Source organism: Mauremys mutica, chromosome 3, assembly GCF_020497125.1.
Source record: "Mauremys mutica isolate MM-2020 ecotype Southern chromosome 3, ASM2049712v1, whole genome shotgun sequence".
Taxonomy (NCBI): domain Eukaryota; kingdom Metazoa; phylum Chordata; order Testudines; family Geoemydidae; genus Mauremys; species Mauremys mutica.
The window spans coordinates 127112554-127249979 of NC_059074.1; the positions used below are offsets into that span (position 1 = coordinate 127112554).

At 42.5% G+C, this 137426-nt stretch overlaps 1 protein-coding gene and 1 long non-coding RNA gene across 3 annotated transcripts; both read right to left on the reverse strand.

Annotated features, from left to right (window-relative positions):
- Positions 1-30631: 30631 nt before the first annotated feature.
- Positions 30632-97546, reverse strand: LOC123367347. 2 transcript variants are annotated; one of them, XR_006578419.1, is made up of 4 exons: positions 97525-97546; positions 95879-95993; positions 33256-33428; positions 30632-31525 (listed from the first exon to the last, which is right to left on the reverse strand). It is a non-coding gene; the product is annotated as an uncharacterized LOC123367347 (long non-coding RNA). The 2 variants fall into 2 exon arrangements; XR_006578420.1 differs by lacking the exons at positions 95879-95993; positions 97525-97546 and adding an exon at positions 37801-37918.
- A 13208-nt stretch (positions 97547-110754) lies between these two features.
- DACT2 (dishevelled binding antagonist of beta catenin 2) lies at positions 110755-127887 on the reverse strand. The gene is made up of 4 exons (XM_045009505.1): positions 127194-127887; positions 121390-121522; positions 118887-119174; positions 110755-113819 (listed from the first exon to the last, which is right to left on the reverse strand). The coding sequence occupies exons 1-4, from the start codon at positions 127425-127427 to the stop codon at positions 112018-112020; spliced, it is 2457 nt and encodes an 818-aa protein (XP_044865440.1). The 5' UTR covers positions 127428-127887; the 3' UTR covers positions 110755-112017.
- Positions 127888-137426: the final 9539 nt, after the last annotated feature.

Sequence of the window (137426 nt, forward strand, 5' to 3'; positions counted from 1 at the left end):
CTGCCTCCTAGCGGAGGACGGCACCCCCCTCACGGATCCGACGGAGATGTGCGGGAGGGCCAGGGCCTTCTACGCGACTCTTTTCTCCTCGGATCCAACCGATCCTAACGCTTGCAAAGTGCTCTGGGACGGACTCCCGACGGTCAGCGCGGGCGACCGGGACCGGCTAGAGCTGCCTCTCACTCTGGCCGAGTTCTCGGAAGCCCTCCGTCGCATGCCCACCAATAAATCTCCGGGCATGGACGGGCTGACCGTGGAGTTCTACCGCGTGTTCTGGGACATCCTCGGCCCAGACCTAGTCACCGTCTGGGCCGAGTCCTTGCGGGGCGGGGTCCTCCCTCTCTCGTGCCGGCGAGCCGTGCTCGCCTTACTGCCGAAGAGGGGGGACCTCCGCGATTTACAGAATTGGCGTCCCATCTCACTCCTCAGCACGGACCACAAAATCGTTGCGAAGGCCATCTCGCTGCGGCTAGGGTCCGTGCTGGCGGATGTGGTCCACCCGGACCAGATCTACACCATCCCGGGGCACACGATCTTTGATAACCTGTATCTGGTCTGGGACCTTCTGGAATTAGGGTGTAGGGATGGTCTGTCGTTTGCCCTCTTGTCCCTGGATCAGGAGAAGGCGTTCTTCAGGGTGGACCACGGGTATCTCCTGGGCACTCTGCAAGCGTTTGGCTTCGGACCCCAGTTTGTGGGTTTTCTCCAGGTGCTGTACGCTTCCGCGGAGTGTCTGGTCAGGCTCAACTGGGCCCTGACTGAGCCGGTCAGCTTCGGGCGAGGAGTGCGGCAGGGGTGTCCCCTCTCGGGTCAGCTGTACGCTCTGGCGATCGAGCCCTTCCTCTGTCTTCTCTGTCGTAGGCTGACGGGGTTGGTGCTCCGGGAGCCGGAGCTGCGGCTGGTCCTGTCGGCGTACGCCGACGATGTGCTCCTCGTGGTCCAGGACCCAGGCGACTTGGCGCGGGTGGAGGCTTGCCAGGCCATTTATTCGGCAGCCTCCTCCACCTGGGTCAACTGGGTCAAGAGCTCTGGCCTGGTGGTCGGGGACGGGTGGCAGGCGAGCTCCCTCTCACCCGCGCTTCAGGCCATCCGGTGGAGCGCGGGTCCGCTGCTCTATCTCGGCGTCTACCTTTCTGCCACGCATCCGTCTCCGCCGGAGAACTGGCATGGTTTAGAGGGCGGGGTGAGGGCGCGGCGCCGGAAATGGACAGGACTACTCCGGTGCCTCTCTCTCCGGGGGAGGGCGCTGGTGCTGAATCAACTAGTCCTGTCCATGCTCTGGTACCGGCTCAACACCCTGGTCCCGGCCCCAGATTTCCTGGCCAACCTCCGGACGGCAGTTCTGGAGTTCTTTTGGCCAGGGACGCACTGGGTCTCTGCAGGGGTCCTCCACCTGCCCCTGGAGGAGGGGGGACAGGGCCTGAAGTGCCTGCGCACTCAGGTCCACGTCTTCCGCCTCCAGGCCCTGCAGAGACTCCTGTATGGTGCTGGTAGTCCGGCATGGAGAGCACTGGCACACGCCTTCCTCCGCCGCTTCCGAGGGCTCCGATATGACCGGCAGCTCTTTTATCTCCATCCGAGAGGTCTTCCGCGAGACCTCTCCGGGCTGCTGGTCTTCTACCAAGACCTCCTCCGGACCTGGAAGCTCTTTTCAGCGACCAGGTCCATGGCGGAGTCCCCCGCGGTGCGCCAGAGGCTGGTCTTGGCAGGAGTCACCAGGGTCGGAGACCTCCTGGACTACGACCGGGGAGACTGGCTGGATCTCCTGACGCTCGCTCAGCGCATGGGGCTCTTCAGCCCTCGTACCCCCCGGCGCGTACTTCAGGAGGTGAAGGCCGCTTTACTGCCCGCTGCTCGGGTTTACCTCGACCGGGTCCTGCGAGAGGGCACGCCCCGCCCACCTTCCACCCCGGGCCCCATGGACCTTTTTATTGGGCCCCTGCCCCGTGGACCCAATCGACCCCCTTGCCCTTTCACGGCGAGCCAGCTGCCCGATCTGCAGCCGGTACTGTTCCAGACCGCGCCAAGAAAACATCTGTACACACTCGTGCTCCACACTCTTCACTACCTCACCCTCGCATCCCGCCCCGATACGAAATGGCGGGACCTCCTGCCACCTCTCGAGGGTGAGGAGCCCCGGTGGGCCAGCTTGTATTCTGCCCTGGTCCCAAGGCCCGCCGGGGATGTCAGTTGGCGGCTTCTTCATGGGGCCGTGAGCACGGGTGTGTACTTGGCGCGGTTTACCCCTGCCCCCAACACCTGCCCCTTTTGCGGCGTGAAGGAGACCCTGGCGCATGTTTATTTAGAGTGCGCCAGGTTGCAGCCCCTGTTCCGGCTCCTCTTGGATCTCCTATTGCGTTTTTGGTTGCACTTTTCCCCTCACCTGTTTATCTATACACTCCCCATCCGTGGCCCCACGAAGTCGCGGGATCTCCTTATCAACCTCCTCTTGGCCCTGGCCAAACTGGCCATCTATAAAACCAGGGAGAGGAGGTTGGCCGACGGGATTTCCTGCGACTGTGGGGCCTATTTCCGCTCCTCCATCCGTTCACGCACCCGGGCAGAGTTCCTCTGGGCGGCGTCCATTGGCTCCCTTGACGCCTTCGAGGAGCAGTGGGCGTTGTCTGGGGTTCTCTGCTCGGTGTCCCCATCAGGTTCCCTTCATTTAGCCCTGTGACCTCACTCTCAATCCTGTTTTTTTTTCATTGGTTGTCCCACGTACTTAGTTGGTATCCCAGACCTGTGGATCCTCCCCTTAGGCTGCGGGGAGGTCCTTTAGCAGTGGGCAGGCTTCGCCCGCCCACTTCCTGGATACTAATAGGACCAGATTCCTGTACCCCACTGGCCTGGGTCTGTCACAATATGGAGACAGGTGTATCTCATAGAACTGGTAGGGACCCCAAAAGGTCATTCAGTCCAGCCCCCTGCCTTTACTAGCAGGGCCAAGTACTGATTTTTACCCCAGATCCTTAAGTGGCCTCATCAAGGATTGAACTCACAGCCCCAGGTTTAGCAGGCCAATGTGCAAACCACTCCCCCATGAGGCTATAGTGAGGGACAGCATGCTGCAGCAGGGGAGGGGGCAGCATGCAATGGCAGCCCCCTCCCCCACAAGCACCCACCACCACAGGGGAGATGAGGGGGCTTCCTGGACCTGAGCAGCTGGGGCTTGGGTGAGTGTTGTGACACCCTTCCTCCCACCCCCGCAGCCACCACTCCTGCCTCACACTGGGCAAGGGGCAGCCCCATCCCTCGTGAGGCTAGGGTGAGGGTAGGGTGACCAGATCACGACACTAAAATATTGGGACACATTGGGGTGCCATCAGCCCCGCCCCCAGTCCACCCCCGCTCCTCCCAGGCTCCACCCCCACTCTCCCCCAGGTCCCGCCCCCTCCCTGCTCGCCCCCCCCACTGAGCCCATCCTCATCCCCCCGGCCCCCTGCTGGCTTGCTGTATCCCTCCTCAGTCTCCCGCCCACCACTCGCCTCTTCACTCCCCCTCCCGCCACTAAACCCTATGGCGCTGACTTACCCTCTGCCAGGTGGGTGCTTGCCCACCCCCCACCTCTTCCTGCCCAAGTATCTGCCCTCCCTCTGCCCCCATTCCACCCCTTTCCCCCAAGTCCCCACCCCTGCCCTGCCTCTTCTCCACCTCCTCCCCTGAGTGTGCCGCGTCCCTGCTCCTCCCCCTCTCTCCTGGAAAGCGCTAAGCACCGCCAAACAGGTGTTAGGTGGCGGGAAGCACTGGGAGCGGGGGAGAAGCGGGGACACGGCGCACTGGGGGGGGAGGGAGAAGAAAGAGGTGGGAGGGGGAGCTTGGCTGCAATTTTTCACCCACAGAGTCAGCGCCTCCCTTCCGCTCACCTCCTTATCTGAATGTCAGGACAAATGGCATTCCAATCATATATTGATCGGGATGCGGGACAAAGGGTTAAATATCAGGACAGTCCTGATTTTATTGAGACATCTGGTCACCCTAGGTGAGGGGCAGCAGGGGAGAAGGCCACATGTGATGTCAGCCCTCCCCAGCACCCACCATAGGGGAGGCAAGGGGGCTTCCTGAACCTGAGAGGGTCCCTAGGAGCATGTGCAGGACAGTGGTGCAGGGTGAGTGTGCTGCCGGGGGGAAAGTAGGGGGCCCCTCCCCTGGAGCTCACTGCTGGCAGCGGGGAGAGGGTTGGGAGGAGTCCTCCTCTCTGGCCCTCTCCCCAGGGCAGCCTGTCTGCACCCCAAGTTCCTCATCCCCAGCCCCGCCCCACCCCACAGGCTGCACCTCCAGCCAGAGCCCTCACCCCCTCCACCCCAACTTTCAGCCCCAGCCCTGAACCCCCTCCTGCACCATGAACCCCTCATCCCCATCCCCACCCCCATCCCTGAGCCCTTGCCTGAGGGAAAAAACACGCAACTTAAATTTGGCAGTCAGTTTGGCATATGATCATGTTTAGCACAATACTTGATTATTTTACACCCTTTAAAGTATATAATTGGTTGTATACAGGTACAATAAAATATAATGTATTGAAGCAGGCAAGTGCCGCTTCTGACTTTCCACTTTTAATTGGCCCTTGTAATCTTGTGGCGCTGGTGTGTTGTAGCTTCATTTTATCCCAGCAACAAATTCTTGATTTGTAGGACCAGTAATAATCAACAATGGATAAATTCTTAATAACGTTAATCAGAGAAAAAGAAGAAAAGGATAATTCATTAAGTGATGGCCTGAGTTCGACACCCAGCTTTTAAACTGAAGTTATACAAAAGAAAGATGTGGCAATCTACAAGATAAGAAAAGGAGTTTTCAGCAATTTTAGCTATCAAGATTTATGTGGTTGGAGTCCAATAGCAAATTAGACAGAGCTTTTTGCTCAGTCTGCAAAAGCTGTTCTGAAAAGAAAATCTTAATATTTTCTATGAAGACAGAACCAACGCTTATTTCGTCCAGATTTCAAGATTGGAGACATGCATTGCGTAGTTTTATATCACATGAAAAAGCCTCCTGTCACAAGGAAGTGGTAATAAAGTATGCTGCTCTGCAATCTCAGGTAAATGTTTCTGCACTAAAGTTGGCCAGTTACATAAAAGAAACACAATCAGCTAGGAATGTAGTGCAGACAATTTTTAACGGTGTTCAGTACCTAGCTCAACAAGGAATAGCATTATGTGGACATAATGAGAGTGATTCAAATTTGATGCAGCTCTTAGTCACACAAAATACAAGTAGCTATCACATGAGGTTAACAACTAAATAATCGAAATGATTGCAATGATGGCTCTAAGACAAATTGTGCAAAAGATAAAGGCTTCAAAGTTTTATGCCATTGTAATGGATGAGACTACTGATTTGTCAAGAAAAGAACAAGTACGTTTTTCTTTAAGGTTCTTTTCTAGTGAAGAATGGGAGATTTATGAAGAGTTTATTGAGTTTTACCAAACTGATGCAATGGATGCTGCTTCTCTTTTCAAAAAATTGTGGAAGAAACACTTCTTAGGTGTGATTTGCCCTCTTCTGATTGCCAGGGGCAGTGTTACGACAGAGCCAGTAATGTATCTGGCAAATTTACTGGGGCCAAACCAGTGTGAAGGATCGAGAACCAAGAACGGAATTTGTGCACTGCGCGGCATATTCCCTTAACCTTGCCATGCAAGATGCCCTGCATAATATTCAAGAATGTTGTGATATATTTTCAATGGTGAAATATCTTATCAATGCCTTCAGGGAGTCACCAATGCATATGGCAACATTCAAAGAGTTTCAGAGTGAAGGGGAGCCTTCTTTATGACCATTGTGCCCAACAAGATGGACACTAAGGATCAGTAGCATTAAATCACTGCTCCACAACTATGAGGACACGATGAACTGCCTAGATGAATTTAGTTACTCTTCTGATGAATTTGGCTCAAAATGTAGTGGATTCTTGAAGCAACTTCAATCTTTCTCAAGATATTTCACACTAATAGTTCTTGTGAAAGCCATGGGTCCTGTAGAAGAAGCTAATGCAAAAATTCAAAGCCCAAACTTGTCATTGGCAAGTGTTATGAAGAAAGTTGGCCTGTTGCAAGAAGTGTTGAGCAGGTTGCGCACTGACTCATCATACAATCATTTCTGGAAAACAACAGTAGAGAGAGCAAGAAATCTTTATTTAGATGATCCTACACTCCTGAGAAACTACAAGCCACCGAGATGGCTCAACCATGGAAGCCTTCTTCACACCTTCAGTGACCCCAAAGAGTATTTTCATCAAATATATGTTGGGATCACTGATGCTTGCAAAGTTGCCATTGAACAGAGGTTTTCAACAGAAAGCAGTAAAATTGGAGAAACATATAACTGATGCAGCAAATGGCTTGAAACGGGAAGCTTTCCATGGTGACATTAACACGGAGAGGCTCTCTCTTCATTTAGAACTGTTGAGTGATATTGGAGATCGAGAAATTGCCAGCTTAATTCAGTGAGTGAAGCAATTTCTGAAAAAAATGAAGGCTTGAGTAACATGTTGTCAGAACTTACAATTCTCTTGAAATTATTCTACACAATTCGAACTACAACCTACACTGCTGAGTGATCATTCAGTTGCCTGTGCAGACTGAAAAATTATTTGCGAACGACAGTGGGCCAAGAACATCTAAATCACTTGGCATTTCTGCACATTCATAAGAACTCTACCTCTGAACTGGACATTGCAAGTCTCCTGGATGACTTCATTTCAAGAACCAAACAATGATGAAAAGTGTTTGCTGCCTCCTGAAGAACATTGCAAAAGAAGGGTCTATATTTGTTTTAATTTTAGAAAGTATTTGCTTTTGAGGGTTATTGATCCAAGAGTGCTTGGTGGTTTCCATATTCAAAAGAGTATTAATAAAGTTGATATTCTTAGTTAAATTTTTTTTTTACAATAGTGATATTGTGCAATATAGGGAAACTGTTAAATGCTTACTGTTTCCAGTCCATCTTTACATTATTAAAAAAAAATATATTAACTTACAAGGTGGGGGAGGTGCGGAACTTAGACCCGTTCTGGGCACTACCAAAAATTATACAAAGCTGCCTGTTAACTGAGTTTCCTTTTAAAGTCTGGTTCTTCTCTTGTTCTGACCTTGTGATAAAAGGAGAGAAAAAAACAACCCACTGTTCGAACATGTACTCCAGCCAATTAAATAATTATCTGGATTAACATGTAACAATCATAAAATCAGCCAACTAAAGCTACTGAGCAGCATGTCTCATCTGTGTGCCGCTCTTTCTTTTAGGTTTCTATTCAACGTAAATCTCAGTAGGAGAGCTGGGATGATGAAATGTTACATGCTTTGAAAGCCCCATGATGAGTAACAGGAGTTGGGCAAAGGGCAGTGGTGGTGGTGGTGGTATGCGTCTTCCAAGCCATTTAATCTCAGATGAAGACCTTGACCAACATATGGTGCCCTCATATAGACTCTGAGGAGATTTTGAGTGGACACATGATGTTTTACAGGTACTGTAAACACATCTTTTGCATCTAGAATTGAACCTAAAAGTATGAAGATATATGGAAAAGACACTATGGTTATTGAAGAGGAGTCCACATCACACAACCTCTACATCTGGTACCCTTTTTGGCAGTCTCTGACTGGAGGCCTATGGTGGAGATTGAGCTATTCACCCCTTAAAGAGTTCTTGCTCCAGAATCAGTAAGAGGAACATTAGCAGGGCAGGGTAGAGAAGCTTATACTGCTACTGCCAGTAACATATATATCCTGTTGGACTGACAGTTCTGGAAACCAACACCCTTCATGAGCACTGAAATTAATTCAGAAAGGAATCATGTCCAGAACATTAGGATGCAACAGTCTCACTCTGAACATCACTTTATTGGTTCAGCAGCTCCAGAAAACATGATGTGCTCATTGCCGGTTGGGGTAGAAATTGAAATAGCCTCATCTAGTTTGGATTTCCTGTTAATCTGGTGACATGACTACAAAGTAGGTATTCACCCATGAAAGCTCATGCTCCAATATGTCTGTTGGTCTATAAGGTGCCACAGGACTCTTTGCTGCTTTTACAGATCCAGACTAACACGGCTACCCCTCTGATACTTGACTGCATATTTATAGAGAAGAGTGAGCTGACCTGGAACCAATGTGCCGTTGGCTTGTGTATTCTGAAGGGTTAATAAATTAGAGTCTTCCACTCAGACAAACTCTTAATATTCATACAAATCATGTAGACAGTGCCATAAACCTATATGGTACTGTACAAAGATCTAGTTAGACATGTCCTTTGCCCTGAAGAAGCTGACAACTGCAGATAGAGACAAACATCTTGCAGCTCTAGACTTAAATGCATCCATTAAAAGTGGAACCTTATGGTTATAAATGGATTAAGGATAAACATGATCAGATTTTGATCAAACACACAGGATCCCAAACCCACTCATATAGTTGCAAAACATTGATGGTACTGATGCAAAACTAGAGGGCCTGAAGATAATTAGGCCCTGATCACTCGCTCTGTTCAATCTGGCCTTAACAGACTGCTTTTAAGATGCTGATACTTGAAAAAGGAAAAAAAGAATGCAGAAGATCACAGGAAAAAACAGTCACTTAACCAAAATTATCAGGATGTTAGAGGACTGATGTATGGCTCAGCGATGGTCAGTTGGTATTTCCACAATACAAGAGCAAGGGTGAAATCTGATGAAATTAAAAGGTGATTCATTTTATCAGTTTTAAATGTCTTTTTTAAAAAGTAAGAACCTATGGAACTCACTGTCACAAAACATTAATCAGGAAAAGACCTTCATGGGAGTCAGCAAAAGGATTAAATCTCAAAAATAGAACTATTTCCAGTTATCGTAGCTATAATCAACATTTATAAGGGGGACCAACCCACCTGGCTCAGGACATGAGTCAAACACTAACTGCTTAGTGTTGTGAAGAAACTCTCCTATTGACATATTAATAAATTATTTTCCATTAGGAGAATCTACTGCTTCAGAAGTAGATAATATTGACCACTGTCAAAGACAAAATATCCTAGTTGATGGATCATTGATCTGATGCAGCGTGGTGGTTCCTGTCCCCAACTTCATGTATATTAGAATCATTATGGGATTTTTAATCTTCTTCTGGGGATAACTGTTGGGAGCAGGATACCAGACTTAGTGGAGTAATGGTCTGACCTGGAATGGCAAATCTGTTTCTATACAATGTGTTGAGTATGTTAAAAATAATCTGCTTTAGTTTACTTTCCCTATTAAAATTTTTGGGCACATCTGCTGAGAGTCAAAGTGTGAGGGGATGAGGGTGAAAATATTCATTGCTCAGTCATTTTTTAAATGAAGAAGGGTTGTTTTTGTTTAAAAGGTTGAAGCAAATTTTGGGATGTGAAAGCATTTTCTGGTAAAGAAAAAAAAAAGTTCACAGCTTCCCCACAGCCACATATTTTCTTATAGAGAAGAAAATGGAATCACTAATGCTCAATAAAACTTTAACCTATAGTGAATCAGCACTTTTCTCCAGATAATACATCTCTCATGGAGATTCAGCTAGTTTGGCATATCTCTAACACAGACAAACTGCCCATAGTCTTTATGCTCAGGTATTTGCATAGTTCCATTTCTTTGAGTTTTTCAGGTTACTCTTCTTTGGAATGTCAATATGAAAGTTAATATTTAACATTGAACTGGAGCAGGAGTTTCTCCTTCTTGCCTACAGAACTGATCTGCATTGCCCTCACTGCAGTTCGACTTTCTCTGTACCCCTTTAGAGCCATTCAGATGATGTTGACTATGTTCGGAGGCCCAAAAGAAAACAACCTGCCACATAAGTGTATTGACTTCAGTGGGAACTGTTGGGTACTCAGCACACTTGAAAAATCAGGCCACTTACTTAGGATGCTATATATGAATTTAGGAGCTTAATTTTAAGTACCCTTAAAAAAAATCTTCCCTGGAATTTCAACATTCCTCAAATATTGCTGTTTTCCTGTGTTGACGTTTTGAGAAAAAACTCCTGTTTACTCCTCCTTCCAGAAATATCAATAAAATAGGAGTGGACTGTGACTGAATCCATCTGACTGTCCAATTTAAAAGTTAGTGAACCCTGTCTCCTGAACTAAGAGATGTATTTAAAATCATAATTCACTATCAAAATCTCATGCAAAGCCTCACAACAGCAAGACAACAAAATCAGTGGAAACAAATCAGCTCCATATTTATTGGTTGGGGGCCGGGTATTCAGCACAGAGTTGTGGGTTTAAGAAATTTCAGTATGAATATTCACTTTTGCAGTGGACACTTACCAAGAGCATGTAAGAACATTAGATCATCCTTCAAAACAGGGAAGGCAGCCAAGTTATTGTTCAGATATTGTGTTCAAGCACTGCATTGCAAAAACATTAATTGGCCTAATTCACCCCTGAAGTAATCCCATTATTTTTTGTTCATATAAATGTTTTCAGAAAGCACATTTTGGATGCTTAAAGGAAATTTGTTTCAGGTAAAAGTACTAGTGTTTATAAAGATTTGGTCATCCAATCAGAGAACAGAAACAAAACCATGTGACTACAGCTTTTTAAAAAACAGGATGTCATTTTAACAAAAAGAATACACAAAACATTGTTTGTTTTTCCCTTTCAATTCAAACGTGGTGGAAAATCTGAAAGAGATTTCTAGATTTCCTCATTTGCAAACAAGTGTAGATGCAAATTAGGTGAACCAACTGCGCCTCTCAAAGTGTGACTCTTGAATGTCCAGTACTCAAAGGAATATGCACAGTGAACTGTCCAAGAGCAATCCACAGGCTGCAATTGGTTCAGACAAAACATTCAAACAATTTCTAATAATGACCAAATTTGTAAAATCAATGAATAAACTGTGAATTACAATCTGTTTGGACATTTCATGAAAAGGAAAAAAGGGCTACATGTATCAAATTGCAAATTGTTTGCACTGTTGTACTTGTCACAAATCCTTTTTTATTATTCCTATTATAGGAGGGAGTAGGAACCCCAGCTATAGTGCTAGGCACTGTACACACAACAAAGAAGTCAGCTGCAACCCCAGCACGTTTAGAAGTCTAGGTTTCAGACAGCTGGATGATAAACACTAATGGGGATGGAAGGAGGAGGATGAGGAAACAAAGATAACAGAGTTTAGCATAAAAGCTGCAGTCACGAAACAGACACGATCAGTAGGGATGTGAGCAATTACATATTAACCTCAGGGAGTTGGGGGCTGCAAGGTCTGAAGCAACAGAAAATGAAAAGAAAAATTTAGTGACCAAAATGACAGAGAAAAGGCTTCTCATTATTTCCCCTGGTTTTCTTTTTATTTGATTTTTGCTGTGTTTCAGTGTGACATGATTCTCTTATCAATAGGACACAATTCATTATTAATATTATTTAATGTTTTCTGGGGTATACTTAAAATTTTGCCCGTTTTTCAGATTCAGTCCTGGTATCCTAGGTAGTCTTCAATCCCCCCGTTCCCTCTCTGAGTTGAAGGGGTGATGGGGTAACAACATTTGAAGTCTCAGCCCAGGGTAACAGAAAGGATTAATCCATCCCTGGGTGGATGGATCTAAATTACTAGAGGTTTTATATCACCAAAGAAGGATGGGTGCTAAACCTGTGTGTCCTGGAAAATGCTTGAAAAACATGGATACCCTCTGAAAGCATTTCAGTGCAAAAAGAATTTGAGAACCTTCTCTTTCCCCCACTCTCAGGTGGTGGAGGGGGGTCTGTATTAGAATCCAAAGGATCTGTCCCATCATAACATTCATTGTAAAAGGCAGCCTTCTGAATAAAGATGACAGGTTCCAAATGAACTCCAAGCCTTTCAACACTGCCCTTTAATTAGGTGAAGTCTCTGTTGAGCAACATATGGCACTTCTTTGCATCTCCCTGTCACCACACCATCACTCTATGGTTGAGTAATGAACCTCTAATCAGCTGGCTGCCTAAGAGAATAGCACCGGAAGGACAAACATAAAAATTGCCTTGGTGATCCAGTAGGGAAGGGCACGTATGTGTGAGTGTCTATGTAGGCGTTCATGAATGGGTGCTGTGAGAATGCCCAAGGCACTCTTTGGGCTTAGTGGAGTGTTGATTATAAAATTCATTGTGTAAGGCCAGAGTATCACGCAAGGCTAGTTACCCAGGGAAAATGTGTGTACATCTGTACACAATTGGGATGGAGAATGCATCTCACCTGACAAAGTCTGTTGTTTCAAAGAGTTTCAATTCACTGCTGATGATACATAACATACTGAAGTGACATTCAAATAATTTACTAGTGATTTCAATACCTTGTCTTCATCTTTTTTTGTCCAACATCGTGTGTGCGTTGGCCAGTAAATGTGGAGAGGGAGCTGAGGAACCAGAAGAGGGTGCTAGGAAACACTGGAGAAGAGCTCAAAGCAGAACAAAGAGGATCAAATGTAAGAGACTCTTGAGTGGGCAGAAGACAATGTGGTAAGAGACATAAAGGGAGTTCACAGAAGAGGCCAGAGAAGATGAAAGACTTAGCTGGAAGGAAGGAGAGCAGACACTGGAGGGAACTCATAGAAGAGGTCACAGAAACACAGCTGGGTGACCTAAGCAATTGTGGGGCATATCACATGAGACCTGGCTAGAGAGAATGAAAGAGGCGGCCTCAGGATGTGAGAGATACTAGGAAAATTCACACAAGGGATCAAAGAGGATAAAAGGTGTGGCCATGGAAGGGCTGAGGGGGAGTGGATTAGAGGTGTTGGGCAGAGCTCACAGAAGTGGTTAGCAAACTCAGAAATGTTAAAGACTGACACACAGCAGGTACCAAATGTTTTTTAAATTATTAGTGGAGGAAAATAGCAATACAATACATAATTTCTCAGTAGCACCTTTCATCCAAAGATCTCAAAGTGCTGTATAAACATTTAGATGTGACGTAGGTAACTATTTGCATTGAGCAAATAATTTGTAGCGAATGATTTTTGATACATTTTGCCTCTCTTTTGTTACAGAATATCTTGGAGCAGTTTTCTGATTTCCTTGAGTAAATTCAATATTTGGTCTTATTCAGTCAGTATCATTTTTATGGGTTGATCATGAATATTGAAAATTCAAATAGCAATGTTGCCAACTCATGATTTTATGGAGAATCTCACAATATTTGGTGCTTTTCTTCAAGCACCAGCTCCTGGAGTCACGCGATTAAATGAAACTCTTAGCTCCCATTTAAAAAAAACCACATTTCTAGGCCTGACGTCTGTGAAGCAAATAGGGTTGCCAGGTGTCCAGTTTTCAGCCAGAATCCCTGGCGGCTCCGGTCAGCACCACTGACTGGGCTGTTAAAAGTCCTGTCAGTGGTGCAGTGGGGCTAAGGCAGGCTCCCTGCCTGCCCTGGCTCGCGCAGCTCCTAGAAGCGGTGACATGTCCCTGTAGCCCCTAGGTGCATGGGTCAAGGATGCTCCGTGTGCTAGCCCCACCCTGAGCTGCAGGGGTGGTGCCTGTGTGTGCGGGCAGTGCACAGAGCTGCCTGGCCGTGCCTCCACCTAGGGGTCGGACATGCCAGCTGCTTCTGGGAGCAGCGTGGAGCCAGGGCAGGCAGGGAGCCTGCCTTAGCCCTGCTGCGCCGCTGACTGGGAGCTGCCTGAAGTAAGTGCTGCCCAGCTGGAGACTGCACCCCAACCCCCTGCCCCAGGTCAAACCCCCTCCCACACCCAAATTCCTTCCCAGAGCCTGCACCCTACACTCCAACCACTGCCCCAGCCCTGAGCCCACACCCACACTCTGAACCCTTCATTTCTGGCCCCACCCCACAGCCCACACCCCCCAGCTGGAGTCCTCACTCCCTCCAGCACCTCAACCCCCTGCCCCACCCCAGTGAAAGTGAGTGAGGGTGGTGGAGAGCAAGCAACAGAGGGACGGGGGCTGGAATGAGTGGGGTGAAGCCTCAGAGAAGGGGCAGGGCAGAGCAGGGGTGTTCGGTTTTGTGCAGTTAGAAAGTTGGCAACCCTAGAAGCAAAGCTTGAAAACATGACCATTAAAGCATTTAAAACTAGAAGTCAAATAGAAGAAACTCCAAATGTATTATTTTAAAAAGCTCATGATTTTAAATCTAACACCATAATGCTGGTTGGCCTGAGTCATGATTTGGCAGTACTGAAGCTGTTGCTTAGTCATGACCGGTCAGTTATGTCACATGGTTTCTGTTCCTTTACTGGATGAGCATGAAAACATTGTGGATGCAGATTTTAAAATCTCCTTATGCACACACGTGTGCATATGACTTTGAACTTTGTGTTCTGTGAACCTCTGTGCCAGTAAAATTTGAGTGCTTGAATATTTGGCAAAAAGAGAACACCAAAAGGTAACACACACAGGTGAGGCAAAGTTCCAGAGTCACATGCACAGGTATTTGCAGAATTCAATTTTAAAATTTGCATACAAAATTATTTGCTCTAAAAGTGCCTGGTCATCCAGTTAGGGAACAAAAGCAATAACCACTTGATTTATCTGACCAATGAAAACTAAGCACCACTGATTGAATTGCAAATATTCATGATCATCTAGATAAGGAAACTGAGGCAGAGAGAGGTTGAGTGTCTCACTGGAGGTTAACAGGAAATCTGTGGTAGAATTCAGATTTCAAAGTACAGAATTTGATTCAAATTTTGTGATTCAGACTCAATCTGTAGTTTCTAAATAAAGCCAGTTATTCAAATGACTATATCTCACCTAATTATATTATATGGTTCTTACTTTAAACTTACATTGAGTACAGCATGGGCATGGTCATATACTCACAATTTGTCTGGATAGTTCATAATTTGTGTATCCAGGCCCTACATAATTCAGTTTGTATCCCCCCACAAATGCATTTTAAGTAGATCCCTATTTATGAGTCAAAACTTGCAGCAGGGATTTATAAAACAAATCATGTCACATTAATTGTTTTTCCCCAGTATCAACAAGGTGGATAAAGAGAATGCAATGTTGACAGTGTTATTTATTTGGATTTAACAAGTTCTCTGACACAGAACAATGTTGATAGAGAGATTGCAGAAATAGTATCTGGATAATAATACTGCACAGTAGATAAAAATTGTTTGCTACATTCACTACATTGTCTACTAAGTTATAGTCAATGGAAACAGCTAAAAATTGACAAGTTTTTAAAGTGCTTACATAGCAATGCTAGAAATCTAAATAATAAGATGAGTGAATTAGAATGAATTGTATTAAATGAGGATATTGATATAACAGGCATCATAGAAACTTGGTGGAAAGAGGATAATCAATGGGACACAGTAATACCAGGGTACAAAATATATCGGAAGGACAGAACAGATCGGGCTGGTGGGGGAGTGGCACTGTATGTGAAAGAAAGCGTAGAATCAAATGAAGTAAAAATCTTAAATGAACCAAACTGTATCATAGAATCTCTATGGATAGTAATTCCATGCTCAAATAATAAGAATATAGCAGTAGGGATATATTACTGACCACCTGACCAGGATAGTGATAGTGACTGTGAAATGCTCAGGGAGATTAGAGAGGCTATTAAAATAAAAAAACTCAATAATAATGGGGGATTTCAATTATTCACATATTGACTGGGTACATATCAATTCAGGAGGGGATGCAGAGATAAAGTTTTTTGACACCTTAAATTACTGCTTCTTGGAGCAGCTAGTCCTGGAATCTAGCAGAGGAGAGGCAATTCTTGATTTAGTCCTCAGTGGAGCACAAGATCTGGTCCAAGAGATGACCATAGCTGGACCACTTGGTAATAGTGACCATAATATAATTAAATTTAACATCCCTGTGGCAGGGAAAACACCACAGCAAACAAACACTGTAGCATTTAATTTTAGAAAGGGGAACTACACAAAAATGTGGCGGTTAGTTAAAGAGAAATTTAAAGGTACAGTGTCAAAAGTAAAATCCCTGCAAGCTGCATGGAAACTTTTTAAAGACACCATAATAGAGGCTCAACTTAAATGTACACCCCACATTAAAAAAAATAGTAAGAGAACCAAAAAAGAGCCACCGTGGCTAAACAACAAAGTAAAAGAAGCAGTGAGAGGCAAAAAGGCATCTCTTAAAAAGTGGAAGTTAAATCCTAGTGAGGAAAATAGAAAGAGCTAAACTCTGGCAAACGAAGTGTAAAAATATAATTAGGAAGGCCAAAAAAGAATCTGAAGAACAGCTAGCCAATGATTCAAAAAGTAATAGCAGAAGCAGGAAGCCTGCTAAACAACCAGTGGGGCCACTGGACGATCGAGGTGCTAAAGGAGCACTCAAGGATAAGGCCGTTGTGGAGAAACTAAATGAATTCTTTGCATCGGTCTTCACGGTTGAGGACGTGAGGGAGATTTCCAAACCTGAGCCATTATTTTTAAGTGACAAATCTGAGGAACTGTCCCAGGTTGAGGAGTCATTAGAGGTGGTTTTGGAACAAAATTGATAAACGAAACAGTAATAAGTCACCAGGACCAGATGGTATTCACCCAAGAGTTCTGAAAGAACTCAAATGTGAAATTGCAGGACTACTTACTGTGGTCTGTAACCTATCATTTAAATCAGCTTCTGTACTAAATGACTGGAGGATAGCTAATGTCATGGCAATTTTTAAAAAGGGCTTCAGAGGTGACCTCGGCAATTACAGGCTGGTAAGCCTAACTTCAGTACCAGGCAAACTGGTTGAAACTATAGTAAAGAACAAAATTGCCAGACACATAGATGAACATAATTTGTTGGGGAATAGTCAGCATGGTTTTTGTAAAGGGAATCATACCTCACCATTCTACTAGAATTCTTTGAGGGAGTCAACAAGTATGTGGACAAGGAGGATCCAGTGGAGATAGTGTATTTAGATTTTCAGAAAGCCTTGACAAGGTAACTCACCAAAGGCTATTAAGAAATATAAGCAGTCCTGGGATAAGAGTGAAGGTCCTCTCATGAATTGGTATCTGGTTAAAAGATAGGAAACAAAAGGGTAGGAATAAATGGTCAGTTTTCAGAATGGAGAGAGGTAAATAGTGATGTCCCCCAGGGGTCTGTATTGGTCCCAGGCCTATTCAACATATTCATAAATGATCTGAAAAAGGGGGTAAACAGTGGGAGGTGGCAAAATTTGCAGATGATACAGAACTACTCAAGATAGTTAAGTCCCAAGCTACTGTAGAGCTACAAAAAGATCTCTCAAAACTGGGTGACTGGGCAACAAAATGGCAGATGAAATTCAGTGTTGATAAATGCAAAGTAATGCACATTGGAAAACATAATCCCAACTATACATATACAATGATGGGGTCTAAATTAGCTCAAGAAAGAGATCTTGGAGTCATCGTGGATAGTTCTCTGAAAACATCCACTCAATCTTGAATAATGCATACAGATGTGGTCGCCCTATCTCAAAAAAGATATATTGGAATTGGAAAAGGTTCGGAAAAGGACAACAAAATTATTAGGGGTATGGAACATCTGCCATACGAGGAGACATTAATAAGACTGGAACTTTTCAGCTTGAAAAAAGACAACTAAGGGGGGGAATATGATAGAGGTCTATAAAATCATGACTGGTGTGGAGAAAGTAAATAAGGAAGTGTTATTTACTCCTTCTCATAACAGAAGAACTAGGGGTCACCAAATGAAATTAATAGGCAGCAGGTTTAAAACAAACAAAAGGAAGTATTTTTTCATACAATACATAGTCAACCTGTGGAACTCCTTGCCAGAGGATGTTGTGAAGGCCAAGACTACAAACAGGGTTCAAAAAAGAACTAGATACATTCATGGAGGAGGATAGGTCCATCAATGGCTACAGCCTGGATGTGCAGGGATGGTATCCCTAGCTTCTATTTACCAGAAGCTGGGAATGGGGGATAGGGGATGGATCACTTGGTGATTGCCTGTTCTGTTCATTTGCTCTGGGGCACCGGGCATTGGACACGGTCGGAAGACAGGATACTGGGCTAGATGGACCTTTGGTCTGACCCACTATGGCTGTTCTTCTGTATTTCATCAGGCTGTTGGTGGAAGGCACTGAGTGTGTACTAGTGATGATAGCTATGGTACTATGTATGTATAGCATTTTCTATAATGAAGATCCTAAAATGCTTTGCAGGCTGATATAAGCTATATAGGAATCACTTTGCCCATGACTGGAATGAAACACAACAACAGGTTTTATATAGCCCACTAACATTTCTCCATAGTGTAACACAAGAAGTGAAGAAATAGCATGTCCAATTGAAACCACAGGGGGATGAAGTAGGTGGAATGCAATTAACCAACTGGAATTTTGCCAGAACCCTGGGGCTAAGAACACTCAGGGTGAGATTCTGGGCTGTGACATAAGAGGCTCCCCACAGAACTAACAGCTCAGGGAGAAGGTGGCTAAGGTGGCTTTAATCCACCTTTGGGTCCTGACAACTTGGGCTCCTGCTTGGGCTGGATAGGATCACTGCATGACTTAGACAGCACGGAGAGCCTGATTAAGATAACACAGCCTACCAATACCTTGGCTGCTCTATAGGCAGCAGTGCTGCTCTGAGCCTCTGCCCTGCCCTGGCACACACCTCCTGGTCCTAGTCCTGCCCCAACACATCCCCTATGCCAGAGCTTGTGACAAGATCCCTAGGAGGCAGCCTTACAGCTGTCTTCCACAGTGCATGAAGAGGCCAAAGCAGGCACAGGAGCTCACCCCTAGTCTTTTACCAAGAGTCACGGGATCCTAAAAGACCACTAATAGAGCACAGGTTTAAATTGCATCAAAAAGTTAACATCTGCAGCAGCACAGTAGCCCACACATCACCATGCTGTGACATTCCTTCCATACAGACCCAGAAGGAAGCATGCCACCTCCTACAGAGTCTGTGACCACCCAACCCTATTTAGTGGGTATCATCTGCCAAGATCACAGGCCAACGTGGAATGGCTGGCGGCTATTACTATATATTAGCATTATAATCATTATAAGAGGTATCAGTTTAGAACTAATGATCTATATTCACACAACAACAACAGAAGTAGAATCTCTTGAGTACTACATGTTCCTCTTGATTTCTCCTCCCTTGGGAGGCAAAATGGGTGCACATACCACCACCAGAAGATGTACCAGGGAGGTGATATGGAGCCTGAAATGTGCAAAGCCAAGAAAACAACATGGAAAGGAACCTGAGAATTAAAAAGCTTGGCAGTAAGGAAAAAAAATCATATTAATGGAGTGGGTTTGTTATCAGGGGCTTACTTCAGTGTAAAGAGAACAGGAGTACTTGTGGAACCTTAGAGACTAAAAAATTTATTTGAGCATAAGCTTTTATGGGCTACAGCCCACTTCATCAGATGCATAGAATGGAACATATAGTAAGAAATATATATACAGAGAACATGAAAAGGTGGAAGTAGCCATACCAACTGTAAGAGGCTAATTAATTAAGATGAGATATTATCAGCAGGAAAAAAAAACCTTTTGTAGTGATACTCAAGATGGCCCATTTTAGACAGTTGACAAGAAGGTGTGAGGATACTTAACATGGGGAAATAGATTCAAAATGTGTAATGACCCAGCCACTCCCAGTCTCTATTCAAACCCAAGGTAATGGTATCTAGTTTGCATATTAATTCAAGCTCAGCAGTTTCTCATTGGAGTCTGTTTTTGAAGCTTTTCTGTTGCAAAATTGCCACCTTTAAGTCTGTTACTGAGTGACCAGAGAGGTTGAAGTGTTCTCCTACTGGTTTTTGAATGTTATGATTCCTGATGTCAGATTTCATGTTCTCTATATGTATATATACTTCTTACTATACGTTCCATTCTATGCATCTGAGGTAGCCCACAAAAGTTTATGTTGAAATAAATTTGTTAGTCTCTAAGATGTCACAAGTACTCCTGTTCTTTTTGCAGATACAGACTAACATGCCTGCTACTCTGAAACCTGTCATTACTTCAGTGTGTGCACAGCTGATCACACAAGGCAGCCAGGTCAATGCAGAATCCTCTGCTAGAGGGTAATCAACGCTCTGTATTCACAGTTCTGGTGCTTATTGTAACAGCTTTGCAGACAGGATTAGAGCTTTTCTTGTGAACTTCACTGGTAGTTAATTCTGTGCTTTGGCCCTGAAAGGGAAGAAAGTTTGCCTTGCAGGTAGGGTGCAGAGAACAGGAAGGGCCTTATTTTAGAATGCAGGCTGTTGTAGGAAATGAGAATTCACCCATCAGATAATTATGGGTTTATATTTTGTTTTGATGGATTCTCTGCTGCTTTTGCACACAAGTTCAGCTTGCACCTCTAAGCGGATATCCACCAAAGTGGGAGAAAAATTGTAAGCTAAGATATAACCACCAGGACTCATTGAGCCTTTTTAAGAAAATGCAATAAACTAAGTCAGAAAGGCTGCTTCTAACATTGATAATGGGTGTATTTATAATACAGCCTATTATGAAATCCATTTTTTTTATGGACTGGCTCCTGGTGACCTCATAATTGATTAAAGCCATAGGGAGTTAGCAAAGGTAAAATTACAGTTTTCCTACTATATACAATATGATGCAATATTATAAATGGGTAGAGCAGAGGTGGGCAAACTACAGCTCACGAGCCAGATCTGGCATGCAAGCTGTTTTAAGCCTGCCCCCAAGCACCCGCTGGGGAGTGGGGTCTGGAGCTTGCCCTGCTCCGGCGCTCCAGCCACAGCACTGGGTCGGGGGGGTGGGAGGTGCATCACGTGGCTTGGCCCTGCTCCGGTTTTCCAGCTGGGGCGCTGGGTTGGGGACCGTAGAGGGGGAGCGCACCATGTGGCTCCCAGAAGCTGTGACATGGCCCTGCTCCGGCTTCTACGTGCCCCAATGTGCCCCTGCGGCGTTCCAATGGGAGCTGCAGGGGTGGTGCCTGCGGATGGGGCAGCGTGCAGAGCTGCCTGGCCGCACTTCCGCGTAGGAGCCAGAGAAGGGACATGCCACTGCTTCCGGGAGATGCTTGAGGTAAGTGCTGCTCGGAGCTTGCACCCCTGAGCTTCTCCCCATGCCCAACCCCCTGCCCCAGCCCTGATCCACCTCCTGCTCTCCAAACCCCTCGATCCCAGCCAGGAGCCCCCTCCTGCACCCGAAACTGCTCATCCTCAGCCCCACCCCAGAGCCTGCACCCACAACCAGAGCCCTCACCCCCTCCTGTACCCCAACCCCAATGTTGTGAGCATTCATGGCCTGCCATACAATTTCTATTCCCCGATGTGGCCCACAAGCCAAAAAGTTTGCCCACCTCTGGGGTAGAGTCTAGCTTTTCCATGATGTTTGTGTCCTCTGATGCAGAAGGACAGTAATGCTAATCCAGAGTTCTAATATATGACTTAAATGTGGTTCCCAATGAACCCAAGATTATAACTCATAAATATGGTGTGCATACTGTGCAAGCAATAACTTGGACACTCCAAACATATGCATCCCTACATACCAGTATAGTTATGCAGAAGATAACTCATTCAACTGTAACCCCTAAATTCAATGGAGGAAAAGAGTTCACAAATGTCCTGAGTTGGTTTTTAAGGGACACACTGTGCTCATAAAAACAAGACCATGGCTGTATCTAAATGCCTGTCATTTCATGTTTTGTTAAAAAAAATAATAAGTCAATGATTTTAACAAGTGCTCATTAATAACATAAATCACTAAAATGTTTCTTGTATGTCACAGTAGTTAATACATATATTAAGCCTATATTTATTACTTCTGTTGTGAATTTTGCCACTGACTTCAACAGAATCTGGGTCAGACCCAGTGCCAGCACTATTCTCACTTTGTACATTTATAGTTAAAAAAAGTATCAACAATAACTTTAAACGTGTTCCTGCTGGAAGTGCCGGAAGGCAGATGGGCTTGTGTCTATGGAAGGAATTCAGGCCCTGATTCAGCAAAGCACTTCAGCACGTGCTTTAAATCCCATTGACTTCGGTGAGATTTGGGCATATGCTTAAGTGTTTTGCTGAACCTGGGGCTACAGTAACCAGTGACTTCATAAAAAAGAGTATATAAATACTTGTATTAAGGCCACAGGCTTATACAGTGCAGCAGTGTAATGTTGGTGCAGCCAGTGTTGGTCCAGTAAAGCTATAGAAGCTCTTAGTAATGTTAGGAGATTTCTTGAGAAGTGTGAAAAAAGTTGCAGCTTTTTCTTATTCTATCCTCTTATAGATGATAGGGTTTGGGTAAGAGAAAACAGCACATTTTTTCATAAATATAAATTAGTTCTCAAGTGCCCTCTGCTTGTGTGGTGCCCAATGAACACACCAACTCCTCACTGTTTACCTTTACCTACAATCTTTGCCCCAGGAAATCAATGCAAAAATAGTCCTGTGAGGTTCACCGAGCCAGCTCACACTGTTCAGGACTGAATTTGGTACACAGAATCACTGACATTTGAGATGGAAAAAATGTTAGGTTATCTAGTCATTTCCTTACCAGCACAAGATCATACCTCACTGTGTGTTTTTGGATGCTTTGTCCAGTCTAGTGTAAAGAATTCAGCAATGAAGATTCTATACTTCCCACAGGAGATTATTCCTCGGTCTAATAGAGTTGGCCATTAAGAATGTTTTAAACAGATGTTGATTCTGTTTTCCTTTGCACAGTTTCATCCCATCTCCCCTACTGGTGCCCCATTATGTTACACTAAACAGTCTCTCAGCAATTTACACACTGAAAATTGGAGTTTTATATCCTCTTTCTCTGTCATTTAGCCATGCTAAAACCTTTAATTCCTTTAATCTCTTTTCCTTCAACGCTTTTAACCATTTTTGTTGCACTTCACTGAATTCCCTCCAGTGCTTTGTCCCTCTATTATCCTCCTTTCTGAACTTCCTCAGTTCCCAGTGCCATCGATATCCATAACTGATTACATCAACTACAGCACAATGTTTGAGCATTACTTAAAGGCGTTTGATATCCTCATTTCATCAAGATGATTTTAACAAAATCAACATCAGGACATTACATATGATTAACTAGAAAGGCCCCCTGTACTGGGCTATCTCAATTATTCCTAGCAGGGACTAATACTTACACAAGTAATAGACACACAGATTCATCATCTCCTTACCCCACCATGCACTTGAGTAATAAAAAGCACATTCTTCATGTACCACACCGGAAAAGTTTGAGCTTACTAGTTGCCTTTCCCTTCCTGCCCTGAGCTGGGCACTAATTGTAACTGGCTTTTCCTTTGAATCAGTGTCAAGAGTCCAATTTCTGACAATGGTTGACAGACATCAGCCTCTATGTTACAGCTGCCACAGAGGGCTAAAATTGGCAACACCTCAATCTTAATCTCAGTTATAGTAACCTCAACCCTCTTGAAGTGCTGTTCTGTGGATCACTGCCTCACTATAGGCTCTGCTACGCTTTGTATATGGGAGCAGCCCCCAAGGTTTACAGACCATTCAGCTTCATTTGTTGAGCAAGCTGCTTTACTTTGTGCTTTCTAATCACATCCATCTGGCTTTAGGACAAAACGTGTCATAATCCGTTCCCCACAACCTGAATTCTCTCAGAGAAAGTTAATTATGTTGCTGAAAAGTCCCCAAAAAGGTTAATTAAAGCTATTTATTTTGGGAGGAATGTAATAGTAATCAATACAAAGGGAAAAAATTACTCACTAAAGTAAGGATGTTTGTGCTTCACAATCAGCTGGATAGTTAGTGAGGATAATATATAACACACAGCACTGAGAGACTAAGGGTTTGTCTACACTTAAAACTCTACAGCTCCAGGGCTGCATCTGTGTCACTGCAGTGCTTCAGGGTAGACACTCACTACAGTGATGGGAAGGGTTCTCCTAGCATTGTAGTAAATCAACTTCCCTCAGAGCTAGTAGCTAGATTAATGGAAGAATTCTTCCATCAACCTAGCACTGTCTACACCGGAGGTTAGGTCAGCATACCTACGTCTCACAGGGCTGTGAAAATCCACACCCCTGAGAGATGTAGTTATGTTGACCTAACCCCCGGTGTAGACAGCACTAGCTTAATGGAAGAATTCTTTCATTGGCCTAGCCACCACTTCTCGGGGAGGTGGATTAACCAGGGCCGGTGCAAGGATGTTTCGTGCCCTAGGCGAAACTTCCACCTTGCACTCCCCCCCGTGCCCCCGCCCTAAGGTGCCCTCCGCCACAGCAGCTCCCCCCCCTCCGCCTTGAGGCACCCCCCCCCCGTGGCAGCTATTCCCCTCTGCCCTGAGGCACCCCCCTTGCAGCAGATCCCTACCCCCCACCCTCTGCCCTGAGGCACTCCTCCCGTCCCAGCTCACCCCTGCTCCGCCACGAGCACGAGCAGCCTGAGCACGCCATGGCTGCTTCACTTCTCCTGCCTCCCAGGCTTGCGGCACCTAAGCTGATTGGCGCCGCAAGCCTGGGAGGCGGGAGAAGTGAAGCAGCCACGGCATGCTCAGGGAGGAGGCGGGGCACTGGTGAGGTGGAGCGGGGAGTTCCCCTGCATGCTGCCCCCACCCCCCTTACTTGGTGCAGGCAGGGCCGGCTCCAGACCCCAGCGCGCCAAGCGCACGCTTGGGGCGGCCTTTTCCCGGGAGGGCGGCAGGCGGCTCCGGTGGACCTTCCGCAGTCATGCCAGCGTGTGGGCCACCGGCGCCGCGGGACCAGCGGACCTCCCGCAGGCATGACTGCAGATGCTCCACCGGAGCCACGGGACCAGCGGACCCTCCGCAGGCACGTCTGCAAGAGGTCCCCTGGAGCCGCGGGACCGGCGACCGGCAGCGCACCCCCTGCAGCATGCCGCCGTGCTTGGGGCGGCCAAATTCCTAGAGCCGCCCCTGGCTGCAGGCGACTCTCCCCACGCTTCCCTGCCCCAGCTCCATCCGCCTAAATGCTGGCGGCGACCGGGGCAGCTGAAGATCCAGCCACCGCAGGCGCTGCTGAAGAAAATGGCGCCCCCCATATCCCAGCACCCTAGGCGACTGCCTAGGTCGCCTAAATGGTTGCACCGGCCCTGGGATTAACAACAGCAAAGGGAAAACCCCACTCATTGATGTAATTAGTGTCTACACTGTAGTGCTACAGTGGCATAGCTTCAGCTGTAGCATTTTAAGTGTAGACATACCCCCTGTGCCTCAGGAGATTAGATACTGGATTATGAGCATCCAGGCTAAACTAGTTATTATGAAAGGGTAAACTAATTATACTCTGGCTTTTCTCTCCACTTTTTAGGTTTTATTTCTTTTTTTCATATACAAAAATGGATTCATTTTGCCAAAATATATAAATAAATAAATAAATCCATCCATCATTGGTAATACACTTGGGCCCCTTTTAGTGAAAACTAGGCCATTTCTGACAGACCACGGGCAAGATTCCAAGCAAAATGGAAGTTCTCAGCACACGTGTCAAAAATCAAAATATATATATTCGGGTTTTTTTCCCATTTTTTTTATATAATAGCCATTTTGTTGAATTGGAAAAGCTAAATTTGAGGGGATATGAAATTGCCAGAAATGAAGTGGCAAATATTCTTGTGTGAAATTCCACAGTGACATTTTCACTAGCTTTGCACAGCTCTGCTTTCACTTCTAAACTGCTAGTTCAAATTCAACTCATATTAGTGCAGTCTGAAAGTCTGAGGTTTCCATCTGATGGTTGTTTGGGCACCTATGTGAAATGATTCATGGTCTCACCTTATTTTCCACACTACAAGTTTCCACATCACAAAACCCCCATTCTTTATTATTATTTAGATTGTGGTAGTGCCTACACTATGGTAGGTATCTTGCAAACACAGAAAAACACAGTCTCAGCCTAGGACAGCTTACAATTTGTCCTGCAATTAGCACTCTTGCAGAGCCCCACTGAATTCAGCTAGGCTTCATATAGGCACAGCAATTTTCCTTAATAGATATAAATTCAGAATCCGGGCCTAGAAAGGCAAAGATAGACAAAAGGTGGGGGAAGGGATGGAAGATATAAGCAAAGGTGATTAGAGCAATTAAAAGCACCCATTTTTTTTAGTTCTATTCATTTTGTGCATGGTCTGGTGGGTGGGTGGGGGAGGGAGGAGTTAATATTACTTTTCTATCACAACTGACCTGCAAAAGCTAGATCATTTCTATGGACAAGGAGCAACAAACAGGTTGCTCTATATCTTATCTTTCTGAAGTGTCCTCACCACCAAATAAGTTGACATCCTTTCAAGTTAGCAATATAGGATTGTAGGTTATGCATAGGCAGAAGATTGGAGAGCCTGTGAGCACGTGTCAGTCTTTAGCTACTAGTAGGAATTAGCCTCTTTGCACCATGGCTCCACATTGTGATGGATGGTTATGTTTGTGCACAGACTAATCACTACTGTTTACCCCTCTGCTGCCTTCTTAGCTGCTTCTATGAAGGTCCTGATCTATCTTTCCAAGTCTCCTGTAAACAACTGCCCCTAGGGTGCAATGGGTCAACAGGTCAACAAAATAGCTGGGAAGATAAAGGGCTTCCTGGGTGTCCAAGATCCCCTGACGTGCAGTAATACAACTACCAGCTGATCAAACAGCCACATCTCACTGAAGGCTAGAAACAGTGGTGGAAGCCGGCAGCTTGTGGCAAGCCTGTTGTCTCAACTTCTGTCGGCCCCTCCCCACCGCCAGGGCTTGAATTACTGGGGCTGGAGAGCTGGGAGGCTCTAAGGAATCATGCTTTTTACTGTTCACTGGACTTTTGGCCTTGCTTTTCACTCCTTTTGTGCTCTGAGTTGAAACCCTTTATAGCTTCTTCTCCCTTTGTTTAGGTGTCAGAGAGACAGACTGAGCAGTCAGAGTGAAATGAAAGGCGAGCAGATCAGCCTGCAGTACCCTCTGCTTTTGCTGGGCATGTGGGATCTCCTCCGAGGAAGCGTTCAGAGAGATTCAGTCAAAATTAGGAAAGCTGCTGGGAGCTATAAGAGACAAAGGAGATGACTTTAGATTAGAGGCCACAGTTCAATGCTATAGAACGTGGCAACTAGGTCACAGGTCAAAAGAGATGCTGTGCATTACCTTATTGGGGATGCCAGCTGGGATTCCCCATTGTGAACAGTTTAGAATGAATGAAAGATTTAGCAGTTAAAGTTTGGAATAACAACGCTTTGCTGTTACGTAGTCAGCTGCCAACCTCCCAATGCTTCACTGACAGTGAGTCTCAACAATTCTGTCAGATAGGCAAATACCTCGCTGTTCAACAGATGGGGAAACTGGGAAATAAGGAGAAGTGAAGGGTATGACTACACTGTAATTAGACACCCACGGCTGACCCGTGCCAGCTGACTCAGGCTCTCAGGGCTCGGGCTAAAGGGCTGTTTAATTGCTGTGTAGCCCAAGCTCTGGGACCATCCCACACCCAGGGTCCTAGAGCCTGGGATCCAGCCCAAGCCCAAGAACCCACACAACAATTAAACAGCCCCATGAGCCCAAGTCAGCCGGCACAGGTCATCCACAGGTTTTTAAACTGCAATGTAGACATACTCTAAGTGACTTGCCTAAAGTCACACAGCCAGTCAGAGCTGGGAACAGAATCCCAAATTCTTGCTCTTGGTCTAACCAACAGACCACTCTGAAAGGAGGAAAATAATTCTTCATGAGTGAGAAAGCAAAGAGTGCCAAATTAAAGCTAAAGGAAGAAATTAGCTCAGATAGTAGGAAAGCCTTTCTGTTTCCAAGGATGATTTGCAAGTGGAGCAATTTCCTTCTTAAGGCAATTATGGCAAAATCTTTAATGGGAAGTAGTTAGCGGAAGTGACTTAAAACAGAGTGGTGTGCCTTAAAAGCTTTTTAACCTAAGATAAATAGATATGGTTACCTCAGTATCTTCAGGATGCCCTTGTATAGCACTTCCCTATATTTACTATAGGAAATACCTTGAATACTACGGTTATCTGACTGCAAATACTTACTTAGTTATCTAAGGTAATTGGAACATTTTAAGGGCCACCAATGTAGTAAATAGTTTACACAGTTTAGGGAAATAATATAGGGTCCTCCCTTCCAGAGGCAGTGGCCTGGACCAGATGCTCTGAGAGATCCAATCCTATAACTTTGAGGCTATTCACTTAAAAAGTGCTGTTTGAAGATTTAGCCAAGTTTTTATTGAGGATTGCACAGAGAAATCCTTGCTATATCCCCCCTTATATACATGTGCTGCTTTGAAAAATTAATGATAGGACTCAACTACTTTTGGAGGAGATACAATTGCAATTAGTTTTGAGAGTTTTCCATTTTAAGAGTCATCACATAGTGTGCCTCCTGAAACTCCCCCACTGACAGAAACATTAGACTTCTGGCAAGAGACCGGAGAATGCAATTGCTGTCATGAATAGAGTTGCAGCTAAGTAAAACTGGGAACTGGAAATACAGCATCCTCAGCAATGAGCTTAAGAATCATATCTGATTTTACTTGCAACTGGCTGTTGTACACATAATTAGACTTTGGATGCAAGTCAATAACACCAGGGGGAGGACAACCAAACAGTGCTTTGACTGCATGCAGCAGAGTTTTGAAAATCTGATAAACTGTTCACTGAATCTCATTCGATGACTAATCAATTGAAAACTAATCACTGAAACAAACTGATAGCAGAATCGTTGACAAATTTAGATTCCACAGTGGCAGGGATCTCCTTGTTCTCATTGTGCTCTAAACTTGGATTGAAAATTCCTCTCTTTTGTTTTCAAACATGTATCAACACAACATGCAGAGTTGTTCCAAGGGATACCAGATTACTTTAAAAAAAATTGTTTTATGTTGATGAATAAATGGCATTCCTATGTGGAGTTTATAATAATTACTGATTTTCATATTTTAAAACAGGTATTCGGATGACTGTGTCCAAATGCCATTGAAAATCAAATGTCTTTTGTGTGCACATTAATTTTTTAAAAATTAATTTATAAAGTATTCTATTTACGATGTACTACAATAAGAGTATATACAGAAACAAATTATTTATTAAAGTACCAGCATTAGTTACATATTTTAGACAAAAGAAGAAAAATCCCTGCCCTGAAGAGTTTACAAATTAATAATAATCATCCTTAGCTTTTATATAGCACTTTTCATCAGTGGATCTCAAAGTGGTTTAGAAAGGAGATCAGTATCATCTCCATTTTACAGCTGGGGAAACTGAGGTACGAAGAAGTGAAGTGGCTTGTTCAGGGCAACAAAGACAAATTAGATAAAGTTGAAACATATCAAAAGGAAGGGGAATGGGTAGTGTTATTTCATATTCACACACACCTTTACAACTTGCTAAGTATGAAATTTGCCTCTCTGTGACAGCTGCTACAGGGCCCATGACCCACTTATGTCCTATTTATCACCTGAGATTTTAGTCATGCACAGGTAGACCAGATCAGGACTTTTCTGTCAGAATGATTTTTCAATGGAAAATGCAGTTTTTGAAAAGTTGAGATTTTCTGTGGAAACAACCTAAATTTAATGAAAAATCATGATTTATCTTCTGCTCTGCAACTAGACCTCCCCAAAGGAAAACGTGCCATGTAACCAATGAAAGGATACCAATTCAGAGTTTTCCTAATGAAGAATGCAGCTGGATGTAAACAATTAGCCACATTTCTATTTAATTTTTTGTCATTAAACTCCTGTAGCAAACCAATGGAACTGAATAGGAATTAAGGGCCTGATACAACAATGGAAAGACTCCTGTTAACTTCAGCAGACTTTGGATCAGGCCCTAAATGCTTCATTTTGATAGATGATCTAATGTTGATGGTCCATATGTGTTCCCATTTATCCCTGGCCAGATCACACCGATGAGATTACTTTTCTACTGGGCTTGATGCAGGAATAAATGCATGAAATTTGATGGGCTGTGATATACAGGAGGTCAGCCTAGATAATCGAATAGTCCCTTCTGGCTTTCAGTTTTATGTACACAATGGAGAAGAGGCATAAACAAAAAAAGAATCTTCTTGGGGGCTAGCCATAATCTTGGTCCTAGAATTTATGGACTGGGTGACCCCTATTCTAGTTGGGCTAGATATGCTACAGAAGGTGATGAAAGGTAAGACAGACCCTAACAACCCACCAGACCTAGGTCAGCATGCTGAGGGATGCAAGGGAAGTAAAGTGTGTGACATATCATCATCCAAACTTTGTTTCAACATATTACTACTACTAATTGACCACACCATTATGACTGGAGTCCATCTTGTTCATTTACCACTCTGCCCATAAAATATCTTCTTAATTCCTTGCACATCTACCCTCAGTTTTAATCCCATGTCGCCACTGTTCTTTCAAATGATAAAACAGTGACCTACTAGTTTTTGCTCTCAGGCCCTGTTTTCAATTTCTGCCATATTAGCTCTGTTGTTGTGATCATTTCTCCAGAAATATACGCAGCAGCAATAATCAATGTCCATACTCCCTTTTACAAATATTGCTCCAGGCAATAGTCAGAAGGGAGATTTCTACACAGGCTCCTGAGGTCATATTCTTGGGCTATGTCTACATTACTCATCTTCTAGTGACACAGCTGTGCTGCTACAGCCATGCTGCTAAAAGATGCGCAGTGTAGCTGCTCTTTGTCGGCAGCAGAGAGCTCTCCCGCTGACAAAAAAAATCCGCCCCAACGAGAGGCAGTAGCTTTGTCGGCGGGAGTGTTCTCTCGCTGACAAAGTGTTGTTCACACCGGCATTTTTCGTCGGTAAAACTTTTGTCATTTGGGGTGTGGTTTTTTTACACTCCCCTTAACACCAAAAGTTTAAAGTGCAGTGTAGATGAAGCCTTAGTCTCTTTAAAATGTAAGACATGAAGAGATTTGTACATAATGAGTTAGCATGTCTTCTGGTGACTACAATAGTCAGATGAAATATGGCTGATTGAAATAATCACCCATACTTGAAACAAATTTGAATGGAACCTTTTTTTTTTAATATTTGAGACAGAGTACGTCTGGAGTGGCTAATTTCCCTTCTCTCCATCCCTTCTATCAATTTCTGACGTGCCTGCACTTTCTGGTTTTGTCTGATACTAGTTGCAGAGGCAGAAAAGTATCTGGGAAGAGGTTATTCTTATCTTATTTCTGATCCACTGAGAACCTGAAAGTAATCGAGTTCTCACGAGAGAGTCTGTAGTTGGGAGATTTAGGGCTTGTTTACACAGTGTGTTAATCCACACTAGAGGGGTGTGAATTCGAATGTGCAGCAGGACATCACACATTAATTGGCCCATGAGGACCATGCTGGTGTGGACTAAAAGTTCCCTAGTGCACTTTAATGTAGTTCTGTTTCAAACAGTACTATGTTAATGCCCACTGGTATTAACATGCCATAACGTTAACACGCTATGAGGCTCAACATAGGCCAGTTAGTGCGCATCATGCTGGTGCGAACTAGAATTTACACCCCACTGGTATGGACTAGACAAACCCTCACAGCCCAACAAGATTTGAATACATTTGGATAAGTTTTCCATACCAAACATCTGCACTTTGTGAGATTCACTGTCACTAGTAATCAGACGTTTTGTGCTTCTCTCTCCCATCCCTCATCAGTTTTCTTCTCTTTTCTCTTGTCTTAGCAGCAGGAAATCTGGAATCAGAGAGCTATAATTACCAAATGGTCAGTTTATGTCACCAGAGGCCTACTAGCTTGTGTGATAGACGGGTTATGTAATTTACATGTCATTTTGAAGCAAGCAGCTGCAGAATGTTTCTGAAACAGGAGACACAGCACTAAAAGTGACACATTGAGGGAGCGATCTTTGAAACCGCGGCTGAATAGAGCAAGATCTAGGAACAGTTGTTTGTCAGAACACACATCAAACTTTTCATCACTCTAGTGAAACACAGAGACAGACACAGACTACTAGTTAGAGCAGAGGGCTGGGTGCCAGGGACTCCTAAATTCTAATCTCGGTTTCGACACTGACTTCTGCTGTAATAAAACATTTAACCTTTACCGGTACAAAGAGATAGGTAGACAACAAAAATGGTTAGCACCATGGAAAGTCTTCCATAATTATGGGGATAATACTTAGCTATTAAACAGAGTTGCTGGGGATGACTACCCATAATGCATTTTTAAGATGAAGAGCACTGTGTAAATGTTAGATATTATCCAGCTTACCTTCCCTTTTGAAAGGATTCTACAGTAGTTGCACAAAATATCGCTGCTTTATGTTAATTGTTAATAAAGCACTACTGCAGGATTTAATACTTCAGTTAAAAAAACAACACAACATTTGTGTGTGGAAGAGTTTGGGCTTTTTAGTTGTATTTAGCATTAGCATTTGGCATAGGCATAGGCATAGTTCTCACAGTTCTATGCTAGAGTTTGATATATCTGGAAAACTGCAGAAGAGAATTGAAGAAATGGTCTGTATATTACTGACTACACTTCTCCTACTTGTTACATAAAGATAAATTAGCAAGGGATTTTAGTAAATGCTCTTTCCCTTTGTCTTGTCACCAAAACAAGATCAATAGGACAAAGTCAAAATTAATAGTAGAAAAACATCAAATTTCTTTTGTGGTCAATATTTACCCAGTGAAACAGAACCATAAAGTAACCCTTAGAAAAAGTTACTGATTTGTGGTTCAGCCATTTGTGACTGTAAAAAGCGACTCCTAAATCTCCATTGAGATCTTTCTGGTGTCTTCCTAACTGCAAGGATGATAATTTACTATTTGTACTGTGGTAGCACGTGCTTGGAGGCCATTGTACTAGGCATTGTACAATAAGAACAAAAAGACCGTCCCTGTCCAAAAGAGCATACCATCTACATTTAGGACAACAGTTAGGTACAACAGGCAGGTTGGAGCACATGAAAACAGTTTCCCAGCCCAACAGAAAAAGTAAACCAAGCAGCAACTTGCATGCCTATATTGGAAAACTGTTTTTCATCATGCCCCCAGATTGACTTGTGATTAACAATTTGTGCTGCAGAATGATACATGTATTGATTTAAGAGATCTTCCAGCTGCAAGTACTTTAAAGGCACAGATTTTTAAAACTGTCTCTCATTACACTGGCTCTGTGCCGCCTAGGGATTTCCCCTGTGCTGGAAGATTTACCAGGTGGTCCAATACATTGGCTTTATGACCTCTGTGTGCCAGAAGAGCAGTACAAAGGGGCCACTACATAATGCAGAATCAGGCCCACTGTCTACATTTTGCTCTAAAAAGTAGTCAGTTTATTCTCAGGATTAGTTGTTGTGAATGAACTGTTACTAATAAAACAACCAGACAGTCAAAATATTATAAAAATAAAGTTATACATGACATACCACTTAATTATTATAATCAATTACTTTAACAAACCTGTCCATTGTGGTCCCACTACTGAGTCAGTCAGAAACAGAGGCCCCATCCATGAAGATATTAGTGGCATTATTCATGTATTGAGGATGAGAACAAGGATTCCATCTGTCACCATCACCTCATTCGTCTGCTGTCTATTACCCTAGGCGGTGGACATGCTGTTAGCATCTAGCCTGGAGGGATATGCATCAACAATATAATATGAATATTCTGCTTGGAAACTATAATATCATGGACATTCAAGTTAAAAACATGTTATATCAGGAATCCAGAAATGGGTGAATCTGAATGATGTTGGCTGGCAACACAATTCCTACAGCATCTCTAGCTGATACTAGATAGGACAGAAAGAGGGAAATTGCATACATAGACAGGAGATGGCCTTAGAAGTCCAAATTTACTGCTTAGTTTCAGTCTGCTGGGATTGGTTCTGGGATTCTTAGAGTAAGGCCAGGAGGGACTAATATGATCATCTACCCAGATCTCCTGCATTAGCCCGGCCATAGTATCTCACCCATGAATTCCTGCAGCAAGCCCATAACTTCTGTTTGAGCTAGAATGTATCTTTTAAATCCAGACTAGATGTCTTTCTAAAAGCCTTTAGGTGATGAAAAATCCATCACAACCCTAGGTAAGCTGTTCCAATTGTTAATTGCTGTCACCGTTAAAAATCTGAACTTTGTCTCTAGTCTGAATTTGTCTAGATTCAGCTTCCAGTCACTGGATTTTGTTATGCCATTGTCTGCTACCATCAGAAAAGTTCTCCCCATATAGGTATTCGTAGACTGTTTTGTGTTTTTCTAAAATATCTAAATTTTACAAGTGAGTCTCTGAGGGACTCTTGTGTTTTTATTTCCATATCTCATGCCAAAGCTAATGACATTAATTGGTGTTCCGAGTATTTCAAAATCAAAGCCACTTTAGCTCTCAACAATAATCTCTGTTTAAATAGCACCTATATGTATACACATCACATAGTTAGATGGTAATTCCCATTTCCTAGTGTCTCAACACCATAAAAAAAAGAAATTCAAAGGAATAACTATTATATTATGCTAAAGTTTAATATAAACTCAGCCAAAGAACTAATTAGTTTCTGTTTTAGCATTATGCCTGTTATTCAGTTATAATCTGCTTCTAAATCTTGAGAATCTTCCTAAAATACAAGAGTGTGATTAAATTGTGTAATAAATATTCTCATTGAACAAAAAAAGGCCACTTCAGTTAATACAGTCGTCAACACCATGAGGTCACCAATCAGACTTCCAACAAATGAGGTTTGTTGTTGTTGTTTTTTTAAAACACACACACACACACACACACACACAACCAATTTACAAACAAATTCTAACCCAATTAGTTTCAGGACACTAGACTCATAAATATATAGCTACTTCTCAAATTCTCCACTAATTAGCAAAATGTTGCTGATTTCAAAAGCTCCATTTGTTTTAATGAAAAAGACCTTCAGTTTATGGTACTATGATGAATTCTTCATTAAAAATCCCAGAGCATTAATAAAATAGCAAAGTCACCTGAGTCTGGACACAGGCTCTGTATGGCATGGCAGTTCTCTTGTAATGCAAGTGACGCTACCCCATTGCTGTAAAGAATGGCACTGAGAGTCATTACAGTCTACAATGCCAAACCGGAATGCACTACGCTTTTGTAAGCTGTATCATAGCTCTGAAATATAGGTGAAATTAATTTAAAAAGTTGGTATTTGGGCTTTGAAGGAAGGATTTAGGCCTTGATTACTAGGTTGTATGCCAGACTGGAATCAATGGAAATACATTGATTTACACTAGCTGAGGATCTGGCCCAACCTATTTTACATTTGTTTGTTTATATTTTCCACTTGCATATATCACATTCTGCAGACACATGGACGCCGTTAAAACTACAATTTTTAAATAGATAAAACTGACAAAAATAATTTTAAAAAAAAAGACCTTCTCCTTAAAAAAAACCAAACCAAACTCCCAAAGACCTTCCCAGCTTCACAGAGACACTTTTCCATCAATCTCTGTCTCCTAGTCAATTCTTCTCTCTTCCCTATTACCTCCTGGAGAAGCCTGAACAAACAGATGTGTCTAACAGCAGCTCCTAAGGGTCACCACATCAAAGCCCCAGTGAGTGTACAAACCGCCATACTGGATCAGACCAGTCGTCTGTTTATTTTGTCTTTGACTGTGAGCAGTAGAAGAATGAAAGTACAATACCCCTCACAAGAGACATCTATGTAACAATAACCTATTCATAGAAGAATCATGGAATCATAGGACTGGAAGGGACCTCGAGAGGTCATCTAGTCCAGTCCCCTGCACTCAAGGCAGGATTAAGTATTATCCAGACCATCCCTGACAGGTGTTTGTCTAACCTGCTCTTAAAAACCTCCAATAACAGAGATTTCACAACCTCCCTAGGCAATTTATTCCAGTGCTTGACTACCCTGACAGTTAGGAAGTTTTTCTTAATGTCCAATCTAAACCTCCCTTGCTGCAGTTTAAGCCCATTGTTTATTGTTCTATCCTCAGAGGTTAAGGAGAACAATTTTTCTCTCTCCTCTAATAAGCTCCCAGCATTTAATGGTTGGTTTATGCCATGAATGAAAGTCTATATTCCTCATACTTTTTATCTTAGCTAGAATAACAGTGAATGTTGTTATCCTTATGAGTGTTTAGTTCTTTTCTGAACCCGTTAAATTTTGCAACTCAGTAATATCTTGTATTGGTGAGTTCCTTAGAATAGTTATGCATTGGGTATTAAAGTATTTGCTTTAATCATTTTTCACTCTGCTGTCTTTCATTTTCAGTGACTGTGCCTTCTCTCTTGTAATATGAAAAAGAGTAGACATGCATGATTTACTTTCTCTCTGTGCCATTCATTGTTTTAATATACCTCTATTGCATGCCCTCATTCCCTAAACTAAGGAATCCTAATCTTGTCAGTCTGTTCATATGCAGGTCTTTCCAGGCCTCCAACAATTTGTTGCCTTGCTCTGATAGTGTGATGAGAAATGAACAAAATATTCAAGATGAGAGCATAGAAACGGATATTATGACAGATAGATAGATATATAAATGGTATTAGAATATTTCCAGTATTATCCCATTTTTTATACCACCAAATATTTTGTTTATTGATTTGATCACAATTGTGGATCGATAACATGCCCCAATTTTATGAGTATTTGAGGGGTTTGTTATGCCTATTCTCCCCCTGCTGTAGGATACCCATGCAGAACCAGACATAATTTAGCCTAATCTGAGATTAAAAATGATACAGTATCTATCAACATAGTATCAATGTACTTAACTAGATTATTTACTCAGACAACTAGGAAGCGGGTCTCAGATCCATGTCACCTCTCAAATGCTGGATTTTGCATGTATTTTTCGGATTTATCTCAACTAGTTAAAAAAAAAAGACCTTAGCCTGAGAGCTCCCTTCCTTATGTTTGCACATCTATGCACCTTCTTCATGAAGCAGTTATTCCTTTGCAAAATGGGCATAATTTACATTTGAGTTCAAGGTCGGTCTTTCTCCAGTAAGAACATGCAACCATTGTCTTCTTCTGTCTAACCTGCTCATGTTGGGTCTAGCCCTGCTCTGATGTTAGGAATGGCATTAGACACAGAAGTCACAATGAGGAAGGCAGAATATTGATGAAGCCAAGTGTTAAATTCAGAGGGCACTTGCAGCTGCTTAAAATGTATGACTTCTTGTTTTTAGAGAGTTTCTGGGTGTCTATGAGAGACCAGGATTTGACCCTAAGTACATGTGTAACTCCCATTAACACTAAAGAAGATCAAACAGAAATCACCTCAGAGGAAATAGCTCCTAAAGAAGAGCCCCAATATTTCTCAAAATCTTGTTAGCAGAAGGCAGATTCTCAATACAATATAACTAAGAATCTATTCTTTGTTAGTTGCTATGGCAGCCAAGCCCCCAGCAGACGCTATGAACAAGTAAGAGTTAAGGGTTGACAATATACTTAAATCCAGGCTTTGAAGATTAAGATTAAGCAGTGACTGCCCTGCAGAGAAAACAAACAGTGGACAGCACCCCTGGAGATACACCACTTCCTCTGACACAGCTTCTGCTGTACTACCAAACAGCTCCTTGGAAACAGACAAACCCTCTGGCCCTCTGGGCTTTGCCATTCAAGTAGCCAGCAGAAGCAAATGCAGATGGCACAATATTTGTCTCAAATCTTTCCAAGTGCATTTTTAGTGCTCTGACACTGATGGCGCATTCACTCTGCATTGGCAAAGGGAGCAAAATTTCTTCCTCTCATTAGTTCCAGGATTTCATATTCAATAGAAGGACCCTTACTTAAAAAAAACAAACAAACACACTACCATATTATCACCCATCTTTGTGCCTTCTTCCCACTGTGCCTAGAACATTCTCCTTGTCATGTACAAAGCCCCTTCATTTTTCTCCTTCAAAAAACCAAACTCGAACAGCAGATCTGAATCCCCATAAACGTTGGGGGGGGGGGGAACTGTGATTGAATCTGGACATCAGGGTTGGACCCACCTCTAGAACATGGATCCAAAATGAAACACTTGATCCAAACCCATTCACATTTTGGGGAACTTGGATAGTGGATGTGAAGGAACTTGGTCTCATTCATCAATTCAGAGCACCTGTATGCTGATTTATGAAACGTACGACAAGAAACACAAGTTAGGACTAGTATAAGCGAGGAAGGATAATCCAATGGTTAGGGAACTAGCCTTGGACTTGGGATACCTAGATTCAAATCCCCTCTCTGACACAGACCTCTTGTGTGATGCTGGGCAACTCATTTGGTCTTTCTGTGCCTTGGTGCTGTAAAATAGGGATAATAGCATTTCCTTACCTCACAAAAGGTGTTGGGAGGATGAGTACTTCAAAAACTGTGAGGTGTTCAGATACTATTGCATTGGGAATAACAGAAGTACCCAAGAGAGACAGAACATGCTTGTTTTTATATACATACTGCATTCTTCCTTCGTTCTTTCCTCTAGGTCTTTGTTTAATTTGACTTTATTTTTAACTGCTTTTTGAGGATTAGATGTGTAGTTGTATTTCCTGATGTCAATATTCTGCTTTGTTCCTCTTTTCTGTGCTACACATTAACATTTTATAAATAAATCAACAATGACACACGTCTACTGAAAAAAAACCAAAACCATGTTGAACCAATAAAACAGGCACTGAGAGAAATACCAGTTTATAATCTTCCTTGAATAATCTCTTTGAGAAAGATAATTCATGAAAGCTATATTTAAATAAAATTAAAATTGAGAGACAAACTGCACAAAGAGGCAGGAAATTCAAAACTTAATACTAACCCTGGCCTCTACCCTTAAGACAGGCTGCTTTGAGAAAAGGCAACCCGGGTGACTTACAGAGTGCCAGCTTTAGTTGTTATTACTATTTATATAATGTTATGTTGAATAAGTTTACATTACAGATCATTGCTATTGTTATAGGAGTACATGCAAGCAAGCACCAGGTTAAGTTCAATAACATCTACCAGCAGAGCCTTGCATAAGTAAAGGTTTTAATTTCCTTTGGAGGATGAGTCTATTGGTTTTCCGTGTTTTCTTAATGCTATCAAGAAATGAAAAGTTCATAACACTCTTAGCACAGCTTTTTTCCAATCACTGATTTGTTCTTTTATATAAGCCAGGGAGACTTAAAACAATTCTAAACTACTTCCCTGAACATTCCCATTCAGTGAAGAGATAGAACCATCGGATTTAAAAATACAGGGCAATGCACCAGGCACAGCCAATCTCAGGAGGTGAATATTTCACTCCAGAGCATAGTGTCAACCTTCCTGACTAGGGTCAACAACTTTTCAAGGTAATGGAGCATTCAGGCTTGAATTATCCTTCTCTTAGCAATAAAGTATCTTTAAAGCACTTAAAGACAGTGGGTAATAGATGTTCCTTCAATAAGCAAAGATTCAATACGGGGATCTGGCAGACAGTCATCACAATGGGTTTGCAAATGAATTTGTTAAAAATTAATCAGTAGGAGAAAATAGAATGTAACTGTGGAATCATGTAAATGATTCCATGTAGAATTGAAAGCAAAACAAGATACAGGCGTATCCATAATCAGTAGAAGTACTTGTGTGTTCAAAGACTAATGTGTGACGGGTTGGACCTCAGAGTTATATTTCATATTTCTAGTTTCAAATACAAGAATGATACATTTATACAAATTGGATGACCATACTCAGTAAATTATAAGCTTTGTAATGATACCTTACAAGAGACCTTTTGCACAAAGCATATTCCAGTTACATTATATTCACACTCTCTACCATATTTTCATAAAATCATATGGAGTGCAACGTCACACAATGCTGTGCACCTTTTTAGAAGTGACCCTTAGGGAAAGCAAATGAACAAAATTAAAACAAAAACATTTCATGTTTGATAGTACACAGTCCAGAAGAATAGCAATTTCCCCCACATAGGACTGAGCTGGATGCTGTTGGGAGTAGTAGTGGGTTACAGAATTGTATGTCTTGTGCAGGTCACTGGATAAAATCTGACCTACTCCAATTGTTACTTTGTCTGATGACTGTTGAGTATATGTGAAATGAGCTGAATTTCAGTCTAGTTCACAGAGAATAAACATGAACATCATATTCAAACATCACTGTTACACAACTGATAGTTTCAGCAGAAAGGTGAAGGCTGATCTACCTGCTCATTTCTGCAACTGGTCCTTTCCAAAACAGGCTTGAGAGACTCTGGAAATTAATTTTTTTCAGTTCTAGCTGTAATTAAGCTTCCTATCCAGTTCCAGAAGAGCAGGGTTTAAAAATTCAACCAGTCTCAGTGAATCTGGGGATAGTGGAATGAAGACAGGTCAAGCAATTATAGTAACTGATAACACGAAGGCCAGGTAAAAAGCTGCAATGCAAGCAAAATGGTTGGATATAGAAGAGGCGAAATTACTTACAGAGCTAAGGAGAGAATGGATCAGGTACAATACCTATGGTCCTGTGTCCTTAATTAGCATATGTATACACTGGATAGCATGCTACCTTACCACTCACATAAAAAGGACATCTCTGTTTTGGAAAGTGTTGAAGGGAGGGTGAAAGAATGGGATAATATTGGAAATATAATGGGAATGATTTGGAAAAATAAAAGGAACATAACAGCTTTGTGATCTTAACATGCTCAGCATTGATAGAGATGACAGAAAGAGAATCTAAAATTTGCATACAAGCACCTGTGTTAGATGAGATCACTACACTATTCTAAAGGTTACATCAGGAGCCATCACAGCAAATCTCTTATGCACGCATGCATAATCCTGGGCAAAAGAGTTCTAGAATAGAGGAGCTGGCTGTGACAGAAAACCACCACCAGGGAAATGGAGGTGAACTTGAATCGGACTGTCAGTTCAGAGACAGATCTCTAGTGAAGGGGAATTGGAGGCCAGTGTGTCCCATACCTTCTGTAGAGCTCTTACTGGGAGAACTCTGGAGAACTCTTGGCATGCGGGTGAACTTTGCTGACTGAGTAATTGCTGGAAGGTGAAGGATAGCGAACACACAATCAAGTATCTTGGGTCCAGTTCTACACAAAGTCAGTGGGAGTACACACGGAGCAAAGACCTAAAATTAAGGGCCTGATCCAAAGTCCATTGATTTCAATAGTCTTTGGATCAGGCCCTTGGTCACACGCTATAGTTATGATTGTATAATGTCCATTATGACTGAATGTGTTTATCTGTTCCTTTGCTTTTTTTTTTTTTGCATTTTGCTATTGTTCTTTCTTTCCCTTATATAAAAACTTACTTTTCATGATTCTAGTGAGTGTTACTTGAAGGCAATGGTATAAGAGGGGCCATCTTTATGACAAACTACATTAAAGAAACAGGCACTGGAGGGAACCAACCCTAAGGAGATAAGATGGGTGTGACAGCCTAAAAGTGTTAGCAAGTGATCAGGTATTTCTGGAAGACATCTCTATCAGTACCTTTGAGGGATGAATAAGGATCTCAATACAAGAAATTATTCAGTATAAAGAGACAACAAAAAGACAAAGGTTGTCACTAAGGAAGAAGGGGTTCAAGTTGAGTATCAAGAAGCATTTTTTGACTACAGGCTGATTAGCATGTGGAGTATTCCAAAATACTACATAAATGCATTAAAGATAAAGGGGTATGAGGGTGGAAAATAGAATATTTCTGCTTCTAACCAGCTGACATTGGTTTGACTAGGAACTGGACATTGGTCATTCAAGAATTCTGGAAGATCTTAGAAAAGAAGTTGCAGAGCTGCTAACAAAAACATGCAATCAACTACTTAACTGGAGGCCTGGCCAGTAGTATATCTTGTACTTATCTTTTTTAAAAGGAGGTAAATTAGTGGGGAAAATAGTTATAAAACATCTAGATGAAACGGAGCTGATTGGCTCAAACTAGCACTATTTCTGTAAAGAAAAATATTGCCTCCAGTTAAGATTCTTTAATGAGTTAACGAATTAGTGAATAAAGGAGAACTAGCAAATGTAATTTATTAGGACTCTTGATAAAGTCCTTCACACAGGCTATTAAGGAAACCAGGCACTCACAAGGTGAGAGATAATGTTCTGTCATGCACTAGAAACTGGTTAAGAAACAGCAAACAAAGACAAAGGGTAAACAGTCAAATCTGGTCATGGAAGGCAGTTAACAGTGAGCTGTTCAAAGCATATTTTCTAGAATCGGTGTTATTTATTTAATATATTTATGAATAACCTGGCAGAGGGGGCAAAGGGACAAAGTTTGCAGATGACACTAAATTATTTCAATTAATGCAGGAGTATGAGAAAATTCAGAGGGCTCTGACAAAGCTAGGCAATTGGGCAACATGATAGCAGATAAAATCCAGTGGAGACAAGTGTAAAGCAACGAACTTTAAAAGGAAGAATTTGATACATGATGGTGGATTCTAAATTAATTGTAATAATTTAGGAATAAAAGTTGCATGTTACTGCAGATAACACAATAAAAACATCTGCTCAGTGCACAGAAAAGCAAAGGAAGTGGTAGTGTATATTAAGAAAAGGATGGAAAATAATATGGTAATATAATGTTGTCGTATAAATCAAGATTACCTACTCACCTTGAATACTGTGTTCAGTTTTGGACAACACACCAGTAAAGATACAGCAATGAAAGAAACGCTCTAGAAAGGGCAACAAAAATGATAAGCATGGAAAGATCTTCATATGAGATGATATTAGAAATATTAAGATTATTTAGCATAGAGAAGAAATGAATAAGAGGGAACATAACAGAAGTATAGAGAATAATGAATGGTAAATTAATGTTAATCAGGTATTTGTATGTACAGTTTCTCGTAGCACAAGAAAAAGGTTAATCCAATAAAGTTAAGATAATACATTCAAAACAGATAAAGAAATAATTTGTACATAATGTATAATTAACTTGTGGAACTCACAACTACAAAATATTATAGAGTTTAGAAAGATTAAAATAAGACTATCTGAATGATAATATTATCCACAGGTACCTTAAAATAATTTTTTAAAAAATCATAATTATATCATCACTCTGGCTTGAGGACATAAGCCAACCTCCAACTACCTGGAATTAGAAAGGATTCTCTCTTATAAGCATTTTTATTGTCTAATTCTCCACTATAAAGTTTTTATACCTTCTTTTGAAAACATCTGGTTATGGCCACAGTCAAAAACAGGATTGTGGACTAGGTAGACAATTGGTATGATCGTTTACAGCAATTCTTTTGTTTCTACATTATAGGTTTCATGGACCTATGGTACTTTCCATCCATAAATGACTATGTTTTTATTTGTAGTATTGTTGTATCTGTGTACCTCGAAAGCTTGTCTCTTCCACTAATAGAAGATGGTCCAATAAAATATATTATCTCATCCCCCATGTCTCTCTTTTTTAACTGTATAGGAAATTCTTGTAAAAAGCACAGCAGTCCAATCTCCAGCTTCTCAGGGGTCAACAAGAAAAGCAGTGCATGACCCTCATTGATGTTAATATCTTTCATTTGGTTAGTTCCCAGGACACCCCTTTGAAAGTATATGGGCAAGTCAAACTAAGAAATGTGACAGAAATATACAAGAGCTCCACAGCGAGTGTAGCACGTGAATGCCAGCCCAGCTATAATTTACCTTCCTGGTAGATGTGGTGTTGGATAGACCATGTTATGCCTAATATATTAACTCTGGTTCTATTGCTCTATTAGCATCAACAAAGCATAACTAAAACAAAAAGAAAATAACTAAAGGAAGGTAATAAAAGTCATTGAAGTGAATAGGCTTTCTGAAGAGAGATGGCAGATGAATACCCTAGCTCAAGAAGATAAAGATGAGACCTTTATGAGAGGAAAAAAGCCCCAAATTAAGTGATTTTCTCAAATTCCCACTGAGAATACAGTGATGGCTTTCTGTGTTTTAAATTGAAGTTCCTAAGCCTTAATTTAATATAATTGTTTAGACTTATGTGGGTGCTAAATGCAAAATAAATAGTGGTCATAGACTAATAAACAATTCTGAGGTTTATAAATTAATATTATATAGCCATATAATTGATTTATTGAATCTAAACCCAGTGGATCAAATTCATATAACTGAGACAATTGATTTACCCCAGGGATACATTTAATCTAATATGTATATAGTAACCTAAAATTAAAGCATCACTCCCCATTTTTGCACACTGTTATAAACCAGTAAAATACTGCCTTTGGAAATATTAAGAGCAACAAAAATCTAGTATCTTTCTAGGTATTCATATGGTACTCATCACACTGAAATTTGAGCACCTAGATTTCTTCATGAATTCATTCCCCCCTTCCATTTCCCAAATACATAGTTAGGAGCCTCTGGCTGAATAGTGCTTCTTACCACAGAAGGACTCAAAGAGGTTGTCATGAAGCCTCAGAGAGTGTGAAAAATCAATTCAGCCCTCACTGTCAATTAAAGTCTACTCTTTCGGCACTGGACCAGCTGGCATTGGCTAGTTATTGCTGTGGTTTCCCCCTAGCTGTCAGAAAATAAGGCCCCCCCTTGAAGCGCAAGGTAGCTTGGACTCAGAGGATCCATACATTGTGCTAATCATAGCATCCTCTGGTAAATTATTAGCTGCCTCAGTGCTTGTTCAAAATGGAAAACACAAGCCAAGCTAACACCCCCAGCTCCACTGACAGAAGCTAGTTCTCTGCCCCAATAGGAAGGTCCCATATTTCAAAAGCTATCGTATCCAACCCTGTTTCCATTGATATCAATGGCAAAACTTCCATTTACTTCAGTGAGTGAAGGATCAATTAATTCTGTAGTTGTAATCCATGAAAAAGTTTACATATGCCCACGAATGGTACTTTATGTACATAATAGGATTGCCTTATCACAAAAAAGAACAGATGGAACGTAATATAGTCACAAGCTTCACATGCATTCTCTCTTACAGTTGTTAACTCCCAATAGGTTGTCTTTCACCTGGCGTGAAGGATATGGTGTTTGCTATGGTCCCAGATACTACAAGAGGAAAGAAAGACACCAGGAATGTGGTTTAACTGTGTTGCAACTTCATTAACATCTCCAAGAACTAAATGGCAATAACTCAGTTCAGTGCAGGCCACCATTTGCAGATGGTCTTCCTGGTAGATGGCTGCTGTCAGCTACCTACCCCTTCATTCCACTGGTCATAGCACCATTGCTGGGACCTCACCACCTTCCCCTCATATGAGAGTTAAGGGACTGGGGAAGAAGACATTGTCTTTTCACTGTACCAGACTTTAGGAGACCAGCCCTGTTCCCCAGATTCTTCAGGAGATGCTTTTTCCTAATCCTCCTCCCATTTATTAGGAACTGGACCCCTACTGAACAATTACCCGCACTGGGCACATGTTGGGTTTTTATAAGATGGATTTTACAATCTAGCCTATCCACTAGGTCAGGGGTCCCCAACGCGGTGCCCGCGGGCGCCCTGGCGCCCACCGGGGCATCTATGTGCTCCCGCATACTGGCTGGCAGACAAGCATCTGCTGAAATGCCGCCTAAAAGCAGCATCATCAAGAGGCGCCACCACCGAAATGCCACCGAAAAGCGGCGTCACAAAGAGGCGTCACTGCCGAAATGCCACTGATTTTCGGCAGGATTTCGGCGGCGACGCCTCTTGACGTTGCCGCTTCTCAGCGGCATTTCGGCGGATGCTTGTCCGCCGGCCACGGTCCTCGATGACTTGTCTTCAGGTGCCTGCCACCCAGAAAAGGTTGGAGACCACTGCACTAGGTCCTTGGGCTACTGAGAGGAAGGCAAAACCGCATATTGCCCAAGCCAAACTGTGACTAGCATAATGCCCACAGAAAGGTTCCCAAAGCCGGTCCTTTTTTAATCTTAAGTGGGGCAGGGGAGAGCTTTTCTTCCCAGCTCAGAATGGCACCCAATGGCAGAAGAAAGGGTTTATAACACCACCACCCCCCATATTGGGTGCGTGGGAGCCAATAAGTTTATGCCACACCCTTCTGTCCAACCAATCAGCCACAGAGCCCCCCTTCTCAAGCTCACAAGGATGCTGAGTGACTACAAGGAGGGGTGGTGATGCAAGCCTTAAAGGGGACAAAGGTTTTCTTTTTCCTGCTGGCCCAGACAACCTCTCCACCTTTGAAGCATTACCCTGTAACTACTTCTTTCTAAGACCGTATGATGCCTTCAGAAAAGCAGAAGACTTGCATCCGAAGAAGTGGGTATTCACCCACGAAAGCTCATGCTGCAAAACGTCTGTTAGTCTATAAGGTGCCACAGGATTCTTTGCTGCTATTACAGAAGCTGTTTTTATTTTAACCTAGATTTTATACAGTGCTTTTCATCTATAGATCCCACTGCCCTTTCTAAAGAAGGTAAGTATCCTTATTCCCATTTTACAGATGGGAAGGCTGAGGCATAGGAGGAAGTGACTTGCCTAAGGTCATATCTCTGAGGCCAATGCCAATATTATCTGCAAATATCATTTATCTTTCCAAACTATACAAAACTACTCAAGACAGTTAAGTCCAAGTCATACTGTGAAGAGCTACAGAAAGATCTCCCAAAACTGGGCAACAAAATGGCAGATGAAATTCGACGTTGATAAATGCAAAGTAATGCACACTGGAGAACATAATCCCAACTATACATATAAAATGATGGGATCCAAAGCTGTTCTTAGCTATTACCACTCAAGAAAGAGATCTTGGAGTCATTGTGGATAGTTCTCTGAAAAACTCAATGTGCAGCAGCAAGCAAAAAAAGCTAACAGAATGCTAGGAACCATTAGGAAAGAGGCAGACAATAAGATAGAAAATATTATTTAAATGTTTTGATCCTTTTGGGCTTATACTTCCTAAGTTTCAGGTTTGAGTCCCAAAGTGAAACTCAGTTGAAACCAATAAATGCTGCCTGTTTTCAGCCATATCAAACTGGATTTTTTTTGGGTTTCAGCTAGAGATAGGCAGCAGTTTTAAAGTTCAGATCAAAATCCAAATTTCTTCAGGTTGTGGTTGCTTGGATTCAGGATTCTGGTTCAGCGCAAGCAGTAAAAATTCAAAATCAGATCTGTATCCAAACTTCTTCAAAATCTGGGAAGGTGCTGAGGAGAAAAGGATTTCAGATCAGATTTGGGTCTACTCAAGTTTCAGAATGAAACCATAAATCATCCCAGATTCATTCAAAGCTTGTGAACTTCAGCAAACATTTTGACCCACTTGGTTTGGGATTTAAGTTTGTAAGGAAATTGGAAATTTTGTGGCTAGAGTTTTCATTGCAGACATTTCACAAAGATCTAACACAGTCATATTTATTTGTTGGGTCAAGGCAGCATTACACTATTTCCTATTTCTTGTCTCAAAGAGAAAGAGAGAAAAACTAAAGCAGTCTCATTATGAAGTGATTAGAATCTTACCGTTCTCACCCAAGTCACTAAAATGACCATTTGGAAAACCAATGGTTTCCAAAGGGATTTAGATTTTGCTTTGTATGAACAGCTCTTTTTTTAAAAAGGCACGTTTAAAAGGCACAGTAACAATGATAATTGTGACGTGATCCATAAACAAAGCAGATACTTCTTTATTCTGAACATGCAGCTGAGTGACTGAGTGACTGAGAAGGTGAGAAGGAAAAGAAAAAGGACTGAGATGAACTACAAGAGTTGGGAGGAGGAAGAATAGTAACAAGAACTTAAAGTTCCATTACTTAAGATTGCTTTTTATCCTTCTTAAATCTAAGGCTTTGGTCATGAAACGTGGGGATTCATGAGACGTGTCTATTTTGCAATGGTTAGGGTGGAGCATATATTATTCCCATTCTCTCTTTGTTATATTTTCCTCCAGGGACCTGGCATAATCATTCCTTTTTATAAGTATGGCTCTGGGGGTGAGGAGATGGTGTGTAAGGAGTGCAGTGGGATGAGAGGAATAAACTGGCTTAGAGAGGCTGTGCCAGAGAGGTCATGTCCCAAGTGGCTGTGTCAAAGGGAAAGAGAACAAGTAAGGTTTTTTTTTCTTTCATCAGCTGCTGTTGTGGTGCTCTCTGGGCTAGCTCAGCAACCACATGCTCCAGTTAGTAATGATAACTACCCTTAGGGAGCTAGGCTAGAATGCACTTTTTAAACACTATTCTAAGAACATGATTTGGACCCTTCCATTTTGACCTGCCAAACCGAGTTAGCTGCCAGCTTAGCTGAAAATAGATTTCTCACAAGTTTAAAGATACATTTTTAAGATTAATCTTACTATGAAAAGGAAAATGTATTTCTTTTAGGGGCCACTGTTAAAGTTTCTTATTCTGCAAAGCCATTTGAAACCAGTGAAAGGTACAGAATACATTCAACATAAAATGGCACTGACTTGCAGATTCCTTGTGTGCTTCAAAATGATTCCCACCCGTTTATACCGATTGGGATGCAAGAGAATCCACCAAACTCTTTTCAGATATTCCTAATGCATCTATCATTATTTTATGAAAGCACCAGGTGTGCTGGGAGCATCTCTCATAATTCAAGATATGTTTCAATTTGATTTTAATGCTGATGATATCTAAAATTCTAGCATCAGATTCTCAGTTGGTGCAAATCAGCAAAATGCTGTAGATTTCAAAGGAGTCACACTGATTTACACTAGCTGAAGATCTAGGGTGAAATCCTAGCCCCATTGGAGACAAGAGGAGTTTTGCTACTGACTTCAGTGGGGCCCTGGCCTCTAGTATCTAAAGTAAACATGGTACTGAATTGATTCAGATACACTTGTCTTTCCCTGAGGATGTTTATTCCCTTGATAATATATTTGCAATACTGAACCTGGAAGGGAAGAAACCTGCTGGGAACCAAAAATCAGAAGGTTTATATTTTATTTTATTTTGACCTAGTTCTGACAATAGAAAAAGGAACAGCTCAACTCAAGTGCAGCCAGAGTCATTCTTCTGAACTAAAGGCATCAGTAATGCTAATCTGTCTCTGCGGCACAATTTTCCCTGGTGTAATCCACTGAATATACTACTGACACTAAGAATCTGACCAAGTGGCTCCTAAAAAACTTGTGGTTAAGTTTCTGTTTACATGAGAGACTATTTTAGGCTAAGACTTTGGAGAGACTTAATCCGAGCCCAGTTGATCGATATGTAATGTCTGCATTATCTTGTTTTCTTTTGGATGGAGAAGGGTTAAAATTCTCCGATCCATCATTGTTCTGCTCCATTTTTCAGTAAATTAACATCTCAAATGACTATTGAGGTCACATGGGTTCAAGACAGAAGCAGCTTTGCCTCTTGAGGACTATCAAACAGCAGGGCAAATAAAGGGTTTCATTTTATGTTTAAAAGCACCTACTAATGGACAATTAGCAAGGGCAATTTTTCTGGGTGCTTTTAAATCAGCAAAAAAAGTAAAGAGTCAAACACTTAGTAAACTCTGCCATACAAGTGCTGAACTTTGGGTTACTGAACTATCCACTGCTTATTATAACATTCCAGATGAACTAATTGAGAGTGATAATTTTTTTTAAAGGAAAGTGCTAATGAATGTTGTAGATTGTGTTTTATTTGAAAACGCAAGAAACATTAGATCAGTTGGACCATTAAAGCATGTACAACTATTTGAAGGGTTCTTAAACTCCACAATATGGACATTTAACACTAAGAATGTGGACATTCCCTCTCCTCTGTATGAGTGTGCAGATGACTTCTCCCATTTCTCTCTATTTCTTCTCTATGGCAAGTACAGCAATTGCAAAGAAGGACATAGAGTACTGGGAAAGCAATATATTTTAGCTGCATTTCAATGCACTGTGGCACCTGGACTAAGGAGAGCCAATACCAGGAACTATCTTCCCCTTCATGGATCATCAGTAAGTGCTCTACTCAGGGGCGGCTCCAGGCACCAGCACGCCAAGCGCGTGCCTGGGGCGGCAAGCCACGGGAGGCGCTCTGCTGGATGCTGTGAGGACGGCAGGCAGATTGCCTTCGGCAGCATGCCTGTGGAGCGTCCGCTGGTTCCACGGCTTCGGCGGGGCCTCCCACAGGCATGCTGCCGAATCCACAGGACCGGGGACCTCCCACAGGCAAGCCGCCGAAGGCAGCCTGCCTGCTGTGCTTGGGGCAGCAAAATACCTAGAGCCGCCCCCAGGGCCAGCTCCAGGGGTTTTGCCGCCCCAAGCAGCGCGCGTGGGCAAAAATAAATAAATAAATAAAAGCCGCGATAGCGATCTACGGCAATTCAGTGGGAGGTCCTTCGCTCCCACCGGGAGTGAGGGACTCTCCGCCAAATTGCCGCCGAATACCTGGACCTGCCGCCCCTCTCCGGAGTGGCCGCCCCAAGCAACTGCTTGATAAGCTGGTGCCTGGAGCCAGCCCTGGCCGCCCCTGGCTCTACTGGACTACCGACAGTTCATTGACCACAGTTTGAAATGCAGTGCTGTTTTCTTTTTATCTGTCTATCTGCTGGAAGGATGCATAATTTTGTTAAAATATAGCAATCATAACGTGGCTCTATGATTCCCACATTTTCCAGTTCTCTTATAGGCTATGTTACTAGAGATGAGTCTCAGCTACAAAGTTATAATCCAGCTTCCCATAGGAACTTTTCCAAAATTTCAGATGTTTAGATGTATTGATTCAATCTAACCTCTTTATAAAACCATCTCCTCCTATGTAGATCTTTGAAAGAAAAAATTCCCACAATGGTCTGGAGCATTTTATCTGAAATCCAAAAAACCTGCAATGTCGCAAGAAATTAATAGTGTAATACAGTTATAGATTGCATGGGTCATATTATCATTACGGAATCTGGTAATTTCCAAACCTACATGTGAATTATTTGGCCATCATTTGAAGGGTATATTTGGTATGAGAGAGAAAAATAGTGGGATAAATAACCAATTTACCAGATGAGAAAATTAAAAACCACTAGTCAGTTTGGGAATCTTTCATTGAAACACACAGTAGAAATAATTGATTTTTAAGAGAGAGAGAGAGAACTATCTTTAAAATGGTCTTAAAATTAATCTAAAAAGAGGGAGACTTCTTCACAATGAGATTGGGCAAATACTTGAAACTATCAACACCTCGGGCCAATGCCCTCACCTCCTCAGCCTACCCCTGGTCAACACTCGTGCCCTGTCCATGCCTCCTTGGCCTCCACTAGCCAACGCCTGTACTGCATCCACGCCTTCTCAGCCACCCCTGGCCAATGTCCTGTACACACTCACGTCTCCTCCGCTGCCTCACTGCTGTCTACTGTTCTGATACAGGCACTATTTTTTCTAGCATAAGTGCACCTAGACTATGACTTGGTGGATGTATTTGCTTGATGACCTTATGGCAGAACACTGCAATGCTTGGACCCCAGAGAAGAGGTGTGGTTGAGTCCCTTGCCAGGATTCTCTGCCCTTGGACTGTGTGTTCTCTCTGTTTCACTAGCAATATTTAACAGTGGGAAATGGACGGCACTTAGAAGTGCTCAGGAAATGGATTTATTTTAGGCTCTGGGAGTTTTTCTGTTATTGCAGTGACTGGGCTGTCTCTTGGGTACGTTATTATCTAGCTCTAGAATTGGGATCAGCACCAGGAGTAAATCTCTTATGTGCTGCTCCGGAAAAACAAAACAGAGTGAAATAAAAACAAACCCCTCTGAGACCCCCACTGGCACATCACTCATGATAAAAAGAGATTTCTGAAATGGAAGTTAATGATTCTATTCTGATCTCACCATGCCAGCTAATTATCTTATGCCTTCGCAGCAAAGTTAGCCATCCAATATCACAAGTCAGTGATAATAGCTGTTAAATAACGTGAATGCTTTTCTCAGGTTGTCAAACAGTGCTTCTCTTCTTTTGAGATACAGTACCCCAGTGATACTAGAAAAAGCAGTAATAGAATTGTCACAACCTGCATTAGATGGAGGCAATTTTCTTCACTAATAAAGCTCATATGATGGGCCAAGTCCTGCTCACCTTCCTCACACAAGTGGTCCCTGTTGTGCCAAGGATCTTAATAAAATGAAATTGTTAATTCTGACTAAAATCTTCTTCATTAACAGCTACAGTAACTCAATGGACTGCACCTTTGCTAGGAAGCTGTACTTTATTGTATAAATAGCGAATGAGCAAGTTTCACTGAAAATGCTGAGACAGAGAGCGCGAGCATGTGTGTCAGTAAATGATCTAAAAAGCTATGGTTTGTACTCAGTATAGAGGAGGGCCATAGCTGCTTGGAAAAAACTTTTTTTTTTTTTTGGCGCACATTAAATGGACCAGAAGATTTCAGCTCCTGGAGTATTTAGAGCCAGATCCAAGGCACAATGAAATTGGGATCAGGCCCTTACTAACCATATCAAAATTGGATCAAACAGAGGGAAGTCATGTATAATTATAAAGCAAGCACTTCTTGCCTTAAAGAAACCTTTCTTCCTTGATACTCAACTGTTCAAAAAGACGAATGTATTTACAAATAAATGAATTTGTACCTTCTGACAAGCAGGAAAGAATAGCAAGTGGCAACTACCAAAAAAATATCAAATTTGGAGCACAGTGCATTAAATCCCGTGGTGAGAAGCTTATAATGGCAATGCCCATCTTGTATCTTATTTCTTGAGAAATAGAAGACTTCTGTTCCCATCAAGACTTCTGTTGTCAGTCCAGAAACTTTCAGAAGGAAAAGAAAAGAAAAGATCACCAAACCATTTTACTGAGTTATTGAAAATTAATCATCATGACTGAGCATATTTCCCAGAGGAAAAGAAACCCTCAATATCTATAACTCACAGAAGACAAGTTAATATATCAATACCCTACATCAAAAAGAGCCATAAAAAGTATAAAAAAAGAAGGAAAGACACATTAAAAGGACGAAATAGCTGCTGACTAGCATGAAGGACATCCCTCACCTACTGATGTTTGAAGCTTAATTAATCAAACCAAATTATCTGTAAAACAATCATTTGAAATCACAAAACTTCCTTATCTGCCTATTTGGTTTTATGGAAGATTTTGTTCTTATCTGATCTATTAAGATGTCTAGGTTTAATTTGAGATTATTGGGCCAAATTTTGATATCCTTACTCCTGCTGACTAGCACTTTACTCCACAAGTAGTTCCATTAAAAAAAAATCACTGGGACACTACTTGTGGAGTAAAGTGCTAGACAGAAGGAGTAAGGGAGTCATATTGTGGCCCCCCTGTCTCTTGTACATTTGTTTAATCCAAAGGCAGGAGAGACAACTCAATACGGTGACTATATTTCCCTATGCTGAATACAGGACACATGGTAAAATTACTCATATTCAAGCGAGTTCAATGGCAATCAATCCAAACTATGCAGTACAAACATTCAAATTAACATCAAGTTGACTGAGCCCCTGCTAAAAAGAAATACTGTGTAGTTGGATTCTTTTTATTTACCTTAGCTTTAAGGTTCACACGGGGAAAAGTGACACACACACCCTCCCGCACACCTCTCTCACACGGGAGTGGGGGACTGTGACTGACCAACTCGCTCCTCCCTGACTAGTGCTCTCTGCCCTCCATGCCTGCCTGGGCCCCTGGGACAGACCTGCCTCTCCTGATACTTGGCACCTTGTCTTCCTGAGGCAACACTTGAGTGGGGGACACACAGGGTCACATACCCCCCCTCCCCAGATTTCTGCCAGGGTTCACACCAGAATGTGGCCAGCAGCAGCCTTTCAGCACTGTGCAGGAATGCATGGGAGCTGAGAGGAGGAGGGGAAGGGGAAGCGATGACCTGGCCCATGTCTTTGCAGAGCTCATCTCTCTGTCCCTTCCTGCCCACACAGTGTTGAAAGGCAGCTAACACCTCCTCCAGGCTGCTGCTGGCCACCAACATAACCCAGCCACTTCCTGTCCTCCCTCCTGCTCCCGCCACAGCGTGGGCAGGAAGGGGTTAAGCCTTAAGGATGCATTGCTCATCAGGGCCCAGGGAACCTGACTGCAGGGGCTTCAGCAAACCCAGCCAGAGAGGAGACTCATCAGTGGAGGATGCCTGAGGCACAGAGCAGCCCCACGCTCCCTGGGGGCAGGACCCAGGGTGTGGGTGCGGGGGGGGGGGGTTGAAGAGGGTGCTAAATCCCTGCCCGGGGGGCTGCTGTGGAGCCTGCAAGGTTGGGGTGCGAATAGTCTGGAAAACACTTCCGCCCCTCACCCCACCCTGCCTTAGCTTAGCAGAGAGGCTACCCTGTGCCAGTGCTGTGCGGGGCTTTGGCACATGCCAGGCTCGGCTCCTCCTGGCCAGCGCCCTGGGCCAGAAGGTCTTGGGCTTTCCTGGGGCACCGGCCCAGCCAGAGGCGGCGAGGGAAGGAGCCCGCCGGCCAGGCTGCTGGGTGAGCTGAGCACTCCGACCAGGGGCTGGTTCTCCACACGGTGCTGAGAACAGGGATATGCCCCACCGGGGGGGCGGGGGAAGAGGGGGAGGATATGGAGGAGCAGCAGGGATGGGGGGGTGAAGGGGCAAAAGCAGAGAGAGGACAGCAAGAGGGGGAGCATGTAAAAGGGGCCGATGTGTGAGCAGCAGAGGTGACACGTAACTGTCAGCTGCCTAGTGCCTGCCCGCACTCACCCGCTATCGCAGCTCGGAAACGGGACAGGGGGCAAGGCCCTGATGGCTGAGAGCCGGCATGCAGCAGGGTCTGCACTGGTAGACCAGCAGGGGGAGTGGCCAGCCCCGTGGGCTGCAGCTTTGCCCCACCACCAGCCTTCCACCCCCACCCCCATCGTCAGCCACTGGACCCTCCCACTCACTGCTGATGGGCAGGTGACTGGCGAGCAGGGATCCAGCCAGCAGCAGCACCCACAAGTATTGTTGGGGGAGGGGAGGTGCAGGGACAGAAAATATGGGACAATTTGCCCGTTTTTAAGAAACAGCTGGAACACCATTAGGAGGGCTTGAATATGGGACTGTCCCTTTAAAAATGGGACATCTGGTCACCCTACAACTTAAACAACTGAAAACCTGTTGTATGGGATTTAAAAAAAAAAAAATCCCCAAGCCCAGTCACTATGTTCCTTAAAATCCATCCAGGCTTATTTGAATATATTTCATGATTTACTCCCTAAAATAAGCCCATTTCATATGTTCAGAAAACAAAATGCAAGGGGGAATCGTTTATTGCTTGCGTTTAATTTTACGTTGCTGTCTCTTGGAAACCTCTAATTAATTTTGATCATCAAGCAGTCATTTCTCAAAACTCAGACAGGCTTTGGTGTAAGTTAAAAAAAATATCTATATATATTCCCCCCCTCCCACTTTAAACCTGAGGCCAGTGAGTCTAATGTAAGTAGGTTCTTGAGACATGCTTTGAACTAATCTTTTGTCTGTGGGCGGGCTATCAGTGGACACTATTCATTATTCCACCTGCTACCATGGTGCTTATTTGCTAGATGATTATTGAACTTTTCTTTTTTTGTGCTTGAGGCCTATTTACATTCACAGTCTGCTGACAAGATGCTAGAAAAGCGCATGCCTGCCCCTTTTCATGGAAAGACATATTGATTTCTAAACAGCTTCTTTGATAGCTGACAGTTTCTGCCCCAGGGCTCGATATATAGTATGTGAAGAATCAACTACTGGCTGGTACAATGGTATTTATTTTTAAATTGTGCTGTACTGAGCGTATCCATGATTCACAGTGATTACAGAATTAAAAATCTCAAGGCTTCTATTATTCTGCAAAATACAAACAGATGATCTATCAACATGGAGACTAGAAATCAAGAACATGATTAAAAAGATGTTTGGAATATGATAAGAAGATTAACAACACGTGTTTGTGAAGTTTCTTTGGGTTGTGGCAGAACCAAAAATAGTTATTTACTTGGATTGCCTAGTCAGGCATATGCCTCTTCAGGGTTTATTACTAGTTACACAACAGTAGCACTTAAAGCCTCCCTGGCCCCAAGATCAGGGCCCCATCATGCTGGGTTCTGAACATACACATAGTAAACACTGCCCAAAATGCTTACAGGATAAATTATAATAATACCTAGCTCTTATATGGCACTTATCAGTAGATCTCATAGTACTTAAAGGAGGCCAATATCATCATTTAACTGGGGGAACTGAGGCACAGAAAGATTAACCTTGACCAAGTAACACAGGAAGTCTACAGTAACAGCAGCCATTAAACTCAAATCATCTGCACCCTAAACCAGAGGCTTAACCACAAAGCCACCATGTTTCTCTACAAAAGGTGTCTCTTTAGCAAACTTACTGCTGGAAGAGGTGCAGGCTTGACATCCACAAGAGTCAAGCCCTGTCTACCTCATAAGTGTAGCACATGCAGTGGCAGAACAAGTTTCCCTCTTACCGATAGATATACCAGAATTCTGACCTGGACAGACCACCTCTGCCAGTGAGTCCACTCTCCATGTCCATACAATTGCCTGGTCTCTGCAGAGACTACCGGCAGTTACGCTGAAAACATTTGCTGTACTGCATGGTTGCGTCTCATTTCTATCTGGACTTTTCAGTTAGCTCCTTTTCCTTTTCACACATCATAGACTGGATACAAAATGTAGATTGTAGGCCTTACATGATGGAATTGGGTGATTTATTTCCTTGCTCTCTCCTTCCTGACTATTTGCATCCCACAAAGCAGAAATAGGATGCTATTGCTTTTGCCCAGTTGGAATAGAGCCATAATTTCAAAGTTGTAGAAAGCTGTCATATCAGTGTTTGTCATATCAGTGTGTTCCGAAGAGTGTGGGAAGCAAAAGTGATACCACACAGCAAATGAGCCCAAGTCATGTGCTATGCACATACTCTCCCCTCCCCTCCCTTTGAGTTCAAGGGGGATGAAGATGCCAAGGCCCTTTATGGGACTCATCAGCTTTAATATCAACTACTTGTAAGAAAAGGAGGGAGGGAGAGTATTTATCATAAGAGTTTTATAATCAGATATAAATGCATCACTTCTAAGCAATGGTAAGTAATATAATCTATCTTGGATATATAGAGAGAATTTACCATGTAGTACCAAGGTACTAATCACAGGAATTTAGATCCACATAAAGTTTCTTCATAGAGACATAATTTCATCATATCCCTCTAATGAGAATTCTGAAAGGATTTTACCTTACTAGATTATTTTTCAAAAAGTGCTATTAATTAGCACTTACATACAGCATTTTTTAACCCATAGATCTTAAAGCTCCTCACAAAGATGAGTAAGTATCATTATCCTCATACAAAGCAAGTACAGTATATCACATGCTGAGAACACTCCATAAAGTGCATTCACATTACACCACTAAACCATCCCAGCATCTCAATGATGCCAGTCTCAGCCTAGGTCTGCACTGACAAGCAGATGTGTTTTTACTGCAGAATAGCTAACACCCACCGTGCACTGCTCCACTGTAAAAATATAGTGGAGACAAGGCACTTGAATTTTACTGCAAGGTCAACCATCGGTGGGGGATTTAGTGTTGACCTTGCCTAGCTACCTGATGGTAAACACTACAAGTGCCTTGTCTCCACTTAGCATTTTACAATGAGATAGCTATCGCATTTGTTATCCTGCTGGAAACCCCCCACCCATTTGTATCAGTGAAAACAACGTTTTGGTGCCCTTTTCATCTCTTTCTCTTGTTGCTGTATTTGTGCATTTTGCCACTCCCTCAGACACGTGATTTGATTTCCCACCCCAGCTCAATAAGCAACCACCAAATTCTACATTTGCAGTTCAAAAAGAAAACAAAAATTATCCTCTCTTCTAGACGTCTCAGTGTAGTTCATCTTCTGTGTGACTATCTCAGGTCCTGATCCTGTAATTAGATGAGCAGATCCTTGAACCCACAAGGAGCTCGCACTAGTGTTAAATTTAAGATCCTCATGGCAGGACTGATTTTGGTTTTGCGCTCAATGAAGTCAATGGGACTACCAGTGGAAAAAGATGCTACTTCTTCTGAGTGAAGGTGACACATTCTGGCCCAGTGTCAATTCTGCAATATATTCTTGTGTTTATGGCAGCAGTTCTGAAACTGGGGTCTATGGACCCCACAGGGTTTTTAGAGACTGCACAGGGATCTGCAAAATGTTACGGAAATGTGAAAAATAATATCGCCACGCATGAGTTTGTTTGTGAACCATCACACCAAGAATAGATAGACTCTGCAGTAAGAAGCAGGCAGACCCATCTCACGGATATCTGTAAGTACTCTTTTTCTTAAACCTTTACTGACAGTACATGTTTATATGAAGTACACATATACTCTTGTCAATCAGTCTCACTTGGGGGTCCATGATTAACATTGCATTTGAAAAGGGGTCGGTCAACTAAAAAAAAAAAATTTGAGAATCTCTGGTCTATGGAAGTAAATGTTTCCTAATTCTGTTGTTACCACAGGAAACAGATTACTACAGCTTTCAAATATAATTGGAAAAAAACCACCACAACCACCTCATAGGGTCACTGTGTCTCCCCCTCCTATTTTTCCTCTGACTTTGACAAGTCTTTCATGAAAAGGATACTAATACCCTAAGAATAAGTCTACACTGCACACTCATTGGCAGCTTTGTTTTTCATATGTGTAGCTACACGCCACAGTGAAAAGCAGGCTGCATCTACACTGTGGTGTGTAGCTACATGTCGTGGCAATGAAAGACTGAAGCGGGGGGGGGGGGGGGACCTTGGGGAAAGGCTCCAGCAGCGGAGAACTCCAGAGCCTTTCCCTGTGGTGGGGAAGGCTCCAGCAGTGAGAGCTGTCGGAAACTTTCTCTGCTCCCACCCCCTGCCAGAGCCTTTCCCCACTGCTGGAGGCTTTCCCTGAAGCGGGGAAAGACTCTGGTGGTGCAAAGGCAGTGGGACACTATATTGCTAAAAGTATCAGTGTAGAAGGGGAAGTCATGGCTTGGGTGTGTAAAGAGCTGTGTAGGGTACATACCCTCAGGTTCAGGAATTTCTTTACTATACTTGCCTAAGCAATGCCTCACAGTCTACACTTTGGCATGCAGCTTAGACATACCTTGAATGGCAGGTTGTGATGGCTGAAGAGTGATGTGGCATCAAGTACCTTTGCTGGACCCCATATGCTGGGAAAACTCCCATTGACTTCAGTGGTACAGAAGCAGGCCTCTATTAACCATATCCCCTCTATGATATTCCTGATCCCCATTGCCTTGAGAAGAAAGCATCCTCAGATGGCTATGTAACCTGGATTCCTACCAAATCATCCATAATGTATTTTTTAATAAAGAGAAACACTTTAAACATATGACTTTCTGAATCTAAAGACAATTTTCATCCATCTTTCCTGCAGCTCCAAGTTCTCAAAACAGTGGCCTAGATTTTGATTAACATGCAGCTCTTGCCTTCATCTTTCCCATCCCCAGCATAGATCCATCTGCAAATTGTTAGTGTCCCCACCTTTGGAGCTCAGAGAAGTACATCTGTTGCCAATAAAGGAGTACAATTCTAGCAAGGGGTGACCTGATCATCTCATAGACTTATCTTTCCAAAGGAAAAAACTGCCCAGGGTTCATCTGCCTGTAGAAAGCATTCTCGTCACTTAAATCAATGGACTTCTATTTAGTGTTCCTGTGGGTTTGGAGACAGTTTAAATCAAATGTCAAGGACTTCTAATTGCTATCAGTAGATCTCCTGGCATCCTTAAATAAGGGCATTATAAACTGAAAGCTTCCGAAGAAAAAGAGAAGTGTTACTTTGATCCTTTTAAGCATTATTTAGAACTCTACCTTTATTTGATTTACTGGGAAGATTAGACAGCATTACTATGGGTGGATTAATATTTCCATGTTGTAATATTTTAGAAAATTTGGAAACAGAACTGCTGGTCTGAATTTGCGCAGAGACCCGGGACAAGAAACATGAAGGCCTGGATTCTGACCTAAAATGTTCCCTCCAATGGGCATATATAATAAATAAAATACAGGATTATAACTACAATTAGGAATTATAAAGCACCTTTTACTGGAAGCTCTTACAGCATTTCTCAACAGTAACGAGCAGAGGTGTGGAAATGCTAAGGAAAAAAAATATTTAGGCCAAATTCTGCTGTCCTTACACAGCGTAGTACCTGGCTCCACAATAAATATAACTGGTTTCAGTGGGATTGATCATGGAGTAAGGCACTGCTTAGTGTGAGGGAGACAGAATCTGGCCCTTATTGAATGTTTGTTTGAAATAAAAACTGAATTTGCTTCCATGGTAGTTGTGCCACCTCTCATTCACATTCTGATTATTATTATTTGTTAACAAGAGTAGTGCTTAGGGACCATGGAAGAACAGAGCACCATTGTATGAGACACTGCAGTAGATAGTTCTTGCCCAGCAAAGAGTATAATCTAAATAATATACATACAAGTGAGATTTTGCTCACATAAAATGCCATGAAGTCCTCTGTGAATACTTCTCATTAGTATGCATGCTACAAGGGTTGCAGATAATCATGTAAATGCATTTGCACTAATATTTATGCTCAAGTGTCTTCCTTTTTTTTATGATAACAGTCACCTAGCGTCAGTAGAAAAAAAATTACCATGTGACTTAGTTGCATTGCATATAGCAAATTATGAATAGCCAGTATAGAAAGCAATAGTCACAGTGAATAGTTTTTGAGGAAACAATCAACTGAAATTTGTGTGTCTAAAATAGTTGTCAAATAATTTTCAATAGCAAATAAATTCATAGATTAAACGAAAATCAGTGGCTGTTTGTAGAGTGTTCGCCAATGGAAAGCAGCTATATCTGTTAAATTGTTGCAAACATTTCATTCAGCTTTAAGAGTGGAATTAAACCTCATAAGAATGTCTATACTGGGTCAGACCAAAGGTCCATCTAGCTCAGTATCCTGTCTTCTGACAGCAGCAAATGTCAGGTGCCCCAGAGGGAATGAACAGAACAGGCAGTCATCTAGTGATCCATCCCAGCTTCTGGCAATAGAGACTAAGGACACCATCCCTGCACATCCTGGCTAATAGCCATTGATGGACCTATCCTCCATGAACTTACCTCCCCAAATCCCTGAGTAGTAAGAAAGTATACTTATCCCTATTTTACACTTGGAGAAACTGAGGAAGAGAAAGAATAAATGATTTTCCCAAGGGGTCAAACAGTAGACCATGCTTCCTTATTATCCTACATCTCCCTTAGCCTTTAGTAAAGATTACTTTGAAATGGAGGGGTACAGTACAAAACCCGTAGAACCACTTCTAATTCAGATTCCTTGAAAGCTTCATCTCCTCTTTGCTTAATTAGATTTGTCACAAGCTGGGCCCTTCTACCTGTATTTAACCACGAATTGCTTACATGCTATGGCCAATAAACTTTATGAGCTAGAATGGTGCCCAAAGGAAATTAATGGGCAATGTATATAACTCACTTAGCACAAAATTATATGTGTACCATGACTATGAACAGGTGTAGACGTGAGGGGGAAAAAACCAACCTTTAAAAACTTGGACTAGAGCAGATGCCATAATGAGTCAACATATACAGACTGTTATAGTCCTGTGATACTTGACACATCAGCGTTTTCCTTAATTTAGAATAGGATATAAACATGGTATCTCAGATAGCTCCCTGTTACAGCTGATTAGTTTGCATATTGGGCTGCTAGTCCTTTCACTTTCTCTTTCCTTCCATCTTTACTACAATACTTGACTGTCAGTCCACAAGGACAAAAGACCCGTTATCAGCGTTCAAGATACATCTGGTCTAAGAAACATGGCCTTAAAAGAAAAGTACTATTGTGCCACCAGCTGTGTTAAATTGCTGCCTCTAGGCTATTGTGGGACAATTCAAACCTGCTTGTAAAACAGATAACAGGAAGGCATGTATGTTGCCAAGGAAACCCTTGAGGGCAAGTTTGTTGTATAAATAATTCCAGTGTGAGTGACAGGAGAAGTGCCTAGTGGCTTCTGCTTTCCTAGAGCAGAAAGGTGGGGAAATAGGAGAAGTGCCTGGCATGCTATAGAAGCCACAAAGATGTTCCACCAGAGGCTAGATCATGAAAACAACCAATAGAGTCCCCCTTCAGCTGGGAGCAACTGGGGAAAAAGCTGGTGGATCCCTCATTCGGAAGAAGGGACAAGAGAAGCTGGTAGGTTCTTCAGCTCCAGGAGAGAGCAGAGAAAAGGGTAATGATAGGCACACATCCACTCTCTGAGAGGAGCTAAAACAGGAGGTAGCCATCAGCTTCCTTCCCTGTGGGGTGGGGTGGGGTGGGGCAGGGTAAGTGGCTGTGGGAGTCCCCCAGTCAGTGCAGTTAGGCAAGAGAAGTAGCAGATACTTTCTGTCTGCAGGGATGTGAATGCCAGGAGATGATAGGCAAGGGATGGACGGTGGAATAAGGAAATGGCAAGAAAGGATACTAAGGCTTCTGAAAGTACATAGAGACACAAAAATAGCATCAATTCATTTTTAATGCTCTCCAAGGCATACTGAAAATTGCTTTTCTGTTAGGGATGGCCTGATGCGACAGAACACATGATGACTTGGCATTTCTTTGGATGGCCTGCATAATTCACACATGGCTTCATCTTTCATTAGTTATGTGATGACACCAACATATGTACTCTCACCTTCTCCCTGCCAGTTGGTTTTGTAGCGGTCATGTGTAGTACTATACTGGCACAATATAGCTCTTAAGTGATGTGGCCTAGTGCATAGAACAATGGACTGGGAATCAGGAGACCTTGGTGCTATTCCTGGCTCTGCCATTGGCCTGCTGTGTAACTTTGGGCAAGTCACTTCACCTCCCTGTGTCTCAGTTCCCCACTCTGTACAATGGGTATAATGATGCTGACCTCCTTAGTAAAAGGCTTTGAGATGGAAAGTGCTAGATAAGAGCTAGAACCCATACATGAATATCAGATCAAAGAATATAAAAAAGTACCCCTTAGCAAACTGATAGGAAACATACCCAAATGAAAGGGCACTGTTACCTTGTGCTCCCCGCCCCCACTTGTTTGTTGTGCCCACCTAGGGCCAGACCACAAAGGCAAATTAGGATAGATCTACACTGCATAGCATCCAGGCACACGCACATGCAAACCTGTCCTTGCCAAGCTTTCCTGCAAGCATGCACTCTGCAGTGGTACACAGACCCCATACCATGTCCACACTGAAGGTGCGTTGACTTGTATCTGATACTTTGGTTTCTGGGGGGTGAATCTCAGGGTTCTTAGCGCCTCGGTAGCTGGGGCTGCTCTAGGGCTTGGTCCATGGTGTGCTGTGGGAGAACTTGCCTGCCCATCCTCTCACCCAGTGTGGAAGTGTTCTCAGCCCACCAACATACCCAGCCAAGGCATTTCTGGCTCTGCATGCTCCTGGCTTTGTCAGTTCCACCCAGAGACAGGACATGTCTCCAGCACTGGGGGAAGAACTTTTCCTGTTCACAGGGTCACTGTTATTGCAGGATACAGACAGAGTGTCTACAAGATGGTGGTAGACATTTCAGTGGTACTGCTGTGTGCTGGGTGACTGGCATATTTCCCCTCTGTTTCTGTGAACTGGGCTTAGCTTTGTTGAAAATCCAGCAGATCATGTGCAATGAAGGATTAAACGCCAAGTGGCTGTATTTGAACCAGGAAGTTGCTTCCGGTGTATTAGGAGGCTTGTGGAAAGTTGGGAAGTGGAAGGGTGGAACACATAGGCCCCAGGAATTGTGGGTTAGCACATTGACTGATTATCTGAACATGAGCCTGACAAACCATGCTTTAGATACATCCTCACTGCAAAGCAGGCAGCTGAGACATGCACTACAGAAGGACATGGGCTTGGACCTATACCCTTGATAAGCCAGCAAGCCCATGTTCTGAGGGCATACATGCATCTGGGGGCATGTGTCTGAGAGCTGCGTGTGGATGGTAGGGGCATTAGATTTAAACATGTCACAGCCCATGTCACCCTTGTTCTGTAGACATACCCTTGGCTCAGTGTTGGAGCACCTCACTCTTGGGGGTATGGCAGGGCACCTAAGTCAGGCACCCAGGCCCTAGATACAATTCATGGGACAAGAGAGGTGCCTAAGAATGGAATCCACAACAATCAGCAGCACACTGAGTGGGGGACACATTTAAGAACCCAATAGGATATGCTGAGAAGAGGGGTGTGGCTTAAGCTCTGCCCCTCAGAAGGAGCTAGATGCCTAAGTCCTTTCTTGCAAAAAACAGAAAACATGATGGTGGTGTAACTTCCATTCTAATCTTTAGCCCAATATGCATGGCCGGCAGCAGGTTTTTTGCCACCCCAAACCAAAAAAAGGCCAGAGTGCTGCCCCAAGCACATGCTTGGGACACTGGTGCCTAGAGCTGGCCCTGCCAATATGTGAGAGGCCGAGGTTCAATTCCCTCCTACAGCTGGTATAGAGCAAGAACTTGAATTTATGCCTCCCTGCTCCCAGAAGGCTGCCAAACCCACCAGGCTATGGGGTATTCTAGGATAAAGTGCTCTGAATCTTTCCTGTTGAAGCTATTCCACTGTGTATAAATACTTCAATAGCCATTGGTCCAGAGAAAGAATGACTATAGCCCACTGGTTAGGGCATTCACCTGGGATGGGGAGATTCAAATACACACACACACAGAGTGGTGCCCTGAACACTAACTGGAAGCTCTGGACACTACCACAATACAAACAAAAATTAAGAATATAAAAATGATACTTATCACTACATAATGTTGTCCCTCAACAGCAGTAATGTACATACTTTCCCCCAACTAGGATTCAACGTATATATTTTAAGGAGTTAGGGCCAAAATACAAGCTCCCTCTCTGCAACAGCCACATTCAACTCTAAGTGAGGTTAATGGGAGTTGGATCAGGCTGGGATGTCCCTACTTGCTTTTGGAGACTGGCACATATTGTAAAGAGCCATTATGTTTAGTATTTATAAAATGCTATTCCCTCACACTGGAAACCACAGATGCTGGATTTATTACACAAGTCAGTGTATTGCACAACCTCTAGGGAAAGCATTTTTAAAATGACCTAGAGGGGAAAATAATCTACCTTTCCTGATTTATTAAATGAGTGACTTACAAAATAATTTAGTGTCTTTCTGCAATAGATTGTTTTAATTTTTCTGTTAAGTCTGAAAGTCATCTCAAGTTTTATCCTTTGAAGTTGCACATTAGCTCAACCAGCAGCTTCTCTCCAATTCTGATGCTGATTGATTTCTTGCCAAATGGAATGATGTTTTGCTCTTTAAAACTTGACATCTCCCCGGCTCTACACACTGAGATAGTTAGGAATGAAGTAGTAGAAATTAACTATAAGTAACAGGTCATTTCCGATAGACCCATTAGGATTCCTAATCTTTCCCTAGCTTCCAAGCACACACACTCAATCTCCATTTTCCTGGCAGACCAGTTAAGATTATGTGATACAATGTATTACTCCCTTTACTTCACTAGGATTTTGATAATAGTTAATGTTTAGTCACATTATTTCAGTTCCTAATTCATTATGCTGTTGGATCATCTAAAGCAGGGGTCGGCAACCTTTCAGAAGTAGTGTGCCGAGTCTTCATTTATTCACTCTGATTTAAGGTTTCGCGTGCCGGTAATACATTTTAATGTTTTTAGAAGGTCTCTTTCTATAAGTCTGTAGCGGGCTGGCTACCCGCTCCTGCCCTTTGGGGCTTTAAAAACAGCCCTGGGAAGGGGCTTTTGGCTGGGCTGATTGGGGAAATGGCGGCAGCTGGGGGCCACGCCCCAAACTGAGCCCAGGGCCTTATAAAAGGCCAGAGCAGCCAGGACGCCAGAGAGTCTCTCTCTGTGGTTAGAGAGAGAGGGGCCTGGCTGCTTAGACATTAAGATAAGTACCTAGGGTAAAGCAGAATGGGGAAAAGGCTGAGGGGCTGGGGAAGCTCCAGCCTAGGAAAGCCCCAGGCCTGCGGCCTAGTACGGGGCTAAGAGGTACTGGGGTTTGCAGGGGGCAACCTAAGGATAGGCAAAGCAGCAGGTCCGAACCCCGTTGCCGGTGATGAGAAGGCTGACACTGCAGTCTGTCCCAGGATATGGGGCTCGATAGTGACTGAGCAGTAGCCATTCTGAGGCAAGTGGGGATAGTGTGGGGGGGGGTTCCCCTGAGAGGGGGAGACCCAGTTAGAGTAAAAGGGGCACCGGGTCCAGGGAGGGACACGGGCTGAGAGTAAAGCAGGTGGATCACCAGCCTGCAGAGGGCGCTCCGGACTGGAAAAAGAGCTACGTTGCGGAGTAACCAGTAGGAGGCGCTGCAGGGGTGAAGCCCGACCTGTTTACAAAGTCTATAATATATAACTGAACTATTGTTGTATGTAAAGAAAATAAGGTTTTTAAAATGCTTAAGAAGCTTCATTTAAAATTAAATTAAAATGCAGAGCCCCCCAGAACAGTGGCCAGGACCCGGGCAGTGTGAGTGCCGCTGAAAAAAAAAATCAGCTCACGTGCCACCTTCAGCACGCGTGCCATAGGTTGCCTACCCCTGATATAAAGTGTTAAACTAAACTTCACTCAAAAAATCCCAAATTAATGAAATGTTCCCTTAATCCAGTTGTTTTCCTTTCCCTATAAGGGCAATACATTCTATCTAACAAAAAGCTTTCTTTTTAAATTCTAGTTTAATAGACATCTGGAAATCTCAGTGTGGACACGTCTGGGGTTCCACAAAATGAGAGCATAGGGTGGAGTCACCCTTGCTGGAGACCTCACCAAATCTGAAATATTTGCTGGGCATAGAAGAATGTGTTTTGTATCTAGTGCTCTGCAAAGTCAGTGACCTGTTTTCATTTTTAGTTTATGCAGATTCAAACCTTGGAGTTTTGTTGTTGATATTGATTCAAACAGCTCCTCAAACTCACATTTAGTGAGATAGCCAGGTTTTCCAGTTTTCAGGTTAAAATAACATGAAACCAAGGAATTTCACATACTTTCTACCCCAAACCATGAATTGACTCATCTTCGCTTTCTCTAACTTCAACCCAAGTTTCTTCAAAACTTAGGTTTCAGATTTTGTATGCAAGTTTTGTCAGGAGCAGAGGAATGAGAAGTATAATGTAAGGGCCAGATCAGATGATAAACAGTCACATAAAAAAGAATCTGGCACATCAGAAAAAGGCAGGCTAATAAACAGGGACAAGTTTTTAAAGTGCTTGTACACAAATGCCAGAAGTCTAAATAATAAGATGGGTGAACTAGAGTGCCTTGTGATAAAGGAGGATATAGATATAATAGGCATCACAGAAACCTGGTGGACTGAGAGCAATCAATGGGACACAATCATTCCGGGGTACAAAATATATCGGAAGGACAGAACAGGCCGTGCAGGGGGAGGAGTGGCACTATATGTGAAAGAAAGTGTAGATTCAAATGAAGTAAAAATCTTAAGCGAATCCACAGGTTCCATAGAGTCTCTATGGATAGAAATTTCATGCTCTAGTAAAAATATAACAGTAGGGATCTATTATCGACCACCTGACCAGGACAGTAATAGTGATGATGAAATGCTAAGGGAAATTAGAGAGGCTATCAAAATTAAGAACCCAATAATAGTGGGGGATTTCAATTATCCCCATATTGACTGGGAACATTTCACTTCAGGATGAAATGCAGAGATAAAATTTCTCGATACTTTAAATGACTGCTTCATGGAGCAGCTGGTACGGGAACCCACAAGGGGAGAGGCGACTCTAGATTTAATCCTGAGTGGAGCGCAGGAGCTGGTCCAAGAGGTAACTATAGCAGGACCGCTTGGAAATAGTGACCATAATACAATAGCATTCAACATCCCTGTGGTGGGAAGAACATCTCAACTGCCCAACACTGTGGCCTTTAATTTCAAAAGGGGGAACTATACAAAAATGAGGGGGTTAGTTAGACAAAAGTTAAAAGGTACAGTGACTAAAGTGAAATCCCTGCAAGTTGCGTGGGCCCTTTTTAAAGACACCATAATAGAGGCCCAACTTCAATGTATACCCCAAATTAAGAAAAACAGTAAAAGAACTAAAAAAGAGCCACCATGGCTTAACAGCCATGTAAAAGAAGCAGTGAGAGATAAAAAGACTTCCTTTAAAAAGTGGAAGTCAAATCCTAGTGAGGCAAATAGAAAGGAGCACAAACACTGCCAACTTAAGTGCAAGAGTGTAATAAGAAAAGCCAAAGAGGAGTTTGAAGAACGGCTAGCCAAAAACTCCAAAGGCAATAACAAAATGTTTTTTAAGTACATCAGAAGCAGGAAGCCTGCTAAACAACCAGTGGGGCCCCTTGACGATGAAAACACCAAAGGAGCGCTTAAAGATGATAACGTCATTGCGGAGAAACTAAATGGATTCTTTGCTTCAGTCTTCACGGCTGAGGATGTTAGGGAGATTCCCAAACCTGAGCTGGCTTTTGTAGGTGACAAATCTGAGGAACTGTCACAGATTGAAGTATCACTAGAGGAGGTTTTGGAATTAATTGATAAACTCAACATTAACAAGTCACCGGGACCAGATGGCATTCACCCAAGAGTTCTGAAAGAACTCAAATGTGAAGTTGCGGAACTATTAACTAAGGTTTGTAACCTGTCCTTTAAATCGGCTTCGGTACCCAATGACTGGAAGTTAGCTAATGTAACGCCAATATTTAAAAAGGGCTCTAGGGGTGATACCGGTCTGTAATTGCCGGGAAGTCTAACGTCGGTACCGGGCAAATTAGTTGAAACAATAGTAAAGAATAAAATTGTCAGACACATAGAAAAACATAGATTCTTGAGCAATAGTCAACATGGTTTCTGTAAAGGGAAATCGTGTCTTACTAATCTATTAGAGTTCTTTGAAGGGGTCAACAAACATGTGGACAAGGGGGATCCGGTGGACATAGTGTACTTAGATTTCCAGAAAGCCTTTGACAAGGTCCCTCACCAAAGGCTCTTACGTAAATTAAGCTGTCATGGGATAAAAGGAAAGGTCCTTTCATGGATTGAGAACTGGTTAAAGGACAGGGAACAAAGGGTAGGAATTAATGGTAAATTCTCAGAATGGAGAGGGGTAACTAGTGGTGTTCCCCAAGGGTCAGTCCTAGGACCAATCCTATTCAATTTATTCATAAATGATCTGGAGAAAGAGGTAAACAGTGAGGTGGCAAAGTTTGCAGATGATACTAAACTACTCAAGATAGTTAAGACCAAAGCAGATTGTGAAGAACTTCAAAAAGATCTCACAAAACTAAGTGATTGGGCAACAAAATGGCAAATGAAATTTAATGTGGATAAATGTAAAGTAATGCACATTGGAAAAAATAACCCCAACTATACATACAACATGATGGGGGCTAATTTAGCTACGAGTCAGGAAAAAGATCTTGGAGTTATCGTGGATAGTTCTCTGAAGATGTGCACGCAGTGTGCAGAGGCGGTCAAAAAAGCAAACAGGATGTTAGGAATCATTAAAAAGGGGATAGAGAATAAGACTGAGAATATATTATTGCCCTTATATAAATCCATGGTATGCCCACATCTCGAATACTGTGTACAGATGTGGTCTCCTCACCTCAAAAAAGATATTCTAGCACTAGAAAAGGTTCAGAAAAGAGCAACTAAAATGATTAGGGGTTTAGAGAGGGTCCCATATGAGGAAAGATTAAAGAGGCTAGGACTCTTCAGTTTGGAAAAGAGAAGACTAAGGGGGGACATGATAGAGGTATATAAAATCATGAGTGATGTTGAGAAAGTGGATAAGGAAAAGTTATTTACTTATTCCCATAATACAAGAACTAGGGGTCACCAAATGAAATTAATAGGCAGCAGGTTTAAAACAAATAAAAGGAAGTTCTTCTTCACGCAGCGCACAGTCAACTTGTGGAACTCCTTACCTGAGGAGGTTGTGAAGGCTAGGACTATAACAATGTTTAAAAGGGGACTGGATAAATTATGGTGGCTAAGTCCATAAATGGCTATTAGCCAGGATGGGTAAGAATGGCGTCCCTAGCCTCTGTTCGTCAGAGGATGGAGATGGATGGCAGGAGAGAGATCACTTGATCATTGCCTGTTAGGTTCACTCCCTCTGGGGCACCTGGCATTGGCCACTGTCGGTAGACAGATACTGGGCTAGATGGACCTTTGGTCTGACCCGGTACGGCCTTTCTTATGTTATGTTCTTATGTTCTAGCTCTTACTGTAATCATGGAGTAAGGAAAATCCTATGCTTAAGATACAAGACTGATAATCAGGGGATCTGGATTCTGAGTGAACTCCTGGCCCTGCTGAAGCCAATGGCAATTTTGTTATTGACTTCAGTGGAGCCAGGATTTCACTCTCCATACCCAACTCTGCCTTAGACTTTCTGTGTTATCTTGGGCAAGTAACTTAATCTCTCTGTTCCTCAGTTTAACTTTGTGTAAAGAAAGGGATAATATCTTCTTATCTCACAAAGGTGTAGTGAAGTTTATTGGTTAATATTTGTGAGCATCTTAGGTGTTAATGTGACGAGTGCCTATAAGCAAAATAATGAACATCGTTTCATGTTGGTTTTACTGTGTGTTTAATTGGTATTCACATTCTACATGGTCTGACAAAAGCTGAATGGCAAATAAAACGCTATAGTTGGAATTACTAGATAACATCAGTGACTAGTGACAAGTTGCTATTTTCTCATGATATTCTGTATGCTGAAGATATTCTTTAAACTGAGACTGGTAAATCAGTTGGAATGATTATTGTGCAAAGAAAAAATGAAAAGTGAAAAGAATGGAGTGATTAATAAATTGTATTTATAAGGAATCCCTAACAAGAATTTTATATATCAAAGAGCATCTCAAAATATAGATGGGACAGCATCATGCTGTCCCCATTCAACCTACAGGCACTGTAACTTTCCTCACACAAAAAGACAGACCCTGACTCTTTTCCCCGTGCATGGTGAATGTTTAAAGTGTTTCTGAATGGTATTTTCAAGTGTATCCCAAATAATCATTTCAATCTGCTACACTGACTATTCCTACCCTATCGGAGTGCATGCTATTTCATTAGCCCTGGCCTTTAGAAGGAGAAAGAGGCCACAAGTCCCCAGAATAAACTGCGGATGAAACAGACTAATTGGTCTCAAAATCAAAACATATGGCTTCTTTCAGGATCTTGACTTTTTAAATACTCGTTTAAAGTAAACATTTGCAATTCCTCATGAAAGGCACTTTCCTCCCGGAATCCTCTTGACCTTCAGTGACCTTCCTTCCCAACCGCACATTGCTTTACCCCTGGGGATGATTAAATGTTGAGAGGCTTTTTTTTCCTTTTATCCCCCACGTTTGTCTCCAAGGGCTGACTGAAGAGCTGGCTTGGAAAACGGACCTTGATCAGAAAGATAGAATATGCCAAGCACGATTGCTCCACCTGCGAATCCCAGAGCTGGACGTTAGGGGGGAAAATTGCTGTTCACACATGGTGTCTCTGGGCTTTGCAGTCAAATAGGGGAAAACACAGGGAGGGAGGGGAAATCACCAAATACCCAACGGAGAAGCGAAGTATTCAATCTTATCTTTGAACAGTGAGGCAATCAGACTGCCTAACATATCAGTGAGAGACGAGCAGTGCAAGAAGAGAAAGTCCTAGATAAAAAAAAAGTGTCACCAGGACACGATATTCTTAAATGTGGCCTATGGCTGCCTATTCCCTCTAACAGCAAAGCCTGGACAAAGCTAATTGACTACAGGCTGTTATTGCTGGTGAACTCAGCTACAGAATTCCTATTCATCTTTAAGGCCCAGCTTCAGGAAAACATCCCTACTCAGGATACTTAATTTTAATATATGATAAAATCTCATTGCAGCCTTTCTATTCATTATTATTATTTGCATTCTGGTAATGCCTAGAGGTCCCAGCCCTCATGTGCTAGGCACTGTAAAAACTTCTAAGGAGCTGATCGATAGACTGAAATATAACCTGGTAGTCAGTGTGTGTTATGTGCCTGATCCATAGAGGGCGAGAGTCTGTTACAACCCCCAGCTACAGAGCTGGTTCTTTAGTTCAGGCTTTCAACTCTGGACGTCCCTGGGTCAATCCCTTGAACTGGCCAAGTTGGTGGCCATTGCATATGTACATGGACTTAAGCACACACTATAGTTCTTTCTTGGACTGTAGCCTACAGAAATATGCAAGTGGCTATTAGAGTTGAGGACATTTAATTTGGAAAAAGATTCCCATGAGACTCCTTCCCTAAGGTTCTCTTTAAAGTATGGAATAGAAACTAACCAGGGCTATGAGAAACAAAGGGACAGGTTGTTCCTGGCCTTTGCATGGATGATGCAGAGCTAGACTGAAGGCTAGATCCACAAAGGAATTTTGGCTCCTATCTGCCACTTTAGGTACCTAAGTCCAAAATGCAGATTAAAACCCCTGCTCAGCTGCTGCCTAATGCACTAACCTACATTCCATAGGCATCTACGTTTCTGCCAGTAAAGACCCCTAGCTGACTAAAAATCTGCCAGTGAACATGCTCACAGGTGCTTACATCCCAATGCCTGGCATCTACCTTATGTCTAAGCCCTGGCAGGATCTTCACTATAGGCATTCCACCACCCATGTCACAATATGCCAGGCTGGCTTTGTCCTGAACGGAAGCCTTGCAGATATGTTCTTGTTAATAAGCTGAAATCACCCTATCCCTTTAACTAAGAGTCTGGTGAACAGGACATTAGAGGAACAAATGCTATGAAAGCAACAGTTACAGTTCCCAAACAACAGTTTTTAGGATGTAACAAACATTTCCAAACCTCTGAAAATCTTTCTGCACATCTGGAATAAGGGGAACAGTTACTTTGACTGAAAGGAATAAGTGGTCACTGAAGATTTGATATTTTATATTCTGGATATAACCACTCCAAGTATGTGTGTTTTTGTAAAAGAAGAATATGCCAATTTCTGTTGTCTCTCTCATTATAAGGTATCCTCATTTGTATCCTTTTTTAGTTCTAATCTGTGAAACTTGATGACCAGGACGTTCCTTCCAGTCCTATATCCTGTGTTCCCATGCAAAACAAACTCTTAAAACATTCTAAATCATATTCGCAGATCAGATCTAATGTGCTGGCAATACTGCTAACATGGGATGGCCAATTTTTTTAGGCCTGGACTACAAAATAATTTAAATTGCTTCACGTCCAGATGTTACTTTAAACTGACTTAGTTTAAAGTGAGTACAAAAGGTGGTGTGGACATTGTTAATCTGGGGATTGGTCCTGCTTTGAGCAGGAGGTTAGACTAGATGACCTCCTGAGGTCCCTTCCAACCCTGATATTCTATGATTCTATGAATTTGGTTTAAACATCTCAAAGTGCGAGATGCTACAGTGATTTGGGTGCTAGCCTAGAAACTGGGTCCAGTTCCTTGTTCTACTACAGACTTTCTGTGTGATCTTGGGCACTTGCTCTCTTTCTGTGCCCCATGTCCCCCATCTGTAAAATGGGGACAACCACTGCCTCACACGGGGGTTCTCAGGGTACATACATTAAAGGTTGTGATGTGCTCAGATAATATGGTAATAGGAGCCATATAAGTACTGCCCTGCAAGACTTTTTGGTTGATTTAAATGGATTAGGAATCAATTTAAAGTTAACCAAATGACGTCACTCTTAAATGGAAATAAGACTGTTCAAATGCAAGGGCAGAGGGGACATGTGGGGGGGCATGTGAAGTCACATGTCCTCCCCCCAAAATATTTGCTGGTTGGCTTGTACTGAGCATGCTCAGTAACACTGCTGAAGGTGGCTGGCCACACTCTACTGCCCCCGCCCCCCGACTATTGGCAGGCACAGGTCATCTCTGAGCAAGGGATTGCACTGATTTAACTAAGTTGGTGCAGAAACCTAAGTTAGACCAGTGCAACTTTCTTATATAGACAAGGCCTTAAACACAGGCACATCATATGTGCCTGCAAACAGAGAATTGAGTGGACAAAGCATGCATGTACATATGCCAGTAGATCTTTGAGCATATATTGCCTGGTTTTATATGTAATTACATGTTTGTATATGCACACATAATTTTTAAGGGCACATATCAGGTTCTTATGTTAGAAAATTTGGCCCCTACTGACTTTTTTTTTTTTAAAAAGGGATCTAGCATAAATTATTTTAGTGTGGAATCAAAGATTACACTGAGAACAATGTTTTTTGGGAAGAGAAGTTTTGATGTGACCCTCATTGGGTGACAACAACAGGAGGTGGGACATGGAGCAGCTGCTTAGCCCCAATAAGAGACATTTCTGTTTTAACCAGCGTTTCATTTTAGGAACTTCTATGACATCCTTAAGTTCACAGCTGACACTGGATGACATTCTCTGTTGCTGAAAATGAATTATTGGCAAGATGGAAGTAAATCTGAGCATTATTTGCATAAGTGATAAAATAAGTCATAAACTGAGACCTAAAGGTCCCAAACGGGAGACCTATGTTGTACCAATATAATAAAAACCAGCAGGATCTTATTAAGAGGGATAAGGCAAAGATGCCACATTTATTGTAAATACCATAACAAAACAAAAGACAATGTTTTCCTACTTATTTCTATTACTACTTATTCCTTATACACACACACACACACACACACATTCATCTACACAATCATTCATTCAGGTTCTGTATAGATGTTATAGTTACCAGCCTAGATGTTGCTCATGCCAAGTTACTGGCCAGGTATCTTGGTCATGAGGATGGAGCCGAGTCTGTGTCAGATGCATCTGATGCTCTTGGAGGCTGGCAGCAGAACCATAGACTCAAAGTCCTTATTCTTTAGAGTCCAGTTTTATAGGGATTTTTCCCTATGTTAGTTCATAGGAGTTGCTTCATTCTGCTGTTGCTAAATCAATCAGCAGATGGCTGGCTCCATTCTGTCAGATACTTGTTTTTCCTTCCTTTGAGGTGTGGTGGGTCATCTGGTTGATCCCACTTGACACCTTCTTCAGCCAACACTGAATTCTTCAGACTGGTAACTCCCTAACCATTCAGTCACATACATTCTCTATCTTAATCACATCTATTTCACTGTCTCTTTGCTTTTTGGGGTGTTACCAATTTATGTGAGACTCCCTGTCCTTTAACAATCAAAGATAAAGTGAGATGAAAACTTACAGAGGGTGGGGGTCTCTATCTATACACTATAACAGCTACTGTTTTGGCTTACTTAGAGTTAATTAAAGTTTAACAAGTTTTAGACAAAGTATTTCTTTGAGCTTAACAAGTTTTATACCAAGTATCTCTTTGAGCAGGCTTCACACAGACACAGCTGGTGGCTTGCAAGTTAGAGGCTAAATGTTGGGAATCACAAATTTACTTCTAACATACCGGTAAACCTTAAGTTATAAAGTATCAATTAAGAATAAATCAATAAATCATCACAAATTTACTTCTAACATAAACCTTAAGTTATAAAGTATTAATTACTAAATCAATAAATCATTTCTCATATAAACCATGTTTAATATAAACCTTCCTTAATATCCCTACACCTAGAGGCATAAATATTAAAAATCTTGCAGTGTGAGAAGAAATGTGTGTCTATAATTTTTGTTGCTGCATTAATATAGTTCATGTGAAGTTGCTAACTACCATGGTGCAAGTTTTCCTCCTCTTGCTGATAATGAGCTCTCCGCTGGACCCACACAGTTCTCTCATTTGCAGTGCAGGTAAGAAGCAGACAAGCATACACTTGTCTTTGAAAAGCACTGAGTGTGAACCTCAAGGGAAAACACTCTTGAGATCTACACCTGAAAAGTGCTTTATAAGAGCTAAGTATTATATTATGTGTTATTAGTATTATGAAGCTATCTTTTTAAAATTTAGAAGTAATTAAATTGAGAACTGCTGTTTTAAAAAAGGAACCTGGCACATCTGGTGGATGAACTAGCTTTGAAAATAAGTGACAAACTTGGAAATAACATGCTGAGGAAACGCCCGAAGAAAATTCCAGTTTCTGGACCATCATCTTTTTAGTACACCTCTACCCCGATATAACGCTGTCCTCGGGAGCCAAAAAAATCTTACCGCATTATAGGTAAAACCGTGTTATATCAAACTTGCTTTGATCTGCCGGAGTGCGTGTTACATGAGGTAGCGTTATATTGGGGTAGAGATGTACTGCAAAAAAAACACTGTTCTTCACACATTTGCAATCACACAGTATTTCTAGAAGCACTAAGGACTAGTAACCTCAAGTGAAAGCATGATCTTGTGATATTTCCACCTGCTTCTAGAGTTGCCAGACCTGATAACTTCATGCTTATAAGAAATGAACCTTCTCTTATCACTGCTATTCATTTAATTTTTCTAACAGAATGTATATTACACTTGTAATTTCAGAAAATATGGACCAATACAGATCAATATTCTGATGATTAACACCTAAGATAAGCTGTTGGATCTTGTTAGAGGGTTAATGTTGATAGCATTATGTGTACCCCTTTTTGTTCAAGTGCAGAAATACAGCACAGCTGAGATTTTCAAAGCTGCCAATGGTATTTAGATGCACAGTTCCCCATTCATTTCAAAGGCTATTATGCTTCTAAATTGGCTTTGAAATTCTCAGTCTTCCACCATTTGCAAGCAATGAAGTTCACACAGGGTTGTTGTTTTTTTTGTTTGTTTGTTTGTTTTTGGGTGGGTCGGGGGCTAAGCAAAGATTTTCAGTAGAATTTACACCACATGTTAAAGAAGAAACTCATCTTCCTTTTTTCTGTTCTTGAATTGTGAGGCCTTCTCCTATCACTGCAAAAGAATTTCCTGTGATTCTGAAATTAAAACAGTATGTGGCTAGGACAACCCCTGTCTCAGATAACAGACCTGAAAATACAGCTTCCCTGACATAATTTGGCACTATGGTATAAACACACAGGACAGTGAATTGAAAAGGCATGGCGCATACCATGACACATTAGGACAGGACATTAGCCAGAAAAAATAAAAATAAAATGTTACATAGATACAAGCTCTCATTAGGTGAGCTAAACAGCATGTTAGCAAAAGCATGATAGTGTTCCCTAGAGAAATATGCAAGCCATCACTAAAAGTTAAATCTTTTAGGAGCTAAATCCATTTATTTTACTTCTTATTTCTAAGCCTGGGTCTACACTACAAGGTTAGGTCAAATTTAGCCGTGTTAGGTTGATTTTATAAGCAATGCGTCTACACAACCAACCCTATTCCGTTGACCTAAAGGGCTCCTAAAATCGACTTCTGTACCCCTCCCTGGCGAGGGGAGTAGTGCTAAAATCAACCTTGCTGGGTCGAATTTGGGGTAGTGCAGACGCAATTCGATGGCATTGGCCTCCGGGAGCTATCCCAGAGTGCTCCAATGTGACCGCTCTGGACAGCGCTTTCAACTCCAATGCACTAGTCAGGTACACAGGAAAAGCCCTGGGAAATTTTGAATTTCATTTCCTGTTTGGTCAGCGTGGCAAGCTCAGCAATACAGGTGACCATGCAGTCCCCCCAGAATCGCAAACGAGCTCCAGCATGGACCGAACAGGAGACAATGGATCTGATTGCTGTATGGGGAGAAGAACCTGTGCAGGCCGAACTCCAATTAAAAAGAAGAAATGCTAATATATGCCTAAATTGCACAGGGCATGGTGGACAGAGGCTACAACAGGGACACACAGCAGTGCCGTGTGAAAGTTAAGGAGCTCAGGCAAGCCTACCAAAAGACAAAGGAGGCAAACGGTCGCTCCAGATCAGAGCCCCATACATGCCACTTCTGTGATCAGCTGCATCATCCTGGGGAGGAGGGGGGGCTACCACTACCCCACCACTGTCCGTGGACACTTGCAAAGGGGGAGTCTCACGCAAAAGGGGGGAGGATTTTATAGATGAGGAAGAGGAGGAGGAGAATGTGCAGCAGGCAAGCAGTGAATCTGTTCTCCCTGGCAGCCAGGACCTTTTCATCACCCTGGAGCCAATACCCTCCCAAGGCGGGATCCTGGACCCTGAAGCCGGAGAAGGCACCTCTGGTGAGTGCACATTTGTAACTACACTACAGGGTTTAAAAGCAAGTTCAATGTTTGATTCACCCTGAAGACTTGGGATGCATTCGCGGCCAGTACAGCTACCGGAAAAGTCTGTTAACGTGTCTGGGGAGGGAGCGGGAATCCTCCAGGGACATCTCCATGAAGCTCTCCTGGAGGTACTCTGAAAGCCTTTGCAGAAGGTTTCTGGGGAGGGCTGCCTTATTTCATCCTCCACAGTAGGACACTTTACCACACCAAGCCAGTAGCAAGTAGTCTGGAATCATTGCAGCACAAAGCATGGCAGCGAATGGCTCTGGGTTTTGGTCGCATTCAAGCAACATTTGGTCTATATCTTTCTGTGTTGGCCTCAGGAGAGTGATATCATGCATGGTCACCTGGTTGAAATAGGGGAATTTTTGTAAGGGAACAGTAAAAGGACCCCGTTCATGCTGGGCTGTTTGCGCTTGGCTAAAAGGGATCATACTTGAGAATTGCCATGTGGTGGGCGGAGGGGTGAAGGGATCATCCCAGAGAATAGCCACATGATGGGGTGGCGGGAGGTGTGTGCTGCACATCCACCCGAAAACCGCAGTCCCTCCTTTTAAATGGCAAACCCAACTGGCATTGCTTGCTATGGGAAAGCAGGGTGCTGCAGTTTGAAACAATTCCCACATGTTATGAAGGCAGAAGAAGCCAACCCCACGTACCTTTTGGCTTAACATGGCTGCCTGGAAACCGAATTCTGTTCCCCAGCTGTGCATGATATGTCACCATACCAGCAGGCGCTCAATATAAAAGGCAAAATGTGACCTTGTACCTAAAGCACATGTGCTGTCTGCGGTGAATTGCTTGATTCACTGTGAAAGACTCTCCCTTTTTTTCTCAGAAATGTACCATCTTAAATTTTACTCTCCCTTTTTATCCCCCCACAGGTGCAAATGTTTCTATGCTCCCCCTATCATCTCCATCCCTAAGGTTATCGCAGATTAGAAGGCAAAAAAAAATGCACTCGTGATTACATGTTTTCCAAGCTCATGCAGTCCCCCTCCCGCACTGATAGGGCACAGCTGAATGCATGGAGGCATTCAGTGGCAGAGGCCAGGAAAGCATTAAGTGAGCGTGATGAGAAGAGGCAGGAGGTGATGCTGAGGCTAATGGGGGAGCAAACAGATATGATGAGGTGTCTGGTGGAGCTGCAGGAAAGCGAACAAGAGCACAGACCTCCGCTGTATAACTGCCTGCCCTCCTCCCCAAGTTCCAGATCCTCCTCACCCAGATGCCTAAGAACGTGTGGGGGGAGGCTCTGGGTACCCAGCCACTCCACTCCAGAGGATGGCCCCAGCAACAGCAGGCTGTCATTCAAACAGTTTTGATTTGTAGTGTGGCTACAATAAGCAATGTGGCCTTGTCCTTCCCTCCTCCCCTACCCCACCTGGGCTACCTTGTCAGTTATCTCACTTTTCTTTTTAGTTAATAAAGAAAGAATGCATGGTTTCAAAACAATAGCGACTTTATTTCCTTTGCCATCTGTGATCGAAGGGGGGAGGGTGGTTGGCTTACAGGGAATTAAAATCAACAAAGGGGGTGGGTTTGCATCTAGAAGAAACACACACAACTGTCACACCATAGCTTGGCCAGTCATGAAACTGGTTTTCAAAGCCTTTCTGATGCGCAGCATGCCTACCTGTACTCTTCTAATCACCCTGATGTCTGGCTGCTCAAAATTGGCCGCCAGGCGATTTGTCTTAACCTCCCACACCGCCATAAACATCTCCCCCTTACTCTCACAGATAGTATGGAGCACACAGCAGGTAGCAATAACAATGGGAACATTGGTTTCACTGAGGTCTAACCTACTCAGCAAACAGCACCAGCGAGCTTTTAAACGTCCAAAGGCACATTCTATCGCCATTCTACACTTGCTCAGCCTATAGTTGAACTGCTCCTTACTACTGTCCAGGCTGCCTGTGTACAGCTTCATGAGCCATGGGAGCATGGGGTAGGATCACTATTGGCATTTCAACATCCCCAATGGTAATTTTCTGTCCTGGGAAGTAAGTCCCTTCTTGCAGATGCTCGAACAGCCCAGAGCTCTTAAAGATGCAAGCATCATGCACCTTTCCCAGACATCCCACGTTCATGTCAGTGAAACGTCTCTTGTGATCCGCCAGTGCTTGCAGCACCACTGAGAAGTACCCCTTGCCGTTTATGTACTTCTTGGCAAGGTGCTCCAGTGCCAAGATAGGGATATGCATTCCGTCTATTGCCCCACCACAGTTAGAGAACCCCATTGCAGCAAAGCAACAGCCTTAAACCCCAACCTAGAGGCAGGTAGGGAGAGCTGCAGAACACCCTCCCCTCCCCCTTCAACTTTTTTAAAAATTAAGGTAACAGTTTATGCAGGGGCGGCTCCAGGCTCCAGCACGCCAAGCGCGTGCTTGGGGCGGCATGCCACGGGGGGCGCTCTGCCGGTTACCAGGAGGGCGGAAGGCGGCTCCGGTGGACCTCCCGCAGGCATGCCTGCGGAGGGTCCGCTGGTCCCGCAGCTTCGGTGGAGTATCCGCAGGCACATCTGCGGGAGGTCCACTGGAGCCGCGGGACCAGCGACCGGCAGAGCGCCCCCCGCAGCATGCTGCCATGCTTGGGGCGGCGAAATGGCTAGAGCCGCCCCTGAGTTTATGCAAGAATCCAGATCTCTAGCACCATAAACTACAGCATTCGCCACTGCCTCACACAGTAGCTAACCCAAGATGGGTTGTCCTATCTTTAACAGCTATAAATCACACTCCTCCTAGAGCCAGGAACAGAAAACAGGATTCCTGATCACCAGTATTCTACTGCTGACTAGTAAATAGTTGTGGAACCCACTGGGAAAATGGGTGTCAAGTTGTTCTCCTCTAGTGACTGGTTTACAGAGAAGCCAGCAATTACTCTTATAGTTCAAGGAGTAAGGGTCAGAATAATGAATCACAAGGGATTCAAACCCTGTTGCCGACCATGTAAGAGGATGGCATAGCTAAGTGTGATTCACACAGTGAGGCCTCTTTAAAACACATTTTGTACTGAAAAAAAATGTGCTAACCTGTAAATAATCGTTGGAATCACCAAAATACACATTTCACATGACTGCCATTTGCCACACATTTTGCTTGTGTAAACCAGGGGTTAGTCTGTGTTATTTGTCCCCCTCTGTGCCCAAATCACAGAGGATAGAAGTCTGTAGTATCTCTAGCTTGCTCCTTGCTTGCATATATAAACCTGCCCCTGGAAATTTCCACTACTTGCATCCGAAGAAGTGGGTATTCACCCACGAAAGCTCATGCTGCAAAACGTCTGTTAAGATATATCATGTTGCAACTAAAGGCAAGCAATAGAAAACAATATAAATGATTGATTTTTACCAGTGCTAGAATAAGCTATTGCTCTGTCTACCTCTAGCAGAAAAAATCAGCAGTGTGAAGGTATCAATGACAGACAATATAAAGCAGACAAAATCCATTATGCTTGAGCCAGGGCTGTGTAGTGTGAATTCACGCACATTAATTACGTGATGAAATGAACAGCCCACTCCAAAAGTTTGTCATAATTTGAAAAGTCTTGAGTGGCTTCCAATAAAAATAGGAAAGGTGAATGGAGCCCATCCTTTACCATCATATTTCTTTCTTTTAGTAGATACTTTTAAAAAACAGAATTATTATGCAGAAAGATACAAATGGGGATCAACTTTATGCCTTCACTGGAGTGACACCAGAGATTAATTTGACCTGCAATGTCACCCTATCATTTTGTGGTTTTAGTCTCACCTCTGAACAGTGCAGGTCTTCTGGGTTGTCTTGTACTCTCAGATTAGGGTTTATACCTCTCCTGTTTTCTGCAAGCCTAGCCAGCGTGACAAAAACACAACCTGCAGAGCTATCTACTTCTGCATGCAAGTTTTGCAAATGCAAACCCCACACCTGTGCATGCAAGCAGACATTTGTGTCCCTACAGGGGCATTACCAGTCTTGCAAAAGCAAGGGTGGGCTTTGTACATGCAACCTGACGACTTTCAGGTGCAAGGAGTCAGACAGTTTTGAAAATCTGATCATAAAGGGAAACAAAATAACTTGCAAGGCTGATGCAACAGGATGACATCACAGTATAACCTAATGTTGCATCTTGCTTTGCCATCAGCAACTTAAGGCTGCATCATAGTGTGCCAACTGTGTCATGGCCTAGTATCACAGTATTATGGCATCCACATTTGTCCTACAGAACATGTAGAGGCCGTGCAGCCCTACTTTAATATTATTTCCTTTTAGCTTTATTGTGAATTCCTTTCTTCTCTGCCTCCTCCCTTCCATCTTGAGACACAGAACTCTCATTTTTGGAGGTCAATTTCTGAGGATAGCTCCCATTATCCCAAGTTCTCCACAGCATAATAGCTCAATACGACCTTCTGCTGGAATAGAATCTTTTGGCTACAGTATTTAACCTCTAAACATATTAGATCAATTGCTCTATTTAGCTGCCCAGCAGGTAAAAAAAAGCTGCTGTAGACAAACTGATAACTTTGTCTTTAAACCTCTAAATATTTAACAATGGTGTATTGTACTAATGAATGAGTAACAAACTCTCTCTCTTCCCCAACCTGCAATGAATAGATTTTAAAGTAGATGTGCACTGTACACAATAATAATGGAGCATTAATATTTATTGTTCTGCAGCACTCACAATTGTGTGAAGCATCTTGCAGGATGTATACTTTGCACCAGGTCTCTGCCCTGAGGAGCTTACCATCTAATTTCAGACACAATGCAACAGAGGGGCAACTTAAGAAGGAGGCTGGGTTATGGGGAGGAAAGACAGGGGTCCCAGCAATAAGATTACACAGATGCTCAGCCAGGCGTGACCATAACATGGGTTATGCAAAGTGACAGAAATAGAGTTTAAAGCGGGTTGGTCAGGCCACTGCCCTCATTTAAATCTCTCCTATAGGCCCATTTCTGCCTTGATGTCCATAAGAAGTTGTAGCCAATTGCTGAACCATGTTACACAAACTCTTTTGAATAACTTCACTCTTATTACTTTGACTTCTCTCTTTGCTCCCCGTACCACTGGTTTGTTGCCTCTTCACTGTATATTGTAAGCAATTAAATCCTAATCCTGGAAAGATTTACACATATGAAGCACTTCCTATACTGGGAATAATCCCATTTAAGTCACTGAGGCTGCTCACAGTGTGTAAATTTAAGCCCATGCACAAATCTTTGCAGGATCAGAACCTTAGATGGCAAATTCTCGGCACAGCAATCTCCTACAGTTTACATGTTCTATGAGGTGTCCGGCACAATTTTGGGCACTATGAAATAATACATAACATTCCATTTTCTATGAACACCTCGTGTTTATCGGAGAGAAGATCCATTATCCAGTCACCACATTCAATTTCATATTGATGTTATGGCTTGCTCTTGATGCAAAGAAATATAGACAACCCTTTTATGCATCCCAGTCCAGTGGGCTGCTGTATCCAAAGTGAGTTTCTGATCAGGGTCCTGGTTTAAAATTAACCAAGACTGGCCAAGTGGGGATAGGGCAATCTTTATTTCCTCTCACCAAACATCAGTAGCAGGGGGGAAAAAGAGAGGCATGTAAATTTAACAACTGCTTAAGCAACTCTGATGGAGAATGAAAGGAGTGCTGTGTGAGGATAAAGGTGGTCTTTGACCTCTCCGCATTCTGTATGGAAACTTACTGCAGACCTTTTAAACTGTTACCTGTAGTAATGACCTAAAATGTAACTTGAACATAACACCCAAGGCTCCCAACTTTCTAACCTCTTAATAACACGCTGCATTCTCCAAAAAAGTGTCTTTGGATTTATGGGGGATTTAACTCCTTTTACAGGTAAAGGGAAATGCATTTCTCTGTGCAGCTAAATATCTAGAGAGAGTACATGTGTGAAAGAGACCAGGTCCAGAGTCCTTCCATTCGCATGAGTTAGTCCAGAAACCATTATTTAATTATTTCACTTCTAGGTGCTAAATAGGATCAAGTAACTTCCAACACTCAAGTCATCGTATCAATGAGAGAATGAGGGACAGAGTGCACAGTTCCCACACAGAGGTCTGGGCACTCACCACCTGAAGGCTCACACTAGCTTGCACTAGGGAGCTATATAAACTCCTGCTGAAGAAAAGGGAAGGGAGTTCACCTGGGACATTACAGCAGCATTTTGTCTGATCCATACCTGTGCTTAACCAGTTCTCTTTTCAGTGGTAGATGGCAGAAGCGCACAAAGGTCTGAACATGTAATAACTACAGTGGGACCACTACTCTCAGCAGAGTTTGCAGGATCAGGCACCAAATCTGTGTTTAAAAAAATAAAAATAAACTGTCTCCACTCACCCTCCCTAAAAATAATACGAGAAAGAGCACTCAAACATCCTGATCAGCAGCAAACCTCACACGCTCACTCCTACATCTACACACCCAGGAAAGACAAAGACAAAAGTTAGTTTTAAAAAATAAAATCTAAGGAAAGCTCCTTTCTGCCTTGGTCTCATGCAGCAGGGAAAAGACATTGACACCGCAGTGGTACTTCCTTTCTGAAGTTCTCTTACATACCACTTCGTCCTCACAGTCAATATTTAATTAACATGTAAGAATTGCCTGATCATATCCTTCTTTGAAACACTTGGCTTGAAGCATAACCCTCGGGTCAGTAGGAGGGCTTGCAGCAAATTAATACAAAATGAATGGGATTTTTAGTTTTCAAAAGGCAGACACGCAGGTTGGAATTTTCAGAGAGGACTATCAATGAGAGAGTTAGCCAACTAATGCTCTTAGCCAACTTGGAGAAGCCCAGCCCCAATCTATACCAAATCGGGGAGAAAAAAAATCAAGCAGTAAGAATCTGATATTTTAGTGCTCAATAGTAAAAGGCTGTGCTAAAGCTCAGGTGTGCTATCTCATACAGCAATCATAATGTAAGTTTAAAATATTTGGTTACACAACATATTCTGTTTCTCTGATCCTTCCCTATTTCCTTTCATCTACTTAATGGCTTCCCCTTGTAACGTGTGCATATGTTTCTTCTACCTGGTTCAAAAGCTGCCTTTTATTGATTAGTTAATAATTTAAAAGATCCAAAAGGCTAGCCCCAGGTAGACTTCCTTCCAGCATGCATAATGCATGAGCAATCCCAGGTGCATATAGGAAAGGCTTGAACTGTTACTCCTCAGTCTCCCCATAGCATTACTGCATAGCTGCTCAGCACAACATACACAGCATATGCTATGCTGAGTGCCCCAGAGTTTTTCCAAGTGGGCATCTATGATTTTTCCCCATTAGAAGTCCTTTGTCACTCATAGACTTTAAGGTCAGAAGGGACCATCACGATCATCTAGTCTGACCTCCTGCACATTGCAGGCATGTTTGGAGTTGTCCCCCAGTACAGACTGGGATAAAATTTTCAAAAGTGCCTAAGACACTTAGGGCTTGAGTCACAAAGAAGCGTTGGCTTTACCATTGCCATACTGAACTTTTAAGTGCCTAGAAAATCACTGGGATTCACAAAGCCTAGGCTCCCTGGACAATGAATTGGGACAGACGGGTGCCTCAGAAGGGGATTCACAAAAGCCAGCACAGAAGGAGGATCCTTGCCTAAGTTAGCCAATGGAAGATACCAGACTGAGGGGCGTGTGCTAAACTCTGTCCCTCTCTTGGAGATAGTTGCCTAAATCTGGCACCTATCTCCACCTGGGATTCTCAGCTGCAAACCTTCTCTTGACATTAGGCACCTATGTGATTTTAGCAAGTGAGGGGATGAGAGGGAGAGGAGGAAATGCTCCCTCATAAGTTTTAGTTTAGTGGTTAGGGTACTTCACCTGGGATGTGGGAGACCCAGGTTCAAGTCCTGGGTCTCCCACGTTGACAGGCCTAACAACTAATATCACTTAGAGCATTTTAATAGGTGTCCAATTTCTAGAGAAATAAATAGCCAATACATAGGGAAATTCACTTTTTAAATAAACAAACATGCAACACAGTAAATTAAGCCTAACTAGTATAAAAATTTGAAAGCATGTAGATTTTTGGTATGAACTAAGGAACAGTTTCAGACCTGCAATCCTTATGTTTTATATTGTAATTGATTGAAAACTACAGTAATGTTATTTCCATTACCTTTAGGGAAGGAATTTTGAATGAAGTTAATTTATATCCAGAAGGGTCTTATAAATCCACATCACATGTATACAACTAATTTGAACTCTGGGGCTAATTTTAATATAAGTCCTGTAGGGCAACGGGTAACAGACTTTAAAATAGTGACATTTTTATGTACAGAAAAGCTATCACAGGTCAAAAACTGAATGCTACCCAACCTGGGCCTTAGGCCAGTATTCATAGATTCTAAAGCAAGAAGGGATCATTGTGATCATCTAGTCTGACTTTCTGTCTATCACAGGCCATAGAACTTCCCCATAATAATTCCTAGAGCATAGCTTTTAGCCTCCCTAGGGCTGCTTTTAACCCCTTTTCTGCCAGTGAGGGGGCAGCCTGCCCATTACACAGCTGTTTGAAGATGCTATATTTCTTGGAAAGTTACTGTAAATCCCAATGGGATGTATTAGTGAGAAAAGAGCAGATGACACAATCAAAGATACATGTCAAATTTTGTTTATCACATGGTATCATGTGGCATAGTATACAAACACACTTGGGCACACCAAGACATCTGTTAATGATCTGGCCCATAATATCATGAGCCAGATTCCCAGCTGGTGTATATATACAGTATGTGAAAGTTTTAAGTGGTTTCTATAACATTGACTTTTTTTCTGAAACTATTTTTCAATTTTTTTGTACCAGCTCTAATCAATACTGAGATGGTGCAATGCTTAGGGAGATTAGAGAGGCAACAAAAACAGAAAATCCAATAATAATGGGGGATATCGTCATATTAACTGGGCACATGTCACCTCAGGATGGGATGTAGAGATAACATTCTAGACATCATTAATAACCGCTTCTTGGAGCAGCTGGTTCTGGAACCCACAAGGGGACAGGAAAATCTTGATTTAGTCCTAAATGGTGCACAGGATCTAGTCCAAGAGGGGATTATCACCAAACCACTCGGTAAGAGTGACCACAATGTAATTAAATTTAACATCCTTGTAAGGGGGAAAATACCAAAGAAGCTCACCACAGTAACATTTTACTTCAGAAAGGGGAACTACACAAAAATGAGGAAGCTAGTTAAACGGAAATAAAAAGGGACAGCCACAAGAGGGAAATGCCTGCAAGCTGCAAGGAAACTTTTTTTTAAAACACCATCATAGAAGTTCAAATTAAATGGGAGGCATGTGCAAGGGGCAGCAAGCAGGGGCATTGCTCCCCACAATCAGTGGGGGCACAGAACTCCTTTGGAGCTGGGGCAGGGAGACTGAACTCCTCTGACCCCAGACCAGAGCGAGAGATGACATCTCCTCCAGCCCTGGGGTCCCAGGGGAGAGCCAGCTCCTTAGGCCGGAGAGGTGGTGGTGTGGGAGAGAAGCTCCTCTGGCCGCAGAGGTGGGAGGGGGGAGAGCCATTCTTTTTAGGTGACAGATCTGAGGAACTGTCCTTGATTGAGGTGTTAATAGAATAAGTTTTGGAACAAAGATAAATTAAATAGCAATAAGTCACCAGAACCAGATGCTATTTACCCAAGAGTTCCGAAGGAACTCAAATTTGAAATTGCAGAACTAACAACTATGGTATGTAACTTATCACTTTAATCAGCCTCTGTACCAGATGACTGGCAGATAGCTAATGTAATGCCAATTTTTTAAAGCAGGCTCCAGAGGCGATCCTGGCAATTACAGACTGGTAAACCTAACTTCAGTACTAGGCAAATTGGTTGAAACTATAGTAAAGAACAGAATTTTCAGACACAAAGATGAAGACAGTATGTTGGGAAAGAGTCAACATGGCTTTTGTAAAGGTAATCATGCCTCATCAATCTATTAGAATTCTCTGAGGGGATCAACAAGCATGTGGACAAGGGAAGATCCAATGGATGTAGTGTACTGGGACTTTCAGAAAGCCTTTGACAAGGTCCCTTGCCAAAGGCTCTTAAGCAAACTAAGTAGTCATGGGATAAGCGGGAAGGTCCTCTCATGGATCAATAACTGGTTAAAAGATCGGAGACAAACGGTAGGAATAAATGGTCAGTTTTCACAATGCAGAGAGGTAAATAGCAGGAACCTCCAAATATGTGTATTACAACCTGTGCTGTTCAACACATTCATAAATAACCTGGAAATGGGGATGAAGAGTGAGGTGGTAAAATCTGCAGATGATACAAAATTACTCAAGATAGTTAAACCCAAAAGCAGTCTCTGAAGAGTTACAGAGGGATCTCACAAAACTGGGTGACTGTGCAACAAAATGGCAGATGAATTTGAATTCTGATAAATGCAAAGTAATGTACATTGGAAAACATAATCCCACTATACTTTCAAAATGATGGGGTCTAAATTAGCTGTTACCACTCAAGAAAGATCTTGGAGTCATTGTGGATAGTTGCCTGAAAAGATCTGCTCAATATGCAGCTGCAGTCAACAAAATTAAGAAAACGTTAGGAACCATTAGGAAAGTGAGAGAAAATAAGACAGAAAATATCATAATGCCTCTGTATAAACCCATTGTATGCCCACACTTTGAATACTGCGTACAGTTCTGGTTGCCCCATGTCAAAAATGCTATATTAGAATTGGAAAAGCTACAGAGAAAGGGAACAAAAATTAAGAGTATAGAATAGTTTCCATAGGAGGAGAGATTAAAAAGATTTGGAATGTTCAGTTCAGAAAAGAGATGACTAAGGGGGGGGGATGTGATGGGGTCTATAAAATCACAAATGGTGTGGAGAAAATGAATAGGGAAGTGTTATTTACCCCTTCACATAACACAAGAACCAGGGGTTGCCCAAAACTATAGGCATCAGGTTTAAAACAAACATACAGAAGTATTTCACACAACATACAGCCAACCAAGGGAACTCATTGCCTGGGGATGATGTGAAGGTCAAAACTATAACTGGTTTCAAAAAAGAGTTAGATACGTTCATGGAGGATAGGTCCATCAATAGCTATTAGCCAACAGGATCAGGGACGCAACCCTATGCTCTGGATATCCCTACATCCCTGACTGCCAGAAGCTGGAAATGGAAGATAGGGGATAAATCTCTCGATAATTATCCTGTTTTGTTCATCCCCCGAAGCATCTGGCAGTGATCACTGTCAGAGCATAATACTGGCCTAGATGGACTATTGGTCTGGCCAGTATAGCTGTTATATAGTTTTCTACATTTTAAAGATAAACTTCTCCCTCTCTTTTTCTTCCTTTTTCCCCCCTTTTCATCACTGAATGCAATAAAATAATGACATCCAGAGTCTGAAAAGTTAGAATGATAAAATAAAAAATGAAACAAAGGCTTTGTGTACACTAGAGAAGTTTTGCTGGCATAGCTATACTGGCAAACCCTCCTAATGTAGACATAGCATATACCAGCATCAAAATTCTTCTGCTGGCATAGTTTGCACCACTTCCTTGAGAGACATAGGCCTGTATCCACAGAAAGACCTGGACTCTGTGATGCTCAGCATAGCAACACCTAACTTTTAGGTACCTAGAAAAATCACTAGAACTATACTGGGCTCCACAAACCCTGGTGAGGCACTAAGGGTCCCTATACAATGAATAGGGAGAGACAGGTGCCTGGGAATGGGATCCACGAAGGTCAGCATGCTAAGCAGGGAGCCACTTAAGCAAGCCAATGAGAGATGCTGATAAGAGAGGTGTGTGCTAAGCCCCACCCCTCTCACCGAGTTCAGTACCTATCTCTGCTTGCGATCCACAACTGGGAACCACCCTCCTGGAGTCAGGTGGCTTAGGATGTCTTTTCTTGTGAGAATGAGTTAGGTGCCTGCCTAGCTCACCACTAAGCAGTCAGGAGGAGAAGGAGAAGGCAGAGGAGCAGCACCCACTTAAGTCTATTGGTTAGGGTACTCACCTCGGATGGGGGAGGGAGCCCCCACATTGAAGTCCTTCCTCTCCCTGATGAAGCAAAGGGATTTGAACAGGGATCTCCCACCCTTCAGATATGTGATCTAACCACTGGATTATGTGATATTCTGATATGGGTCCCTTTGCATCTCTCCTATTGAGGTTGGTCAACTTTAATTCAATAATTGAATATTAATTGGGCCAGAGAAAGAACATGAATCACTCTCTTGTCCAGAAGTTAGACAGGTAGGGAAACACCTCTTTAAATCCTATCTCCTCATCAGGCAAAAGGGGGATTTGAACCAGGAGTTTCACATCCTGGACAAGTACCAGCTGTTTTGTATAGAGACAGGTGGGCCCTGAGCACACCTACAGGTTTGTGCCCCTCAGGCAAGGAAGATGCTCCTCTGCCTATCTTTCCCCAGTTTGTAGATATCACTGGTGCTTAGGTGGCAGACGGGCATCAGCATGCCTAAAGTGAGGCAGCTGTGCACATGCCTAGAGGCAGAAATTTAGGCACCTAGGGAACTTTCACTGCAAAAATTGGGCTGCCAATTGAGTTTAGGCACTTAAAGGGTTAGGCAGTAGCCGAGCAGGAGTTTTGTGGATCACATGCCTAAATCTGGAGGGGTGGGTGCCTAAGTATCTTTCTGGATCTTGGCCATAAGCTATACCAGCAAAAGCACTTATGTTGGTATATACGTGTCTACACTAGGGCTTATACTGTCCCAGCTATGCAGTTAAAAAAAATAGTTAAACCCCCATTTGACAGAGCTACTCTGTAATTTTTAAAAACTGGAGTCAGGATATTGGTTTGTATAATCTATATTTTATAATATAGACAGTCTACCATATACTTTATTAGTAGCTGATATCTATGCAAACAGCCATGTTCAGAATGGGTTAGCAGTGTACACGGTCATACCAAATAAAACATAATTAGGACTAACTTTGTCCCTCCTGACCCCCTGCCTAATTCAGTTTCCAAGTGTGGGATTTTATGAAGGCTCAAAGAAAGGCCAAAATTAGCCCTAACTGCATCTAATTTATCATTTAAATGGCCATCTTTTCCCAGCGAGGCTGTTTTTATAAATCTCTCTCTTTCAAGCTGATTTGATCTTTTTCCAACTAGGTTTTTGTTAAACACAATGTAAAATGCAATTTTAATTGGTCGTAACTTTTGTAGAAGCATATTTCAATATTTTTTATTGATGTGAAATATTTTAACTGGGAAAAAGAGGCAGAAACTTACAAAATTAGGGAGGTGGGATTCTGCAACCAATCTCTATATGCATTCGAAGCATTTAATGGTACAGTGGTGTTCTTCTCTTTTTGAACTAAACATTTTTTTCCAAGTCACAACCAGTTCGTGTATGCTTTAGATCTAATTGTAGAGTAAGAAAACCCTCCCAAAACACTGGACCAGACCTCAGAGGCATCATTGTCTAGTGACAATAGCTTTCTATTGCTAATTGTAAAAGCAGGACGATCTCCAACAGCGAGTTGCTTGGTTGCTGAGTGATGCCTTGACAGATAACAGACAATCAATACAACATTCCAAAATTCCGAGTGAAAAAAACAAAAGACATTTAATTTAAAAACAACAACCGGGCATCCATTTAGCAATAGCCATTATGCACTGAAAACTACTCTGGGCCATATAGACTCACAATGAGTGTGCTAAGAAACAGGGAAAGAAATGTTTTTTGTACGTGAATCAGCATATGATGAAGAACTGGCCATGACACTGATTAAAATCCCAGAACCTTTCTTATCTGTGGTGGAGCACTCTAATGTTTGCATATTGGGCCTCAGCATAAAGCGGGGAGGTGTTCTGAGTCAAGCCAAAGATTAAATATTATTTTAAAGGATTTTATATTCTTGTATTTGTCAACATATTGGATTTAAACTATTTTCCACATTTCAAAGGGAAGAAATTAAGTTTTAAAGATGTCACTGGGAATTAACAGAGCAGACAGAAGCCATGTAAACAATATAAAAGAAGACAGTACAAAGATCCAATATTAATGCCATTGGAGTGCTTCCTGAACTGCAGCCAAATACATGGCCAGTAATAAGCCATAGGTGGATGCTGTATTCTTTATGAAACCAAAACATACATTAATTGTAATGGGGTTGTGCAGGAAATGAGAGATCAAGCCCCAGAGAATAGCAAATAAAGCATTGTATCACACCCCGGATGCCATGAGGTAGATCTAAGTTTGAAATAGGTACACACACACAATAAGACCTTTGCTCTCCCTTTAACACATCCATAATTCCCCACAGGTAACCTAACATTACACCTGATGGGTGAAATTCACCCGTGTCCCAGAAAACCAGCACAAGACCTTCCAGGCAGGCTACAGGTAGAACACCCATAAGGTTCCATTTCTGCACCTTGTATCTACCTTAGGTACTTATATGGTCCCCATTGCCATAGTACTGGAGTACCTCACATCCCTGACTGGGATGATTTAGTTGGGGATTGGGTCCTGCTTTGAGCAGGGGGTTGGACTAGATGACCTCCTGAGGTCCCTTCCAACCCTGATATTCTATGATTCTATTCATCCTCACAATACCCCTGTGAGGTAGGGAAGTGCTGTTCTCTCTGTATTACAGATGGGAAGCTGAGGTATAGCTAGATGAAGTAGTTTGCCCCAAATCACACAAGAAGAGCTGTGCATTGAACCCAGGTCTCTCAGGCCCCACATTAGTGCCCTGTCCCCTGAACCTTCCTTCCTTTGCCCCCTGTACTACAGATGGGAGAATCTGTGCTGGTCCCAAACAGGGTTGAGGCTGAGATGTAGAACAAGCAGTGATCCCCTCAGAGCCAAGCACCACAATTACTTGTGTAGACAAAGGGAATTGGGTGCTCCTAGTCCCTGCTAGCCCAGGATACATACATTCCCATGTCAAGTGTTCTTTTAAGTGAAATGATCTGTATTCTTCATGTACAATGCAGAATACATGAGTTTTCCTAGATAATTTATTATGGAAAATGTAGAGGGATGCATTTATCAGGAAGATAGTATCTGATATGGTCACAAACTATATGAACTTTGCTTTAGCAATGTACATCAAGCTATTAATAGCTTGGCAACCTATCTATCCCGATTCATCTGCTCATGTTTGACTGAGCACAGGAGGAGGAGGAGGAGGAGAATGCCCATATAAGTGACTTTTAAGTACCATGCAATGCCATAAAGGCCTCGCTCCTGCATCCATTGAAGGCAATGGTAAAGCTGCCATTCACTTCAATGGTGCAGGATCAGGCACCAAAATGGGACCCTGGGATATCTGACACCAAGAATGGAAGAAGTGAAACCAATGAAATCTTTGTCCAGCTTTGGAAAGAGGAAAAACCCAGCACGCAATCACAACAGCTGGGAAAGCTTTAGAGGAAATGAGGGAGGGAGGCTGAGTAATAAACTTTCAGGGAGCTACGATGAAGGCTACATAGCTCCACGATCAATTGAACATGATGAACAGTGTTGGTGCTTATATCTGTCAACCATATCTCATCAAAAAGCTTGTGGCCCGGCAAGTTTGAGAATAAATTATTAATTCCCATCTGATATGGGAGTATGGGAGAATGCACCTTATTCTTATGGTAAGCTAAGCAAGTCATAAGGAAAGTAAGTGCAAAATCGAAATTTTTCACACTGCATCATGTCTGTCTTTTACCGAGCGGAGTCATGGAAACCTACAACATTCAGAGTCCATTGGAAAGAGTTTCTTGCAATATCAGAATTTCTAAGTACAGCAAACCAACCCAAAGCATCAAATGTGGTAAGATGATGAAGATGGAACTATTTAGGAAATGCTTGAAGGAAGCCACCAACATGACTTCCCCATCAAGAGATAATATGGACACCAGCTGAAAAAAGAAAAAAAGAGGGCGACCTAGAGAAACATTATGCAGAACAATAGAGAAAGAAGCCAGATACCTCAACATGACACTCAGGCGGCTAAACAGACCAGCACAAGACCAAAATACATGTCGGCAACTAGCAGCTACCCTATGCACCTGAGTGTGCTGGAGGATAAAGAAAGAACAATCTACATAAGTTAAATATTGTACCCAAGGGAAACAGGAAATTACAAACAGGACAGAGCAGACTTTTTTAGATGAGATGGGCTACAATACGTGACCTTTTGACCATGTTCAGTGGATTTTAACACTGCGCAGGAATCCATGCTAACAAAGAGAGACGTTTTTTGTGAAAACAGGTGCATTTGAGCTGGGCAACCAAATACAGAGAGATGAACAAAATGAGAATAGTAGAGAAGTTCCTTCCAGACCCCCTGTGATGGAGCTTTCATTTAGAACCAGAGGATGTTATCTGTTGCATAAGATACAGTCTGGTCCTGTGGCACCCTGTGGCTGAATGACCTGCCATCAAAAGCTAGCCTAGTGCTTTGTCATGCAAGAAAATCAGGCTCTCACAAGTCCCTCTTCATTCATATGTACAGTAAGGGCTCAGAGAGGTTGCAGGGACATGATATAAAGTTGGGGATTTTTTTTTTATTTTTAAATAAATATGTGCACTATGACATTGGAGTACCTAAATAACCATACCACAGTTGGCATCCAAAATTATTCAGCAACCTGCCTTGTGCTGTAGGAAGGGGTGGGTCTGTAATTAAAGGGAAAAGTATGTATGTTAGCTTTACTCAGCCCACCCAAGTACAGTATCCTGCTGAGAAATTCCTAGCCTTTCTGGCCATTAGCCTGCATTTAAAAACTTCTTTTCACCAGTTTGTTTATCACTTTTACTGTAAATGGCATGGCTAAATTAAGTGGCTTAAGAGATTTTGTGTGTGTGTGTGTGTGTGTGTGTGTGTGTGTGTGTGTGTGTGTGTGTTTACATCTCTACACATCTATCAACAAAAAGGGAAAATGAAAAGTAGGAGTACAGGTTTATAGTTCCCTTTTTCACATGGGTATTTGTGATGGGAATTCCAGCTCAATTTCATTAAACACCCAAACATTCAGACATGTAGTTAAACCCCTGGAGACTGCAAAATAGACCTGAGATCTAGGTCCTGATTTTCCATTGCCCTATACCTTGTGTAGTTATTCACACCAGTATAAAGTGGGTGCAAAAAGCTAGTAAAATCAGAATGACAGCATTTTATCCCCACTTTGCTTTGGTGTAAACAATGCAGTGCAATGGATAATCTAAATGCTTGTGAAAATAGGCTTTCTTGTGGCATTTCCACTACTGATAGCTTCCAGATATGCCACAAAATGCTTTATGGTTATGGTGTATGAGTCTATGAATTGCATAGCTATATGGATGATAAGGCCGGAAGACACCCTTGTGTTCATAGTCTGACCTCCTGTATAACATAGGCCATAGGACTTCACTGAATTAATTCCTGTTGGATCTAGACCAGGGGTAGGCAACCTATGGCACGCATGCCAAAGGCGGCATGCAAGCTGATTTTCAGTGGCACTCACACTGCCTGGCTCCTAGCCACCAGTCCGGGGGGGCTCTGCATTTTAATTTAATTTTAAATGAAGCTTCTTAAACATTTTAAAAACCTTATTTACTTTACATACAACAATAGTTCAGTTATATATTATAGACTTATAGAAAGAGACCTTCTAAAAACATTAAAATGTATTACTGGCACGCAAAACCTTAAATTAGAGTGAATAAATGAAGACTCAACACACCACTTCTGAAAGGTTGCCGACCCCTGACCTAGAGCATATCTTTTGGGAAAAAATCCAACCTTAATTTTAAAAATTCCAGTGATTATATCACTATGACTATGACTATGCACTGCACCTTTAAATCTACAAGGATATTGCAATCTATGGAAACTAACAGCCATTGTGTATTTAGTGAAGGCATTTATAGGATTCACACCCTGTGTGCTTGCTCTCTCTCGCTGAGAATTTACTTCAGTTCTCTCATTTTTGTTCTTTCAATCTAAGATCAAGACCATTTAGACTGAATAGTATCAGTTATCTCCTTTTCTATGGAAACAACAGGTATTATGACATTTCTGCTTCTGGAACTTGAAAGTGCAGAGTGACACTAAAATAAAAATAATGTTTAAAAAAAAATAGCCAAATATTTCAAAATCATTTAAAAAAGGATAATGTTTTACACTCACTTTGCAGTGGTGTGAGTGACTACAGAAGGTGCTGGCCAATAGTGAAGTGACTGATTCTTGAAAAAGGCTCAGGAACAGGACCACTAGACAGGACAACACAGAAATGCATGGAAATCTAGAAATGAAAAGTGATTGCTTTTTAAGTGTTATTGCTTCTACTGCATTTTCACAAGTTTTTCTGTCCTCTGGAATGCAAATAATAAATCACCTCTTCACTGGAGGAAAGAAAAGCAAGATTATGGGGATTTTAGGTTTAACTCTTTTCCCTTTGGTAGATTCTTGGTTTTTTGTTATTATCATTTTAATCCAGAGTTTCATTATATTTTGCAACAATGTTTCAAACCAATGCTGCATAAACATCAACATTTGCCCTAGTTTGTACCTATCGATATGTATTTGTATTTTACATAGGCTGGAACGTTATACCAATGTTACTAATACAAAACATATTTTTCTTTAAAGACCCCAAATCTGTTAATCTCATTCAATTTCTTCCAATAATTCCTGAAGTACATATGACTAAAGCTACCTGCAGTCAAAGGCTGTTAAGCATACTAAGTCCATAAATACTTGGGTTTAAGTCATGACGAGCTACTTCTAATTTGTTTTTCCAGGCTCACCAGAGAAAGATGAAGTGAGTCGGAGGTCTACAGACCATTTCCCACAAAGATAAATTACGGTACACAAAATAGATTAAAAGATTCCGAGATTTGTAAGGCCAGAAGGGACTATTAGATCATCTAGTTTGACCTCCTGTATAACACAGGCCATAAACCATAAATAAGGGTGTGTGAAGGGGGAGGGGGAAATTTTGTAGGATGAAAAAAAAGAAAATTTCACAGCAAAAAGATAATTTTACTGAAATCATGGCAACACTTCCATCCTGGGCAAATTCATGACAGGATGTAATTTGGTGTGGCTGTCATTTCGTATATTTCACCTGAAAAAGGTATTGCTGTGGATCAAATTCACAAATACCTGTAAAAATACTAGAGGTGGGCTCCAGCTGCAACCTTGGACTTGGACCTGAGCTTGTTTAAAATTCAGAGGTGTTTAAAGATGAGGTCTTGCTATCAGGTCACCTATATATGGTTTCATAAATGATTATTCTAAGTGAATGGTGGTCATTTTGCATAGCCCTCTTTGAAAGCATAAGCAGGGGAAAGTGTAGCTCAGGAGACTGACAATGGACAACAGAGTATGTAACTTCTAGGTAGGTGGACTGAATCTAGACTGTTAGGCTCTCAGGATCAACAACCCTGGACTTTTACACCCATGCAGAGCCCCGCTGATTTGAGGGGACTCAGAATGAACTAGAGAAACTTGTTGATGAATGAGAGTCTGGAGACAGGTAATTCAGGGACTGAAAATTGTTACAGTTCAACCTGTGGAAAGGAGGTTTTTTAATAGAAAATATATTTAAAGGCCTGTAACTTTAAGAGGACTTTTGAATTTAGCAGTAGTTTGTTCTTTCTGGGGACAAGTGAATAAATTAGACTAATATGACAGTGGGCAACCCAGACAAGGCTGACAAATACTGGAGTGGGTTATTTATCATAAAAGCTGCCTTATCTTATTTGTTGTTTTCATATTGTGGGTCTGTCTGGTCAGTAACATGGCTAATGAACTAGGAAGCTACTACTTACCTTGGCTATCTTCCTTCTTTTCTGGAACTTCTTTTCTAACCAGCAGTTGGAACTTCTTATATTTGAGTTGTTAATGTGAACCCTGACCTGAAGCCCTTGGCCTTGTGGGTAATGTAGTTTAGTGGACATTTTGTTGCAGGCATTGTTTTTGCAACTGGTTGTATTAAAGAATGTGATTAAACTATAGAGATTTTTGCACCAATGTATTTTTTGAATATACATGAAAATGGCAGCTCTGTCGCAGGTTGGCAGGCACAGTGCAATTGAAATGCAGAGACCAACTGCAGCTGGTGAAAAATTGGAAGACCAATAAGTAAATTATGCTCTGATAATGGAAATTGTACCCCATGTCCCCTTCCTCTATTCCTGATATATGTTATATGAGCATGTAACAAAGGTGTAAAATACAGCTTCCTCAAGCTATTCTAAAATACACCTCTTTGTATATCTACTGTGGCCACATTGGACTAGTGATGCAGAGAGTGTTGGTTTATTTGTAAGTCATGGTCAGGGGAGGAACAACATTAGAACCTAACATTAGTACCTCTAACCAGTGCTTAAACACTGAGAGCAAAAGTATGCCTATTTCCTTGGTTTAAACTATTGCTGAGTACTAATTAGTGTCAGTCTAATGGTGGGGTTTTTTTTTAGCTAGCCTGAGACCAATTAAATCCCCCATGGTCTTCCTATTTTCTCTCTTCTCCTCCTTATTTGTCCTGATTTTGCTCTATATCCAATAGATAATGAAAACAGAGTGATACAGGATAAGGCATTTCTATGAGTTTTCCAGTAGAAGTGCTTAAATAACTCCCAGTTACTCATCAATAGATAGCCAATTTCCTTCTGAAATAGCTCATCAGTGCACAACACTGGCATTGAGAAGCAAGAGCCACTTCCAACAGGACAAAACAAAATAAACTGCCATAGGCTATTCTGACAGTGAGAATGAGTGGTTTCCATAGATTTGTGAATTTCTTGGCCTTTGTGTATTCAAGAAGATAAATTGTAGGATAATTCAATCTATTTTACTCATGTGTTTGGTCCAGCATTGAAGTTGGATGGGACAGGGGTGAAAGAGATGAAAAATCAGTATTTGGTGATCCCTGTCTTTTTAGTACTTCTGGTTAGGACCTTAGGGAGATTTTCAGTAGAAAAAAGAACACAACAAGCATCATTTGACTGCTTTGAAACTCTCTCATAAATAGATTATTTGTTCTGAATGCTATCTCCCTAACCTTTACCTGTAAGTAAGAGGGGCTGAACTGATTCTCAGTGTAGCTCAATTGCAACTGAAGATCTGGTCCTCTATCTAGACCTGCCCCCTAAACTAAAATGCAGCTGGACAAAATATTTCCCTCAAAATAATTTTTTGACCAGAACTTGTGTTTTTGATTATATGATTTTTTTGAATGAAAAAGTGTCTGCTTTCTCTGGAAAATGTTGTCTTTTTGAAACTGAACTGAAAATATTTGACTTTTTGGCCAAAAACTGGAAAAAAAAATAGTTTTGGAATTGCTGCCCTGGTTCCTCATAGGATTGATAATCCAGGTGTCTCATACCTCCATTCTTTAATATGGGCTGAGTTCCTCAGTCAGACTACATCTCCCATGATTCACTGTGGTTAGGGACTCTCCTAATGCACCATGGTGGCTCTGCACTAGGGGAGAGTGTGGTGCATGATGGGATATGTAATCCAAGCAGGAAGCTAGGTTTATATAGGACAACAGAGGCACAATGCACCTGAACTAAAAGCTCTATGAGGCACAGCAGGGGTATTTTTTGTAATAGAAATTTTCAATTTTTAAGCCAAAAAGTTTTAGCTTTTGATTTTTTTTGCTGAAAAATCAAAATATTCTTTGTGGGGTGAACCTCCCCACCCCAGAGGTTTTCAAATGGGTTTCACCACATTATTTTTTTCTTTCCATCAGATTCTTGTATTTTCCTCTTTTCTTTTTTATTTTCTTGACTCATTTTTTTAAAGAAAACCTCAGCTCAACCCCATTAAGTAATCTATAAGAAGACATGACAGACAATGCAATGTTGGGTCTTTCCAGTTTGTCATGAGTGTGATGAAAAAAACAGGTGACCTTTTAACCATTAAAGAGCCTGATCCAACTTGCACCAAAGCCTATGGAGAGACTCTCTTTGACTTCAGTAGGAGTTGGATTAAGCCACGAGGAACAATAAAAAGATGCATGTCTCACACTGGGCAACCAAAAATCAAAGCACCCCAAATTATTGGCCATGGATGAAAATGTTAAATTGTCTGCCTACTCTAGACTGGAACCAGGGGCCCAGAGATTAAAAAATCCATATCTCATCACCAGTCCCCAAAGTCTATAGTCTGCCTACACTAGGAATTTTACCCATTGCTGACAACAGACGCCAGGAACAGGCAGAGCTGCACCAGTGCTGAAAATAATCCTAGTGTAGACAAAACCTAAGAGATCTGAGAAATCTTGGTTGAGCCTTGTTTTGACCAGGATGCTACTGTCCATCTTCTTACATGTACCGTGATTGTTTATTTGCCTCACCCCTCCTCAGAGATATTTAGTCTTTTTCCTTTAATTTCAGGATCCAGTTCAAACTTGCTACTTTGGGGTCTGGTTCTCCTTTCAGCTACTCCAATGTAATTCAGCAGCAACTGTATTGAATTTAATGGTGTTACGCTGCTGTAGATCTAGTATGAGAGAGGAATAAGGACCTTTGTTTTAAATTCTTCATTGGATTTGCTCCATCTAATGAGAGGACGATGGCTTTGTCTGCTCTCCTTCTGTGTCTCCTGCTCAACTAGGATTCCTCTCTGGAGTTTCACATGGGCCTCATTTGCAGCTCTTGCCATTCAAAAAACCCTCCATCGCTTCACCTCATCAGTTCTCTATCACATTTCAATCCCATTTGAAAGAAGCCTTTGACCTATTACTCTTAATTTCTCTTGCCTTCTGCTATTTTTGAATTCCATAATTATATTATTTGATTGGCAGAGACATTCTGGGATAGAGTTTGTATGAAATAATCCATAAAAAGTAAAGTGGTTTTATTGTTATCTAACACTTTCATATAGCATTATGGCTGCCCAGGGTGCTTTCAATATAGAATAAAGAGACAGGGCCTGATGTTCCACTCACACTGGTGTAAATCAGGTGTAATTCTACTGGTGTCAGTGGAGATATCTTTGTTCAAAACTGGTGGAAGAGGAGAATCAGACACATTGGGGGGGAGGCTGATTCACCATTGCCTTGTCGGGTCATTCACATCAGTGCGAAGGGGGTGCATAAAGCCACTGAGTCAGAGTGGTAGCATTGTACATGCATTTTGCACAGGTGTAGATGGCAGCACAAGAAGAAAGGCAGTGGAAAAATCAGTCCGGTTGTCCTGGCCCTTCCCCAAGGAAGTCTACAATCTAATTTCTAAGATGTCTTCTGTCCTTTTCTGCAGTTTGTTAAGCCTCATGCCTGCCTCTGGGGTAATTACACCCAAACTCCCTTAACTTGTATTTTGACGTGCATACCCCCGTGACATAGAAATGAACCCTCGACCAGAAAATGCATTGCTAAAGATAAGCAGTGCAGTCTGAGTGCCGATGGATGTCCAAACATTCCATTATTAACATTTCGTACACACACTGAGGTTAATCTTCACAGTTTGATGAGTCTCTGGGGGGAAAAAGAAATTCTTTCAGAGATGATCTCTTGCCAATCTAGGAGATATTCCCAGCTGCTGAGAAGTCTGGCAGAGATGTGATTGAATGTGGGTGGAGGGGTAGTGATGGGGAGTGGCAGGGAGGGAAGGTATGTAATCCCTTGAGCAGCTGTCACCATAGGTATAGCTTGGAAAGAATCCTTTGGCAGCTGAAGATGTAAACAAATCTGTCATTCGATCTCTCCAAATACTTGGCCTCCAATCCCTTTGTATTTATGTGACACAGATGGTTCCTTGACCACAACACTGATGTTACTTAATATGTGAGATTGTTTGGTGTTTGCATACTAACTACAAGGTCTCAGAATTATTAACCCTGAAATAAAAACAAAACTTAAAATATCCTTTGTTATCTATCTCCCTGCCTATTTGCCAGCCCTACTGGTCATTATCTCAGTCCTCTCTTGTTATCTAACCCTAGCTTTGGAGTGCTTTTTTATGCTAACTCATCTCCATATTGTGAAAAAGGTTTTCTTGTCTCAGGTACTGTGGAACTTATTTTTCTTTTGGGATCTTAGTCTCCTTATCCCAATTCTTGTTCAGCATCTATATTGAATATTAGAAATTAACACTGCTAAAGCATGTAGCATATTTTGGGGCACTACTGAAATGGAAATAATAAACAATAAATTATGATTTTGTAACAACAACAAAGGTGGCTCAGGAAAAAACAGTTAATACGCCAAGAACAAACACGACCTACAAATAGCACCAAAGACACGAAAACTCCTCAACAATTTTATACACATTTTAATAAAAGTATTTTACATTTGTATAGCATCTTTGCCCTGTTTAGGTTGTGTTTTCTAATGTGCCAACTAGTAATGGGTGAAATTGAAATGATTCAGACTTCAGGTTCAAGTTGGATAAGCAAGTAAGAGTGTGATTTCTCATCAGAAGCTTATTTGAACCACTTGGGCTGCAAATCTGGGCTAGAAATCTTGCAAGAATTATCTCCTAGAAATTCAGCTCATTCTCAAAGAAAAGCTCTCAATCCTTGGTCAAACTGGCTCAAGTCTGTAAAATAAAAAACTGTCTGGTTTCGGTGTGTGTTGTAAAAATTTTGCACAGTTCTACTTTTGGTCAGTTGTACTTCCTTTCCCCTTATTTTCCCTGTTTTTAACACTAGGGATTCATTTCATTTGATAATATCACCAGAATCATAATGTGATGATACAGAAGCATAAGCATCCCTTTGTAGCCCAGAGTCCTTTCTGCTTTACTTCCAAAGCAATGGCTTTGAAGAGGACTACACACACATGCGCGCACACACAGGAAAATCCCCTTCCTCCATCGAACACAAAATCCATTCATTTAGCCCAATGTAATAAAATGCTTATGGAGCGATTGAGACTGGGAATCTGTCTAGTTCCAATGCTGTCAGCATGTCCCCAGCAATTACCTTCTTTCACCTACTTACTATAGAGAAAGGTTAAAAAAAATAGTTTCCAAGTCACATATTAAGATGCTACCAATTGTCACATTGGTTGCAACTGTCTCTGCTACTGCCTTTGTGTGGCCAAGTGAAGTGACTCAGGGTCAAATCAGACCTTCCTAATAAGGAAAAGAGAAGTAACTTTTCTAATTCTTAATTTTAATAGCAAAGACAGGAAATCAGTTAATTGCCTCGGGCAAAAGCTAAGAACCCCATGGCTGGAATCTCAAAATTGAACTGACTTAGCCTCAGTTACGCTTCAGAAACAATCTAGCACTGTAAACTGCAGCGTGTCTGTTGCTAAGCCAGCCTGGAATGTTCCAGGGAGGCCATATGCTCAGTGTGGAGATAGAACAATTATATTTTCTTTTTCTTGAAGCTCAACCTCTTTCTGCTTAAAACACAGTGATAAGGGCACGTTTCCAAAGCACTGCACAGAGAGTGCATAAATAGGTAGGGCTTGGAAAATACATTGTGATAAAATAACAACTTCCCAAGCAAACCCTTCACCCTGCTATCAAACCGAACCAAACTTTCTGAGGCGATGAAACGTTAACTCACCTGTTCCCCTCATTTCCCTGTGACTCTACTTTTCCAGCTCCCAGCCTGTAACAAGCAGAAATGCTGCCAAAAAGCTATTCTAGCAATATTGATCCATGAAGCTCAGCTAAGCATCCAGCCATGAGGGTTTTTCTCAGAACTGAACCTCTGGATTTGTTGGCATTTGCCCACTGCTAGTTTTAGTTTGGCTCATTGGCTTAGAATTGCGCTGCTGACCACCTGCGAGATGGCTGGAACATATAGATGTTGACCAATAAGAAGCTGTTCCCCTGAAGGTGTAAGTGCTTCAAAGGGTCCTCTGTGTTTTTTTTTAATTGGAAAGGATCTGAGCATTCTAAACCTCTGGCACCATGGAGTAGGAGTTAATTTAAAGGCATTTGGAGAGTGTGTGGACTGATGTAGCATTAGGAAGCATGCGAAAATATCTTGGATCTTTTCGAAGGACTGTTAGGCTGATATTTTCTAAGGCTTTGGCTACACTTACACTTCAAAGCGCTGCCGCAGCAGCGCTTTGAAGCACTAAGTGTAGTCAAAGCGCCAGCGCTGGGAGAGAGCTCTCCCAGCGCTGTCCGTACTCCACCTCCCTGTGGGGAATAATGTACAGCGCTGGGAGCCGCGCTCCCAGCGCTGGGGCTTTGACCACACTGGCGCTTTGCAGCGCCGCAATTTGCAGCGCTGGAGAGGGTGTGTTTTCACACCCTGCTGCAGCGCTGCAAATTTGTAAGTGTAGCCAAGCCCTAACTTGGGTGCGTAAAGTTTTGTACCCAAAATAAGTGACCTGGTTGTCAGAAGTGTTGCTCTCACTGAAGTCAAGGTGCCTGATTTTAGATACCTGAGTTTGCAATTTTTGGCCTTAGGTTTCCTGTGGGATTTTGGGTAGCCTCATCTGCAAAGTTAATAGATCTGCAGTGTCTTCATAGGTTTGTGGCCTTGTAGGGATGGGGAGGCTTACAGTTTACTGAGACTCGTTTCTGTACTTGATTTTGCGTTTTCCAAAACAGAGATGAATATGAAAAATGTCTCTAGTACAGCCCTATTAGCTTCCTCACTCTACCACAAATATATGTGATCCAGTGGAGGCCTTTCCCACAGAGAAGCCACAAATAAAGGTTGATATTTCTCTAGATTGTGGCCCATTAAAGAAAGAATGTTCTGAAATCCTTCTTCTCATTTTCCATCTGTTATTCCAATCATCCGCACTCACTGGCATCTTAAGACTTGCACGCAATAGGCCAAATTCATCCCAGGACTGACTTCAATGAAGTTACACCAATGATGGATTTGAACTACTATGTCTTTATTTACAAATGCTGATCTACCCAGCAGCTGATAAAGAAGGGCAAAATGCTGGATCCTTTTAAAAAAAAATCAATCTTAGTCAACAACAGTCTGTTATAATAACATACGGACTTAACAGAATTAATGGAGGCTAGACTTCTGCTCTTGTATCAGCTCTTACTCCAGAAATCATCAGCACTGCATGCAATTGGAAAAATAACGATTTTAAGTTTGAAAAATATCAATACAAAAAATTGAACTGAGTGTAACCCACACACCTCCTGGGTGTGGTGTTCTGTCCCATCTATTGGCACTGAGACCACTGAGAGAGTTCAATGAGTCTGCACTACAGCCTTAGCTAAGAGCCAATCGGCTTTTAGCTCATGCGGTAAAGGCTCATGCACTAAGCTCCCAAGGTCACAGATTCACTCCTGCCCGCTGACGACTGGGGTCCGTTGGCATTACATGAGCACTTACTCAGACCTCTATACACTTATACCTGAAGTGCCACAGCAGCTCCCTGTACCCAGAATAGGAAATAACCGTGGTACCCCAGACCTATGTGGTGTCTGTGGGTAAATGCTGAGTTGTAAAGGGTGATGACGGGATGTATAGAGCTAGGCAGTTGTATACTGCTCCATGGCAAATGTCAGAAATGCTGAATTTTTAGGGTTTTCAAGATGGCTTTCTAGTCCAATGTACAAGCTGCACATCTCAAAGCTTTTCATGGGTAGGGTATGATATGCAGAGGACTGGATTCATCCTGGGTGGAACCCAGGGTTCAAATTTCACCCCCTGTGCTAGAGGGCTCACTGTGCCTTGGGAGGAATCTTCCTGAGGTAGTGCCTATCGTTTTTGCACTGCTGTTCCCTACTAAATACACCAGGGACAGTGCAGGTGGGTCTTTATAGGAGCCCTGGCAATGAAGGTTGCCCGGATGATGTATTGAATCAGTGCAGTCCCTAGCCACCTCAACGTCCTTGATTGGTACTGTCTTCTTATGGGAAGTGGCTGGCTGGAGCCAGGTCCCCTGACAGAGGCAGAGATTGTGGGCACCTTGTTTCTCTGCAAGCCTCCCCTAGGCAGACTTGGCACCACTGGGGATTCTGCACCCAGGGTTATGCCAGTGGAAGCCAGCAGAATCCAGAAGCCAACACTTATTGAAAGGAAGACAAAAGTTGGCCTGCACACAAGTTAACCCCTACTGTTTTCAAAGAGTACCAAGGGATCTATTACTTTCCACTTGAATAGGCACCTTAGCGGACCAGAAGCAACCTCAGACTAAAGTTTTATCTGAAGCATGGCATTTATAATAGGATAGATATTTTCTGGTTCTGCCCCACAGCATAGACATTGGGAATAAGCTCTAGTCCTGGTGTGAACTTGAAAACTTTTAGCATTATGTTTGAAGCATACATAAACACACTTAATCTAAAGGAAAAATAATTTATGTCAAGGCCAAGAGCGTCTGTAATTATCTAATTCCAACATTATTAAAGCAATAAATGAATTAATGAAGTCATTACATTCATCATTGTGTTCTGTACTGTAAATTCCTCCTAAAGCTCCTTTAATTCTCCTTCCTTTTTGATGGCTATGGGCAATTTGCTCCCATCCTTAAGTGTAAATTTCTGTCTTTGACAAAGGCAGCTCTTGAACTGCTCCATACATTTCACTAATGGATGATCCTGATTCAGTGGAGGTGTCTGGTAACAACAATAGCCGTTAGCTGTTGCACTGCCACAGCCATTTGAACTACACATTTGCTAATTAAAATGACTGTAGAAGTGACACATTTCTCACCCCTAAAATGCAGCAGGCTCAGTGCTAGACATTTAAGTGAATCGCTAATTATTCTTGACATTTTTTGCATTCTTTCAGAGCATTATGTTACCGAAGAAACATATGGGAAGAGGATTTGTTGGATTGCCTCTGTGAGGAAAACAAAAGTGGAAATGTTTTTATTGTGTATTGGCTTGATCCTAATGAGCATCCTCAATTTACATTGACTTCATCTGGAGCTGAGAGGGCTCACCATCTTGCAGCATGAAGCCTTAAATAGTCAGGTTGACTGGGCTCTTAGAATCTGTGATTCTGTTTCAGAGGAAGTGTTGAGCTATTTCAGTCTACTGTGGCTTGCCCAGGTTTTCAAAGAGAGAATATACTAGCGGGTATTACCTGTTGTGAATTGAGTAAGGTGGGATTCAGGAGAAACCTTACCACCTTCTGTTTCAAATGCATTTGTTTGACCTTGCCTTTTCTAACATAGTCACATAGCAACATGTTTCAGAGTGGTAGCCATGTTAGTCTGTATCAGCAAAAAGAACAAGTACTTGTGGCACCTTAGAGACTAACAAATTTATTTGAGCATAAGCTTTCCTCGTGCTATTTTTCCCCTACTGTTACTCACACCTTCTTGTCAATTGTTGCAAATGGGTCATCCTGATTATCACTACAAAAGTTTTTTTTTCTCCTGCTGAGAATAGCCTACCTTAACTGATTACTCTCTTTATAGTTGGTATAGCAACACCCATTGTTTCATGTTCTCTGTGTATATATATCTTCCTATTGTATTTTCCACTGCATGCATCCGATGAAGTGGGCTGTAGCCCACGAAAACTTATGCTCAAATAAATTTGTTAGTCTCTAAGGTGCCACAAGTACTCCTGTTCTTTTTACATAGCAACATGTATATTACCCCCCACCCCCAAAACATAAAACCCTACCAAAACAAGACAGTCCATTGTACATTTTTCTCCCACAGTAGAGGATGAGAGAATAAACATGTGACTGACACATAGCCATGCTGCTTACTGCACTTCTGGAAGGTGCTCAGGCACTACAGTGATGAGTAAGGGCTTGTCTACACTTGAAACACTGCAGCAGTACTGCAGTTGCACTGTGGTAGAGCTGCAGTGTAAATGCTACCTATGCTAATAGGAGGGGTTCTTCTGTCTGCATAGGTAATCCACATCCTCCAGAGGCAGTAGCTAGCACTACCGACTCCGGGACTTAGGTTGGCTTAACTACATTGCTCAGAGGTGTGGATTCTTTACACCCCCGAGTGACATAGCTGGGTCAATCTACTTTTCCAGTGTAGCCCAGCCCTGAAGTATAAGAACCTAAATACAATAGAAATAGAATAGGGATCAGGGTATAGAGGAGTTGGGAGCAACGATTGCCTATTCACCCCTTTCCTTTCTCTCAGCCAAAAACTCCACCTCTTCCCTTTCAGAATAAAATTGGTGGGAAGCTATATTAAAGAGAATGAGGAGAGAAATGGGATTCCCCTCCTTGGTGTCCTCTTGGCTGGTTTCTCTCATTCTCAAACCCCTTCATGGTACTTTTTAACCCTGTACCTGCAGATCCAGCTCTTTAAAAAAACCAAAACCAACTCCTCTGCTGAGAGTCCTACCTTAGTTCTTGCTCGTCTACTTTTGCTTCAGAGCTCTCTCCTCTTCCATGGGTTTTCCGTTCTTGCAGAAAACCTGGTGAAATCTATGGCCTGTGATAGGCAGGTCAGATGAGATGACAATGGTCCCATCTGGCCTTAAAGCCTATGAATTTTTTATGCTTTTGTCTTATCTTCTTAACTTTCTCCTTTGCTCAGACCTCCTTTCGCTTTCTAGTCTTCAGTCAACTCTCCCTTTTCTCTCTTCCTACTTCTCACACTCCTATCTCCCCCCTCACATTCTGTCACAATCTCTGCTACATGCATGCTCACTCACTGGACCAAGTGCAAAGGTGCTGCTTAACTTAGACCTGCTCTACCTCTTCTTACTAACTAGACTTTTTAGGCTTGATTCTCCACTGCCTTACCCTGTGTAGTTCTTTGCACAACCGCAAAGTGGATGCAAAATGTTACCACTTGTGCAATTCTGATTTGACAGTTTGCACCAGTGCAAATGACTACACAAGGTGTAAGGCAATGGAGAATCAGACAGAGTCCCTTAAAGGTACTTATGCACACTCTGGTAATATGTAAAGGATATCGCATTAATGTAATGTATATGCTAAGGAGTCAATAGAAAGTGTGAAAAGTCATAAATTACAGTTGCTTGGGGGTCTTACTACACCATTTTTCTGGCTCCTTGTAAGTTATTCCAATGCTGACTTTCTTACACTTTAAAAAAAAAAACCCAACCCCTAGCATTGACAATTCCAGGATTAGACAAAAAAGGATGGATGGGCCAACTTTTGACCATCGTAGATTTGAAAGTTGAACTTGAATCCTAGAGTTACTGGTGTTCAAATTCCACTAAGGAGATACTTACTGTCTATAGAGCAGCCATTTGAGCCAGCCTTAACTTAATGAGGTACTTTTTTCTTCCCAACATACAGGCTAGGATTCTTTCTTCTTTGCCTTTTGTTGTTTTTTTACTTTAACCTCTTTTTTAGGGGAGATGGGTTTAGATTACAGAAAAATAAATACATCAGTTTAAACTAGTTTTCTGAACCCTCAAACTTTAAAAAAAAACAGTCAAGAGGTCCATGAACTGATCTCTAGTCAAAAATAATGCCATGGCACAGACAGCAAAAGAATTGTTACTAACCTAGAAAAACAAACTCTCCCATGCCATTTCAGCAAGAGAAGTGCTTAAAAACAAGTAGTAAGATTTTTATGAAGGGAAGAGTGTGTATATAAGTTCTGATCATGTTCTGGACTGAACTCAGGTGTTAATGCTAAGCCCACACAGAGTCCCAATGAAGTCATTGAATGGGTGAAGGTATGTGCTTGCATGTACTTAGCTGTGGTAGTGTGGCCATATTTTCCATATACACACAGTACTCAAAACCACTTACAACCTTGCCATAAAATTCACCTTTGGGAACAGGCCAAGCATAAAGGATATGAACCTGAAAGGGAAGAGTTTCAGAAAATTCTGAGTGAGTGAAAATGGGAGTTAGAATGGAAACTGTCATGCAACCTTGTTGTTTTTCATCCAAAATAGGGCACTTCGTGCACCAAAATGCACCCCACTCTGTGGTAGCAGCCTCTTGGTTACAGTTTTGTTTTTTTTTATAAAATGCTTGCAGAATAGATTTGATAACATGTTTTTAGTCTTTATGGTATATGCTGTACAGTTTTCATGCTACTTAAATATATATATAAAGCACTTCAAAATATTTGCCAGTCTAATGTTTTTCAGAGCTTTTAACTCAAAAATCACAGCACCATGAGTGTTATTAATGGAGCTATCTTGTAGACTCAGATGTATAGAGTACTTTGCTACATATCTCATAGTATCTACTTCTGTGTATGAATGTGAGGGGGCAGCAATGTACTTTTCAACGTATGTGATAACGAGATTGTGATCTGGTACAAAGACGGGATTGCTCTTGCAGGTTGAAACTAAACTGGCTTAAATCAAAGGATTGGACAATGATCTTCTAAGTAGAAGCAACAGAATCCACAAATGAAGAAAATCCATGTATTTAAAGTTCCTTATGTAACTTTTCCCATGTTCTCCAGAATCAAAGCTTTTATGAAAAATGTACCTCTGGTGCTGAAGAAAGCCATCATGCCATAAATCATCTTGTTTGTTCTGTAGCCAGACACAGTGGCACAATAGAACACCAAGTGTGAAGCGTGAAATTCCCCCATTTGTCTTACTGGAGTGTAAACATCAAAGCCTAGCTTTGACTACCAAAAATTGCTTACATTTTTACACCACTTTGTCAAAATAGAAACACACAGTTCTAGTCACAGAAACATTTAATGTCAGCCTACAGTTTAAATATGTTCATTTTTAAATGAAAAGTACAATTGGCTTCATCTTTAACTGGTAAATTCACACGTCAATATGTACGTTTCTTTTACTATCCCTAGTTAAAAAGTGAAATCACACTGGTGCCACTGTGTAGGTATTGCACACCTCAGCGTAGCTGCTTGGAAAGACTTGTCTCCCACAGCCCATAGAATGGGAGTGCACTCAAAACTAGGAAGGTTTTCTGTTTTTGTCTCAATTTTGTTTAAAACTTATTTTAATATATTATCAACATTAACCCTTGAGTGCAAGTATTTTTTTTTAAGCAGTTAGCTAATTCCATCAGCATATACAGGGGCGGCTCTATGTTTTTTTGCCGCCCCAAGCACGGCAGTCAGGCGGCTTTCGGTGGCACGCGTGCGGGAGGTCTGCTGGTCATGTGGATTCGGCGGCTTGCCTGCGGGAGGTCTACCAGTGCCGCGCCATCGGCGTCCCCACCGCCGAATTGCTGCCAATGCCATGGGACCGGCGGACCTCCCGCAGGTGCGCCCCTGAAAGCCACCTGCCTGCCGCCCTCACAGCGACTGGCAGGCCGCCCCTCGTGGCTTGCCCCAGGCATGTGCTTGCTGTGCTGGTGCCTGGAGCCGCCCCTGAGCATATAGTGGACTACAGGCCCAAGGCTTCTGAAACTACAGATCCAAAAGGGTTAGTGATAAAGGTCAACCAAACTCTAGCAACCCTTGACTGAGAAACACCCTGTCTGGAAAAACAGACACAAAAAACCATAGTGAAGCCATGGACTTTTCTTTGTTTTCCTTTGGTACCACTGGCAAGCACTGGCCCTTTAGAACCTTTGCGTTTCAGATCAGCTGCTAATAAAACTGAATCACTTTCTTTCAGGAAGCCAGACAGTAACAGTTTTCTGGAGTACATTAAATAGCATTTATTGAGTGTGCAACCGAAGGAGCAGAGTTATTGTGCTCTCAGCCCCAGCTCTTTGCACACTTTGATATGGAGCATTCATAACATTCTTTCACCCATTCAAAAAAATACATGAATAAATGAAATAACATAAAAGAGGGGTTTAAACCTTATTTATACCCTCAATTTTGTAAACAGAAACAGAATCAAAATCTTGTTCTTATTCACAAATACATCCTCTCCTCTCAAACATTAATTATTTCTATTGAAGAAGGGGCCCAGCCTCCTAGTTACCGGGGCTGGTGTGGGAATGGTCCATCCTAATGTAGATGAAACTGAGGAGAGCTCCCTAGTTCTCTGCCAGATGGGCACAGGAAAAGATGGGTGGCTAATAGGAGGAGTGCATAGGTGTCTCAGTGGGAGAAGACTGACATCTCAGGTTGTGGAGAGATCCTTAGTGTAGGGAAGCTTCAGTATCTTCAGTTGGGGAAGAGCTGCCCTTCTTGGGAGGCCTTTGTATCTCAAACAGGGGAAGCTCTGTGGGTGCACGTGGGCAACACACACTAAAAGCCTTCCCCAGAAAATCTTATGGACGAGGCTGTTTGGGCTTGCCACCTCGTTTTTAATTGCAGTGACCTCTGAAGTACTGGAAGAAAAGGCATCACGCTATATACACAAATACATATTTACAGACTACATGGCAAAAGAGGAAATTAGATACAGGGTCAAATATATGGCCATTAGCAAATGAAAAGGTCCCTTATGTGGATCTGGAGGTTGTTCAGAGTTCCTTTAAAACTGTCCTTTTCTTTGAGCATAAGTCCTTTTGTTTTATAAATGAGCCAGAGCCAGCATATCTCATTGGGATAAACAGATGCTTGCTCTCATTTAAACCATGGTCATAACCTTTAGACCGGCAGGTTGGAATCTCCTAATCTTCTTCTTCAGTGCCTTTGAAGCTTTGATGCGACAGATTTTGGGCATGGGGGGAAAAGGTTTGGAAGAGGCCTGGGCAGCTGCTGGCTGCCTGACAGAAGCTTCGGGCCAGACCAACTCGCTTTCATCGGCATCATCATAGTCAAGAGTGAGGCTGCTGCTATTGCTGCTGCCCTCTGAATCACTTTCACTGGACTCGCTGTCCCCAAAGCGGTTGGTTGTGTAATCACTGACCTCACCTTCGCTGGTCTCTGCAATGGTGGAGTGGAAAAGGGAAGCACATTCAGCGGAGTATTCAGAATGGTCCGACTCGCTTTTGGCATATGTTCCATGGTGGTGATGCTTTGAACGTGCCCTCATGCTTACAGTACGCAGGACCCCTGCTGCTCTCCTTACTGGCTGTCTTGGTGGCCCTAGGCCAAAGCCACTAGAGAGGTTGGAAAGGTGAGCCTTTGCTGAGATCTCCACAGTGGACTGCCATTTACGCTGTTTTTTCTTGGTGGCTGTGTCTATGTAAGCCGTTTCAAGAGAATACAGTGCATTAGCAGATGCCCGATAAAGTTCAGGCCTGGATGGCGCTGGGGGGATTCGGAGTTGCACGGGGAATAGGCTGGACTCTGAACAAGACCTGCCAGTAACCTCTCCAGTGTATGTAGGTCTCCTGACAAGGCTCTTTCCTCCATGCTGTTTTTGAGGCAGATTCCACTCAACAGGCAGCCTGGCAGCTCCATGGGCTCCCCTTGACTTTTCTGCACAAAAGGTCTGCTTCCCAGGCCTTAGCACCTTCTCACTGTTCCTTCTCTTAACCTTCACAGACTTCATTTTGGAGCTGGCAAACCTCACTCTGACTTGATGGGATTCTGCAGGGACAAACTGGGCATGGACAAATTCACTCTGAGTAACTGGCTCATCACCCCCTGCATTAGCCAGCTTGAGGGTGCTGCACCTTCTGTTAGGCTTTCTGGGCAGGATAGCTTTAGTGTTCAAGATACCTGGACTAGAGACCTCGTAGCATATCTGTGAGCAGGAGGAACTGTGCTCCAGGCCTCTCCCTACTGCTTCTGCCAGAGGAGAGCCCCTGGCTGTTGACTTGGCAGGGTAACAACTATTTACAGCTGATGACTCTGGGTCAGGCAGGGTGGATGGCTGCTCTACATTCACACAGTGCACAGTCCCCTGCTGCTTGGCACATTCCCCTTCAGGCACCTCCCTCTGCAGTTTCCCTTCAGCTTTGTTACCTTCCAGAGAGCTCCCTTGTTTTTCCAGCTGGCTGCTGCTGCTGCTGTTAATTTTCACTCCACCAGTGCTGGGGGTTATAATGAGTCTCTGGGGCATTGTGGATGGCTGGCTCTTTGTTGAAACCCTCTCACTGGCATCTGCGTGATTGTTCCCTCTGCATCTTGTCAGCTGCAGCAGTTTGTTGATATAACCCCCTGGCCTGGCCTCAATGACTGGCCTAGTCCTAATCAAGCTGGGGCCTGTAACACTAGGCATGGGTTTACTGGGGGAAGGATTGTTGTCTGTTTCCAATGGTACCCCCACCAGAGAAAAAAGTGGGCTTTGTAAAGCCACAGCATGAAGAGGGCTTGGGTAAGGATACACATCATTGCCGCTCTTGGAGACCAAGTCATTTTGGTATTTTGGGTCCACACTCTGGAACTGGAATTCCACTCCATGACAAAGGGGGGGCATGGATTTGGGGTCTGTCACTTTCTGAAATCCAGTGTCTTCTGGTAGACGTCTTTCCAGGTCACCTGGATATCGAATGGAAATAAATCAAAGAGTTATATCACAGGTAATTTCTTCTAGTGCCACAGCTTATATTTCAAGGACATATTTCAGAGACTATTTCATATCCTTTGTCATTAATGAGTATTTTAGTGTAATCATGACAAAAATAAGTTTTAATACCCCAAGAACTCTGCATTTCTTTGTATTATCTTCTTGTTGAGACCATAAAAATATGAGGAAAACATGCTTTAGAAACACAACTATGTAAAATCAATGAATGGTAAATGCAAAAGGGCAGATTCTCATTTCAGTTACACCAGTGTAACTCCTGAGTAACACAGCTGCTTTCAGTGGGTTTACACTGGTATATAATGATCGGAATCTGGACCAATGATTTTAAAAGCAAAGGACTGAACCCATGTCTTACTTGAGGTTTAAACTGGTCATTTAAGAGAAATTAATGCTTGTGCCATTAAAATGTTTTAAAACTACACAGCTCAAAAAGGCACAAAAAAAAGATGATCTCCCAAGAGAGATGTAAAAGGAATCCAAGTACCAGGAAGTCTAAAGTCAAATGTCATATAAAAAAATCTAGTAAAGTCTAGCAGAATTTGTTAATTCTTTTCTCTCAGGGCCAGTTAAAGACTCTCTCAGGGTTAGGCTTCCCATAGCAACTGAGGAAATAAATTCTTGAAATTCCCAGGAGGTAAGTAGTTAATATTATTGGTTCTAATGGTTAACTTTGAATTCAAACTCCCCTCCCCATACTGGTTCATGTGTCTTTTGAAATCTACAGTCCTGAACCAACTGCTTTAACCGGAACTAAATGGAGCTAAAGTCAAAGTCTCTCTTAATCCCTTCAGAGCTGGAAACTACTGCTGTGTTCTTTTACATTTTGCCTCAGTGAGACACTGCAGTGAGCACTAACACTTTAACTACACTGGAAAGCCATTTAGATGCATTTTGCATTTTATAGGCTCACTCCTCCTCCCCCAGAATCCAATGAAACCTCTTAATTGGATCTTTTTCCTTCATTTGATAACAAAGTTGCAGAGGGTTGCCTTTCTGAAGTGAGTCACCCGCTCTGCATTCACTGTTCTTGGAGTCTTTGATTCTAGCAGGCAACATGCACTTAAGAGACTTTATTAAATGGGAGGAAAACTGAAAAATTCTTTTGCAGGTAGGTGTGTGTGTGTTTTAAAAAGACATTTGGAGGAACAGACTAAGAATTATCTTCACCCTAAAAGAAAACTAGATAATGGCTTAGATCCTCCACTGTGTCTGAGGCCTTGTCTAAATGCAGAGTTAATACATGGCCAGCTGGGGAGTGAATATACACCATAGTAACTGGCGGTATGGACCCTGCTGTTCCACTAGTGCACTTCGACATACCTGCTGTTTCAGCAGTAGGTCAAAGCGCACTGCACAACTTTTAGTGTGTGGTAGCAGGTTACACATGGCAACTTATTGCATGGCATGCTAGAGTGCGGTAGATTTACACCCCAGCTTGCCTTACACTAATTCTCTCTACAGACAAGTTCTTAGACATGTTCCCTTGAAATTGGAGTTTCTAGGAAGAATTTCAGTCCCCATCATAACTTGAAGTAACTTCAGGGCTGATGTAAGTTACACCTGGCTGCCGACAGCCCCATAGCCCCCTTTTCTCCCGAGAACATCCTGAGCTAGGGGCTGGGAAAATAGGTCTTTTAGAGTAACTAACAGCTCTACACCACTCAGGAATTCCCCTTGCACAGGGATTCCACAGGGAGCCAGGTAAATTCCCTGTTTCACTGCTTTGCTCTCATTGGAGTCTGTTTTTGAAGTTTTTTTGTTGTAATATTGCGACTTTTAGGTCTGTAATCGAGTGGCCAGAGAGGTTGAAGTGTTCTCCGACTGGTTTTAGAATGTTATAATTCTTGACGTCTGATTTGTGATATTGAAAGTCGCAATATTACAACAAAAAAACTTCAAAAACAGACTCCAATGAGAGACTGCTGAATTGGAATTAATTTGCAAATTGGACACCATTAAATCAGGCTTGAATAAAGACTAGGGGTGGATGGGCCATTACACAAAGTAAAACTATTTCCCCATGCTTATCTCCCCCCTCTCCCCCCCCCCCAGTTCCTTATATCTCCTTGTCAAGTGCTGGAAATGGGCCATTTTCATTACCACTACAAACAATTATTTTTCTCTCCTGTTGACAACAGCTCACCTTAACTGATCACTCTCCTTATGATGTGTATGGTAACACCCATTGTTTCATGTTCCCTGTGTAAATATATCTATTTTCCTTCTGTATTTTCCACTGCATGCATCCGATGAAGTGAGCTGTAGCCCACGAAAGCTTATGCTACAATAAATTTGTTAGTCTCTAAGGCTGTGGCTACACTTAGCGCTTCAAAGCGCTGCCGTGGCAGCGCTTTGAAGCGCTAAGTGTAGTCAAAGCACCAGCGCTGGGAGAAAGCTCTCCCAGCGCTGCCCGTACTTCACCTCCCTGTGGGGAATAACGGACAGCGACCACACTGGCGCTTTGCAGCGCCGCAATTTGCAGCGCTGGAGAGGGTGTGTTTTCACACCCTGCTGCAGCGCTGCAAATTTGTAAGTGTAGCCAAGCCCTAAGGTGCCATAAGTACTCCTATTCTTTCTAAGTAAATTATGTTAACCTTTTCTGTACTACTAGAAGACAACATGGGGAGACTTACAAATTTCGAACTGTCTGCTGTTCATGCACTGGGACATTTGCACCCTTGTTATTTCAAGTCTTAAATACACACACACACACGTGAAATTCCTTTTAGATTGAAGAACTCATTCACAGGGTGTAACATTGGTATCTTTTTGTCTGGCTTTTAGTTGTGTGTGGCTGGATACAAAAGAAAGAGGGTTGTTCTGGCATCTACCTGTCTTCTGCATCCAGCACGGAACAAAATTAGTCTGTTCCCCACATCCCATTCAAAAAAAGGCAAAGGGACTGGAGTTTAAAATTCTAACCCGCATTCTAGCTTAGATAACGTTAGGAATATTTCTTTATGTGAGGTCTCATGTACAGTTCTATTCTATTTGTCTAAAATGAGTCAAGAGAAGGGACTAAATCAGCCCTGTGAAACTATTACAAACATGGTATCAGCCCCACAACAAATTTGCTGACCCACTCTTTACCAGGATGAAAATAAAAAACTGTACAAAAATTCAAACAGGAGTAACGGAGCACATTTTCCAAGAGGTCACCATCACTACCCCCTTGAGAGGCCAACCACAAGCTCTAGAGCAGTGGTGCTCAACCTTTTTTTGGCTCAGGACCCATTTGTAAACCTTGATGGTCTGTTGTGACCCAAAGACCTCCCAAAATGCCTCCAGACCTAATCCTGCCTCCCCCGGGGGGCATGACAGAGGGACAGCTGGGCCAAACCTGAACGGTAATATGATCCCATGCACCAGGTTGTAAAGCCCAGAGTGGGGAGCCAAGCCCAGCTAGCCCCGCAACACTTGGACACATACTAGCAAGCCAATTTTGAGTTGCAACCCATGGGCTGAGAAACCCAAGGGCAGTGATTCTCAGCCTGTGGGGTGGAACCGAGTATGGAGTTGCAAAGAAGCTGATCATTGACTCACAGCAAAATCACCCCTGCTAGAGCGAGTGACAAGGTGGTGAGGTCATATCTTTTATTGGACCAACTTCTGTTGTCTCTCTAATGTCCTGGGACCAACACGGCTACAACGCTGCAAGCAGAATAAAAAGTTCAGCCTGTCTAAAACTGGCAGGCAATAGGGCCCAAAGAGGGCAAGCTCTTGAGAGGGAAGGAGAAGTTTGCTCTCTTCTCCTGTTGAAGCTATTCTGACCCACAGGAGCTCTTCCCTCATTTCCTTTGCACCCCAATATTGCAGGAATTGCCTCTTCAAGATGCTGTGGAGTTGGCTGCCTGGACTCCACAGCCAGACTGTTCATGCAGCTCACAGCATCTGGAAGCTGCACTTACCCAAAACAGAGCAAATAGCAGGCAGTGGTTGGGAGAGAAGGGATGAGCTCTAGCTTCCTAGAACACACTATCCCTACCTTCTCCACCTTTCCCACCGAACATCACTCATTCCCTCACCCAGCAGCACCCCCCACCCATGGTGGTTATCTGTTGAAAACTCTGGGGTCATGGAGAGAAACTGCTAGGGTGGAGAACCACAGATATAGAGGAACAAGGACAGGGCTGGAACCATTAACTAAAGTTCTATTTCTGCCTCCAAGGGTCCTTAATATTTTGCTCTTACATAGCAATTTATAAACATTCTTTAGTTAGGTCTTACAAGACCCCTATGTAGGAGGTAAATTATTATTCACTTTTTATATCTGGGAAGACAGAAGACTTGCAAGAATCAAGGTTACAAAGTAAGTCAACATCAGACCCAGGATTTCAACTCAAGGCTGGCTCTCAGGCCCCTGCCTATTTCAGTAGACCACACTGAGACCAGGAAAGATCAATTAACCTCTCTGTGTTTGTTATCCTGATCTGTAAACAGTAAAATCTGAATGTAAACAAGGTTTAAGCTGTCCATAGCCTTGTGACTGTAGGTAGGTAGGCAAATGCGATCATTCTCACTGTACAACAGAATGGGGAAACAGACACCAAAAACTGAAAGGAGGCAGCTCCTTCTGCTCAGATTTTTGCAATCTTCCTCAATAAATTAACAATTTTTTGCTATTTTTCCCTGGTTGAATTTTCACACACCTCTCTCAGCTCATGCAAGATATTTCACAAAATAGCTGCTATTTTGCTGATTTCGCAAACTCAAATGCTGGCAAATGTAATCAAAACTAATCAAACAAGTCTTACAATAACTTCTCAGGCCTTATATACTGATTTACTTGCAAATATCCTCCTTGTCTGTTATTAGTTAAAGGTGCCTGACTATGCTATAGCTGAGAATTAGGCAGTAAGTAGTTTGATTTTCTTTTTCTTTTTGCTTTTGTGTGTTTTCAAATGCACACTATTGTATTAACTGCACTATTCATATGTCACACTATGATGCTAAATGTAATAAGTGGGACTATCAACGTTCATCTTCCCTTCACATCGTTCAGTTCTGCAACCAATTACCTGTGGAAACTGGCCTTGGTCTGGACCTGGCAGGAGTTCCAGAAATGTCCGTGCTAGCCTTGATTCGACATCCATCACTGACATAGACTCCCTGGTGCTGGAACTTAGTGGTGTGCACAGTGGTTTCATCTGCAGACTTGGGCCGATAATCAAAGACACTAAGCCGTGTTTTGGGCTGCTGACAGCTCGGCAACAGACTGGTGTGGGAGGAGGATATGGACTCACTGTACACAGATGTGCAAGAGTTGGACAGTGAGCAGGAACCACCATCGCTCAGGTCGTAAAAGCCTGTAGAGTTCAAATAAATACAAACATCTTTCTGGCTTACAGTGAATAAATAGGGCCCTACCAAATTCATGGCCAAGAAAAATGCATCACGGACCATGAAATCTGGTCTTTTGTGTGCTTTTACCCTATACAGTACAGATTTCATGGGGGAAAACCAGCGTTTCTCAAATTGGGGGGCCTGATCCAAAAGGGAGTTGTAGGGGGTGAGGGGGTGTCACGGTATTGCCACCCATACTTCTGTGCTGCTTTCAGAGCTGGGCAGCTGGAGAGCGATGGCTGTTGGCTGGATGCCCAGCTCTGAAGGCAGTGCCCTGCCAGCAGCAGCCCAGAAGTAAGGGTAGCAATACCATACCTTGCCACCCTTACTTCTGCATTGCTGCCTTCAGAGCTGGGTGGCCGGAGAGTGGTGGCTGCTGACTGAGGGCCCAGCTCTGCAGGCAGCAGCGTAGAAGTAAGGGTGGCAATAACATACCGTGCCATCCTTATTCTGCGCTGCTGCTGGTGGCGGCTCTGCCTTCAGAGCTGGGCTTTCCAGCTGCCCAGCTCTGAAGGCAACACCATCGCCAGCAGCAGTGCAGAAGTAATGGTAGCAGTACCGCAACCCATCCCCCCTACAAGAACCTTGCGACATCCCCGTCCCACTGCTCCTTTTTGGGTCAGGGTCCTTACAATTATAACACTGTGAAATTTCAGATTTAAATAGCTGAAATCGTGAAATTTACCATTTTTAAAATCCTATGAGCATGACATTGATCAAAATGGACCGTGAAATTGGTAGGGCCCTATGAATAAACAATAAATCCTCTTTGCCATTTGCTACAGTGGTAAATTCATGATCACTGGGTTTTTTGATTGAGATTGGATGTCCTTCTACAAGATACACTCCAGTTCAGCCACAGTTTATTGGGCTTGATCTATTCACTTTGGGCCCTCAACCAGCATAACGAGTGAGCACACACTTAACTTTAAGCACATGATCATGTTTAACAAGCTTGAAGTTCAAATGAGGGCTGAGCCTTTTGATAATCTATTCCTATGTCTTTTTGTTTTCTGAAAACAACAGCATAAACTTTCAAATGCAACTAGTGACTGTGAGTGTCTCAGTTTTTGGCTATCCAACCTGAGGCAGCTTAAAAGGGTCTGATTTTCAGAGCATGGTGCTCAGCACTTTCTGAAAATAAGACACCTTTGATGTGTCTCAAGTTGGCAGCCAAAAACAGAGGACCCAAAATCCTAACTGTACCTGAAGAGAAGGAATGATGGAAAGGTGCCTAATTTCTGCTCAGCTCTCAGACAGCATCACAGAAAAATATTAATTGCAGGAATTTTTAATGTGCACAATTTAAAATATCCCAATATTTTCCATTTCACACAAGAGATATTATTTATGTTTAATGCACTGAGTTGCATTTAGCAGTTCCATACCTGCAGAAGGGACGGAGTGGGGGGCTGTATCCTGAGAAGCAGTGACTCTGGAAAGAATTTATGGGTCATAGTGAACAAGCAACTGAACATGAGCTCCCAGTGCAATGCTGTGGCAAAAAGGGCCAATGTGATCCTTGGCTGTATAAAGAAGTGGATAGGAGTAGAGAGGTTGATTTTACCTCTGTATGGCATTGGTGCGACTGGTACTGGAACACTGCATCCAGACCTGGCGGCCACATTTTTTAAAAGGATGTTGAAAAATTGGAGAGGGCTCAGAAAAGAGTCACAAATACAGTTTGAGAGCTGGAGAAAATTCCTTAGAGTGAAAAGAGCTCATCAAAAAGATTGAGAGGTGACTTGATTAGAGTATGAGTACCTTGAGAGGAAGAAAATACTAGACTATAACGGGCCTTTAATTTAGCAGAGAAAAGCATAACAAGAACCAGTGGCAGGAAGCTGAAGCCAGACAAATTCAAATTAGAAATCAGATACAAATCATTAGCAGTGAGGGTGACTGACTGCTGGAACAAACCACCAAGGGAAATGGTAGATTCTCCATCTCTGAATGTCTTCCAGTCAAGACTGGATGCCTTTCTGAAAGATATTCTTTAGCCAAAAACAAGTTATTAGGCTCAATACAGGGGTAATCAGGTAAAATTGAATGGCCTGTGCTGTACAGGAAGTCAGACTAGATGACCTATGATTCCTTCTGGTTTTAAACTCTATGAGTCTATGAATTCATACAAATTCCACTAGAACCATAATAAATAAATTGTCAAGAGTGCATTACCTGAGCTGGGTCTGCTGTCACTGTCGAGGTATTCGCTAGAGGACTTCCTGACATCCAGCTTCAGTTCACTTATTTGCTGGTCCAGCTGATCCAGGTGACTTTTCAAGCCAACATCCTGTCTCCTTAAACGTGACTATTCACAGGTCATGGAAAGAAGGGGGAAATAAATAATAGTCACAGTTAGGTTCTCAGGGCCATATAGTGAATTTGCCAGGTGTATTAGCCAAATGATGTACTCCTGAAGCAAAAGTCCCACTGAAAGTTTTGCTCAGCTAAGGACTACAGTAATTGGCTAATGTAATGACTCTGAAATCTGACATAAGTATAAAACACTCTGCTTCTCAGAATATCCTGTATTCTGCCTACCTACCCTAAACATTTTCTTTGTACTTGCACACTGAAACAGTTATTCTTCTCTTCCTTTTCTGTAACACACTGGGACTGAGCCAACTTCCTCTGATGTCAATGGGAAACTTTACACTGACTCCAGTGGGGTTGCATTGGGTCCACTGTGTAATTGTGTTGATATAGAATGGTAACAACATCTCCTACATTCCACCTCAGAAGGGTCTGCTGCATCTTAAGCCATGTCTACACTAATGAGCTTACACCAACACATATGTATCAATGCAGCTGCGCCACTGTAAGATTGCTCATGTAGCCGCTCTTCCCGTCGACATAATAAAACCACCTCCCCGCTGGTGGGAGCTCTCCCGCTGACATAGTGCTGTCCACACCAGCGCTTCAGTCGGTGTAACTTATGTCACTCAGGGGGCTGTTTTGTTCACACCCCGGAGTGACATAAGTTATACCAGCAAAAGTGGTAGTGTAGACTTGGTCTTAGTGGAGGATAAGCGATACATACACAGTATGTACAGTCTGTAAGAACACTTTATCCTTCACGATGAATGGACACTATAGAATGTAAATTTATCTTATTATCACACAGGACACAGCAAGCATATTTGGTTTGCTTACAAGACCCGAACTTTGAAGACATTTCTCTATAGTTATATGGGTATAAAACAAAACCAATGAGTTCAGGATCCCAAAACCATGAAGTTGGCTTAAAAATCGTGAGATTTAAATATATATATTTGGGGTTATTTTTATTTGGCTTCTGGTTTTTGAACCTTTAAGGTTCATGTTTTCAGGCTTTTCTCCACAACCATGAGAGCTAAAAACTTAAACAAAACAAAACAAACAAACAACAAAAATTGACGCTGACATTCTGATGTAATTCCAAGGTGCCAGGAGCTGGAGTTTTAATGAGACTCACAATAAAATTGTAAGAGCGGGCAACATTGCTCAAGGGACTGAAAAGATCTCTCCAGCCTACTCTGGAATCCTAAAGAACTGGATGAAACTTGCAAGGCACAAGAAGTGTGAGGCCCTTTATTAGTGCCATATGTACAAGAAAGCTTAGGCACGAGCCAACAACTGCTTCCTAACAAAACAGGGGAGAGGGTTTTTGTTCTTCCTGTCACAAAAGAAATGTTAAGGTAAGACCTAAATAGTAAAGAACAACTTCTTCTCCATCTCATGATGAATATGTTACCTTTTCAACTCTCCTTTAGTTTCTTTTAATTGTTTTGAGGAAACTAAACATGTTGTGCCTCCCTGGGTCCCACCTATTCAGGAAATCACAAAGTTTTCTTTGGATGGCTGGAATTAATTGCTTAATGATTAATGTTTTGCCAGACAATCCTTCAGTCTGTAATTTCTGTTTCTGATTAATGGCAGAGAGGCCACAAAGTGTTCAACAAGGCTCTCGGATATTCAGAGATTATTTATTACACCCTTGAGCTTTCGCTTTAACCAATATGCATGAGTTACATCATCCTTGTTAACCCTTCCCCATTGTCCCCCACTACGGGGTTTTCATTTTCTTGGGAGACTTCACACTGTTTATTAACTCCTTCTAGGCTTCAAGAGAACAAGTGCTCCTTAAATTATTCAGATAACTCAGACTATTTTTTTTAAAAAAAGCAGCAAGCAGCACCCTGAACAATAAATCCTAAACTCAAGATTTCTCAGTTCACAACATGAATTTGTCATGAGGCAGAATGAAACCATCTATTTGCTTTGAGGCGTACAGATGTGAAGAAGTCTGCAGTACACTGCTTGCGTGGGCAACTGGGACACAATTTTCACAAGCAACTAGTGTTCTTGATGGCCTCAGTTTTTGGGTGCCCCATTTGAGACCCTTAAAGGAACCTGATTCTCAGAAGGCAGGTGGGCACACCAAACTGAGGCACTGAAAATCACTAGTCACCTTTGAAAATCTTGGCCAATCATTTAGGGCCAAGCTTTGCAGCTTTGAGGTGATGGAGGCTTTACTGTTGACTTCTGTGGGTATAAGTTTAGGCTCTGACAGTACGCATTACTTCATCTGATTTCTGGTACACATCAAATTTTTTTTATACGTTTCCCTCTCTCTCCCATATAAAACCAGAGAGACAATGACAATCTGAAGTGTATAGAATCTGTCAAGACCCAAGAGACTGGAATGTCTTTTCTCTTGACATTTCAGCATAAACCTACATGTCCCTTCAACACATTTTCATAATCTGATAATTCATTTGGAACTAGACAATGCAAAATAATTGCACTCAATTGACTTCATTTTATAAATAATATTATTTGGGGAAACATTTGAGAAATAGTGGGTCATATAGCCTTGAATTTCTGCCCAGTTACATACCTAAAGAACCTCAGAATTACTTATTTTTACTAAGTTTGAGTACCTTCTTTCCTCTTCCTTCTACCCAATGCTACCAAAATGTCACCTCAGGAAACTAGATTAGCTTTCTTAAGAGTCAGTGCAACTAGGTAGTGCCACTCAATGTTGCTCCCCTTCACCATCTCTGCAAAGAGAGTCTCATCCTATCTCCACTGTTACAATTACTGGGGATGGAGAGGAGGGATCCAATTGCGAACCTGATATGGTTTGCTCTTGCTATGAAGAAGACACCCAACTGTGTCCCTGAACAAGGCTACAACCCTGCTAAAGTCCAAAGGCTGTAGTGCAGTTCAGGAATATGCTTAAAACTTGGTTTCACCTACACTGCAAGACCAACCCATGTTTAACCATTCCTATGTTGTATCTGTGTCTTCTGACTTAAGAGCTGCTAGAGGAGGGGAAGAACTTTACCTATGTTGTGCTTGCCGTCTGGGACCTGGAAATCTAGACTCCACCATAGATTAATTAGAAGTGGTGTGTTGCTTACTCACCACATGGCACAATCCAATTTCTGTGAAAAACCTAACTCCATATAGCCTTTCTTGTGCCTTTTGGCAACATCCGCCAGGAAAAAGTATCTCTACTTATTTCCCATGACTGCAGTGACACCTCCTGGTGAAAGCAGTCCTTTTCCAAGGGTGAACTAGGACAATACATTTCTCAAGATTCCTGCAGCTATATCTGCTTTTTATTTCAAAAGTATAATTTTATGGTTTAGTTTGCCTCACCCTGTTGAAAGCATAATTAATAGCCAGACAAGTCCTGATAAAACTAATCTCCCACTTTCATGTCTTAGTTGGAAAATATATAAACAAATGTGTAATTACAGCACAACACCTTGTGTCAAACACCAATGGATCACTTTGGTCAGAGGTCAGTAAGTGTTTATATTAACCCAGTGGTCTTGAACAGGCAATAAATGTTTTAAATCATCTTTTCTTTTTTGTTAAAAACATAAAGTGCAGCCATTAGTTAAAATTATCAATGACAGGTAATCAAGTGGTTGGCAGTACACTTGTGCTGCAATTTTGACTTTAATCAAGATATGCTTGCTGCTGTGTTTTCACAAGTGGTGCTTAGGTTCCCTGAAGGTTAAAGCCAATTTTCACTCTGAGATTCTGTCTGATAAAACTGCCTACACTTAATGAATATCCTTTCTGTTTTCACACCTGATTGATAACTGATGACCAAGTCTAACACCAATATGGGGAGGGAGAGAGCTCTGAATTAACTGAGTTTACTGATGTGTGTAATTGCCAGTACTAGAGAGATTAAAGCCTCTAGCCTTTGATTGTATTCTTTTTTTATGAAACTAGTTTCAGTCCTAATTTAGATTTTTTTTTCCTTCCACAAAAATGTACAAATGTTAAATGCAAGGCTAATATCAAACAATTTCAATTATTTTCCTCTTTTGATCAGGCAATCCATTCCAGAACAAAGTATTTAAGGGATACAAGCCAGACGTTTTCCTGATCCTTCCCCCTTTCCTTACTCCCCCACATATATACATTAGAAAAAGTTTGATCTTCAGCTCTAAATGGTTACTTTTAAATAAGATGAGTGCTGACAAGTCTGATATGTATACTACTTAAATCATGTTAATCATCAGCTTTATTCCTTGTCCTATTTAAAAACAGTTCAGGTTAGAGCATTCAGCATTGTCCGGCACATGACCTTCACATTATATTTATGTTATGTACTTTAGTCTGATGAAAATGCACTCAGTAAAAACTGTAACCAAATCTTATTAAATGAAAAAGAAACCCTTATAACAGTGGCTGTAGTCATGAATTCTGAAACTGAATGTACCAGTGCCCATGTATTATGACTGGCATGCAGGAAGGCTGTCAGTGCTGATTAATACTGCCAGCCGGGTCTTCGCAAAATTATTTCCCTCAAAAGACATAGCTACGTTTTCTACCTGACACTTAAAGACACTTCTAAATAATTAAGTACAGATTTCCTTCAAATGCATATTCAGACATGTAAAAGAGCCTACATCTATCAAGTGGTCAATCACTGCTCTAAACAAAGCTTCCACTCTCCAAAAACAAGACTTTTAGAGCTGATTTCCAGTTTTGTTAAATCTACAGATGTCAACTTGTAATGGGGAGAATTGTGTACTTAGGTACTACTCTATTTAAATAATAAACATATAAAACAAACAAAATTACATACCACATAGAATAAGATGGGAATTGGTATGTTGTGTAGACAAAGTGTCTTTGACATACTTAGCCAAAACATACATTTTATGTGCAAAAGAACTAGATTCAATGTCAAACTACAGAAATAGGCTGTAAATCATTTGGCAGGAATGGAAAGCGGCAGCCACTATTCTTATTCCAAGCAGGCTAAATTACAGTAAATCAAAAAATATTTATAATATTTTTATAATCAATAGAGGTAAAACAGACGTTAATTTCAGGCACAAATACCAGTGTCTTGGAAATCACTCATCCTTCATTCCTACCCTTTTGCCCCAGATAATCATTTTCACACTGGACAATCCACTCACACTTTTTATAATAAACTTGAAATGTCCAAATGTGCGGAGTAACCAAATACAAAACTTGCTCAAATAATCTGATACAGGCAGGAAATGTTACTTAAAAAAAACCCAGGAGCATCATGATGTGAAGGGAGGGAAAAATCATTTTTCTATTGCATTGCACAGTGGCAACGCTTTTTCTCTCACACCACACGTTAGCATAGACTTATGAATGGGACAAGTTAAAGACAGCAGCGAGCGTATCCACAAACGTGCGCTTGTGCATGAGCGCGTGTTTCTACCGCTGGTGTGGACTCAATACTGTACAGACACAGCCTGTTTACTGAGCCAGTCTGTGTTTCAGTGTGTTATCACCGGAGGTCTAACCTACCCTCTATAGGTGGGTATGATCGATGGCGAGAAACAGTTACACACACACCCGCTTAATCTGCACTCTGCCCCCAGACACAAAACACACTCTCGGCGTCTCAGCTGCTGAACACCGTATTCTAGAGAGAACATCTGGCCCAACAGCTGGGCGGCTCGCTGCCGTGGCGCCTCAGCCCTTACCAGTTGCTCCTTCAAGGCGGTCAGCGTGGCCTCCAGCCTGTGCTCCTTGCTACGCGCCCGGTCCCCGCGGGCTGCCGGCTGCTGCGGCATGGCCAGGGCCCCGCTCACCAGCGCCCGCTGCTTCTCCCGCAGCACCTGGAGCTCCTGGAGGCCGGCCAGGGCCGCGTGCAGCCTCTCCCCGACCCTGCAGCGATCCCAGCCGCCCGGCCGGCGCTGCTGGCTCTCCCCCAGCATCTCTAGAGGCTGCCACCCGCCCGGGCCATGGCACTGGGCAAGCGGGGCGGGCTGCGCGGGGTCTGGGCCGGAGCTGCTCGCCCTCTCCCGGAGCAGAGGGAGTGCTGCGGAGCCGCTGCGGCTCCTGCGGTTTTGGAGAAGGGGGAAGGGGCGGGCGGCGGAGGGGAGGGCTGCGCCTATGGCTCTGCGCCCTGCGGCCACCTATCTGCGTGGATAGAGGTGGAAACTAGCCGCGGATCGTCCTCCTCCCCCGCCCCTCCCGCAGCTCCCCTCCCCTTGGCAGGAGGCGGCTGGTGCGGGGGACTGGCTGCTGAGCCTTCTTTCGGCAAGGGCGAATCCAGCCCCCCCGGGTTACGTCTCGCTCTGCCCTCCCCGGCCCGGGGGAACGGGCCCCAGCCAGAGAGGGACACGGCTCACAATGAAGGGAGCTTCTCTGCGCCGTCTTGTGGCCCACGCGTGGAGGCTGCATAAAGCCGGCAGCAAAGTGATTACAGGAGGCTTGGTGCAGCCCTAATCCCAAGGAGTTTTAGTTCAAAATACAGTAAAAGCCTGGAATGTGGGGCGGGGGGCGGTGTCGTAAGGGCTGAGCCTCAGCTGTTTTACATTACACAGCAAGCAGCTTTCTGGATCTACAGCAAGGTTTTCTTACCTCCTTACCCGGGGCCAAATTGTGCACTGATTGCCGGGTCAAGCCCTCTGAAGTCAGAGGGCCAAAATTCCACTCTCACTTACACCACTGTAAATCTGCCAGTAACGCCACTGCAACCAATGGTATTATCCTAGAGTTACACCAGTGTGAGATCAGAATGTGGTCCATTGAGGTTTCACACAGTGTAAAGTTAGTTCTAGCCATATGTACAATTTCATATACAAAATACACATTTTGTAACTTCATCTCTCACTCACGATCTGCTGCCCTCTCCCATCCCTCAGATGGAGATTAGGCAACACTCTAAAACTGCACTCAAAGTTGCAATAACAGTGCTTGCTCCATGGTCACCCAGATAGGGTGCCAGAGACTTATGTGCAAGGAGCTGATGTGGCTGCGTTGCATGTCTCACCCCAGAAAAGGTTATATGGAGGGTTGAGGGTAAGTGGTAAATGGTGCCTGAAAGCACAGCTGACAGTGGAAACCTAACACAACAAAGCTGTTGCTACCCAGAAGTGCCTACACTTTCAATTTCAAACACAGGCAGCCGCATGCAGGAATCCTAGAAGACATTTGGTCAGCAGACAGCAAGACTAATACACAGGCCAGAGCAGTGTAGAGGAAAAAAAGAAGCACTGACACTATAGGGGTCTGATGAACACAATGGACATAGATGAGGCACACCGCAGGAAACACATTTCCTACTGCTGCCACTAGGATATGAATCATTGCTACCATAGCCATCAGTTGCCCAGATCTCAGTTGCGGAGATCACTGTGTGCTGCATTCAAAATACTTGAGATCTGTTCAGCAAGGGTATATGCTTCCTCAAAGAAGCAAATAAGACATCTAATACTGGGCTAACAGAGACACTCACCAGCTGCCCATGCTTCCCCTCTTCTGGTTCTATGGCCTACTCTCTAAAGCAGGGGTCAGACGTGGCGTGCCGAGTCTTCCTTTATTCACTCTAATTTAAGGTTTCGCACGCCAGTAATACATTTTAACATTTTTAGAAGGTCTCTTTCTATAAGTCTATAATATATAACTAAACTACTGTCGTATGTAAAGTAAATAAGGTTTTAAAAATATTTAAGAAGCTTCACTTAAAATTAAATTAAAATGCAGAGCCCCTCAGACCAGTGCAGCCTGAGTGCCACTTTAAATCAGCTTTCATGCCATAGGTTGCCTACCTCTGCTCTAAAGCAATCTTGCTTTACCTTGAGTATCAAGTTACCCTTGTCCTGAGTACATTGCTGTGGGATGGTGGGACCATGCTGTACTGGCAACCATTCCTCACACATGTTCCTTTCATATCTTTTTTGTTTGGTCATGTCCCCCTCATTGGTTGCATCTATTCTACACTAACAATGTTGCAGGGGAAATCATCTAGTTGCAGCAATGGCAGGAGCACTAATGTAGGCAGGACATAGGGCCTGCTCAAATCAGGTGTAGAACTGATGGTGGTAAAAATGCTGGTCTACACTTGTGCCTCTGCCACTACTACTCTCTGTAGAACTACTTTTCTGGTAATAAGGCAGAGGGAGATTTCCTGAAAAATGCTAAGGTAGGCAAGGCTATTGGCTTAATCTGTGTTACGCACAGAACCATACTGGGATACTTGGTTATAATATGGCTGTTCCCTGACCCAGTTGCAGCAAAGTACTATTTTGTAGTTCAAATGGGATTGATCCTTATTTTCACTATGCCTCCATCTAAGGCTTTCCCATGGATATGGTTATGCTACTACACTAAAAAATAGAGCTGTGCTGTAACTGGTTCGGGGATGGAAACACTAACCAGATCTCCCAACATGGCTCTACTTGTAGTACAGATGCCACCCTTCCACGTGGGTACAATTGCCATTCACAGCATTATTGCACATTCCTAAAGGACTAACTGAGTATGCAATAGGGTGGTCAATAGGGGTACCTTGTGCAAGCTTTATCCACTCTTTCATGAACATCAGTTTTCTTTTCTCACTAAACCCCTGGTGTGCAGAGCTCAGCAAGCAGGATGATTAGGCCCTGACTGTCAACAGACACAGCTGGTAGAAAGTGAAACCAACATCGGAACAGAACTACTCTTGATGTGTGCAAACTAACAACATGAAAGGCTGCCACCTCTGGGGTGGAAGGTGGCAACAAACCAGTGCACAACATGCTGTTAGATTCCTGCAAAATGCCATGACACACATAAGATAACTAAGTGTTTTTGAAATTCACTTGGCTTAGCACATATTAAAACAGACATGCAGTACAGATTATTTTCTTCAAACCCCACACAAGTCAGTCATACACCACTATTTATGCTATATATGAATATAGACTTAGATTTATGTAAAGTCACATTTTTCTTTCTTTCACAGAGAGCTATTATTCTTTGCTCTTTGTTCTTCCTTTTCTTTCATCTTTTTATCTTCCCCTACATTCAGTCCCAAATGAGGCATATCTCAGTGCTATCTTTATCCTAACCAGCTTCCTGATTATCTCCTTGGTTGTATTGATTACTTTCTTCCCCAGAACCTTTGAAGATGCCACTTAATCTTTTTGGGCTAACTCAACAAATAGCTTGTTGTAATCTATTATCTATTACTAGATGAGAGACAGAGGTGTGATGCCCTGCAAAAATTCAAACCATAAAATTGGAGGTGGAAAAGAAATGATGGCGGGAAAAGGTTCATTCTGATGAACTATGCAACTTTCACTGTAGTGTACTTAGCACTGGATCAAAACAAAAGGGACTTTAAAGCAAAATACTTGGTTTTGCTGACCAGCATTAGTACACAGAATCCTGCAGCAGTGAATACTACGTTTGCTTTTGATTTCCAGTAGATTTAGCACCTGATTCTCCTTCTACTGATGTCAGTGTAACTCCATGGATTTCAAGAGGCATAACTCCTGATTTACACTTGTGTGAGTGAAAGAGAATCAGCCCCAAACTTTCCAATATACAGTTTTGGTGTTCACTTAATAAGTAGCTATGAAGTAGTTTGTTTTAGCCTCATCCGTCAGTGGTCCCATGCCTCATTTACCTCACTCTGAAGACAGATTTATTAATTTCCTTGTGAACTTCTTTATAGTAGTTAGCACTGTGGCATCTGAATGCTTCATAAGCATGAATTAATATGTTTTCAGAATACCCCTGTGAGGTGAGGGGTATTATTATCCTGATCTTAGAGATGGGGAACTGAGGTAAAGAAAAAGGTCAAAAGTATTCCCTAATTTTGAGTGCTCAATTTGAGATGCCTACTGCCTGATTTTTTTTAGCGTACATATCATTAGATAACTCTTCATGTGTCCAAAGCCCTGCTCCTATTGACTTCAGTTGCAGTTGTGAGTCCTCAGCATTTCTATAAATTGGATCCCAGGTGAGAGCAGCAGAAGGTAGATGGACTCCTGGGTTCAATTCTAAGCCCTGGATGGCAGTGCTCTCTCATGTTATAGACCCTTCTGATCTAGTGCCCCCAGCCTGTCTCTAGCTCACTCTACTCCAGGGGTAGGCAACCTTTCAGAAGTGGTGTGCTGAGTCTTCATTTATTCACTCGAATTTAAGGTTTCGCGTGCCAGTATTACATTTTAATGTTTTTATGTCTCTTTCTATAAGTCTAAGTCTATAATATAAAACTAAACTGTTGTTGTATGTAAAGCAAATAAGGTTTTTAAAATGTTTAAGAAGCCTCATTTAAAATTAAATTAAAATGCAGAGCCCCCCGGACCGGTGGCCAGGACCCGGGCAGTATGAGTGCCAATGAAAATCAGCTTGCCTGCCACCTTCAGCACGCGAGCCATAGGTTGCCTACTCCTGCTGTACTCCAGCATTCAGCCCACCCTAACTCCTGTCCCCTTTCCCCTCCTATACATTTACCTTACTGGCTGTTGTCCCCCCTCTCTGGCTCCTGCAACTCCCTCCCTGCCAATTCTCACTCCTCTTCATTCCAGATGGTGGGGCAGCTTCCTTCTTGTGTCCTGGACATCAGCAGGGGGAGTATTGAGAGCACAATTGTGACAGTCTCCCAGCTCTCAGTCTGGTGCCCCGTGACAGGACAGACTTATAAGGACTTGGCTACACTTGAGAGTTACAGCACTGGTGGTGGCTTTACAGCGCTGTAACTCACTCCCCGTCCACACTGGCAAGGCACATACAGTGCTGTATCTCCCTGGCTACAGCGCTGCATGTACTCCACCTCGACGAGAGGAAGAAAGAGAATAGCGCTGGTGCTGCAGCACTGGGGTGCCAGTGTAAAAGGGAATAATCTTACTATGCTGTAACTGACCCCCGGAAGCTTCCCATAATGCTTTTAAGTAAAGATTACTGTCTTTGTTTTGTTGTGAACTCCGGGCTCCTGGAGGTGCTTATCTAAAAAAACAAACAAACAAAAAAACCACACAGCTCCTGTTTGCTGTGAATGAGCTCCCTTTGGAACGCCCACAGCTAGTGTTTGCTTGAAGAGAGGGGGCGTTCAGGAGGGAGGAGAGGGGTCCGTTTCGCGGAGGCTGCTTATCTGGTCTGTGAGGAAAAAAACAAAGAAGGCTATTTGCTTTCAGTGAGCGAGAGAGGGGTAGGGGAGGGGGTTGGAACTTGCAGCTGCTGACAGAGTGTTGGCTCCAAAATTCCACTCTCACTCTCTCCCCCATGCTCCCTGTCATACTCCACCCCTCCCCTTTTGAAAAGCACATTGCAGCCACTTGAACGCTGGGATAGCTGCCCATAATGTACCACTCCCAAAGCCGCTGTAGATGCTGCAAATGTGGCCACGACAGCGCGCTGGTAGCTGTCAATGTGGCCACACTGCAGTGCTTTCCCTACTCAGCTGTACGAAGACAAGTTTAACTCCCAGCGCTGTACAGCTGCAAGTGTAGCCATACCCTTAGTGCAGCTCTTAGTGCAGTGAGGAGCAATTGCAGATATAGTCCTGTTCAGCTCATAGAGCCCTGGAATAGAGCATCCTGGAGAGATGGAGCATGGCATGGGCTATACAGTCAGCACACAGGAGCTGGGAGGGGCTGAAGCATGCTCAGTTGGAAGTGTTATAGCATCTCAATCAGAAGGTTGTAAGAATTGTTTTAACAACATATTTTCCTCTAACCTTGTTCTTGGAACCATTTTAGGTGACACTTTCTAAAGAAACTCAGCCTGAGGCAGACACCTGGCATAGAAAATTTCAATCCAAACAGATAAAGTTATAAGCAACTGAAAACAGGATCTCTATAATGGGAAGTGTTGGACAACCTTAACTATAAGCAGTGCTACCAGTGCCACCTCTAATTATGAAGGCAGAAGCTAGAACTGAACCATGTTTTGATGCCAGAACCAAGTTTCAAATATTTTTTGTGGAGTTCCATTATTTTAAAGTGGTGCAGTCACTGTAGCAGACCTGTATGCTAGTACTGTACTCCTCTGGCTAGGGAATTACTGTATAGCATGGACTCAATTATCTATGAAGTCTTTTCCATATCTAACTTATAACCTTGGAATTTCTATGAATGTCACTTAAGTGAATGCAGATCACAGGGACATAAAATTTACAAGACTTTCTTAACTGAATTACTGTATGGCTTGTCCAATCACTGAAGTCAGGTAGAAATTTTTTTTTTCTGGACACTCAAAGTTCCCCCAATTACTCAGCTGCCTCTTACTTCAGCAGTTCCACTCCCCACTACTACCCCATCCTTCCCTGTACCTTCTGCTGCTTCCTTCTGCACAGAAGAAGTCGATAACAGATGACAAAAATGTATGTTAGATTGTAAGCTTTTGGGGGGCAAGGACTGTCTTTTTGTTCTGTGTGCATATAGTACAATGATGTCCTGGTCCATGAATGGGGCTCCTAGGCACTATGACAATACAACGCTCCTCAAAAACAAACAAACAACATTAATGAGGAAAAATTAAAGAAGTTGGGATTACATTCTTTGAAAGAGAGGAGACTAAAAATAATGGGCCAAATTAATTTATGATGGAAACCTATTTGAAGTCAATGGAATTATATGGAGGGATGAATCTAACCTAATGAAACTGTACTCACATAACACCTTTCATGTAAGCAGCTCAGAGCTCTTTCCAGACATTTAATTAGGGTTCAAAGTACCCCAGTAAGTTAATTACTATCACCCCATTTTACAGATGGGCAAACTGAGGATCAGGGAGGAGGGGCGATTTGCTCAGTGTCAGGAGCAGAATGAGACAAAATCCAATGGCCCTGGCTCCCTGGTCTGTGCTCTAACCACTAGGCACATTATCAGTAAGAGAAATAAAATTCATGAAAGGTTAGTATGTTGGTTTTTTTTAATGGTAAGAAATTTTAAAAAGTAGAAGACAAATGAGGTGATAGAGACTAAACAGAGCTCAGGCAGAACTACTTCATGTAAAATATAATAATCAGAGCTGGTCAAAAATGTTTTCCATTAAAAGCAATTTTCTGTTGAAAAATACAGTTCTCTCAAAGTGTTTTGCAGGAACATGTTAATTTTCATTAAATTTCTCATGGAAAAAAGTAGACAAACAATTTTGACTCTTTGTTTGGACAGTTATGTGTTTTGTTTTGATAAGGCAAAAACATCTTTAATTCATTTTGTTTTAAAACTTTTATACCAAATTAATTTTAATATGAAGTTTAAACAAAATAAATCAAAATGATAAAGGTGAAACAAAATGTTTTTACCTTATCAAAACAACACAATTCAGCATTAATAAAATGAAATGTTTCAATGGTCCCAAACTGATTTTTTTCAGAATTTTCATTTTGCAGGAATTTTCAAAATTGTGGCTGTTGAGTCCAATTCTGAACAAACTTTTTTTAAAAAAAAAATCAGAAATTCCAGTTTCTCATCATTTCTACTAACAGATATAAGAAGCAAGTTATCAGATGAGGCTATTGAGCCAAAGAGAACATGGCCCCACCTACACAGTGAAACCTACTGTTTCCTGAAACAGTTTGCAAAAAAATCAACTGATTTTGAAAAATGATGAGGCTGAGTTGACCCTGTTGAGATTTCAACCTCTGAGTTGAACCTATTGGAATTTCAACATAGCACAACCTTGATGCCTCAACCACAAAGCTCAGGGCTACTTCAAGCAAATCTGGGGCTCCCTGCATCACTATTCAGGTGAGCCCCCTTGCTGCAAGAGCTAAGCTTCAGTGTGCAATATTCTCCCCACTACCTGCCTCAAATTTCTATGGCATGCAGACTTTGAGTGGCGAGAGTCAGTTCCACTGCAGGCAGGATAGGTGATGCGACTAGGACTAGTTTGTGGACGAGCTGCTCTGTCACGACAGAGATCTTTGGAGACAATAACTTGAGTCCCCTGGCACACCAGATAGAGTGGCTATAGATTTTTGCTCAGACAGGGAGGAGAGAACCAGCCTGGGCCAAAATTGGCAGGGAGGAGTTGTATTCCTGATTCCCCAAGGGATTCAAATTATTGTCATCACTTAGGTCACTGTCCAAACCCCACAGCACAGAAGCAGTAAACATTACACTAGTATTTCTGGTCCCAGAGGTTCCTGGAGGATTTGAATTGACACTGCCTCAGCCAACCTTCCCAAGATTTGGTTCCTTACCCAGGGCTGGCTCCAGGGTTTTCGCCGCCCCAAGCAGTGAAAAGAAAGAAAGAAAAAAAAGCTGCGATCGCGATCTGCAGGAGCTCTGCCGCCGCCGCTTCAGTCTTCGGTGGCAATTCCGTGGCAGGTCCTTTGCTCTGAGAGGGAGTGAGGGACCCACCGCCGAATCGCTGCCGAAGACCTGGACGTGCCACCCCTCACCGTTGGCCTCCCCAAGGAGCTGCTTGCTGGGATGGTGCCTGGAACCGGCCCTGGTTGGGGCATATCTTAACAGCTGCAGGGTTCAGGCTGTGGGGGAGACATTTGCTGGTTTTCAGGAGGTGTACATTTAGCCACCCTGCATGTTCTGGAGGTGCGGAAGGCAGTGTTAGGCAACCCTTTACTCTGAGTTAATAAAACTTTTTTCCACAAATGTGCCCTATCATGCATCCCTGTGTGAAGTGACTGTAAGTAAAATAATCTTTGAGCATTATATCCGAGTGGCAGAAGAGCTGCCTTTGGAAACATTCCCCCCGAAGCAGCTGATGTCGCAAGGATTACTTCCTCTAGTTAGAGAGAAAGCAATAATTGGTGAGACAACCTCTTGTCAGAGTTCAGTGAATTTGATTTGAATTGAAACAGTGACTTTTTGACCGAAGCTTATAAGGTGATGGATAGGGAGTGAGGAAATCAGAGCATAGCTGGCAGCTATAGCATCTGCTAGAAAAAACAAATTTTGGTTGATAGCGGTGTTTAGAAAAGGGAATCTTCTAAAAACATGAGTAAAATCCTGCCCTAGGCTAGTGGGGATTAGGAGATGTCCATCTGTTTTTGTGATTATTTCTGTTTGTTTTTCACAGGGTTATGTTTGATTCTCTTGCAACATTCCTAGCCCAAACATGGGGATGAGTTTTCCCACACAACTGTGAGTATCCAGCATTAAATACACCATTGTTCACTCTTGTCTCCTTCCCATTCACACTTTTGAACTTTATTTTCCACATGTAAATGCCTCTATTTCAGATAATGTAAAGATGCACATACATGTGTGTCCACACACACCAATATACACACACACACATATAGACACACACACACACACACACAGAGCAGAGCACCCCCCCCCAATATATACAGTATACACACACATGCGGGGAGCAGGACACACAGACAGGGAACAGGACACACCAGTATATACACAACACACACACACGGGGAGCAGTGAGAGAATATGAGACCTCATGGTTGATGGGGGAACTGGAGAAACATAGAATGCTCAGGAGATTGTGGAAGTGTGGGGAGACATCAGAAGCCCAGAGTAGTTTTAAGAATTTTTATGTCACATTAATCAGGGTGAATCAGGGGAAAGAAGGGCTCAGAATGGCACTGAAGACAAGAGTCATGGAGGAGACTGGAGAGGTTGAGGGGACCAGAAAGGGCTGGAGAGCAGATTGGAAAGTGAGCAATGGAAACCAGGAAAAAAGTATAATGCTTCTTTGCACAGATGCAGCAGATTCCAGCCCAGGATCTCAGTAAGTTTCATCTCCATTTTGCAGATGAGGCAACTGAGGCATAGAGAAATTAAGTGTCTTTTCTAAGGTCCCACGTTCTGTGAGAGACCTAGAGACAGAATACTGGTCCATGCCTTTCTGAAATCATGTGCACAGAACTGAATAAATGTGGCCCGGGCTATCATATCAGAGCCTTGGGGTACGTCTACACTTACCTGCCGGTTCGACGCGGAGAGTTCGACTTTTTGGAGTTCGAACTATCGCGTCTGATCTAGATGCGATAGTTCGAACTCCGGAAGCGC

Coding starts and splice junctions, on each gene's coding strand:
- DACT2 (XM_045009505.1), bottom strand. CDS start 127,427: ATGCTGGGGGAGAGCCAGCAGCGCCGGCCGGGCGGCTGGGATCGCTGC. Junction 119,175..121,389: donor TGACAGCAGACCCAGCTCAG/GTAATGCACTCT, acceptor TGAACTCTACAG/GCTTTTACGACCTGAGCGAT. Junction 113,820..118,886: donor ACCAAGGCCAGTTTCCACAG/GTAATTGGTTGC, acceptor TTCGATATCCAG/GTGACCTGGAAAGACGTCTA.